Raw genomic sequence first — 144179 nt, 5'->3', positions numbered from 1 at the left:
TGCAGCCATTAATGCTACTGGAAATAGCATCCCACCATTACTTGTATTTCCACGTGCTAAATTCAAAGACTACATGTTAAATAATTGTCCTCCTGGAAGTGTAGGAGCAGCTAATAAGTCAAATGAAGTCATTTTTGTGCAACTGGATGGTCAAATGAAGTCATTTTTGTGCAATTTCTTGAACATTTTATTAGTAATGTGCGACCGTCAATTAAAAAATCTGTTCTTTTATTAATGGATAATCATGAGAGTCATGTAAACATTTCTGTTATTGAGTTAGCAAAAAAATCAGGGATAGTTTTAATGACATTTCATCCTCACACAACCCATAAAATGAAACCTCTTGATCGTGGTGTTTTTGGACCATTTAAAACTTTTTATAACAATGCCATGAATAACTGGATGATATCACCAGGCAATGCTGGTAAACCAGTCACAATTTATGATATATCTTACCTTGTTGGTCAAACTTATCCTCATGCTTTTGTACCAAATAATATTATAAACAGTTTTAAATGTACTGGATTTTATCCATTTAATGAAAATATTTTTACTGATATTGACTTTTTAGCTGCAAATGTTACTGATAGGCCAATAGTGAATACTGAAGCTTGCCTTTCTAATGAGATTATTGATGTTAAAACTGCTCCATCCAGTGTACCATCAACGTCATCTATTGTTTTAGAGGAAATCCCTACTGTGAGTTTACCATCAAGATCAATTGTTTCACCTGAGATAATACGACCTCATCCTAAAGCCAAATTAAGAAAAACAAATACTTCAAAAAGACGTAATAGAAAATCATGTATTTTAACTGATACCCCTGAAATTAAAGTTATTCTAGATTCAAAATCTAATAACCAACAATTTAAAAAGACTTTTTCAAGCAAAAGAAAAAAAATGGCAAAGCAGATTATTTTTAGTCAGTCTGACATATGTTTAAATGATGAAAGCTCTAATGAAATTGATTTTGGAGTAAATATACTTGATAATGAAAGTGAAATTGTTTCTGGAGATTTTTTAATTGTCAAGTTGGCTGGAAAGAAATGCTCTAGATTTTATGCAGCAGAAGTTTTAGAAGTTGTTGGTATAGTTTACAAAATTAAGTATCTTAAGAAATCAGGAGACTTTTGTAACAAGTTTATAAGAGAAGATGACAATCTTTATGATTTGGAACTTAAGGATATTATTATGAAACTTCCACCACCAAGTATTGGTCATGGTTCATCTAAGCGTCAGTATCTTATGTTTGATGTTGATCTGACTATTTGCAATAGTTAATATATTTTACTCTTTTATCATTGTATTTTTTGTTGTCATCATTAAGATATTTTCTATAAAAAGCATTATGATCATATGTAAATGAATATAGACCGCCAGCTAACATAAGTTATAAAAATATATTTTTGCTCTTTTCTTATCTAAAATAATAAAAATAACTGTATATATTAGAAAATATGTTTTGTACAATTAAATCGCGTTTAAAGTTTTGGACCTTAATCCTAATTATTTCATGTAAGTAGCATCTAACTAAAGAAAATATGTGATTTTATCTAAATAGTTATAATAACTGATTTTCTTGAAAAAAATTAGTAATACCGAGTATCGTAACTTTAATACACTAGTCTTTGCAAGATTGTAAGGATTGATTTTTCTAGTTTTTTTTTAGACAATTAGGCTTGATTACAAAATAATTAGATTTTTTTTATTGATATAAGATGGACCAAAAGTTTTGTATATAATATATAACAAGCTAAAATATTAAAAAGGGTTCAAACATTGCATGATTTTTTAATAATAACATTTTGGTCAAAGGAACAACGCGCATCGGTCAAAGGTACAACGTACGAGTTGTACCTTTGACCAATAGACTTCTTTTTTTAAAACGCGGGAAAAAGATACTTTTTGGTCAAATGAAAAAAAAGTTCTAAGTATAATTTTTGGGCAAAATATAAGAGAATATTATAAAGTTTGAATGGTTTGGATTTACTCAATAGGCTACGCAAAAAACACCTTAAAGCAAAAAGTGGTCAAAGGTACAACAGGTTCCCCTATATATATATATATATATATATATATATATATATATATATATATATATAATATATATATATATATATAGCTCTTTTTTAATTTTAATAATTTATACATTTTATCGCATTTTTTAAACAAAATAATTTAAATATAAGCATTTTTAAAACAAAATAATTTAAATATAAGTCATAACACTTTGCTCTCCTGAGACCGCCAGGGTAAATTTTGGTTCATTCTAAATTTTTTTGTTTATTTACGATTACTGGGTTAAATAAAATGTTTTAAAATAATTTTTAAAATCTAAATTAAATTTTAAATATGGAAATTTTAGATTTAATTAATTACCATGTCTAAAATAAAATGCGTCATTTTATGATTACATCATCTATTCTCATTGGTACAAAATGTTGCAATACAGATGAAAATAATTAATTTAAAAGCGATCATATAAAACCAATGATACATTATATAACTAGATGTCTCGCGGGATTTTATTAGACAAAAAATGAAGCCGCTTTTTTTTGTTTATATCAATAGTCCGCCATTTTTAAAAAGGGCAAAATCTTAAGCCGAAGTGTGGAATAAAAGTTAAAAAATGCAAGTCAAAGTTCCCGATGAATTAAAGATAATTCAAAAACAAATTTTAATAATTATAAAATACTTTTAAAAATTTTTTTGTGAGCCAATGTTCATTAAAAAAAATTTTAATTCATAAAAAGCGTCTGTCGTTTTACTTTGCTATTCAAAAGTTTAATCTAAGCATCTGCGTATCGTTATCGAAATATCGAAACTAACCGATGTTTTTTTACGATAATGAGTTTCTATATGAATTGCTATGATCCGATATGTTTCGATATGATTCGATAAAATATCGTTTGGGTTTCAATAAGCACGATATCAGTATCGCTTTTAGCGACAAATATCGCATAATTTATCGCTAAAAAATGTATAACAACTTTCTTTGAGTTTCGATATGATTCGATACGTTCCGATAAAATATCGTTTGGTTTCGATATTTTACAATATGTTGTATTAGATATAAATAAATTTTAAGTTAAGTTATTTTGCAATTTATTTTCTCAATGTATTGATTAAAATATTGATAAAAAGTAACATTTCGCCTAATTTTGAATGCCATTTTTTAGATTAAATTGTTAAAAACGGCTCAGGCGGTTAGGAGAAAAATCCAACTGTCTAGTTTTTTAAATAAAAACATACTGTGGTGTGACCTAACAAAGACCTATGCTTTAAGAAAGTCTTAATTTAAGAAATGACAAATTTCGTATATATAAAAGAAACAATTGCGGAAAATAATTTTGTTGTTTTAACTTGATATATGGGGTCATGATGATTTCCGAGTTATATTGATGCTTTAATCGTTTGTGGGTTAATCAATTTTTAATTACAACAATTGTAGTAATTTTTAATTAAAATCACGTGACAATTGAATCAAGTTACTGTTCTCAAATCATTTTTTTAAGCGATCATCAAATATTCAAATATTTTCACATGCTCTATTTTTTATCAAATCATGTTACGTACAGATCGTTTAAATGCCTTATATCTCATATATCAGTACAAAAACAAATCTATTATATTTTTTTTAAACATTTATTAATTCAAACAAATTTGAATGATAAATAAATGTCATAGTTATGGAGTTTTTGAAGATTATTGTTATTATTATCAAATATATATATATATATATATTATATATATATATATATATATATATATATATATATACATATATTTACATATATATATATATATATATATATATACATATATATATATATATATACATATATATATATATATATATACATATATATATATATATATATATATATATATATATATATATATATATATATATATATATAAAATATTAGGTAAGTGTTTTTACTAATTTATTATTGCTTTGTTCTTTTAAAACATTGAGCTCTCTGTTTGTAGAATACACTAACTTAATTTATATATAAATATATATCTATACATATATCTATATATATATATATATATACATATATATACACTGGCGAGCAAAAAAAGTGAACAGTACAATTTTTCAGTAAATTATGTATTATTAATCAATTAAAAATATAATACATAAAATATAACATATCGCTTATGTTAAATACATACACATACACATATATACGACTCATTTTGAAAAAAAAAATTAATATTTTGTGTGGCCACCACCATTTTTCATTACTTCATTTAATCGACGCGGCATCGACTCAATTAAATTTGCTATCAAACGGTCAGGTATCGTAACCCAAACTTGTTTTATGGCTGCCCAAACATGAAATATTATTTTTATGGACCTCTTTATCCATATAGTCCCACAAACTTTCAATGGGATTAAGGTCTGAACTTTGGGCAGGCCGATTTTCAAAAAGGAAGATATTGTTATCCTTGAGCCATTTTTTAACTTATTTAGACCTATGTCAAGGAGCATTGTCATGCTGAAATTTAATTTCATGCTCTTCTAATTCTTCCAGTGTGGGCAGCAAAGATTTTTGTAGAATACTTATGTGTTCTTTGGAATTTATTCGTAATCCATATTCGACTCTATGCAATCTGCCCACACCTTTGGCAGAAAAACAACCCCAAACCATAATTCCAAGATTACCCTTTACCTTTTGGTGAATAAAATCTGGATTTAATTGTTCGTTCTTTCGTTTAATGCACATCTGTAGACGATCTGAATGCAAACAAAATCGTGATTCATCTGACCATAATATTTTTGTCCAGTCTGTGTTTTTATTATATTTTATCCAAGCTAATCTTACCTTTTTATTGCGTGCTGTAAGAAGAGGTACTTTTTTACATGGGTGTATTTTGAACCCCTGATCTTTAAGACGCCTCGAAATTGTCCATCGGCTATCCTTTTTATCATCAGAACACGTAAAAGTTTCTGCGATATGCGTCATAGTGGTTTTTCGATTTTTTAAAACATTCAATTTTAACTTGTGACAATCTCCTTTCGTCATTTTTCTTGGTCTGCCAGAACCTTTTTTTCTAGCTGTTGTTTTGCTGTTTTTCTGACGTGAAAGTATCTTGTGAACTCCACCAACACTAATGTTTACACCTTGAGCTTTCATAATTTAAATAATTTGGCGTATCGATTTACCGGACGCACTCATTCCAACTATGATTCCTTTTTGTTCCATTGTTAAATGAGGTCCTCTGTGAAAGAAAAATGATAATGTTTTTAGAGTAATATATGAAGAAACTATTTATTTAATGATAAACTATGTATTCTAAATGAATTTTTTTCATAAGAATTCAATAACATCAAAGTATAATAACATAATAATATAGCGATAATACGTCCTATTTCACCCACGCTCTAATATCAACTACAGGTTTTACTGACAACGTTCACTGTATTCATATCTAATGTTTAGAAGTTTTTTCATGTTTTCTTTAAAAGATAAACGTAAATTCTTTGATAGTACGAACAAAAATAAACAAGCTTGTATGAGTTTCTGTCCAGAACTCTTTCATTTTATGCGTAAGCAGTCGCTGTTCACTTTTTTTGCTCGCCAGTGTATATATATATATATATATATATATATATATATATATATATATATATATATATATATATATATGTTAATAATTTTGATAGCTGTTTGCAACAACTATCAAAATTTGTTTACCTTGGCAACTTTTCCGTTACTTTGGCAATTTTAAGTTGATCAGGGAAAACTTCTTGGCTAACGCAAGACGAAAAAATTTTAAATAGAATATTGTATGAATTTATATAAACATTTTCGTTGATACCGGTGAATCCTATTGCTTGATTTGGTTTAATTGTTTTGAAAGCAGCTTCAAATTCCTTATAGGGTATTTTAATAGAATTAAGATTTGTTGTTTTTTTGAGGTAAAAATTCAAAAGATTTACCAGTATATGGAATAGTTTTTGCTAAGTTAGGCCCTGCTAAAATAAAATGCTTATTTAATTCAACTGCAATATCGCTTGAAGCATATAAAATTTTATCATTAACTTTAATATCGTTAGGCAAAGCGCCTGATTTAGTTTTAGCTTTACCAGTGATTTCTATTAAAACTTACCAAGTACGTTTTGAGTTTGTTTTTTTTTTCAAGTAAGTCAAGAAAGTACTTTATTTTGAAACTTTTTCTTTGTCTTTCGAATTCTCTATTATAATTTTTGTAAATAGTTTTATTTTCAACTGATTAATATATAATTTTTGTGTTTTTGTGGAAGATTTTCTTAGTACATCGGTTATCCATTGAATGTTATTTTTTTAAGCTTTGGGTTTATTTCAATTTTAGAAAAATTTTCGTCATAAATATCATAGAATGTTTTAAGAATATTGCTATAAGCTAAGTTGGCGTCCTAAAAATAATCAATATGGTGCCAATGAAGCATTGATAATTGGTCATTAAATGATGCTAAATTTGCTTTGCTATAAATGCGTTTACAAAAGCTATTTTTTTTTTATTTAGTGTTGATTTAGTATCTGTATTTATGGAGAGAAAAATCGGAAAATGATCTATGATATCGCATTTAATGATTCCTTTTTTAAAAGAAACGCTCCGTTTTTAAATAAGTCATTGTAAAACTCTTTAATGTTGTATTTGACGTGATACTGTAAACAATCAAAAGTAATGTCACCAATTAAATAGTTTAATTTTTTTTCGTGGTTACTTTTTTTTTAAAAAACTTTTTTTTCGTTTTTGGTTACGGTTTCATTTACGGTTCTACTGAACTGAAATTAACAAGCTAGTTGTAATAAAAACGTTTTTAAAAATTCTCTAGGAAAAAGCTTTTGAATACTCTTTAAATTACTTAGATATACATTATAAGGCTCTTAAAATAACTTTTTTTTAAAGGAAAGATGTTAAAATTTTAGTTTGAATTAGTATTAAAATTGTAATTGAAAATCATTTTAAAAAATGCCAAGGCCAAGGACCGAAATTTGGAATCACTTTGATGAAGAGGTCAGTACTACACCTGATGAAGAGCGACTTGTTACTGCAAAATGCAAGTATTGTTTTGAAATTTGCAAGTTGGCGGACACATCTGGCATGAGATCACATTTGACAAGGAAGCATCCAGTTCTGTTTGCAACCCAGGAGAAAAAGCGCCATATTCCTTTTGATGAGTTAGAACAGGTGCAATAAAGTATAGAAACGTTTTACTTTTTTAAATTAAATATTAACTTATATTTTCATATGTGTTAGTTATTGTTACTTTGTTATTGATATATAACGAGAAATCCCAATAATAACTAATTTTTATTTTAATTTTAGGTTGCCGTTGTTGTACAAAAATGTGAAAATCTGTGTGGATTGCATTCTAAAGGAGGAATTGCCAAAGACAAAGACTTTTCTGTTGAGAAAAAACAAATTTATCGAGCCGTTTACTAAGAGTAATTTGCTGAGCAATGTTCTGTTTTTTTTGGTGGTAATAAAATGTTTGTTCAAATTTTAATTATATTACGGTATGAAATGAATATAAACTTTATTAAAAAACATATATTTTATTATGTAATTATATTTTCAGTTCTTGAATAAAGAAATTCCTAATGAAATTAGGGTAGTTCTTTAACAATTTGAGGATAATAGAACATCGTAATATAAATATTTTTAAAATTTATCATGAAAAAGTCACAACTTAGCAGCAATTTAGCTTATTAATGCTTATTATAATAACATTACTATTGTCATAGCAAATAAGTAATGTTTATGACTGCAAGAATTTGCCTGATAAATTCTGACTGCAAACTTAAATCATATAGTAAAAAATGCAATTTAAATTGGTTTTTTCTGTAAAAAAATAATAATTCCATTTTGTTCTTTTCTTCTGTGATGTGATAAAATAAAGATAATAATGCCTAAATGTGACAGAAGCCTATACATGACAGTTTTTATGAAAGAAAAACGAGATACTGAAAAAAGAATAAAATATCTTCTTGAAGAGTGCAGTATTGTTGGTAGAGGGAATTGTGTTCATCTAGATTCAGACATTCAAAAGATTTTTGAAGTTTCTAAAGATGTGCATAGCGATATATTGATGTTTTCAATTACTTCACTTGAAAAAAAATTTTGTTTAAGTAAAGTTGAATCTAGTTATGGTGATGTTGGCGACGTTTCTGTTGAAAATAGTTTATATAGTAGTATTGATAACTTCAGCAAAAGATTTTTTATATGAATTGTCCTTAAAATACTGTATAAAAGATGATGCTTTAAATGCACTTAGATAAATTTACTCCATCTATACCTAAATGCACGCAGACATTACAAAAATCTCTTCAAAAAGTTTTATGTGTCAGTGGAGGTGATTATATATATCTTGGAGTTAAAAGTGCAATTGATTATTATATATCAACAGTTGGAAATAAGGAAAAGCTTGATCTAATTGTATTTATCAAGTCTTTTTACTATTGTACATAGGTGCACCATCAAAATATCGATGGTGCACCTATGTACAATATTGAAAAGACTTCCATTTGGCCCATACTTAATTTAAATAACAGAAAAGGACCATACGCTGTTGCAACATGGTATGGTCATGGAAAACCAAACAACTTGGATGAGTACTTTGAGTTTTATTCTTGAAATAAAAAAATTGCAAACTAATGGGTATAAACAGCTGCAGGTGACTTTTAAAGCTTTTGTTTGTGATGCGCCTGCAAGAACATTTGTTAAATGCATTATAAGGCATAGTGGCTACCATAGCTGTGAAAGATGTATGGCAGTTGGCACACAAAAACATGGCGTAAGATTATTGGAAACAACTACTTTACTTTGTACTGAAATGGCTTTAAAAAATAATTTGTATAAAGAAGAAGGTCACCAACTTGAGAGTCTTTCAGTTAAATTTCCGCTTGTTCAGTTAAATTTCCCAATGGTAACTGATTTCCCATTGGACTATATGCCTCCATATGTCTTGGGGTAGTTAAAAAACTTCTAATGAACTAGTGTAAAGGTCTCCGATGTATTAGAATAAGTCAATCTGTTAAAGACAGTATTTCAAATGAACTCATAAATTTACAAAGTTATACACCATCCAATCTTCAACTTAGACCACGCTCTTTAAATGAATTTGAGAAGTAAAAAGCAACAGAGTTTCGATTCTTTCTGCTTTATGCTGGACCCGTTGTTTTAAAAAGGAAAAATAAATAAAACTAACTATGAATTATTTATTTCTCTTTCCATTGCTATGCACATACTGCTTTCTGATAAAATGGTGAAAAATGAATTGTTAGTGGCTTGTGCTAAACAGTTGCTTATATGGTTTGTTAGAGAAGTACAAGTTTTGTATTTGGTAACATACAATGTTCATGGCATGATTCGTTTAGCAGATGATTGTGTTAACTTTGGAGAGAGTCTTGATCATCTATCTGCTTTTCCTTTTGAAAACTTTTCGGGTCGAATTAAAAAAATGGCCCGAATATCAAATCAGACTGTTGCCCAAATAGTGAATCAACTAGATGAGAGAAAAAGTTGGATTTTTTTCTTAGAGAAAGGAATAAAGAAATAAATGGTAAAGAAATTTCTGTCCAATTGGTAAAGAAAAAGATCACATCAAATCTACGAGACAGAGTTTATTTCATTCAAGACAAAGAGTTTATTTTAGTAGAAGAGGTTTTGGTAGATCTTGTACGATGCAAGGCTCTAAATCCTCATTCAGTTCGAAAGTTTTTTCCTGATTGTTCTGAAACATCTTATTTAGAAGTTTGTTATGTAAATTCATTAGCAACCTAAAAACAATTTTTCTGAAAAAAAAAAAAACTTTTGAAAAAAGGCTTGATGATACCTGTTCAAAAAGGTGGTTATGCTTTTTTTCTGCTTAGACATAGTGATATTGCTTATGATCACTGATTTCTTGAATTAAAAACACAAATTTTAATGATACTTGCTCACCATCAATTTTTAAAGAATGTCTGTCATGTGTCATTTTGTAAAATTTGTCATTTGTTAAATGTCAATTTGTAAAATTTGTTATAAATTTGTCAAATATATAGTTCATTGAATAATTTTAAAGTGAGTTTAATGCATTTTAATTTATAAATTTTTTGTGTGAAACAAATACCTGGTATGTTTATAGAAATAATAAAATATTTATGGTGGTGTTTTAAATTAACAAATCTAAAAAGCGTTTTACAAAGTTCATTGTTTTTAATCTCTAATCTATTTTTAGTTTTATTTTGTAACTTATATAAGGTTGTTTAAAATTAAATTGCATCAGAATATTGAAATGTCAATTGCCATTGCTGAATTTTTAAATGGAAAAAATAATGAAATGGAAGTGATTGCTAAAAGTTAGATGAAAAATGATGGGAAATGCTTCTGGCCGCCATTTAAAAGATCCACTGCGATTCGTAAAGCTGTGACAACCTTGCAGGTTCCAACCTCTGATTGGAAGATATACCCAGCAAGTATTTTATACACTACAAGTTTGCATATTACTATTAGAAAAATGTAAATTAATTGAAGTAGATACTGAACTGCATGTTTTGACCAGGGCAGTGGAGAGGATAAACATGTGCTGATGCAAATTTATTTGGGGCCCCCTTTACAGTGACTGTTCTCTCATTTAATAGCACTTATTTTAAATCCAATGTTCCAATGGGCATTTGTTTAAATTATATGTCCTGAATGTCTTTAGAATGTTTAAAAAAGATTTCCAATGATTAAAATAGTTTTTTTAATCGTTGACAAAAACATTTTTATTTTGGAGTCTTTATCAAAAAAAGTTTTTTTTACGATGTTTTTAGTTTTTTTTTAAACTTTTAGTGTTTTTACAAACTAAAAAATTCATTAATTTTCATGGGTTTTTCATTAAAGTTCATTAATTTTTATGCTGTGCACCAACTGCACCCCGTTCTCAGAGGGCCTGCTTTTGCCACAAACATTTCAATTACATTTTTATTAGAAATTGATAAATGATTTTACGTACATAGATTTGTGTTTAGATTTTTGTGAAGAAGATCAGTCACGTTTAGAGAAAGCAGCTGTTTTTTCAAATATTGAAACTGATACCGAAGAAAAAAAAGGGACAAAGCAAAAGTAAATTTTACTAAAATTAGTTTTTAATAAATAAAAAACTTTGCAATAAAGAATTACACAAATCATGTACTTTTTTTGTTCAAAAAGTAAAGTTTATATTAAAGGAGAAACGGCAATGACATTCTGTGAAAGTGATGAAGATATTGTGGTTGGTGATGAAGAACTATACGGAAGGCATTATTTTGATAGTTCAAATAGCCAAAGAACATCTAACGTGATTACTTATATGGAAGGTTAGCTATTTTTGTAAAATTAAAATAATGGTTTGTTAAAATTAACATGCTTATTTTTTTACTGAATTATAGAGGTTTTTAAATCGATATCAACTTTCCATTTACACAGTGAAATAGCAAGCTTTTCAGTTGCTGAAAATAACATTGATTTCTCGAAAGAAACTTATCTATCTCAAGGGAAAATGATGTTGTCTTTAAATATATTGGTAAAAAAAAGTCCTAATGTTGCTTTTGCTCTAATTGAAATCTGTGTGCGTGTGCAGTAAAAAATTAATAGAAGTCAGAACTATATGTTATAGAATATAAATTTGTTGACAAATATTTTATAAATATGTTTGTTAACAAGTTTAAATAAAAATCACTATATAATGTTAAAAAGTTTTGTTTGATTTTTGTATCTATAATTTACCTATACCTAGGTAGAAAATGGCTCTAAAAATTGTGTTTTGGATAAAGAGTTTAGCAGTGAAAGATATTTGATTATTAGATGAGTTCTTTTTTTCTTAGGCTTTTGCTTTTGGAAAGTTGTTGATGAGCGAGGACGCTGAAGGCCGTTTTAATGTCTCTGGTGGTTCATTGAAGATAAATTTTAAAACATGGACCCTGTATCATATGATAGTGGGTAAGAATGGTTTTATGTATTTTTTTAGATTTGTTTTTTTACAGAAAATATATTTTGTTTGTCCCAGTCAGTCATTTATGTAACTATTTGCTATAATTTCTGCTGTTTGATTTTTTTCAAGTTAGATCTGATTTTTTGATTTAGATGCAACTACATGACAGCATCATAATGCAAAAATTTGCGAATGTTATTCAGGCATTTCGAAATTTTTAAGGCAATCAGAAACACGACTCAAAAAAAAAAGAAAAGTTTTAAAAATGAACAATGCTGCAAACACTAAATAAATTGTTTGAAAATGTAAATTTTGTGTTAAATTCAATAAAAAACTTTCTTACTTCACGCAATGCCTACTTTCTTTCATTATTCTTTTGAATTAGCTTTGAATTGCTCTATCAATAATTTTTTTGCTAAACCCTTTCTTTACAGACTGTTTTTTACAAAAGAAATAAAGGTTTGAGCAATACGTATAAATTTTAAATACAAATATTTCACATATATAAATACATAATATATATACATATAAATTATAAATTAGTTGAAAATCACTTAACAAAAACTTTTTAATTTAACACTATAGTTCATCAATAAAAGTTTCTTTATTAAAAAGAGTTTCTTTATTGATGAGAGCATTTCTGATGAGTCTTTTTATTGATAAAACACAGCGTTAAATAAAAAAAACTTCTGTTAAGTGATTTCCTACTATGGCAATATATATATATATGGCAAGGATAAGTTGAAATTTGTAAAAATCATTACTGCCGTGAAAACACGCTAAAATTTAACTTTAATGATGTCGGAAAGCATTGTAAAAATGCGTCTTATCCTCAGCTTCATTAAAGGCATTGCTGGAAAAATTTACACTAAACTAGCTCCAGTCATTCCTTCAGAAGATGAGTTCAATCTTTATGATGAAATTTTGCCTATTCTGAGGAGAGTTGCTGAGATTTCAGAATGTTTCTCTGCTGATAAAGTAGTAAGCATTCACCACGTTATCTCAAACATTTATACACTGAGGCACAAATGCCTGGATTTTATCCAGGCTGGTGGGGCATCACCAACAGCACAAATGTTTCACCAAGAATTGGTGGAAAACTTGTTCGTTTTCCGGACACTGGTTTTTAAAACCATTTTTACTTTGTTGCCAATTTGCTTAACCCCTTGTATAAGGAAAGAGCACTGAAAAAACTGGGTGGATTTGATGAAGCCTATGAGGCACTGATAACTCAATCTAATGCTTATCAGGAATGGATTGCAACAAGATTATTTAATGAACGGTTATATGCTGAAATCTAATGTCATGTTTCAGAATATGAAGCTTTCTATAATGTTGGAATCGAAGAAGCTCTTGCACTTATGACTTTCTTTTCTGATCTGGCTCCACCTGCAAGGTCGGACATTGTCACTGAATTGGAAATATTTTAAAAACTCCCAGGGGTTGTTGGTGTGGACGTGCTAGAATTTTGAGGAGCGAATAAATACAAATTTCCTCTTCTTGCTCAAACGGCTAAAAAATGGCTATGTGAACCTGCTTCCTCAGCATCTTCAGAAAGAGCCTTTAGTGCCTGTGGTGAAATCGTTTCTTATTAAAGCAGCCTGAACAAGTTGTAGCCTGAACAAGTTGAAAAATTGTTGTACATTCAGCAAAATTACCCTAAGATCCAGATCAAAAGATGGTTTCTAACCAGCCAGGAGGAAAAAGAAGAATTGTCTGAAGAGGCTTCTACTAATGACTCTGAGAATTTAGTTGCTTCCAGCCAGGGACCTTCTATTTCAACTTTTTCATCAGCAGTTGAAATGGATGACTTAATTAAATAGGTTCATTACCTAAGTGGCATCATTGGTCTATTTCACTGCTTAGAATTTTATAAAAATTGCCATATAGTGATTTAGTGATTTCAATGAACCTTGTCTTCGAGATTAAATTTTATTATTTTTCTTATATTAAGTCACAAGCACAAACCTTAACATATTAAACATGTCAAGCCAACAATATATCAAGTAAAACATTGTTATTTTTGTTTTTAGTTGATTTTCGCTTCAGCTTAAGTCTTAAATAAATTAAAAAACTACAAATTAAGGTTTGTCTATTTCTTTTTTTACATTAAATAGTGCACTTGTCAGTAGTGATAGACCGAAACCGAAATTTGACCCGAAACCGAAAGTACCAAAATTTTGGTTCAGTGAAGCCTTATCCGAAACCGAAATATCGGCCGAAATATGAAAAAGAATGTTTAAAATCCCTGAACCTTTTATAATCACCGAATTAGAGCAAATTAAACTATTTTACATATATCTAAGCAACCACTATGTAACATAGTTTGATAAAAACTATAATATGTCAAGACTTTTCAATAATTAAAGGTATAATTGAGGTATTTTCTCTGCGGAATACATTTTTTTCATGTTTTCTGGCAAAAGTCTGTTTCTTTCATTTGAAAGAATGTCTCCAGCAGTTAAAAACAATCTTTTAACTTTGGTAGATGTTGGTGGAGGTCTAAGGAATCTCTTTGCTACTTTTGCCAAACCAAACATGGCTTTTAATGTTGTTAATAATGCTTTTAATGTTCTTAATAATCTAAGAAACTTCAGACATTTTTCGGAGTTTGATTCGATTTTTGAGGTATTGTCAACCCAACCAGGCTTTGCAAATTGCAACACTTCAGCCCTCTGCCGTTTTGTTCTGGTTTTAAATAAGGGTATTGTTCTTTTTTTCATTGCAATAGGCTCAAATTTATCTGAAGTTGGTATATTTTCAGGACTGCCGGTAGTTGTGAGTATTGCTTTTTCAGTTAGGAGATTTTTTAGAGTAAACGACTTCTTAAATGTGATGAAAGTCCACTAAGTGATTGAAGCTTTGGATTGTGCGATCCACGAGATATTTTCAAATTGCAGATATTGCAAGTTCCGTATTTTAAATCACTAGCTGTCACGGTAAAAAGTTTCAATTAACCAGTTTTTATCGATTATTTTCTATTGTAAAATTTAGCACTGAGAAACTTTTGATGAAACTATTGGTTTGGGTTTCTTTACTTAAATGTTAATTCATTTTAAAAATGATTTTAGAATAGTAACTTAAAACTATTATGTAACGTGATTTCTATTAAAATTTCTTTAACTGTTATAATTAAAAATTGATTTACTAACAAACGATTACATTTAGGAAACCGTCATGATCCCACTAAATTAAAACTTAAAAAAAATTTTACAAAAGTTTCGGTTCATTTCGGTTGCGCTTTGAACCGAAATTTCGGCCGAAACAGGAAAAATATATAAATTGTTGAAGCAGAAATATCGTATCGTAATAAGAAAAGTTTCGAGACGCAGACCCTTAGTTTTTAGCTCAGGTGGAAATGTCGTCCGATCATCCAGACACAACTTACACCCAGAAAAAGTAGAACAAATCATCTTAATCAGAGAAAACATTGTCTTGTTGGAAAAGTTTGGCAAAAAAATTCTGAATTAATATTTGAAAAAGTTGTTTACATTTGACAAATGTCATTTGTGTCTATTTGTCAAAACCATGTTTAAATTTTCTTTTTTTTATACTTGGATTTTAATAAATTTGTTTTCAAAAATTGTTAAATTTCTTGTCTCGGTCTCGTCTCGGTTTGAAAAAACCTAGTCTCGCTCATGGTTACCTTGCATAGAATGAGTAACTTGTTCAACTTTTAACTTAGTAACTTGTTCAACTTTTTTGTAGTTTATTTCATCACAAATAACTTTAAGATCTTCCTGATGATTTTTAGTTTCATTAAAAAGCATAAAATTCCGTTTTTTAGCATCGTTTTTTAATAAAAATCAAAGTTTCAAATCTATATCAAATAACAATACTCACTGCTCTTTTTGTATTTAAAGGACTGTTAATTCGTAATGATTTCAAAATAAGTTTGTGTTTTTCACATTTTTATGAAAATATATACTGGTTTTTAGACTTTGCTACCGACTTCTTCAATAATTGTAACTGTTCAGTTTGTTTGTAAACATCAGCTCCGTATTTAGCTGTAATATATATCCCCAAGAAAAAAAGTTCTATAGAATTTCTATAAACTTTTGAAACATATGGCCTATATAAATTATATAGAAATGCAATAAAATTTCTATAGAATGTCTATTAATTTCTATAGAAATTGCTATAAAACTTTTTTTCTATAAAATAAAATGTAGAAAAAAAAGTTCTATTGGAATTTCTATAGAAATTAAGAGAGGTTCAATAGAATTTCTATAGACCATATGTTCCAAAAGTTTATAGAAATTCTATAAAACTTTTTTTCCTGGATCTTTAGTGTTGACATCGTGTATAAGAGTATAAAGTTAGAAACAGTTAGAACGTTAGAAATAGAAATAAAGTGGGAAAACTTAAAAACAAATAAAGTTGAAACAATAAAACTTGATAAAAAAAAAGCGCCAAGCTCTTGAAATACAGAGGTTCCAATGTTCACCTTTACATAGCGGAATTAATTTAGATAACGGGCAGTTTGTGAAAACTAAATTTTGGACTTCGTTTTTTACATTTTTACGTAAACAAGAAAGAAGCCATTCAACTGCTGACGTCAGTTAATTTGAAACTATTTTTAACGTTCCAAAAAAAATTTTTGTATAAATTTTATCAATCAATCATATATATTCCGAAAATAAATTTTTACGTCTATTTATAAATAGTATTGAAATACTAATCTCAAGTAAATACCTTAATAAAATTGTTTATTTATATACCATTAATCTTAGTAGTAATAATAATAATATTAATAATAGTAATAACAATAATAATAATAATAAAGTAATTATAGTAATTTAAATAAATCGGTATTACTTTCCACACAGCAATCGCTTTTACATACAAAGTTACAATTACAAACAGTAATAAACTGACAAAACGAAACAACTAACGATGCACAACGGGCACAAAAAAAAATTTCGTAAAAATGAAAAAATGATTGCCACAATCTTTTAGGCACTATCCAGCTAAGAAAATGTGAAAGTTTCAAAAAATTTGGATCGTCCAAAAAAAAGTTATCACGTTTTGAAATTTTACCTTATAAAATGGCTTAGAAAGGCCAAAAAAGTTTTTTTTTTTAATTTTATTCTTATTTCTTTATGAAAATATATTTATTTCACTTGAAGGGTTATAGAAACTTTTTTGTCCGGATAGAAGCTATTCTGATTTACGGATATAGTTTTGAACAATTTCGTCGGTTAGCACCGTATGAATTAAAAAAACAAACAAACAAACAAAATTAAGCTCGTTTTCAACTAAAATCTTGATGGAAACCCATTCTTAAGACACAAAAAATTTTTCTAAAAAAAATTGTCATTGGCTTATGTAGTAGCCTAGGTCCTACATTTAGAAAATTTTGTTCGAAATTTCGAACTTTTGAAATGCTTTAAAATTTGATTTAATCAAAAACATTTTTGGTACCGTTTGAATAAACGCTTTTTACAAATCACAGAAATGTTGGAGCAAATCTTCAATCAGTGAATAATAAAAGAATTATTTAAGTGTTAAATGTTCATAAACAATCTGTATCAGAATCATTTTCTTCAATAATTTTAGGATTCTAAAACACAGAGAAGATTACAAAACTACAAAACGCTCTACAAAACGGTATATCTGAAATTTTTGTACGTTTCAAGACCGTAAAAAAATCAAGCAATCTTTTCAAGAGACCGTATCTCAGCAGGAATCTCTTGATGGTCTAAATCCTTGATAAAGTCTTTTTTGACCTTTCTAAGCCATTTTATAAGGTTAAATTTCAGAACGAGTTATAACATGATAACTTTTTTTTGGATCATCCAAATGTTTTGAAACTTTCACATTTTCTTAGCTGTATAGTGACTAATAGATTGTGGGAATCATTTTTTCATGTTTACGGAATTTTTTTTGTACCAGTGTTTGTTGTTCTTTTATGTTTTCTGTTTTATTCTATTGATTTCTATTGCTTTATGTTTTTTACTTGGATTATTAATTACTTACTAAAACTCCTACATAATTTTTATTTTTTTTAGATGGCACCAAAGTCACGAAAGGCAAAAGCTAATGTGCTAAACCTAAAGAAAGCTGTTGTTGCCAACAACTAATTACGGCGAATTCTCCGTGGAGTAAAAAAAGGTGGTGGAAAAGTAAAGAAACATGAGAAGAAAACCTTCGAAATTCAATTAGATCATCTTAAGGACTTTTCGACAAGACAAATCAGTTAAAGCAAGCTTCGGACATCTATCAGTTGAAGGAAAATGGAAATGAAAGAGCAGAAACAGAGCTTTAAACAATGCGTATATTGTCAAATCTTTTGAGCGAAAAGCCGCAAACAAATTTTCGGAAGTTCATATTGCTGTTTCACCCGAAGAAGGGCTGGGCCTGAAAAGGAGTGCAAAATTATTGAACATGGGAATGGCAAAGGTGAACTCTGTCGCTATAAAAAAGTTTAAAAGACCGAATTTGTCAAAAAAAAATTTGATCGAAAAAACAAGGAAAGATCTTGAGCAAATGATTAGCTTCAAAAAGAATATAGCTAGAGGTTTTGTGCTGGACGAAGTTGACAAAGTTTTTTTGGAGAGAATTTCTCGCTTAGAGCTAAACTACCGAGAGAGTAAGCAAGTTTTGCTTTCTGTTGACAAAGGGAATGGAAGCGTAACAGCAACTGTTGCTTTTATATTTTGCAACAAACTGTCATCGTACTATAATGCTCTGCCCATTCAGTGCTGGACCGGATCGGATACTTACGCTTCTCTGAAAGATCACAAATTCAGCACTCAATACGAAACCTTAATTTTTGCTGGATTTACGGCTTATCTAGGCGTTGATTTATCTTATTTTACGACTAATTATGGACTCAGTTGTAGTATAATTTATCCATGTTTCTTCTGACAGAAACCATTTGAAAAGGAAAGTCAAAGTTGCCCTGATTTAATTGATTTTACAAAGTATCCAGCTCGGTATCAAACTTTTGAAGTTTTTGTTAAGAATCGAAAGCTTGTTGCGAGGAAAAGCCCATTGATTGATGTCCCAAAGGAGTTAATTGTTCCTCCAATTCTACATTGCAAAATAAAAATTGGGAGTGTGTTTTTTGAAAAGTTTCAAGATAACGAGAAAGATTCAAAATTCTTTCAAGAAATAGTGCAAAGATGGAACCTTAACGTGGATAGGAAGGCTGAGGATATTGTCTACTCGAAATTTCATGGGAACGATGTAAAGAGATTGTGTGAATATTTCCCGATTTCGCCACACTTCCACTTTCTGATCACTCTATACAAATACTTCCAGTATTGAGAGATTTTGATAAGTGTTCGAAACTGTTTCTTTAACAAAAGTGAATATTTCTTCTGAGGAAGCTGCTGTAATCGCATGCAAAGAGGTTCATTCTGCGTCTAGAGATTGTTGTTTGACAGCTACCCTAGCCACTGGTCTTGATACGGTTGGCGGTTTTGGGACAAGCCCTTTAATTCACATGATGGTGATGCATCTCGGATTTTTTTGTGCACAAAAATAAGTTTATCGAAGCATGAAGAGGATCTGAAGAAGGAATTGAAAGTTTTCACAGTAAATTATCGAACGAAATGACTCGGCATAAGTTGTCTGGAGATAATCGGTTGAAGAATGCCCTAAAATGAATGTGTATTGATGTTTTGTTATTAGATACCTAATTTTGTAATATTTTAGACAATCGATTACGATGTTTCTTATTTCTTAATGATGTAGTTGATAAACTTGTTGTTTAAATTACAGTGGCATCTTTGTTTTGAAACATACAAAAAATTCAGATATACCGCTTTGTAGAGCGTTCACTCCTCTTTAACTTAATAATACATCGTGTTATATATATCAGCTACTTTTCGAGATAATCCAGAAAAACTGTCTTTTTTGGCCTTTCTTAGCCATTCTATAAGGTACAATTTCAGAACGTGATAACTTTTTTTAGGACGATCCAAATTTTTTGAAACTTTCACATTTTCTTAGCTGGATAGTGCCTAAAAGATTGTGGGAATCATTTTTTCATTTTTACGAAATTTTTTTTTTTACACTACGGCGGACTCGTTGCGCGATGACATAAAAACGACTATTGCTAAAAAATTATAAAGATTTACTAAATATATTAATATAATCATAACTGTAATAATATAATAATTAAAATATATTGCAAATATTATGACCAAATAAATACAATGTCAACAGAAAAACACTTAGAAAATCAAAACAAAACAAAAATTACAACAAACATTACAAAAAATTACCTTTAGCAAAAAAAAAACAAAAAAAACTTATGATTAAAAATAATAATAATAATACACGGTAAAATAAAACATATATAATAAATGGCTAAAAAGAAAATAAAAACAAATAATATATAACTGTATAAAAAATTTATATATCACTAAAAATAAATAACTAAAAAAAAACAAAAAAACAATAAATGACTAACACAAAATAATAAGTAAAACTATATACGCTAAAAAACTGAAGAAAAATCAATAAATATTAAAATAAATAATCCTAATAAATATATGAAAGAAAACTAAAGAAATATATGAAAAAATAATAAAAATCTTGATTTGCTGATCGAGGTTCCGCTGTCTGCATGGTTTTTTTTTCTTTCTTTGCCAATCTTTTTATATATTTCGTTCATTAACGTTTTTTTTTTAACTTCTATTTTCATTACTTGAGCAGCAGTGGCGCATTGCTTAGAGTTCTGGCTCAGAACTCAGAGGTCTGAGGTTCGAAGCCAGCTCTAGCCAAATAAGCGACATTGGTACAGAAGGAGGCGTGAACTTCTTGCTAAATGCTCTCCCGCGGTGCTCTGTGATAAGACCGTAAGGACTTCTGGGAGCACCTAAAATAACTACAAAAAAAAAAAAAAAAAAAAAATTACTTGTTTACTTATTTTTTTAGCTATTTCTTTTTTTTTCCTCTTTTAAAACATACTTCTTTTTTGTTGATCTTATTTTTCGTTTAATTTATAAATGTTTTCTTTTCCCTTTTACTCTTTTCCTTTCAAAAAGTTATTTTCAACCGTTTGAAAAAAGCGTCCACCATTTGCGATGTCATTGCAAAGAGCCAATGAATTGATCGAGCTGATGATGCTGGTAACCATAATCCAGCAAAATCAAATCAAATTAAATGTATTCTGAAATAGATTTTACATTTCATGGAATATTTACATAAAGGACAAGTACTAATTTTAAACACCATAATAGTAAACACCATAATAAGAAACCACACCACACCAGTGAACACCATAATAAGAAACTAAAACACCAAACTAAAAACCTAAAAAAAAATAAACCGTAAGACAGTACAATACATATATACCCTGACGAAAAACATTATGGAATAATAATTAAGTAAAAAGTTTAATAAATTTAGGACACAATAAAAATTTTCTAATAATTTTTAAATAATAAATTATTAATTGTATTAAGAGAGTTAAATTTTTTTATTAAATATATATATATATACGTATATATATATATATATATATATATATATATATATATATATATATATATATATATATATATATATATACATATATATATGTATATATATATATATATATATATATATATATATATATATATATATATATATATATATATATATATATATATATATATATATATGTATATATATATATATATATATATATGTATATATATATATATATATATATATATATATATATATATATATATATATATATATATATATATATTAAAAAATGTAATTTAATATAATTAAAAAGTATTGGAGTTTTATGCCAATCAATCATATCAATCATGTATATATTCTGAAAATAAGTTTTCACGGCTATTTACAAATAGTAATGAAATACTTATCTCAAGTAAATACCTTAAAAAATTACTTTATTTATATACAATTAATCTTAGCAATAATAATAATAATAATAATAGTAAAATAATTAATAGTAATAACAATAATAACAATAATAATAGCAATAATAATAGTAACAATAATAATAATAATAATAATAAAGTAATTTTAATAATTTAAATATATCGGTATTACTTTTCATACAGCAATCGTTTTTACTTACAAAGTTACAGTTACAAACAGTAATAAACTGACAAAACGTAACAACTAACAATGACATAAAAACGACTATTGCTAAAAAAATTATAAAGATTTAGTAAATATATTTATATAATCATAGTTGTTATAATATAATAATCAAAATATATTACAAATATTATGACCAAATAAATAAATACAATATAAACAGAAAAACACTGAGAAAATCAAAACAAAACAAAAGTTACAACAAACATTACAAACAAAACAAAAAGTTACCTTTAGCAAAAAAAGAAAAAAACCTAATATTAAAAAAAATAATAATACACGGTAGAATAAAACATATGTAATAAATGGCTAAAATGAAAATAAAAACAAATAATATATAACTGTATAAAAAAAAATTATATATCATTAAAAATAAATAAATAATTAAAAATAAATAAATGACTAACAAAAATAATAAATAAAACTGTATACGCTAAAAAACTGAAGAAAAATAAATAAATAATAAAATAAATAATCCTAAGAAATATATGAAAGAAAAGTAAAGAAATATATGAAAGAAAACTAAAGAAATATATGAAAAAATAATAAAAGTCTTGATTTGTCGATCGTGGTTCCGATAGTTAAATAGTTTTTTTTTCGTTCTTTGCCATTCTCTTAATATGTTTCATTCATTAACTTTTTTTTTTAACTTCTATTTTCATTACTTTTTTACTTATTTTCTTACAGATGTTTCTTTTTCTTTTTTTTTTTAAAACGTTTATTTATTCTTCTTTTTTGTTGATTTTATTTTTGTTTAATTTATAAATGTCTCTTTTCCCTTTTACTTTTTTCCTTTCCAATAAAACTCCAATACTTTTTAATTACATTCAAGAATTGGAGTTTTATGCCAATAAACGAATATTTAGTTATATAGTTAAATATACAATTAATGGCAAAAAAAAATTTTTTGTTTTTCTTTGTTCACATATAAAAGCAAGTACAGATAATTTTGTTAAAAATTATCTGTACTTGCTTTTTTATGTGAGCATATGAATTTTCTGCTCCAATTGATTCGTTTAAAACCTATTTAAGTTCATCGGGCAATAATTGATTATTTGACAGCGAATTAATGATAAAGAAATTGAGAAGGCTTTGTTGTTTTTTTTAACTTTATTTAGGCGCATCAAGAAATCCTTACGGTCTTATCTCAAAGCCTCCCTAACCAATGTCGCAAAACTTGCCCAGAGGTGGGGTCTGAACCACGGATCCTTTAATTCTGAGGCAAGTGCGCGACCACTGCGCCTCGGCTGCATCACTGCTTTATCATCTTTAAAAATGAATAAATACCTGGGTTTTGATGAAATATCAGCAAATGTAGTAGTTTTAAACAAAAATAACTTCAACAAACTTTTGTTTAAAATTTTCTTAAACTTTTAATAAGTAAAATTTCCTGATATAATAAAAGTAGTAAAAGTTTACCCAAAAGGCAAAAACAGTTCCAATATCTCAAATTATTGACCTAAATTCGAATTATCCGTTTTCTCAAAAATAGTTGAACTTGTTATGTATAATATAATATATGGTTAATTTGCAAAAACAAACTCTTTTACCTCCAGCAACTTGGTTTCCAGAAAAATCATCAACAGAGCATGCAATTACTGCGCTAGTTAACAAAATAATTTATTGGTTTGAAAAAAAATCAGTTCACAATTGGAATATTTAAAGATCTCTAAAAAGCATTTGACATAGATCACTCCATACTTTTAGAAAAGTTAAATTTCTATATTGTAACAAACAAAACATTTAGTTTGATTAAAGGCTTCCTTACTAATCGAAAACAGTATGTACCCAGATCTGGTACATTAATTATTACACAATCCGGATTCTGGCTCATTAAATATTTTGTGTGGAGTTCCACAAGGTTTAATTCTCAACCCTCTACTGTTTCTTATTTGCATAAATTATTTCTGTAATGTATCCGCAAATTAAATCCAATTATTTATGCTTATGATAATTTATTTATGCCCAATAATGATATTAATCAAACTGTAAAAAAGTTTTTAAAACACATAACGCTAGATTTCGCGTTTAATAACGGGTAGATACTGTTATGCTCAATGCATAATTCGAATAAAAAAAACATTTCGGCAAATACGGCATTTGCCGATTATATATATATATATATATATATATATATATATATATATATATATATATATATATATATATATATATATATATATATATATATATGTATATATATTACAACTAATCTTTAAAATTCTATTTTTTCAAAGAAAAAACAAACAAAAAAAGTATTAAAAAAATATTTAAAAATGCTTATTTAAAAAAATCTAGCCAAAGATTCTGATATCACTAAGTCTAATACGTTTATTATTTTTTTGTTATTTTTTTGAAATGTTAGTTAATTTATATTTTGAGTTGATTTTATTTTGAGTATCTAAAGTCACCACACATATTTAAACCCGAATATTGATTTTTTTTAAACAACTTATAGGAGTAATTGATTGAATCTAAAACTTCTATATTATTTTCCTCACGACAACTTTCTACTCTATTGATACTCCCTCAAAAAATATTTCTGAAACTGTACAAACTGAGCACAATATTTATTTAATATTTATGTAAATAACTATAAGTTAAGTTAAAAGAACTTTCAACACTATAATTGGATACTCCATATCCACTATTAATCAGTCTGTTTTGTTTGAAAAAGGAATAACTCGGAATATTTGTTTTCGATGGTTCACTTCTCCATGTTTCACATATCATTACATATGTGGTTACTTAATTTTAAAATCAACTAATAATTCATAAAACTTTTTGTTTAGCAAAGCTGCATTTGTATACTAGCAAGACAGATTAAGGTTTTTTTTTTGTCAATATACTTGATACAGATTAAGCAGACCCTAATTCTTCAAATATTATATTAAAAAGGTTTGTTGATAGTTCCTTCCATAGCAAGTTTTCTGTTGCAATTTTTTTGTCAGTAACTAGTTCATCCTTTTGTTTTATTTTACCTCAGTTTGATCTAGATTAATGTATCCTTTTTAAAAATTCAATGCCTAAAACTTTATAGCAGCTTTCAAAACATTAACTCCGTTTGCGTTGTTGGTTAATTCTACTAAAACAGGGCTGCTTAGTGCATTGCTCCTTGCTTACTTTCAGTTTTTTTTTCTTTATCTAAAACTGTAAGACCATTAATCAGATTATTGTTTAAATATATATATATATATATATATATATATATATATATATATGTATATATATATATATATATATATATATATATATATATATATATATATATATATATATATATATATATATATATATATATATATATATATATATATATATATATATATATATATATATATATATATATATGTAAATTATGTTAGTGTATTTTACAAATAGAGTGCTCAATGTTCTTAAAGAACAGAGCAATAATTAATTAGTAAAAAACACTTATCTAACTTTTATCTTCGACTCGGAGTTTCACCATCGCTGGATCATCAGGAAGAGTTACTAAATCTCAAAAAAAATTCAATTTATAGAAAAAAATATTTTACAGGAAGTTATAAATTATTATAAAAAATTTTTAATTACTATATTTTTTTGTTAACGGGAAGTTACAGAAAGTAATTATGAAATAATTTTCTTTGGAATGGGGATAGTTTAATTTGGTCATTTGTTTTTATAATTTTTTAAGAGGTATTTATTTTCGTGCCTACATTTAACCTACATTGCCTACATTTTATAATAATTTATAACTTCCTGTAAAATATTTTTTTCTATAAATTGAATTATTTTTGAGATTTAGTAACTCTTCCTGATGATCCAGCGATGGTGAAACTCCGAGTCGAAGATAAAAGTTAGATAAGTGTTTTTTACTAATTAATTTATATATATATATATATATATATATATATATATATATATATATATATATATATATATATATATATATATATATATATATATATATATATATATATATATATATATATATATATATATATATATATATATATATATGCATCCTTCCAGTTGATCCAGCAATGGTGAAACTAAAAGTTGAAGAAAAAAGTTAGATATGTGTTTTTTTAATAATTTATATATATATGTATATATATATATATATATATAAACTTTTACAACTTTCTTATATATGACTCTGTTGTCTGTTGCCACAGCCTCTTCCCAGTATGCACGGATACGTATAAAAAACGTATTATTTATGTTTTTACGACATGTGTTTTGAGGGTGGAAAGGAAGTCCATATGAAATTGCTTACTCACGTTTTTTTAGGGCGTGTTTTACACGTCTCAAATAAACCTTTTTTAGATGGCTTTTAAACAGAGGTGTAACGGATATGGTTTTTTGTGTATCCGGCCGGATACGAATATGCCGGAATTTATTTTTATATCCAGCCGGATATGCCGGATATGCCAGTATTATGCTGATATTGAATATCATTATTTGCCAAATCAGAATAGAATTGAGTTAAAGGATTCATTTTTAGTGAGTTATTTTGTATAAAATATCATTTAGAGTGACAATAGGCATACTCAATGACAGATTAAAGGGTGCAGCTTTCCCCGGCCCTCTAAAATTGGGACTCAGCAGGGGCACCCAACTTTTTTAATATATGATATCACAGTGCGGGTCTAATCTAGTCTTTCGTAAATTATGTCCCTTTTATTGTTTCATTGAATTATTATTATCTAAACTTTTTAAGCTAAATTTCTAATATTTTTAGCTGTCATATACATACTTTCATATTATGATATATATATATATATATATATATATATATATATATATATATATATATATATATATATATATATATATATATATATATATATATATACATATATATATGTATATATATATATGTATGTATATATATATATGTGTGTGTATAAATATATATAATATATATATATATATATATATATATATATATATATATATATATATATAATATACATATATATATATATACATACATATATACATAAAATACATATATATATAAAATACATATACATATAAAATACATATATATATACATACATATATATAAATATACATATATATATATATATATATATATATATATATATATATATATATATATATATATATATATATATATATATATATATATATATATATATATATACATATATATATATATATATATATATATATATATATATATATATATATATATATATATAAATATATATATATATATATATATATATATATATATATATATAATATATAAAGGTATATATATTATATATACATTGCAGATAAGAAAAAAAAAACTTGTTAAAAAAAATGTAAATGTAGCAAAGCATGTTTCTCTGAATAAAATACATACTTTGCTACATTTGCAAAAATAATAAAAATATTATACTGAATTTCTTAAATGCATAAAAGAATTTCGAGGAATTTATACTTCTACATAATTGGAATTTTCAAATTAAAACGTTTCTTTGAATGAATATTTTGAAATCATTTTTCAAAACAACAATTTTTTATTACATTTTATTATCTTCAAATTGAGTTTCGCAAGAAGTTTTCATTATTTTTAAACTATCGTTCTATTTGTTCTGTAATAAAAGAATAGTGTATACGATATAACGTTTTTATCTATAGATAATAACGTTATATCGAAATTATCATTTATTATCATAGATTCTATAGCAACAAATATTTTGGTATCAAATGTGTGTATTATAGTTAAATATTTAATATCAATTGTGAATACGTATAGTTTTATATTTCAGGAAAGTTTAATATTGAGGAGCTTTATCTGGTCATTATATAAAATAAATGACGCAAGTGATGCGTATGCAACCTGTAATATCTTTAAAAAAACAATTAAACGTGGAACTAAGGAAGCTGGGCAAAAGTGTTTTAGTACGACACCTCGGCATAACCATATTAAAATAAATCATCCAAAAGAATATTGTAAAGAGAGAAATAAAAGTGAACAGAAAAGAACACTCAGATCACACCGGCAGTTTTCTCAACTGGTACAACAGAAAGTGAGGAAATCGCTTGTGAAACTTCTAAGCAGACTTCAATAGATGAGTATTTAAAGTCAAAAAAAGTATGGAACATTAATGATTCTAGATCCCAAGCTATTCATCGTAAAATTGGGTTAATGATGGCCTTAGACAACCAGCCGTTTACTTTAGTTGAAGATACAGGTTTCAATAATTTAATAAATCATCTAGAACCTAGATATTCCTTACCAAGTAGAATATATTTTTCCCAAACAATAACTCCTCAAATTTTTTTCAAAAATTTTTATTAAGTTAAAAATTAAAAAAAAAATTTTTATTAAGTTAAAAAAAGCAAACCACATAAGCTTTTCTTCAGATATAAGGACTTGCCCGAAATCTCACGAATTATTTATTTCATTGTCAGGCCACTGTATTGATAAAGATTTTAACAGAATTGATGTGGTATTACCTGCTTCTCATTTTTCTGAAAGCCATACAGGAGTAAACATATCTGAAAAGTTAGAAAGTATGTGGGATAGCTGGAAAATTCAAGTTGAAAGACGACACCTTCTTGTAAGAGATGGTGCTAGCAATATGGTTAAAGGGAGTAATCTAACCGAAATTCCATCAATCCATTTTACCATTTATTTACTTCAATTAGTTGTTTCAGATTCAATCATGAGTGAAAATATTGTAATTGATGTCCTTGCAAAATGTCGTCGACTTGTAACTCATTTCAATCATTCGTCCATAGCATGTAGCAATTTTAAGAAAGTTCAGCAACAACAAAATCTTGACAATCTTTGTCTTGTTCAAGATGTCCCAACAAGATGGAACAGCACTTATTTGATGCTTGAAATATTAAACAAATTAAAAATTCCAGTTCAACTATACTTAGCAGAACGTTCTGACTTAATGACTTTTTCTACTTTTGAATGGACACTAATATCAAGCATTATTAAACTGCCAAAACCTTTTTTCCAATTTACTCAGGAAATGTGTTCAGAAATAACAACTTTGTCCTCTGTTATTCCAAATATATGCACATTAAATAAATATATGTCCAAATGTCAAGTTGATTTAAGTATTCAAAAAACTCAGAATCAACTTAAAACTTCTTTAAAAAATCGATTTTTTGCTGAAGCAAACGATGTAAAGTCTTTGCAAATTACGAAGAATAGATGCTATGTTATGGCTACATCAATAGATCCAAGATATAAGTTTTCTTATTTTGATGATGATACCAAAAAACAGGCAAAGTATTGGTTAATAAATGATGTTTTATCCTTTGAAAACACAATAGTTTGTTCAGAAGAAGTAGATTTTCATGTAAATGAATCACCACAATTAAAGTTTTTAGTAAATACTGAAAAAGAAGAAGACTCACTTGAATCGTGTTTTAAAGAGATTATAAATGCAACATCTGAAAATACGATACCTTCCAAAAAAGGAAAAGTAGAAAAAAAAATCGAATGCGATTTTGATTAGAAAAGAAATAAAAAAATTTATTTCTGAACCACTGGTAGACAGAAAAGCTGTCCATTGAAGGCTTGGATGAAAGAAGAACGATTTCCTCTATTAAAAGAAACTGCTTTAAAACACCTATGCACTCCAGCATCATCCGTATTTTCAGAAAGAATGTTCTCAGAATATGGTAACATCTATGAGAAAAAAAGATCTAGATTATAACCTAAAACAGGAGAAATGCTTTTATTTATTCATCGCAATGGTAGGAAAATAGATTAACTCTTTTATTTGCATTTACTCATTTGAAATTAGTTATTTGTTGAAATTTTGTTTGTTATTTTCTATGTATTTTTCTTTCTAATGTAATATAAGACTCGTTGTTTCATAAATTTGTTAATTGGAGTTATGGAATACCAAAATATCCGGCCGGATAAATAATATATCCGGCCGGATACCGAATACCGGATTATCCGGCATTTTGGCCGGATAATCCGGTCGGATATCATATCCGTTACACCTCTACTTTTAAACGTTTATAAAAGGTGTATAATGCGATTCGCTAAAAAATTTGTGACTCGTACTAACAATGAAAAACAGATAGTTTACTCATGATTTAGCAAAGATTGTTTCTATAATTTCCAGAACGAAAAAGCTTCGTGTATACATAAAAAGTTAAATAAGAATTTTTTTATTTATATAATAAATTAAAAATACAGAATTTATACTTTATTTGTAAATAAATATTACAAGAAACCATCTTTCTCTTTTTCAACGGCTCGAGGCGCACGTTTTAATTGTTCACTAAATGAACGAATCGATCACTTTTGCTGAATTTACATCCGATACTAATGCAGCTAAAAAAATGAAATGATAGTAGAACAAAACACTTCATGAAACTAGTAAATGAATCTAATATTCCCTTTAACATTTTGTCATAAACAAAATTTGTTTTAACATCTTTAAAAAATTTTAAGTTAAATAAATACTTACCAAAAATTTCTTTACAGAGTAGGGTCTTTTTAAAAGAACGTTTGCCCTTACTTGCGATCTTATTAAACTAGGATTGTACACTTTTATCAAGAGTCTCGTTAATGCATTTACTGACGAGCTGCGAAGGTGTTGATCCACCTAGTTGTTTTAAACTTTTTACCTAAATCAAAAGAGGTGTAAAAACTTAAACATGTCATAACATGGAATCAATTGATCTATTTGTCTACTTTAATATTCTTATAACTTTCCTGAACAAATTTACCCCAGGATAACGGTTTACAACCCTTAACCTGATATTTGAAAAAAAAAATGTATATACGACTTTTATTTAATAAACTTGTGAAGTATTTTTATACTAATAAAGTAAGTTAATACTTTATATTATAAACGTTTTTCATTTAATAAAGTAACTATACCGTTATCATAGCGACTTGATTTTTACAGTTAGAGCACAAACAAAACAAAACAAAACAGTGAAACCAAGCCTTGTCACCTTTATGATTTCTTTATGTATTAGACCTGGATTACAATTCAACTATATTGAAACAACAAGTTTTATAAGTCACAACTTTAATATAATAACACTTACCAAAATATTAAATTCTGCTTCAGTCGTCAACTTTTTTTCAAAAGCCTCGAACTCTTCAAGGGAATGACACTTACTAATAAAAAACGAAAAATTTTCTGGGTTAATTCTCCGTCCTAGCCTTTCTAGGGTAGCAAGAATTTCTCCTTGGGTTGAGTTAACTTCTGTCACCTCCATAAAAAGTACATTTTGCCAACCTAAAAGTAACAATGAAAATCGTGATGCCAGTCTACTTTATATTAGTCTACAACCCAAATGGCAAATGGACGGTAGTGACAACTGCAGTCCATTTAAAATTACAACTCTTATCCTAAAAACATAGATATGAACTTAGTAAGTGCAAAAAAAAAGGTGTAGTTTTAATGGTGAAACTTTTGATTAAAAGGTGAACAAATAATACTCATGGCATGTCATGGATTTTTGTTGAGAATTGTGACTCTATTATGGCATATATAATATATATGTTATAATAGATAATATTATACTTAAAAGATAGTTAATATATAAAATCATACTTAAAAGATAGTTAAACTTACGTCTTTGATCCATATACTTAAACGAAGGAGGTGGTTCTCTGTAGTTCTCGAGTAGACCGTTTCTGTTTTTAGCCTGTCTAGTTGACTCTTGGGAAGAACGATTTGATAATAAAAAACTAGAGGAGCACGGTGGTGAAACTGACTTATGCCTTCTTTTTTTACCTTCTTTCTGTTACACTGAGAAAAGCAAAAAAACTGCCATAAATATACATTTCCGTAAAAAGCTGCTTCTTCGTTTAATGCATACAATAGGATTTATGGTATTCCTGATAAAGTATAAACCAATATCCTTTGAAGAAACAAAAAAAGTAAAATAGTTATCTAAAAACTGTTTGCTATAACACAAACACTCATAGTGATCTTCATCAACCAATTTTTGAAGAAACACAACACTATGCTCAGTTAAAAAACAAGAATCTTTTTTGGTGGTGGTCATTCTGTTGGTAACTTTTTTAGGTTGGCTATATTCACTAATTTCATCCAATCTTTTACACACTTGAGCCATTGAATTTTGTTTGCTTCTTACCAATCTTTTTAACTTCTGAAGATAGTTTTCAAACTAAAAGGCAGATAACTTATCAAGCGAGACACCATAAAGCTCTACATCATCACAAATGTGTAAAAGACCTTGTACATTGTATAAACAAAACAAATCACAATAAACCTCACCAGAATTAACAAAATACTAAATAAGTCGTCGAGCATTTTCCAGATTTGAATTTTTTCATCACTTTCACATAATAACTTTATAGCAACTTTATAGCATCATCACTTTCACATAATAACTTTATAGCAACAGACAGACTTAAAAAATGCTTGTAAAAAAAGCTATCAACAACACCCTTCAATGCAACCGTACCAGTTTAAGGCAAAAAAGATCTGAGCTCGGTTGCTTTCCATCAATCAAGTTCAGTTAGTGTTCTTGGCTGTCTGACAAACTCGCTTGGTAGTTTACCAATTAAAGCAACAACCTTTTCAGAAATATGATTTAATATATGATAGTTTGATAGTTCCTTTGATAGTTCCTTTGATATTTCCTTTAAGATAACACAGCAGCCTACGCATACATCCAAGACACACTAAATGCATGTAGTCAAGTAGAAACATATTAATAAAATTTACAGATGTAACTTCTCTTAAAACTGTTTTACTGAGTTGATGTTTTTCTTGACATTCTTTTGACAACTTCCAACATAATTTTTCTATTTTCTATTTTACTATTTTCCATACCTTATTTTTTTTTTATCTAAAAGAAAATATACATAAAGATACAGAGAAATATATAATATACTGAAATATACGCAAATTTATGTAAATACACTTACATGTCCACAAATAACAGTCTTAATTTATTAAAAGAAAAGGAAATAGGCTATAAAAATTAGAAAAATACGAATAACCAACAACAAACAAACATTTATTTAAATTTTTATTGTAAAATTAAACAGTGAACAACATCAATTCCACTTGAAACTAAAAATTTATTAGCTCTAATCGGCTTGTAGACCTTGCTTGAAAGACCGCGTGGAGTAAAGAAACGCTTTTAGAAAAGTCTAGAACATGGATGGCCAAATAGCGACTCGCGAGCCGCGTGCGGCTCTTAAAACGTTATTGCGGCTCTTTTCAAAAGTTTTATTGATTTACTGATAATAAAAACTTGAATTATACATTGCGGGAAAATATATTGCTTGAAAAATGGATATAGCGAAAGGTGATAATAAAGCACTTCACAATAAAAGTAAGAAAAGAAAAATTAAAGATAAGAACAGATCATTTCATGGTGATTGGACAGAAAAATACGCATTTATTGAAAAAGGAAAACAAACCTGTGTTTAATTTGCAATACTGAACTAGCTCATAATAAGACATGTTAAACGTTACTATGAAACAAAACATATGTGTTTTTCTGAAGAATACACAAATAATTCATGTCATAGAAAAAAAAAATCGAGTTGCTTAAAACAATATTTAAAAATCAACAAATTATTATTTTATCTTCCAGCAAAGAATAAAATATTACAACAGAAGCAAGTTTTATTATAGCTTGGAACATTGAAAAAAGTAAATATCCTTACACCGATAGAGAGTTTGTAAAACAAAATCTTTTTTCAGTGATCTCAGTTTTAGATCCTAATAATAGCAAAACTCGAAGGTTAATTTCAAATATTTCTGTTTCTCGACATACAACTGAAATGAGTATATCTGAGATTAGTGTCGAAGTTGAACATCATTTGTTAAATGACTTAAAAAGTTGTGAAGCATTCAGTTTAGCATTGGGTGAATCAACAGATATTCAAGATAAACTTCAAATGGCAGTATTTGTTAGATATGTAACATCAGATGTACAGATAAGTTGCTAGATTTAGTAGAGCTAAAAGACACAACTCGTGGAATTGATTTAAAGGAAGCCCTTGGCACTGTTCTGGTGAAAGTCAACGCTCCTAAGAACAAGCTTGTTAGTGTTGCTACAGATGGTGCAATAGAAATGGTTAGAAAACACATCGGGCTTATGGGTTTACTAAATAGCAATCCTACGTATCCAGAATTTATCCCAGTTCATTGTGTGATTCATCGATAACATTTAGCAGCGAAACATTTCAATTTTCCAATTGTTTTTAAATCAGTGGTGGAGATTGTAAATTATATTCAATCTAATCAGGAAGACGAATACAAATAGAAAATCTTGGAGAAATTTTTAATGAAGTCTATTTAAGAGCTGCTAATATGGAAAATGCTTCTTCAAGTTTTAGAGCAACTGGAATTGTCCCATTTAATCGGCATTTGTTAGAAAATGAATATTCAAGGACATCTTTGAGTGATAATAATAATAATAAAATCAGGTTATCCATACCTCATGAAATTCACTTTGAACGCGATAACAAAAAAGAAAGTTAAATTTTACAGCAGAGTTGACTTTAGAATTAATGAGTCATGATAAATTAAAGCCAATTGAAAGCTTTTCAAAGACCACTGCTACTTCATCAAGTTATTTTGAAGACATACTTCAAATTCCAAAACTTTATTCTACAAAAAGAAAATTTCCTGAAAAATCATAAATTATAATTAGTTCTCCATATAGAAAAAAAATTTACTGGAAAAGAACAATGACAATAAATTAAACAAAAAAAGTATAAAAAAGAACAAAAAGAAAAGAAAATTAAAGAAATTTTTGATTGAAAAAGATGTAAACAATGAAGAGGAATGGTTTTTCCAGTATGTCAAGGGAAATGGTGCAATGGTACCCAAATTGACTGGATAGCTTGTTGTGTATGTACTGTTTCTGTGTATGTTATTCCTGATCACAAAAATGTAAAATTTGAAATCATCTGTAACCGTCCTTGGAAGAAAATTTGATTTGAAAATTACATCCTACACAATAGAGAGAAAATGAGAGCATTCTGTTTATTTTGATTTTCTAAAGCATTCAAATTTGAAAGTTTATATTTAAACATAAATATTATATGTGTACATAACTAGATTAAAACATAAGGTAAAGCTAAAAACATAAGGTAAAGCTAAAAAGCTTTGTGACATTTTCATAAAGTGATGTATTCTTTAGTAAATATTAGTTTTTAAGTTCTACATTGCAAAGCATTCTTAACCACACATGAAACCACAATCATGTCCATAATATTGATAGGAATAAAAATAAGTATTCTGTGTGTTCTAAGTAGGAAGAAAGTTTTAAATTACTCATTCCTAAAAAAAAAAAAATCTTAGTTTACTGGCGGAATAATTAAATAGTTTTTACTCCCATTTTAGATATTCTTGCTGTTGTAGTCCACGAGACAAGTTTGCAGCCACTTTCCATATTCTGAATGGTCTACTGGCCTCTTGTTTCTGCTCCAATGAGACTTGAAGCTGTAGTGAAGAGCTTCTGTGGCCTGCTCACTATATTTTCCAAGGGAGTCTTGATTCTTTTCTATGAAGTGTTTGATGTGGTAAAACACTGCATGGACTTTTGGAGTAACACTTACTCTGTCAAGAGCCAGATAGGAGGCTTGGAATGATGATAGTTTTTCATAATAGTCAGGTTCCAGGGTCATTCCAAAGTAGGCACACACCACTGCATCAAATTTTCTCAGTGCATCAACAATGCCAAAAATGTTGAACGCACAGTCTTCTTCTGCAAGCCTTTGAAGGATATCTACATTTTTGAGGAGTTTTCTACACTCATTTCCTGCAAACTAACCACAATGGAAAGGATGAGGCTTGATGTGAAGAGCCTTGGGCCACTCATCAGCTTTCAACCACTCTTCCTTCAATGCTCTGAACAGATGGTTGACTACTCCAAGTAAGAGGTGGAGTTCCATTGGTGGAATGAAGTCCAAGACTAGGACATTATCAGGCAAGCTTAAAAGAAGCTCATGGACAACATTCTTAAAATCTTTGGCTCTTTTGTAGTCCTAACCATTGTCCTGGAATGCTTTGAAGCATTTTCTCAATGAACCAAATGTTCGAGGACTTCCACTTGCAGACAAATCCTTTGAGTCAACTTCACACCAAGTGCATGGGTGAGAGCTTGAATGGGACTGCAAACCACAGATAATATTGGCTAACTTCAAATCACATGAGATGAGGAATGGGCACCCTCAGGATGAATAAGATTCAAAATTTTTCTTAAATTGTTGTAGTTTTCTGGAAGTTCTTCTGCTAAAGCAACAAGTAGTTGACGCTTCACTCCACTTTCTTTAGCTACTTTGATGTCAAGGTTTTCTTGCAAGGTGGAGACCTAGACTCTAACACTTGCTCCATCTCTTAAATGCCCAGACTGACCTTAAAAAAGCCACCACCACCATCTAGACCAAGCTTTACAATGTGCTGTGTATAGACTTGTCTTTGAAGCAGGACATCATTCAGAAGTTCTCCTAGGTTTTTGCAGTGTACAACCAATTGCTTCCTTCTCTGTGATTTGTCATTGCAGACTTCAATGTCAGCTTAAGTGAAATGAGCAGACAGCTTCTTTCCAATCTCAATAAACTTTGTTTTAAAGTTGGGTTCCACAACGTGACTTTTGGTGACTTGGTTTATGGTAGACACCAATTTATTCATTGAGGAATTGGACAAACCAGTGTTGACTTGGACATTCACCAGATCTTCTGCGCTCAGTAGTGGGGTGTCTCCAAAAAGTGTTTTGGCACTTGATGGTCCTAAAATAAAGTTGAAAACATTTATATATAGTTGTACTTGTTTGCTACAAGTAAAATAGACTCTTAAAGTATAATGATATTATGATGGATAAACAAACATAAGTAGTAAAAAGCATTTGACTATCTAATTAACAAAATTTGATCTTTGGCTAGGTGCTAGTCTAAATGTGTAAGAAAATATGCATTTACTGATTTGACACTACACTAAATCTGGATAATTATTTGATATGTTTGATTCAACTAAATTCAGCTGTAAGTTAAGTTTGGTGTACTTTATCATGCAACAAAATAAATTTTGTACTTATTCAAACATTGCCCTATCTCAAATTTAAGGGTACATTAAACACTAACTAATCTTTTATTTTATTATAAGAGATAACTAACAAACATATCTCTTTTTACAATGGGCTTTTTGATAACGTGTCTGTCATTTCTTAAAATAGTAAACTAAGGATAAGAATGCTTAGTCTTAAAGCTTGTACATAACACAATAGTAAATTTAGCATAAATTTATGTACCTTTTGTGAGACACAAAGGGTGGCCACCTCTGCTTTGTGCAAGTTTGACAGTTCCATGTGGAGATGCTTCTTTGACAGTAACAACTGAAGCTGCAATTTTCTCACTGACAAGAGAATCCCTCATTGCTAGTTTTCTCATGTTTTCACGAAATGAGAAGTCAGAGCAGTTATGTGATATTCCTTTTCCAAGAATTGACAAGCACTCTGAACATCTTTTTTGGTTTGAAGAAGACTGTGAATGTTCAGAGGAAGTCTCCAGTAGGTGTTTTTCATAAGACTTCAAATGTCCTATTTGACAAATTAGGCAGTCACAGTCCTGTTCCCGAGTTGAAGGTCTGACTTTTATAGTTTCAAATTGAAACCTAAGAGGAAGTGAAACATTCTCACCATTTTTCTTCTTTCCCAGAGCAATCCTGCATGTGTCACAAATCCCTTTTGGAACTCTAGAGTCTGATATGTCAAGTTTCATTTGGAGCACAGTTTCAATTGTATTGATCAATTGATTGTTCAACTCTCTTGTACATTTTCTCAAGCAAAAGATACAAACTGTTTTTCTACAGTCTTCATGAGTTTTTTTTGAGTTTGGCATTTTTCTGAGACTTAGAATTAGACCTTTATTGAACAAAATTTTGCTCAATAAAGGTCTAATTCTAAAGGTATCAGAGAATTTGCTGTTTCCCGAAAAAAATTTTGTTGACTTTTAAATATTTTAAATTCCAGGAAAGCTAAAATTATTGCAAAAAAAAATTGTTATTTGAGTATTTATTTAAGTATTTGATTGCTATTTTATCCTAAAATGCTGCAAAAATGCAAATTAGATATTAAACCATTGTTTTAAATTATCTTAAAACAGAGAAATTCTTCAAATCAAATTTTCTTCCGCAGACGGTTACAGATGATTTCAAATTTTACATTTTTGTGATCAGGAATAATACCAAAATCATCCCTCCAAAGGTTTTTCTGGAGGGTTTCAAAGTAGTTTCTACCAATTTCGGACAGGTGTGAATATGATATTGCATTCTTATATTTAATCAGATCGAATTTATTAAAAGTCTGCTTTAGTTTTATTGAATATTATATTTTTTACTTAGTTTTTTCTTCAAATGAAATCTGTCTTACTTTGCCCCAGGTTTTGGGGAAAGTGAGACAGGGTAGTTGTTGTCATTTTGGATTTAGTTATGTACCAATGCAACAACCTATCACCACAAATATTTTAAAGATCATTAGACACATAATCCGCTAGTGGCCTGCAATATTTCTAGTTGTGAATCGTGACTCTTCTCAAGTTAAGAACATTCTCCCTGAAACATTCTCCCTGAACATTTGCCCCAGGTTTCCCTAACTTGATACAAAATTAGTATTTTTTTAAAAGCTAATACTATATATAATTTTTTTCCACTAAAAATGTTACAACGTTATTAAATTTTTAAGTTTATAATTTATTTTTAACAAATCGGAACAAAATATTTCATAAAAAAACACATCCTTTTTAGAAATTAATGGTGTGGTGGTAAAAGACAATACTATTGCCATAAATTGCTCATAATATTATAGAAAAGGAATTTTATATAATAAATCTTTTTAATTGAAAACATATTTTTTCAATAATTTTTTACAATGCAAATAGGAACAGTATTTTAGAAAAGAGGGAGTATAATATACATAACTTGAAGTTTACATGTTAGATATTTGCATAGACTTTCGTTCACATATATAAAAATTAGTGAACGGAAACTTTCGGTTTCGGCCGAAACCGAAATTTCTGCTTCAACAATTTTTTTACTTTTCCTGTTTCGGCCGAAATTTCGGTTCAAACCGCAACCAAAATGAACCGAAACTTTTAAAAGATTTTTTTTAAGTTTTAATATAGAGTGGGATCATGACAGTTTCCTAATTGTAATCGTTTGTTAGTAAATCAATTTGTAATTATAACAATTGTAAAAATTTTTATTGAAATCATGTTACATAATAGTTTTAAGTTACTATTCTCAAATCATTCTTAAAATGAATTACCATTTAAGTAAAGCAACCTAAATCAATAGTTTCATCAAAAGTTTCTCAGTGCTAAATTTTACAATGGAAAATAATCGATAAAAAACTGGTTTATGGAATCATTTTACCGTGACAGTTAGTGATTTCAAATACGGAATTTGAAATTTGAAAATATCTCGTGGATCGCACAATCCAAAACTTCATTCACTTAGCGGACTTTCATCACATTTAAGAAGTGGTTTACTCTAAAAAATCTCTTAACTGAAAAAGCAATACAACTACCGGCAGTCCTTTAAATCTCAAAAATTGATTCAAACTTTAAAGAAGGTCTGAAGTTTCTTGTGCGACCGTGGCGCAGTGGTTAGAGCGCTTGCCTTTTAAGCAGAAGATCCAGGCTCAAAACGAGCTTCGGATATACTTTTGCGTCACGGTAATGAAGGAGGCTTGAACTTCCTGGTTAAATGCACTTCCGTGGTGCTCTGTGACAAGACCTATAGGTCTTCTTAGGGCACCTAAATAACAAAAAAAAAAAGTTTCATAGATTTATATTAGAAAACAACATTAAAAGCAAAGTTTGGTTAGGCAAAAGTAGCAAAGAGATTCCTTAGACCTCCACCAACATCTGCCGAAGTTAAAAGGTTGTTTTTAACTGCTGGAGAAATTCTTTCAAATGAAAGAAATACACTTTTGCCAGAAAACATGAAAAAATATGTATTTCGCAGAGAAAATACTTCAATTATTACCTTTAATTATTGAAACGCCTTGACATATTAGAGCTTTTATCAAACTATGTTACATGGTGATTGGCTAGATATATGTAAAATAGTTTGTTTTTTTTTTGCTTTAATTCGGTGATCATAAAAGGTTCAGGGATTTTAAACATTCATTTTCAAATTTCGGTCGAAATTTCGGTTTCGGTTTCGGCCGAAATTTTGGTTTCGGTTTCGGCCGAAATTTCGGTTTCGGTTTCGGCCGAAATTTCGGTTTCGGTTTCGGTATCGGTTTCGGCTCAAATTTCGGGTTTGGTCGATCACTAGATAAAATACATGTCATTACGGATTGCGGTTTCAAAAAAATGCCTTATAGCTTTGTAAAATAAAAGATATTTTTATTTACACATTTATTAACAAATTAACAAAACACAACAATTTTCAAATGTTTTTAATTGTATGACTATATTGAACAAACACGTCATCTGATTAATCTAAAAAAATTAATCAAATTAAAAAGAGGAAAAAATACACCACATGTATTAACTGGAAGTTAATACATGTGGTGTATTATTTATACATAATAACAAACAAAATAATTAAAAAAGTTTTATTTACAAAAGCAATTTGACTACGTCTGTATCATCAATTAACAATTCGTAGATTAACCAGCTTCAAATATACTAATTGTGGTCAACTTTTGCTTCTATTATACTAATATCCTGTGAAGATACAATTTCAATAAACCACCTATATAACAGAACATGTTTTATTAAGTAAAACATAAAACAATTAAACTTTAGTAACTTTAAAAATAGATTAAAAAATTAAAAAATACATACTATTTACAAATAATATTCAATAATTATATCATTTATGAAAATGATAATAGAAGATTCAAAGATATTACAGAAATTTATAAAAGTTAAATAGGAAAAACAAAAAACTTACAGCGCGTCAATCTACAATGCCTTGTGCATTTTTAGTTAAAAGCGTCCGAGCTGATTCTTCCAATATTATACGAAGTATATACTATCTTGATGGTTATCTAATTTCTGTCATTTTTGCGCACTCGGTTAACAATGTTTAACAAGAGCGTGGCAAAAATAGATATAAAAGTTTAAACTTATTACCGTAATATTAGGTGTTTTTAACTTTTTAATATTTTTTAAAATAATAAAATGATTTATTTTAAATATGAAATTAAATAATTTATATATATATATATATATATATATATATATATATATATATATATATATATATATATATATATATATATATACATAACAACGGGTAACATAACTGACAGGTAAATCCTGACAGTTACAAAGCTGTACAATATCTCTCGATGGTAATCGAATAAATTTACACAATAAACTCAAACACTTGGACTCAAACACTTTACATAGGATACAGAGCACTCTACATTTGCTTCAATTGATCGGTAACATTGCTGAAAAAATATCTAACTTTTGGACACCTGTCCAAACTCTTTTTTCAATCTGTAATCCGTTTTGCTCATCCAAAATCTATCCCACAATTATATTAAACCTTGGTAGTACCAATATTAACTTACGTTCTGGAACTTTGTAAAACCAATGACGTAACAATGCAAAACCTAGACAAAATAGGAAGGTGTGCATTCAAAACATTGCAAAAATTATTTACACTCGTAATTTCAAGTTCGGGACATACCAAAGTGCATTCACCAGAATAAACTAAACTTTTTTATTCGTGTTTTGGATAACAAATCGAAGAATGATATTATTGAATCTCGCTTAGCAGTCCCACGGTAAAACAATCATTTGTAGATGATGTCGGTAAAGCATAACGCTCTCAATAGACAAAAAAATACGTAAATAGTTTTGGGAAACATAACGCTTTAGACATATTTTTTACTAACAAAATGGTAAACATAACGCTAAATTTATCACTAACCGTTATATTAGTGTTTTGTTTTTTACAGTGCAGCTATATGGAAATATGAATACTGAACTGATGAAATAAAATATATGGTTTAAAGCTAACAAACTCTCAATAAACACGGATAAAACTTAATATACATTATTTTATAAAAAAAAATATTTTTAATTAAACTACCAGCTCTCTTTATAAATGATAAACAAATTAAAAACCAGGAATTGTTAAAATATCTAGGGGTTTTTGTAGATAAAATCTTATCTTGACTTCCCCATATAAAATATATCGAATCAAAAACAAACAAAACAGTTGGCATAATGTACAGAATTACCCCATTCATAAGTACTCGAAGTCTTAAATTAATATACTTTAACCTAATTCATAGCTTCATTAATTATGGTAACATTGCAAATGCTAGCACTCAACCTGCTGAAAGTAAAAAGATATTTAGTGTGCAAAAACATGCTAGCAGAATTATATACCATAAAATAGACTTGAGCATGCAAAGCCATTAATGAGGGAAATGAAAATGTTGAATGTATATTAGCAGAGGCTATTTTTCGGGTGTGTGTGTGGGAAATGTTACACACCCCTCCCCCGAAGAAGGTGATTTTCAAGTTATAGACGGTTTTTTTACGAATTTAGATTAAGTCTCCGACTGTTTTCGATTTTTTTTTATTTATATTTTGTGAAAACGTTCTTTGTATTTGAAAACGTTTCTTTGTAATTTTGATTTAAACCGCGAAATAAATGTTGAAGAATAAAGAAAAATAAAAAAATTAAAAAAAATAATAAAGACGTGGGAATGCTTATGCAAAAGTTTTTAAGAAGTTCACAAATAAGCCTATGTTTATTTTTAATAAGAAAAGCATATTTCAAATCCTTTTTGTAAGTAATAAAAAAAGTTATTCTTCTAATTTAATGCTGATTTTTATCATAACACTATAGTTTCATTAAGTGATTTTTATGTATAAAATAAGCACCTGTTGAAATTACAGTATTTGTAGAATCGTGCTTAAAAACATGCGTAATTTAAAAACTGATAATCAATGATATATTAAAAATAACTAGATGTCTAACTGCCGTAAATCGGCATAAGAAAAAGTGAAGCAAAAATCGGCCATTATGGGGGGCAAAATCTTTACGCTATTTATCAAAACAAAACAAATACGAAGCTTAAGATTGTTTAATTTAATGTAATCAATTAAAAATCGATACACAGATATCTGAAAAATTTGATGTTATTTTGATTTAAAATTTAATAATTAAGTAAAAAATGCTTTTATTATTTGTTAAACATTTCAAAATCATACTTATTTCATGTTTTTTTGATTTTAAAATTTAACATTTAACTCAAATCTTAGATTTAGTTGGATTTTAATCTATAATCTATTAACATTTTATGCACCTGTTAGTCATTAATTACCCTCTGCAGTAATGCTAGGAGGTATTATAACATAACTGCAAGGTAAACAGAGTCAAAAATTGTAATGAAACATTTTATAAAACTGCTTTGACTATTAACTAAACTCTGTGTGACACAACTTAGAGGTTCCTTCTAGAAATGTTAGAATTTTATTTATGGTTAAAAACTTCTTGTTATCATAAAAATCATTATTACTTTTTTCTATAATTGATTTACCGTCAATAATTAAATAAATTTAGTTCAATGTTATGTTATAATCTAGTAAGGTTTTTAATACAAAAAAAGCTCCATAGGTATTCAGGTATATAAAAAATATCTTTCCTTTGAAATATGAGTCTTTCAATATAAATAACAAATCAAGAAAAGTAACAGTTAATAAAATTTAATTTAATATTTTTATTTATAATATTTTCACACACACACACACACACACACACACACACACACACACACACACACACACACACACACACACACACACAAATATATATATATATATATATATATATATATATATATATATATATATAAACTGAATTTTTAAGTAATTTATTATCCTTTCATATTGTTTATTTTATATTTATGTTATAAACCTTTGAATGTAATTAATTTATTAGATTGTTGACGTAGACCAATCATTGAATTTTTTAAAACTTTTTCTGTATATAATTGGCCATATCTTTGCGGTCTGATTTTAAAAAAGTCATTTGCTAACATTATCAGTTGTGTGGAATGCTTGTCTTCAGTGACAGCTTCATGGTCAGCATCGTGTTCATTTAGGTCTTTAAAAAAATGTTTTTCACTAATAATTTTATTAACTGCATAAATCATTTTCAGTTTAAGGTTTCGTTCCACATTCATTTTTGGTTTTTTAAAATTGTCACCGCAGACATAAATTTTGAAAACACTCTCGCATACTATTATAGTTTGTATAACATCATTTCTTGGAGCAATAATCCCACCCCTATTTTTATGTTAATCAATGAAAGAACTGATGTTTCATAAGAATGTTCCACAAAATTGTTTTGGGAAATAAGTGAGTTTGCACACACAGAACATGTTATCTTTGATAATAATCTTCTTACAATAAATCGAGATATATATCCTAGTATTATTACAATAAATCGAGATATATATCCTAGTATTACAATAAATAGAGATATATATCCTAGTACAAGAGAACAGTAACTCAAGATGATCTTGTGAAAATTTGTATGTTAGGCAAAATTTAAAAGGATGAACATTTAAAGTCAAAACCTCATAGGCTAAGTGTTGAAGACTTTTTGCAGCCACAATTAACCTTAATACAAAGGTTTTTTTCCTATGTTTTAATAATGGAGTACCTTTAGCATCTGTCAACTTTGATAAGTAGTTTATTATTTGATCAAAAGTTGCATTCCAATAAGGATAATCATTCAAAAAAAGAGCTTTCTTATACAATTTTGAAAAAAGATTTTTAAAGTTCAGCATATCAAATAATTTGTCGATGACCCTTATAAAATTTATAGTTCCTTCAGCATGCTTGAAATTTGGATGTTTGGAAAACATTAGAAATTCAATTGCATCTGCAACTGAACTACTAAGTGTTTGTGCAGCAAACTTAACATTCATTTTGTGACGCTGGAAATAAATATGTTTTATTGAGATTTTATTTGCAAATTTTAATCCTTCTTCTTCCTGTATTTCATATAAAGCTTTTATATAACTCCATTTAATGTATTTTCCATCACAATCCTTAAGTACCTCTAAATCACATAATGCATTTCTGGCTAATTTTAGCATATGATTTGGGTCAGGGATTACATACAAGTAGTGATTATAGCCTTCAAAAGTAAATCTTCCATTAATTTTTTCTTGTCTTTTCCCAAATGTACATCTTAGTGATGCAACAGAATTAAAGTTAACATTTACACCATCAAATGTAATGCTACGTACATTAATTTTTTTATCAGAGGAAACTGTTAATGCTTTTTTATAAGACATGAAAGGTTTTCAGCTGTTATTTTACTACACAGTATATAGCCAATAGGTGTTTTCCAATGACCTCGTAATCCTTCCAGCATAAATACCAATGCTTCTGTAGCTGGTGTATCTGGTTCAATTGCAACAATATCTTTTCCATAATCTGTAAATCCAATGAATCGACCTGTCTTTTTATCGTTTAGAATTGATGTTTTGATTGCCAATGCATCTATAATTAATGCACAATCTTTATAATTAATGTCAATCTCTGCTTTTATACTAATATAACTTAAAACATCTTCAAAAAAACCAGGTTCACAATCTACAGAGGAAGTCCAGTTGGCTAGAGAGCTTGAAGCAGGTAAATGGAGTATAGGCCGTAGAAAATTGTATGCTTTAGGTGAGTAAAAATGCAGTGTTATTGCAAATTTTTTAATTTCATCAGTATACCTATGCCCTTTTGGAGGTGAGGTATTGTTTTCAGACTGATTTTTTATAATATCAAAAGTCAATCCACTAAAGTTTTCACAAAGAATATTAGCAGCATCTTCAGAAACAATTTTTTTTTGCTTAGATTCTTTAGCATAACCTTTAATGATCTTATTTTTTTTTCTTTTCGTCGCAACTTTTGTTTAAGAATTTTAATTTTTGCCTTTAATTTTGCTTTAGTTGGACTTACATTTGTCGATAATGTACTTTTAGAAATAATAGTATCATCATTAATAATTTTGTTACTACTTTCGATAATATTAAAGCTACTATCTATATCCACCTGGCAATCAATACTCTCTGTTGTTTTTAAAATAATATTATTAATATAAATTTCGTTACTATTAGCACCAACATTATTGTTACCACTTATATCCGAATGGAAATCGATGTGATTGTGACTGCCTATTTCTGAAACTTTTTTAATGAGTCTCTTTTTATTTTTTTGTGGCGATATAGAACTAAACTTTCTTCTGACTTTTGGTTTTGAATCAATAATAGCAGATGGCACAGAAAAAGGTTTTAATTTAGGCGTGTTATTAAAATCAGGTATACTGTAATCTGAAGGTAAAAAGTGATCACTACATATGCGGCTGTGCTCAGTAGGAATAAATGTTTCACGTTTTATCGCAACAATCCACCTTTTACAGAGTTCCCTATTATTAATTGGAAATTTATGAAATGCTCTGTTGTCGTTTTTCATTGCTCTATTTGTGCAACCTGCTGCAGCACAAGAATTAACCATGATTTATAAATTTTGAATATTAAATATCAAATATTATTTGATCCAAACAACCGTGATTTACTATTTTTTAAATTTGCCCCCCATAATGGCCGATTTTTGCTTCAAAAAATACGCGGAAGTTAGACATCTAGTTATTTTTAATATATCATTGCTGATAATAGCGGCAACAATGCGATAATGTTTTTTTCATAAAATTAATTGTGAGCGCGTCAAAAATAATTATGTTAAAGGAAAAAATTTGATTTAAGTTAAAAAAAAAACAATATAGATGATTGTCATTTAACTATTATATTCTAAATATAGCCAAATCTAAATTATGTACTGATTTAGGTTCAACAAGTTTAAATGATAATCTATGGCGCATAATGCATAAAAGTAAAATATAAGAATTTTAACGCCCAATATCTTAACACCATCTCAATATACCAACATCTATATATCATCTCGTTATCCCAATATTTTTATACGGCAATAAATTTTGAAAATATTTTATCTAACTTATAGGACGGCAATTCTCGTCAAAAGACTTTCTTTTTTTGACACTTGGGAAAACCATTTTTTATTTATCCTGGCTCTTGATTTTGTCTCAACATCCTTTTTTTTAACCGTGTTTCTGATGGTGCACTCACTCAGTTTTGTCATTTTACTCATTGACTTTACTGGATTCCGAGAAATTTGTCCCTTAGTAAATTGAGAAGTTTGAACTGACCTCTTTAAAGCACTGCCAAACTTCCTCTTATAATTACCTAACATTTACAAACATTTAATGACAGTGTAGACAGTACTTGGAGGCTTGTTAAGCATCTTGCAAATGTCTTGACCTGGCCATAAAAGAGGTGCTATTCATGACCAAGTCAATATTTTTACTTTTGGATGCTATTTAAGGTTTACTTTGTTTTTCGCGTTTTATTCGTCAATAATTACAAACTAGTACATGCATACTTTTTCTTTTAATCAATTTTATAGGTCGGGTGAATAAAAAAAAGTAATTGCTTTAACTCAGTAAAAGAAATTACTTTTTTAACAATTTGCTTTTTTTTCCTTCACCCCGCGTTATATCAAATTTGAGTTTATCTTATTTTACTTTGTTAAAGATTAAGGCTTAGCTGAAGATTATTAAGTATCTTTCAAATTAACATTTTGGGCATCGAATTCTTAATACAAGATCAGCACCAATGTTGGCAATGTAGTTGTTTAATTCATTAGAGATCTCTCTCTCTTTTTTTTTAATTTTTTTTAGGTGTCCTAAGAAGTCCTAACGGTCTTGTCAGAGAGCACCGCGGATGAGCATTTAATTGTAAGTTCACGCCTCCTTCCTAATCGACGTCGCTAAACTTGCCCAGAGGTGGGGTTTGAACCACGGATCCTTTGATTCTCATTTCATTCTTTTCATTTAATTCTTTTTCGGTAGTCATAATCCTAGAAGGGGATAAAAAAGATAAGATAAAAGATAATAAAATAAAAATGATAAGACAAAAAAAGTTGTGTTTTCAAGGTTACTTTATAAATAATATATGTTTTATTTTGACATTAGAATTTTTGACATTAGGACTTTGTCCTTAAAGGTCGTGTTTTTATATATTATAGAAAAACACAACCAGAACATGTATTATTTATTCCATTTAAACCCAGAACGTATATTATCTATTATATTAAAAGTTACAAAAATTAGAAAAATTTCAAAAAGTGGACAGCTCAATTAAGAGTCGTTAATAGTTCATTTAAAACATATCGTTTTTATATTATAAATTTGTATAGCAACATGTGACAAAGAAAATTCACTGGAAACTGGTCTGCGATACAACGGGTATAACTATTCCTGATTTTAGAAATATATTTTGTAGTGAGTGTTTATACTGTCAATAGCATATTGGAAATAGAGATTTCCCAGGTCGGTTCGTGAATGATAGAAAATATACTGACCTTAAGTTTTAGACGGCGTTTGTTGTCAAATAAGTTTTGAGTAATCAAATCTTTGTTGTACTTTAAAATATCTATATCTCACTATTGCTATCAGAGTTTGGTAGATTATTTTTAAAAGAAACTCTTGTTAACATCACTGGTGTAGAGTCAATATCACACTGGTGTAGAGTCAATATTACATTGGTGTAGAGTCAAAATCACACTTGTGTAGAGTCAATATCATTATCATCATATCTTATCACTAGTGTAAGATAAGATGTTTTTGAAAGTAAAATAAAATGTTGTTTAGATAAATGAAGTTTAGAGAGGTCAAACACATAAAAGACGCAACATAATATTTCTCATTTCTAATATGCAACAGATAACACTTTAATGCTTTTTAACTGTTCAATGTTTTCTTAATGACATGTTCTTCCCGAGACAATTTTTTTTTAACTTTTTATAACAATTGGCGATTATCAAATGATTTATAATGCAAAAGTAAAGTACTCGACCCAATGTTCAACTTATAAAAGTAAACTTGACCCATTGCTCACATTATAAAAGTAAACTCGACCCAATCTTCAACTTATAAAAGTAAACTCGACCCAATCTTCTACTTATAAAAGTAAACTTGAAAAACTTAAATAAAGCAGAATAAAAAAAGTTTTAGGCTATCAACTTTAATATGACATTGTTAGGAGACAATTTTAATAAATATCTTCGTAACCAGCACAATCAATTATTTACTTCATCAGTTATCATCACGTAAATCTGCGATACAGTAATCTGAAACTTTTAACTGAAAATCTAATAATAAAAAATCTAATAATAAAAAAATCTAATAATGAAAAAAATCTAATAATAAAAAAATCTAATAATGAAAAAAATCTAATAATAAAAAAATCTAATAATAAATAAAATCTAAGAATAGGAGTGGCTTATATAAATTCATACTGAATTTATTTTAAATGCGTTTGAAGTTATAAAAAAAATGAAGTAAATATTAAAAGCTGCATGAAACAATATGGAGATTTTGAAAAGTTACCTACTCGATGTACTTAAGACGGTTTTTTATCTTTCTGGTAGATTTTACTCGCCGTCGCATAAGAACAAAAGAAATTTTTCGAGTAATATGGTTTATATCTGGTAGGCATTTTATTTCTACTTAAATACAAGAATAATTGTTATTTTTTCAGGGTGTTTAGGTGCTACCAGAAGTCTTTACGGTCTTATAACGGAGCACCGCGGAAAAGCATTTAACTAGAAGTTCACACTGAGGATTCAGCTTTAAAAAACTTTAAATTTAATTCATTACTAATTAAAAAATCAACACTTTTGAAAAAATATTTTGATTCTGATAATAGCTTTTATAATAATAATGATCAAATAAATATTAACCCATTATATTATAATGTAAATTCAAAAAATATTATTGAAGGAATGAAGAACGACTCGTTTTCGATCCTTCATGTTAATATTAGAAGTCTTCAAAAAAATTTAATTCTTTAAAGCAATTTTTATAAAAAATTAATATTAATTTTCAAATTATTTGTCTCAGCGAGACATGGTGTGATGACAAAAGTATGGTGAATAATTACAATTACCATTTACCAAACTACAAAGTGATTCACCAAATTAGATCATCAGGCAAGGTAGGCGGCGGATTGTGTAATTTTATTAAAAACTCATTATTGTTTAAAGTAGTCTAAATTAATTAAAGTCAAATTTAAGTTCAACCTCTAATGTTTATGAGTCATTGTGTGCTGAACTAGTTAATATAACCTCAAAAAACATTTTCGTCCTTCCTTTGTACAGACCACCAAATGGATCAATTAAATGTTTGAAGATCACATTAAAAGTGTAATTAAAATTAATTCGGTTTTAAAAAAAATCTGTATATCTGGTTGGTAATCAATGCAATCTATGAAAACAGTTACATTCCTGTCATCAATAAAACTGCGCGCATAATTAGAAAAAGGGAAACTTCAATAGATCAAATTATCACCAATAACTTCCTTAATATAAAAATGAAGATAGGAATATTTAAAACAGATATCTATGATCATTTTCCCATATTCATTATTTCACAAAAATGTAATAAAAATGAGAATCGAAAAAATAACAAATAAAATAACAAGAATAAACGACTCGAATTAAACATTTTCTTAACTTTTTATCATGTGTTAACTAGAATGACCTATTCCTGAATCAAAACTCTGATAAAGCCTACAATATATTCATATCAGAGTATTATAAATATTATAACAAAGCATTTCCAGATGTTTCGAAATTGGTTAAAACAAAAACGCTATTAAACCCTTGGATTACTAAGGGTATCCTTAAATCTTCTAAAAAAAACAACGACTATATGACAAATTTCTTAAAAAAAAATTCATTCGTAATGAAACTTATTATAAAAACTAAAAACGACTTTTTGATTCAATTGTAAAAAAATTAAAAAAAGTGTTATTATTCAGATCAATTAAAAAAGCACTCGAATGATCCTCAAAGTACTTGGCGTATTATAAAGGAAGTCGTTGGTAAAAATAATTCTGACAGAAATACCATCCCAAAATTACTCAAATTTAATAATAACTATGTTTTAAAGAAACAGCTAGTCTCTGAAACACTTAATAAATTTTTTTTTAATGTTGGTCCTTCATTAGCATCAAAAATTGAATCCTCACAAACCAGCGTTGATGCATACTTGGTTTAGAATGACACTAATATTATATCTAATGATAAACTTACTGAAGTAGAATTATTAGTCGCAGTTTGTTTAATCAAGCCCAAAAAAAGTATAGGAGTTGACAATATAAGTGGTAGCATTATTATCAATTTAATAAAACTGATTACAATTCCACTCTTGTATATGCTTAATTTATCTTTAAAAGAGGGAGTTTTTCCGGAAAAGTTAAAAATCGCTAGAGTTGTTCCAGTTTTAAAATCAGGTAATCCTTATGACGTTACTAATTATAGGCCGATCTCTATTCTTACATGTTTCTCAAAAACTCTAGAACGAATTATGTATAACAGACTCTATTCTTTCTTAATCAAAAATAATATTTTGTACAATAAACAATTTGGTTTTAAATCTGATCATTCTACTTGTCACGTATTCTTACATCTTGTACATGATATTTTTAAAGGGTTTAATGAAAAAAAGTATACTTTAGGTGTTTTTAAAGATCTAAGCAAAGCATTTGATACAGTTGATCATATAATTCTTTCATCCAAACTCAAAATCTACGGTATAAGAAAGTCAAACTTGGCTTGGTTTAAAAGTTAATTGTTTAACAGAAAGCAATATATTTCATACGAAGGTGGAAATATATTGCTTTCTGTTAAACATATGCGGTGTTCCCCAGGGTTCAATACTAGGACCCCTCCTATTTCTAGTTTATATTAATAATTTAAATACTTTTTCTAATATCTTAAACTCAATTTTATTTGGCGATGATACTAACTTGTTTTATTTCAATGAAGATGTTAATATGTTATTTTTAACAGTAAACAAAGAACTTCATAAACTAAGCCAATGGTTTAAATACAATAAACTTAATAAATAAAATCCCAAAACATTAATAAAACTAAATACACATTATTCCATCATGCTCCTTAAAAAAAAGTATTCCATTGAAACTACCTAACCTTTTTATTGATAATAATTTAATAAAAAGGGAAAAATCATTAAAGTTCTTGGGATTAATTCTAGATCAAAATAATAATTGGAGAGAACATATAAAGGTAATTGAGAATAAAATTTCCAAAAAAAATGGTTATACTATATTAAGCTAAACAGTTTTAAAACCAATTATGTTTAAAATACATATACTTTTCATTTATACATTGTTACCTAAACTATGCAAATATTGCTTGGTGCAGCACCAACGTTACAAAAATAAATAAACTTTCCTGCAAACAAAAACATGCTTTAGGATTATTACAAATGAAGGTCAACTCTCCTATACAAAAATACTATTTAGTAAACTCAATATATTAAATGTTTTCAAAATAAATCTTTATCAAGTTCTTATATTTATGTTTAAACTTGATAAAAAAACGACACCGTCTTTATTTTACTCAATATTTAAAAAAATAAATCATAAATACAGCACAAGATTCTCAAAAAATAACTTTAGTCGATCTAAAACCTATTACTCAGCGACTAAATTACAAATCGAGGACCTAAATTATGGAATACACTTTTAAATGATGATCTTTAAACACTCTCTTCGCTTAACCAATTTAAAACAAAACTTAGGCAAACTCTTCAACTTAATTTTATATATACACATGTAAAAAATAAAAAATAAAAATTTTTTTTACATGAAAATTCTATTGTAAATTTTTACACGATTTAGTTTTATTATTTGTTTATTACCATGGATGTAAAAAAAGTTTATACTACATGAGGAGCCCATCTGCAAAACGCTCTAAGTAGCCCACACCTGGTTAGCGCTCCAAAAAAAGTTGTATTAGTTAATTTCGTATTATTAAATAGACACTATAAAATCACGAGCTTAAAAAAAATGCAACTCTACAGGATCTCGAAATAAACCTTTTTAAAATATGAAATTAGCTTATTTTGATAATGTCAGTTGGATTTTTTTTGAACATTTTTGGTTAAATTCACATGGCTTGTTAGTTTATTAAAAAGCATTGAAATATTTTTGAATTATTTAACTTGCGCGAATTATAGGTTTTTTATTATTATACAATAAATAAGGTAACGTAAAAGAAGGTATATAACATAATAATATAAGTGTTTTTATTAAGAAACTGATCAATAACAGAACAAAATTTGAAATACAAGAAAAGTTAAATATGTCTGCTTACAGCATCTTCATCAAGACAACCGCATATGGTATCTTCCTCATCTTCTAGACGTTCTTCTATTAAAGAATCAATAAAAGTACTTTTTAAAAAAATTAAAACGATTATTCTGTTTCCAGTTCACTGCTGCATGCACAAGAATTAAACTTTTGATATCTTTCTTTTTAGCATCTGCAACTGGGAGTCCTTTCTGAATCTGAGATTGACAAGAAAAACAGTCACGCCCTCTCTTTTTTACACTCTGAGTATTGTTTAGAAAAAATTTAAAATTTGGTTCTTCTTAGATTTTAATATTTCTAAGTGATCCTCTTGTGATAAAAAAAGCGTTCATTTCCCTAAACTTTGATTAGCAATAGTTTTTTAAAAACTCTTAGAGATACTGATTTAAAATCTAACACACTCCAGTCTCTTTCTGCAATTTTCAATTTTCCCTGTGCACTGTAAACATTATAGTACTCTTCTGGGGAATATATTCGTTCAACCTTTTTTAGCTTTTTTTCTAAATTTCCAAATACACGATAACAAGGCAAAAATGTATGTCCTCGAATTGAACAAAAGTTCAATTGTTTTTACTAATATCGGTGCATGTCTTGACAGCCAGAAGCCTGCCATACAAATTAAAGCAATATTTTTTATTTCGACCACTACATGCATCACCCATCTATGTTTGATTTGCAGAGCCTGTCAAATATTGCACTGGAACAGGAAGAACTATTCTTTTTGAAATCATTCTCATTCCAAGTATAATAGTGACATTATCTTGATTTAATGATCCGTTATTTTTCTTTTCTACAACACAAAAGTTGTATATGTATAGTTGTCTACTGTAATAAGCTTGCTGATTCTGTTTGTATAAAACTTTTAATATTCATAATGTAAAAATACACTACTTGCATTTCAACTTGTTTTCTTTTCCTTGCGTTACCCTTAATAAGACGGTGGCTTGCTTTTTCTCCAACAGCTATAAAACCTTGTGTAATTTCAGTCATTTTGTTCTACGTGAATATTAAATAAAACTTGAAGCGCCAACAAAAAGTGCGCTAATTTTAATATGAACACTCCTTTTATTGGTGCTAAAAATTCATAACGTTATTTGATTCGCTGCGGGATAAGTACGTTTTGAAGCCGTTACCCTGTTTCACTTAGCGTGTTTTGAAAATGTTGTAATATTTTCCCTAAATATTTTAAGGACCTCGAGTCTTTCATTAGATCTAATATTTAAATAGATTATAGATTTCAGTATCTAGTATAGAGAAATGTAATTAACTCAATTTTTTTTATTTTTGTGACTTTGCGCGTTTTGCAGATGGGCTCCTTATATATATTCTTGAAATCTTATGTAAAAAATATAATTGTTTGCCATGTTATGTGAGTGTGAATACATATAATTTTTTTTTTATTATTCAATTTTAAACTTTTTTTTTCTTTCTTAACTATTCTCAATCTAACAAAAGAAATTAAAAAAAAAAGAAATAGAAAACGGAGAATAAAATATAAAAAATAATTTTTTATTTTTTATTATTTTCAATTTGTGTATTTATTTATTTTTTTCTTTCTTTCTTTGTTTAAAATATAATTTTTAAGAAAATTTAACTAATATTTAAAAGATTTTGTATTATCTTACACGGTTTTTAAAAGCTATGCTATGTATGGTATATATTACGGGGCTATAAAATCAACTCTAGTCTTATAACTTAAATCCACAACTATATAAGACAACTATAGTCTTCTTTTTGCTCCTGTCATGTAAATTTTTATTTATTTACTTAGTTATTGTAATTATTGTCAAACGGCGAAATATATACATTAAAAAAAAAAAATCATTTTTATGCTTTTTCGTTAAATTGTCACTTTATTTCAATAATTTGTCATAAACGGTAAAAAATAAATGGTTTAAAAAACTTAGTGTGACATTTCTCTCGGTACTTTTTATCTGCAGGTGAGAAGATTTATTTTAACTAAAAGTAATCAAGATTTAATTCAAAAGCTTTTACTAAAATAATAAAATTCAAAACAAAAACATTTACTTATATAAGTGTATACATTTTTTGGAAAAACAAATATTTTTACACATATACTTATAAATTAATAAAATACAACAATAGTAAATTTTTTTGACTCCTTTGTCTTAAAAATACGTCATTTGATTATTAATCTCTACTGATCATGCAATCATTCAATGCGTACGTGAGATATTAAATTTCTTTAAAAATTCTTAATCCACACATGGTATTTTTATTGAGCTTTCAAAGACATTAGATACAGTTGATCATACCATCTTACTTTATAAACTTAAGTACTATGGAATAAATAACAGAATAATAAAGTGGTTCGAAAGTCATTTATTAAACCGAAAACAATATGTATCCATTACTGATGTTTATCAAAAGGATTTATTACATATAACCTGTGGCGTTTCCGCCACTTCTTTTTTTCTAATAATGATATTTGTAAACTTTTTTTTACAACAAATGACGAGCCCTAAAACATTTCTACCTGGTTTAAATAGAGCAAATTAACAATAAATATTAATAAAACAAAATATATTAATTTCCATTCCACTCCATTCAAAAAAGCGTTATCTACCTTTAAAACTGGCTCTAATTTTTAAATATCGACCAATATGAAATTAAAAGAGACTGTGAAACTTTTTTTGGAGTTTTCCTGAATGAACACATTACGTGGAAATATCACATTGATTACATTTGTATCAAAATCTCTGAAAATATTGGAATTTTGTATAAAACCAGAGATTATTTAAATAAAAAGAGTTTGTCCCAACTTTATTACTCGTTTATCCATAACTATATAATTTATGAAAACATTGCCTGGGGAAGTACTGATAAAAATAGATTGAAACGCCTTTGTAACCGTCAGAAGCACGCAATTCGTATTATTAATTTTGTGGATCGTCTTACTAATTCGAAGCCTTTATTCAACAAAATATATTTACTTTTATATATGAATTAAATGCATTCAATATCTTTAGTTTTGTAGATATGTGGAAAAATAATTTAGTTCCCAACGTTTTTAAAAATACCTTTACTTGTCAAAACCTGTCAATAAATATACCCTAAGAAATAACGATTTGCTAAACCAAATTTTTTGTCGAATCAAATTTAATCAATTTTGTATTGATTATCGTGCACCATGTCTTTGGAATAAAGTTATTTTACAAAATTTTGATTCGCCTTCTTCTTACCCTGTTTTTAAAGCTAAACTTAACAGTTTTATTGTTTCCATGAACAATCGTATTTATGTACTACTAATAGAAACATTCTGCAATTGTTAACTTTCTATTATTACAAAGCAAATTATTTTTGTTTATATCAAGTCATTTTATTTTGTTTATGTATTTTATTGTATTAGTCTATATACTTTTAAAAGTTTATTTTCTTTCATCATTGTTAGAAGATTATTAATTTATTTTATTTCATTATTGTAAGAAGTTTATTTATGCATTAAAAAAACGGCTTATTTAAGATTCTGATGACAAGATCTTCGTAATCTTCTTTCAGTTACCTTGTTTATATAGTTTATCATTGTAAATTCGTGAAAGGTACTTGTAATTAGTACTTTTTTATTATCGTCAATATATAATTGTATAACGATAAACTAATGTAAACAAAAAAACAAAACAAAAAAATCTAAAAAATGCAGTTAAAAAAAATCAATGACCTAAAATACAAGTCATGATAGGTCTGTTCCAAACCAACCTTTAATATACTTATTATTTAAAGTCTATTTAAATAGGTTTTAGTAAATGGTAAAATAGATTAATACTACAGCTTTTAAACTTAAGTTAAACCATTAAAACTATTATGTATAAAGTATAGAAATATCAAATAAAATAATAAAATAAAATAAACAAATAAATAATAAAATAAACAAATTATATACCTTCATAAAAGTTATTAAATAATATAACATAAAATGATCAATTTTGAAAAACCAACTATTATATGCTTCTTGAATGTTCTTGAACATGCAACATAAAGTCAACCAACATAAAGCTTATCTGAAAACACTGTGTTGAGAAGCACAGTTTTTTTTGCTATGCGCATACTTTATCATATATTTGACCTTGACATTTATTTTCAGTGAATATGCCAATAAAACTAACAGGAAACTGACAGCGTTTAAGAGCAAAAATTAAATCAGAGTCTTATAGAACTGAATTCGAGCAACAAATACCCGTTTACCCCCAGAAACACCTACACAATCTTTCATTATAGTGCTATTTCAAAACCCAGGTTTATGATCTAAATTTCTGAGTAACATAGTTACAAAACCAATTTTTAATTTTAAGCAAAGAGGAGACCTGAAGGAGTCAATCTATTCAAAATCTGAACAGGAAAGTTATTTTTTTCAATTAGGTCATCAGTCACAATTTGATCAACACTTAAATACATTTTAACATTTCTTTGTTTTTAATTTCATTGATTGATAATGGAGCCACATTAGTGGGTATAAAAATCAAAACTTAAAAAAACAATGGGGTTCTAGAGAATAAATGTTTTTTGAAGTTGTTTTTCAATTTTTTTCCTTAGATAATATCAACTTTGTTTTGGGATTTTCACAAATAAAATATTTTTTTTGTACTTCAATTTGGCTTTGCTTTTATTTTTAAGTATTGTACATCGAATTGTCAATATATAACAGCAGAAAACAATCATAAAAGTCAAAATGTTTTTATAAATAACTTTTTGACATGCCACTCTTTTCTAATGTTTAAAATAGGTTATAAACACGAATATTGTAAAGTATGGCAAATTGAAACTTTTCCCTCGTTGAGCGAAATAGACAAATGCGAGCGTTTTAACAACTTCTCTTGCAACTTAAATTATTCGAAATTATCAAACTTACTTAAATTTTGATTAGTGCATTATAATTTAAGAGGAGTTAATTTATTCGGATTTGTGGAAAAATTTAAAGTATTTTATATTGAACCTGGCAAAATAAAAGTTTAACTTTTCGTTTTTTTAAAACCTTTAAAAATCGCGTATTTTACAAAGCTGTCCTTAACTCTATCAAGTAGTAACGTTTCTAAATCAAAACAAATATGTGCGAAGAAAATAAGAAACCACAACATTTTGCTGAAAACGATATTTTTAAGAAATCACATCCAGGATTTTCTAATCAGTATTGAACCGTTAGTATAAAATAAAAAAATAAAATATATACTATCAAATATCAAAAGCATTAAAAAAGATAAATAAAATGTTTAAAAAATGAAACTTCAAAATACAAAAATACTTTGAACGAAAGTGTTCTTAAAGAGTTTCAATGTTGAGTATAACATCTGAATAAGTTTTCCTTTTGTAAAAACAGATCTAAAAAAAAAAAGAGAAAATTTCGACATTCTGCAAATTAAAAGTCATTCTGTAAATTAGAATACTTGACGCAAACACAAATAATTATCATTGCAAACAAAACTTTTAATCGATTGATTCGATTGAAAAGAGATTTGTGAACTTTATATTTTATGTGACCATTCTCAAAAAAAGTTTTAACAAAATATATAAAGAAACTTTTTTATAACCATTTAAAACGATATGAAATAATTTGAAAGATCAATTGTATGTTACAAATAACATAAACAATATAATTAACTCATTAACATAAACGTTATAGGTTGTATGTAAATTATGAAAATCTAAAATTATATGAACAACTATGAAATATAAAACCATATGAACAAATCACATTTTATATAAAAGAAATTTAAAAACATAAAAACACAAAAATATGTATAACGCTTATGAAGCATTTATAAAGTTTATAAAGAATGTATAACGCTTATAACGTATTTAAAAATAAAACGACGCTTCTATATCATGCTATGAAGTCGAAGTTTTTAAGAAAGTCAAATCACACTTTATAACAAAATTCGTATTGTTCAAGTAATTCAACCATGTATGGCCTTTGGTGGCAAAGAGATTTAACGATCTGATATATATCTACTTTATCATCATTCCGTTAACTTTCTAACGCAATACTAAGAGTTATGAACACTCCAGTTCTACCAGCGCCAAGACTTAAAAAAAGATTATTTTGAGTTCAATATATCAATAATTAATTTTTATCAAATAAAAAACAAAAACTAAGTATTTTGTTAATTATCTTATAAATTTGTTAACAAATAAATTGAAAACATAAATCGAAAACATAAATCAAATAAATAAATTAAAAAACATAAATTAAAAACGTAACTGATCTTTTGAATGTTATTACAAATCTATGAATAGAAAAAATTAAAAATACTACCTGCTGTGTACCACAATAGGCGACAACGGACTGAATTTATCACTAGCTTTTTGCACGTGGCTGATAAACTCTATTAAACTTTCAGATGAGTCTGGTACTCGACCAATAGGCCAGTTTAAATAGTGATACTGACGTATATTTCGAATGACATCATTCTAACAAAAAAAACATTTAACGAAATTTGAAAGAAACTTGAACTCTATCAATTAAAAAAAACTTTTATAAATAACAAATGAACAAAAACAGAATAAAAACTGTAATGAACAGAGAAAACCAAAGATCTCTAGTAATCAAACCTTCAGCTTAAAAACAAAACCTGTATTTTAAAAAACTTATAAAACCTTTGTTTAGGTTTAAAACATCAAACCTTGATATCAGAGACTTTAAACTCTCTAATAATAAAACTTGCAAATCTATTTTCGTTGATTGGATCAATAACATACAAAAGATGATTCATTGACTTAGAATTAGGCCAATACGGGTAACATTGCTCCTATATATAAAATTGTTTTTTCAAAATAAAATATCCCAACTAAACATAACAAAAAGTTTCAAGTTATACAAAAAAATTAACTTAAAACTTATATAAACTTAAATAACGTTAAAAATGTTTACATGTCCATCTTTGTCATCAAGATTTGTCACCAAAACAATGATCGCACAATTTACATCCATAATCATGCGCCAAAAATCCGCAGCAGTCTTTTCACTAGGTCCTTGTGTAGCTATAAACTGGCTAGGACGATAATATCCATTAATGTAAGATGCATTAATATAATCGCTACCTTCATGACTTCTTAATGGCTAAAGTTGTACACGATTGGAGCGTCATACACAAACATGTATTGCTCATCAGTTTGAACCATAAAGTTTCTTTGTGAACGCATCATGTTTACGTAACCATAAATGTCAATCATGTTATCATACTTTATACGTTCTAGCATTGCATCAATAGCAATATAACAAGCACTACGACAAACACCTGCACTACAATGAACAACAGTTGGACAACAACTAACAGGTTCAAAAGAATGAACTCGTCTAACAAATGCAAGGACTGGACCAGGGCAGGAGGGCACTCCAGGATCTGGCCACTGTAAATATTGATAATGTTTAACAACCCTTAATTCTCCATTGACGGTGGAAAAAATTTCAAAAGTTCGAATACAATCATTGCATAGTTTGAGTTCTGACTTTAATTCTACTCTAATATTCCCAAATATTTCTGAGCCATGATCAGGCCAATACTGTTCACACTTTGACTGAATAAAGAAAAAGTTCATTATTTTAAAAATTAATTTAAAATTAATTTATATTATTAAAAATTTAAATATCTAAAATTAATGAAAAATTAAATGGTCTCATTATTAGTTTTTATTTATTTATATTTTTTTTTAGTTATTTTTACTTTTGTTTATAGTTTTTGTTTGTACTTTTACTTTTTAGTTGTATATATACTTTTACTTTTATATATATATTTACATACATATATATATATATATATATATATATATATATATATATATATATATATATATATATATATATATATATATATATATTTACTTTTTAGTTGTTATTTTAACTTTTATTAATAGTCTTTGTTTAAAGGCTTTGTTTAAAGGTTAAATTATAATCACTAAGTTCTAAAAATGTTTATAGGTTCTTAGGTTTTTATTGTATATATTTTTTATTTATTATATATTTGCGTGCCTACACAATCATATACACTTACAGACACACACATATATATCTATCAATCTATGAATATATATATATATATATATATATATATATATATATATATATATATATATATATATATATATACATATTTATATATGTATATATATATATATATATATACATATATCTCTCTATGTATCTATGTATATATCTATCTATTAATCTATGTATATATATATATATATATATATATATATATATATATATATATATATATATATATATATATATATATATATATATATATATATATATATATATATATATGTATATGTCTGTGTGAATATATATATATATATATATATATATATATATATATATATATATATATATATATATATATATATATATATATATATATATATATATATATATATATATATATATATATACAGCGGTGGCCAAAAATTAAAGACCACTCATTTTTTAGTTGGTTTCTTAATCTTTAAATAAAAATTAAGAAGATTCTAATTGACATATTAAATTTTTTTTTTAATATCTTGTTGATTAAAACATATGAATTAAAGTGGTATATTTTTTTTAATCTAATTCTAATTAAAAAGCGTTTAACTTAATTAAAAACTGATGAGTACTTATTAATCTTCCTTAAATAAATTGGACAAAATTTAACGACCACTTTCAAATCTTTAATTTGCACTTATTAAAAATAATAATCCATTATTTTTTTTAACTGTCTTAATTGCTTATTACGTTGGATATAAAATAAAATGTCGAAACCTGAGTTTCGATATCAAATAAACATTTATTTTTTGATTTGCAATAAGGATATAAAAATATTGCAAAAATGTGTGCAAAGATCGGAGAAAAAGACAGATACACGGCTCTTGTATTAAAAGAAAAAGGCTATAGCATCAGACAAATAGCAGAAAAGCTCGGAAGGTCTCACTCTTGCATTATTAACCTTATTCAACGATACAAAGAGACCCGGTCAATTAATGATCGTCATAGGACTGGACGCAATAAAATTTCAAATGACCGTGATGTTTGCTCGTTAGTGAGATTAATGAAAGAAAACAGACAAGCATCATCTGCAGACTTGTCTACGAAATGGACACTGTCAAATGGTCTGAAAGCAAGCCCTAGAACTATGCGAAGGGTTCTCCGCAATTTAAATTATTTATGGCGTGCTGCTGCAAAAAAAACAACGCTTAAATAAAAAACAAAAATTTGCCAGGAAAGAGTGGTGTAAACTACATAAAAATTGGTCAACAGATCAGTGGAGCCGTGTGGTCTTTAGTGATGAAATAAATGTTAAGGTAGACAACAGAAAAGGTCGCGCAATGTTGCGTAGACTTCCAAGCGAACGGTTCGATGAATCATGCATTTTGAAACAAACAAAACAAGGCAGTGGTTCATTAGGCATTTGGGCCTGTATGATTGCCTGTGGAGTTGGCGTTTTTCATTTATTCGATGGTAGACTCAACAAAGAAAGGCACATCGAAAATTTGGAAAACTCTCTTATTCCTAGCATTGATTTATGGCAGTTGCAAGATGGATTCATTTTCCAGCAAGATAATGCGCCGTGTCATAAAGCGCATGTTGTTAGCGATTGGTTCAATTCTAATAAAATTTTAAGTGCTTCCATGGCCTGCCAATAGTCCAGACTTAAATCCAATAAAGAATTTATGGTCATGGCTTGATCACAAGCTTGGTAAAGAACAACTTTACAATTTGGAAGATTTGAAATCTTCTATCTCTCATCATTTGAAAAATGTGCCTGATGAAGTAATCAAAATTTTATTGAATTCAACGCCAGAACGAGTACAAGAGTGCTTGAAAACAAATGGAGGAGCAACACGTTTCCAAATTATTTTTTTATTGCTTTTTGAAATATTTTTGAAACTGGTCTTAAAATTTTGTTCAATTTTTTTCCCCATTTATATGTTTTACTAGTCAGTTTTTTAATTTTTTAACATTTTGTAAAAAAATTGTAAGTTCTTTTATAATAAATATAAAATACAATAAAAATTCTTTCTAAAAAAGTTTTTCTTTTTTTGATACCTTTTTCCAAAATAAAATTATACTAAGGTTAAAAATAAATTTTGAAAAAAAAAAGAGTGGTCTTTTATATTTGGCCACCGCTGTATATATATATATATATATATATATATATATATATATATATATATATATATATATATATACATATATATATTTATATATATATATATATATATATATATATATATATATATATACATATGCATATATGTATATATATATATATATATATATATATATATATATATATATGTATATATATATGCATAGATAGATAGATACATATGTATATATATATGTATATATATATTTTTATTTATATAAAAATATATATATATATATATATATATATATATATATATATATATATATATATATATATATCTATATATATATAAATATATATATATATATATATATATATAAATATATATATACATATATATATATAAATATATATATACATATATATATGTATATATATATACTCATACATATATATGTACATATATATAGACACATATGTGTATATATATACATATATATATATATATATATATAATATATATATATATATATATATATATATATACATATATATATATATATGTATATACATACATATATATATATATATATATATATTAGTAGAAAATCACTTAACCAAAAAAATTTTTTTTTTTTTTTTTTTTATAATAATAATAATATATAATATATAAATTAATATATATATATATATAAATAAATAATAATAATATATAAAATATTAATATAATATATAAATATAATAATATATAATATATAAATATAATATATAAATAAATAATAATAATATATAATATATAAATTAATATATAATAATATAAATTAGTAAAAACACTTATCTAACTTTTAACTTCTACAGCATGTTTCACCATCAGTAGGCTCATCAGGAAGTATGTATATATATATATATATATATATATATATATATATATATATATATATATATATATATATTTATATATATATATATATATATTTATATGTATATACATATAAATATATATATATATATATATATATATATATATATATATATATATATATGTATATATATATATTTATATATATATATATATTTATATGTATATACATATAAATATATATATATATATATATATATATATATATACAAATATATATATATATATTTTTATGTATATATATATATATATATATATATATATATATATATATATATATATATATATATATATATATATATATATATATAAATAATACGTAGTATCATTGTCTAACCAAGTCAGTGCGTATCACAATCACGGACGCGTTTCGCTCTTTGGGGCTCATCAGCGTGTTGATGTGATACCGAAGGTGTGTAAGCACACCAGCTCACGTTCTTGGCAGATCAATGATACTTGTGGTACAAACAATCCATACACAGAATTGTATAAACCTAAATATTTGAAAAAAATGTACCAACCACGGTACGGCACTTACATAAAGCGACTAGCAACTATTAGTACAGAAAATTGGTATATATAAATAATACGTAGTATCATTGTCTAACCAAGTCAGTGCCCATTATAAAGTAAAAAAAATTTGGTTTTATTCAATAAAAAGAACTTAACCTCATTTGCATTTACATGCATCTTGTAAACTTATGGAAATACCTTGGTTTTGTTGCTTGGAAATATGTCTTTTAGTCAAAACAAGAAGCTCTATAGGCTGTAAAGTTAATTTCCATACTGAATGGACACAAATATAGATAGGAAATAAAATAAATTCAGGAATTACTTTCAGGTAAATTTTAAATTTAATTAAGCTTTAGATTAAATGGCCATAAAATCATTCCTGTAAACTCAATCAAATATCTTGGAATTATAATTGATTCCAGCCCATCGTTTGTATCCCATCATAAGGCTATAAAATTACGCAGATCAAATGGTAAGCTGGCTATAGTTCGCTATTATGTCAGTCTGGAAACACTATTAAATATATATCATGCCTTTTTGGCTCAAATATGGGGACAATATCAACAGCGAGCAGTTTTAGGGATATCCCATCTTCTAAACTAAGCTTTAAAAATAATACATTTTCAGAATTGCAAATTCAATCCTAATGTGCTTCATCTTACTTCTAAGATCTTTAAACTATGTGACCTTGTTCAATTCTTAAATTGCCAGTTTGTCTGGAATCACCATCACAAAAACCTACCTCTTACCTTCAACAAGATCTTCCCAAAAAATGCAAATACCTGATACTATTTTCGATCAATTGATATTCTGAATCTTGCAGTCTTAAAGCATCGTTCTGTTTTAAAACTGCAAGATTATATAGTCCATAAAAAACCAAAGTATAAAATCTTGAAAAATTCTTCCTTATGACGTAAAAGCTCTCCATTCAATCAATTTCCTTCAATCAATTTCCTTATTACTTTAATAATAAGTAATTTAAACTTTTTTTTTTTTTAAAATTCTGAATTGCAGGGTTATTCCATAGTTAGAACCAGTTTATACCACAACCAAAACCACTTTATTCCATAATTAAAACCATTATATTCCATATTTAAAATCACTTTATTCCGTAATGAAAACCATTTTATTACAAGATTATAAATACTTTATTTATTAAAACAAATAAATTATGAAAAATTATAAAACACGTTTTCCACAAATTTTTTCAAGTTCAATATTTATTTTTAAATGATATCATAATAAACTTGAAATGAAAAACTTATGTTACCAATTTTCTGTACTAGTAGTTACTAGTCGCTTTATGTGAGTGCCGTACCGTGGTTGGTACATATTTTTCAAATATATATATATTTATATATATATATATATATATATATATATATATATATATATATATATATATATATATATATATATATATATATATATAATTATATTTAGATGAATAAAAATAACTGATTAGCGGGACTTAAAGTTTCATGCCCGAAGGCAATCATCAGCCGTTAATACAAACAAAAAACGTAAACTAACCGTTACAAAAACGTAAAAATTACTGTAGAATGACATCTGACGTTATAAACAAATCTACGTAAAAAACAAATCCAAAAACAAAAAGCCGTTATAGTTTACTAGTCCCCTGTGTCAAACAAAGATAATAGGAATTTTTTTGAATGTCGACACTAAGATACAATTTCATTTTTTTTATTCAGTAGGTTTTTTCCATTATGTGATAAAATTACATATTTTTCGTAGAGACAAAGGTGGCATATTTTTGTTGCTAGATTGTAAGGTTTACAACGTTTGAAAATTTTCCATTCTATAATGGGCTTTATGTTTTGGTCTTTTAAGCTCCATATTTCCTTAGATAGTTCTGTGTCATTTCTATATTTAACTGATGCAAATGATTTGAGATGGTTTGCGTATCTTAGTTTAAATGGTGTATTACTAATGCCAAAATATACTTTTTTTATTACGATCATGATGACTGGAACTTACAGTTGCTTGATAGACAATATTGTTAGATAAGCATTGATTGTTCAAAGGACAAAATGCTTTATCTACGCAGTTACATTGGTTGGTTTTTAATTGATTTTTGTTGTGTAAAATTTTGAAATTATGCGAATTTATGATAGATTTTAGGTTAGGCATGCAACTGTAGCTAATCTTAATAGAATTTCGGTTGAATATTTTATGTAGCTTGTGGCCGGCTGGAAAATGTAAGTCAATAAGGGCTAGAAAACGGTTTCCTATTTTTGTTTTGACGTTTAAGCTGAACGGAGGGTTATACCAAATAATATTACGTTTACGTTGCCTTTTTGTTGATTTTGACTTGAGATTATTTGTGGTTGGTAGGTAAGGTTTGATAGGTAAGTAAGGTAAGTAATTCGATAGGTAAGTAAGGTAAGTAAGGTAAGTAATTCGATAGGTTCGATAGGTAAGTAAGTAAGGTAGGTAGGTAAGGTTCGAAAAAACCTACTGAATAAAAAAAACGAAATCGTATCTCAGTGTCGACATTCAAAAAAATTCCTATTATCTATATTTGACACAGGGGACTAGTAAACTATAACGGCTTTATGTTTTTTGTTTTTTGATTTGTTTTTTACGTAGATTTGTTTATAACGTCAGATGTCATTCTACAGTAATTTTTACGTTTTTGTAACGGTTTGTTTACGTTTTTTGTTTGTATTAACGGCTGATGATTGCCTTCAGGCATGAAACTTTAGGTCCCGCTAATCAGTTGTTTTTATTCATCTAAATATAATTATATATAGCTCTATTATTCAGTAATATTGAGCACTGTAACACGTACAAGAGACTTCGTATTATTACATCAAAATACTTAACCTCGAATATATTCTATATATCGATATCTATACAAACATATATATATATATATATATATATATATATATATATATATATATATATATATATATATATATATATATATATATATATATATATATATATATATATATATATATATATATATATATATAAGAAGATGTATATACAGTGGTGGCTAAAAGTATGGAAACTTTTCCAAAATGCTTTTTATTTATTTATAAAAAATGCAACACTACATATAATGCATATGTTTATTGAAGTCGTAATACAACTTTTTAATAAAATAAAACATTTTTTTTTTATTAACATATACAAAAAAAAATTAAATTTTTAAATTAGGCCTGGTCATAAGTATGGAAACTCATGACCATTTTTAATGTTCCCTTGCAAACAATAATCTACCCATCTTATTTTTCTTAGAAATTAACGGTTTTTTGACAGCCACTCTTCCAAATAAGCTCGCATCATTTAACCTTCTACGAACTGTCCTGTCAGATAACAAAACTCCATGCTGTTCCAAGATTTCTTCTTATATATCCTTTGATGACTTTCTAGGATCCAATCTTTTTGTTGTTTTTCTTGGTCTTCCAGGTCTCATTTCCACTTCCACAGTTCCCCTTTCTTTGAATTTTTTAATAATTTTTGAAACTGTACCTTTTGGAACTTGAAAATTTCGAGAAAGATCAATTGGTTTATTACCATTTTTAAAACACTCAACTATTTTATTTTTAATATCACTAGAATAATATTTTCGCGGTGCCATACTGATTAATATAAAAGTAAACTATGATAAACTAACAAAGATGTCAATTCTAACACGTTTTAATTCCAAATGATAAAATTTGTTTATGTTTAGTGACAAGTTTGAACAAGCTTCCATACTTTTGTCCAATCGAAATTAAGAAATACTAGAATGTAATAAAATGTCTTAGAAAAGACAAGTTTAAACTTGTAATATATATAAAGTAGACTATTGCAAGTACACTCAGGTTAAATAATTTTGGTTTTATTTAATAAAAAAAAATGTAATTTAAAAAAAGTTTCCATACTTTTGGCCACCACTGTATATATATATATATATATATATATATATATATATATATATATATATATATATATATATATTTATATATATATATAATTATATATTTATATACATATATATTTATATATATACAGATATATATATATATACATATGTATATATCTTTATTTTATTCAGAATTTTAAGTCTTTCAAACATACAAACCTTTTTTGATGCAATCTACAAACCATAATTTGTTCAAGTTCATTTAATTCCAAAGAGTTTTAGTATATTATGTCATTATAGAATTTTGATTAAAAAAATTCAGGAATTCTTTATAGTTTTTTTTTTCATACTAAATTTTTAAACAATTTGTTCAGTTATTTATTTTTTAAATATTTCAAAAGCATTAAAATATGAACAAAATATTTGATACCTTTTTTAAACTAAAACTCTTAAGAATTAAATGTGTTTGAATAAATGATATAGTCAATAGATTGTGCCAAAAAAAATGTGTATAATTAAAGACTTATAAATTCTGACTAAAATAAAGAACAACACAAACAAGCGAACTTTTTCCATAACCTAAAAGTTAGTTATTTTAGTTATACATTTATTATTTTGTTTTGTTCAAAAAAATTTAGCATGAACATTTCTTTTAAACATCCTCTTTAACATGAACACAACATGTCATGACTTAAATATGAACACAACTCCCCTTGATTTTTACATGAACACAGCGTTGTCATGACACTTAGGGATCCCTGTAACATTTTATTAATTTTATGAATTTTAAAGTTTATAAAAACTATTATTACTACATCATGATAAAAGATCTTAGATGTAGATACTAGTTATTTTTCTGAGGACATACTTCCAATATCATTTTATTATACTTTCATTAAACGGGTTATGAAGATGACTTGTGCCAGTGCAGTTGACTTACAATTAGGAGGTTCAAGGTTTAAATCCAGACTACACCTCTGGATAATACACACAGTGACATTCCTTTCAATTATAGCTATTACTTTCAACTTTATCATCAGAATTTTATAACAATCATATCTAATGTCAACTTTAAAAGCATTATCAGTAATATTCAATATTTTATTGTCATCTCTTGTGTTTCATTCATGTTATATCTTTTGTTAACTCTTTAAAAAAAAAGTTTGCAAAAAAAAATTATTTTAAACAAAAATTGTGAAATGGAAAAAAAAAAAAAATGAAATGAAATCTATTTAAAAAAAAAAAATCTGCTATATGAACAATCTTTTTAAAATAAAGTTTTTTAAATAATGTAACTTTATTTTTTTTTTAATTTTATTATCAAAGTTATTCTTTTAATACTTTTTGAAAATATTTTTAAAATTTTTTTCCTCTTATTATTAATTTCTTTTATATAAATACCCCCAGGACGTTGATTTGAATAAAAAACTTTACTGTGATAAATAATAAAAGTTAAAAAATGCTGTAAAAAAAAAAAAATACTCAGTAACAGATTATTGAAAGTACTTTGTAATCATTAACTTAAGTTTGTAATTTGGACATTGTATTAAAGTTTACTAAAATACTACTGTCATAAATGTAAACAATTTTCAAAAAATTTAAAACATTATTATTTTATAGTATTTCAGTGTCTTATTGTCATTTTTAAACATCTTTTCTCATTTAGAAAACTCTTTTTGACATCTGAATAATTAATTAAATAATTAGATAGTAAATTTAATTAGTTACACATTTAAATAATAAATTTAATTACTAACATATTTAAATAATAAATTAAAATATTTAGATATTTAGGTAGATAATAACTTTAACTATTTAGATATTCAGAGAGATAATAACTTTAACTATTTAGATATTTAGAGAGATAACAACTTTAACTATAATCTTAAATACAAAGGATTTTCAAATATAATCATAAATACAAAGGATTTTAGAATATAATCATAAATTCAAAGAACTTTTAAATATAATAAAAAATCTTTGCTTACTCCTCACCTTTCTTCAAGTTTTCGTAACCATAACAATAAACTTATACATAAACTTGAACATTATAAACTTGAACATTTTGTTCCCAACAAAGAAGCCAAAAATCATTGATTGTGTTTTTCATTGGACCTTGTGTAGCAATGTATGCTCTTTGTTTGCAATATCCATTAATGTAATTTGCATTTATATAATCTGAAGAATTATGGGATGGACATTCTAATTTAACACAAGTTTCATCATCTAAAAAATTTCAATTTCTGAAAATTATACCATAAGAAGTTGAATGCTTATATCCTACAACTTTTATAAATACATGCAATAATAGAATTGTATGCACATTTTTTTAAAACCAACCACACCTAATTATTTCTCATTCTAATGTTAAATCTACGCTAAGCACCTAAAGACAAGCATTTACGATTACAAACATAGAGAAATAATTTTACTGAGTCAATCATATGTCAGTATTTTTAAGTGTAAAAATCAATTGAAAGCAGCATAATGAAATTAAGTCATGCTAGTTTTGTTTACATTTTAAAGGAAAATGGAAATCGAAAAATGGAACATCAAAACATAATTAAAAAATGTTTTTAAACTTAATTTTGTTACTGCCTGTAATTTTCAATGTTGTGCAGCAATCATTCTTTTTATTTTGGATCATTGTTTATAGCAGATCTCTGCAGATTATTTATTACCTTTACTGTGTGAACAAATTTCTTAGCTTCTTGGTATCCTGGTTGAGCCATCCACTGTTGAACTAGTTTAGCAAGCCAACTTGTATTGACGTCAAGAATGTCAAACAATATGTGAGATTCAGTTAATCCTATTAGATTTAACAAATCAGTTGAAAAACGATTTTGCTTACAAACTGGCTTACAAAAAGAAAAACACTTAGGTACTGTAACTTCTTAAAAACTGGCAACTTAATCGTGTTTTACAGCAGAACTGACTTAATAGCTAAACAAAGTAAATTGAATTAAATACTTTTTTTAAATGTTAAAAACAACTTACTGCTTCTCTCTATAGCCAAATGCTCTTTCAATTGGTAATTGCTTATCCAATGCTGGTTAGGCAGTTTTGAAATTTGCAAAGAACATAAGTTATTTTTAAGTAAGAAACAAGATATAACATGGATTTCTCTATTGATTTTGTTTTGTCTTTATGCGTGCAATGTTCCAAGTTTAAGTTTCAATAACAACACACCCAATTTCTAGATTCGTGACGTGATTTCTGACAAAAAAAAATCATTAAAAAAAAATCTAAATTTTTGTAACAAGTAATTGAAAATAATGGCTTTTCAATTAACCAAAATTGAATGGAAGCACGGGTAACAGGTTTTTGTGTTGAGGATGATAGTGAAGGCTGGATCTGCAATGACTGGTTGGGGGAAACTTGACTTCAGCTTTTAAAACTTTACCGCTTCTTGTCAACATTTATTATTTCATTTATTTTATTATTTCATTTATTTTACTAAAACATAGAGTAAACAGCAATCAGTATCAGCATCAGCATCAGTAAACAGCAATAGCAATTATATTTGAAACTTCATTTCAATATATTTCGGTTTAAATTATCATTATTGCTGATTTGGTTGTTTATAAAATTAGTAATAAATGCATTGAATTTTTGAGTATTTTAAACAGGAAAAGAGTGGGCATAGAATACTTATTAGTATTCTGAAAAATTTATTTTTTCATTGTACTCTAACAAAAGATAGAGAAAAAAATTAGTTATTGTTGGTTTTAAAAAATATTTTTAACTGAAACTAATTCAACAACATTTGGAGATCATGAGAGATTTTTATAAACAACATTAATACATACATGCAACAACATTTGGATATCGATTCTTAAAAAGATTTATGTTTAATCTTGCAACTTCTGAAGAATATTTTTCTGAAGATTTGATGGACTAATAAAAATTATTACTTTTGTTAAATTCAAGTCATCTTAAAAAAATAAAATAAAATCATAAAAATCTTACTTGATATTCTTGAATAAATTTTATTGCGTTATCAAGTTTTAAATTTTTTACATGCTTTGATAAAGTTTCTATATTTATCGGTGGATGGCTAATCATACCAGGAGTATTGCAATGTAAACGATGAACCTAAAAATTTTAAAAATTGTTTACGCTGCAATTATGTAAAATTGTATGGCGCAGAATAGAACAAAAAAAAAATATTTTTACTCAAAATATTAATTTATACAAACATTTAAATTATGTATTAAAAATAAACAATTAATAATAAATTAATTCAGAATTAATTTATTTATTTTTAAATCTTCATATAAAATATTATTACAATTTAAAAAAAAAAAAAGGTTAAATAAGTAATATGGAATAAATATTTAATGCACTATTACACCACTACCGTTCACAATTAAACCACTACCACTACACAATTACAACACTACCACTACACAATTACACTACCACCACTACACAATTACACCACTACCACTACATAATTACACCACTACCACTACACATTTACACCATTACCAGATTTTACCATGACATGATAAACATATACTTATTTACATCTAATGATTTCACTTTCACTTTCAAATTTTATTCTAGCAAATACTATAAAATAGTAGCAGCTGATGATTTTGATCTTGTAAAATATTATCAATATTGCTCAATTTTTTATATATTAACCAAAAAAGTTTGTGAAAATAAATATTTAAATGTTAGGATTGAACATTTAGTACTTCATAGTTGCTTCATAGTTTTTCATTATTTTAATAAATTTGTATTAGCTTTTGCTGATGAGGTTTTGCAGCCCGAAGATTAATACTGTTGACAAAGATTGTAGTGCAAGATATATTGCAACAATCCTGTTCAGAAAAGTAAAACATCAATCTACATTAGGCTTGAAAAGAATATAACATTAGGTATATTACTCAATTTAATAACTTTATAGATATATATATATAAAATTATTAAACTGAGTAATATAGTTAATGTTGATTGTTGTTCTACTTTTCTAAACAGGATTGTTGCAATGCATTTTGTGCAACAATCTTTGTCAACAATTTTTCAAAATTGTCGACAAAAAAATCAACAATAAAGCGACTATAAAGTAACAATGAAGTAACAATTAAACAATGACTAAAATAAGTCTTATTATCACCATTGCTTTAATTTTTAAAAAATTAAAAACTTTTTCAATAATTTTCCTAATAATTTCGAGAAAAAAAAAAATCCAAAAAATAAATTAGATGATAAAAATTAAATATTTATTATCTAACTAGAGAATTTAGAATTATTACCTCAGTTGGATCAGCAAGATTTTTTGGGTTTCTGAAAGAACGCTTTGATTTCTTTTTTAAAAGTTTAGAATCTTCTCCAGAATATATATGCCTGTGATTTCTTATAGAGCATTAAGTAAAAAAATTTTGTTATCAAAGTAACATCCAAAATAAATTCAAATTCAAAATAGATCATCAAGTCAAAAAGATAATCTAGTCAAAAAGATCAAGTCAAAAAAATTACCTTTTCCATAAAAGAATCACAAAGACAACTGCCAGTAAAAGAAACAAGCCACCAGCTGATGCTGCTCCAAATATGATAAAACTAGAGTTATTTTTATCTTCAGGTAACTTACTTCTACTGACATCTGTTGTTGGACCTTTTTTTTAATAAAGTGAAATGAAAGATAAACAAATTCAAAGAAAAAATTAAAAAGAAAAAAAAAATTATGGTTAAAATTATTGCAACAATTATAACTAAACAAATGTATTAAAGCATTATTAAAGATCAACTGTTAAATTAGTTTATTTAGTTAAAATACTAAAATACTCAACCAAGCTTAACTTACCAAATCTTATAGGTTTGCTTAATTCTGAATCTGTGTGCAAAATATCTGTTAAGATCTAAATTTATATGAACTTAATTAATTGCACATGTTGAATATAAAATATCACTGAAACAATATTACTAACGTAATTACTTAATACGTAATACAATTAATATGATTACTCTATGACAAACATATACATATACATATATATATATATATATATATATATATATATATATATATATATATATATATATATATATATATATATATATATATATATATATATATATATATATATAAATATTTATATATACATACATGTATATACATATACATATATTTATATATATATATACATATATATATATATATACATATATATATATATATATATATATACATATATATATATATATATATATATATACATATATATATATATACATACATATATATATATATATATATATATATATATATATATATACGTATATATATATATATATTTATATATATATATATATATATATATATATATATATATATATATATATATATATATATATATATATATATATATATATATATATATATATATATATATATATATATATATATATATATATATTAAATGTTGAAAGGGTTTAGTTATATAAATATTTTAAAATTATGGATTTATTTGTTTAAAATACTTATTTTTATCATATTGGGGTATGAAGAATTTTTATTGTAGCAAATTAAAATTTTCCTCATAATTTTTATTTTTTATTTTTAAGAAAAAACTGTGACAATTTTAAAAATTTAGGTGAGAACTTTTATTTTTAAAATGTTACAATTAAAAAAATGCTATTCTAACAAAAAAGTTAATGAGCTGCTCATAAAAAAAAATTTTTGGAAGCAAGTTTTAAAATGCTGTTTTATTATATAAAATAAGTACAACGGGTTATTTATCCAAAATTTTGTTTTAAGAGAATCATTAATGTATAAAAAATAATATTATCTAAATAATTGTACATAAAGTATTGCTGAAAATGATACCTTGACATAAACACGCAAAAATGTTGAATAATAATGACCACCTATAAGTTTTCTATTGTCTTTTGAACCATCACCAAGTTTAAAAAGTTTCAGAAGCTCGTCGTCAGTAAACAATGCAGCAACATGAAAGTCTGGTTTAATAGAATTTTCTGTTTATTATTTATGTAACATCGATAACGATGATCTTTAGCACTAGCAAAGTTTGCTGAATTTATTGATGATGAAAGTACAGAAGTTTTAATATCAATAACAAAAAGCTCATAGTGACTAAAATAAATAATTTTGCGTTATTAATATTTTCTAATACAGGGTGGATGCTTGAAATCCGGAGATTTTTGACACAAAATAAAAATTACAATAAAAGTATTAGTTTCAAAGCTATATTTCTGAAATTTTAAACAGTAATGTACACATATAAGAGCTTTCATTTCACTCAATCCAGCTGCCTTTAGCTTCAATGACTTGCTCGATACGCTTCCTGAACTTGGAGCAGGCGTGCTCCACCTCATCGGACAACATGTTGGCAGCTGCAGTAGTAATTGCTCGCTTTAGAGATTCAACAGTGTTGTAACTTGATTTATTGGTCTCATGTTCTAAAGTGCCCCAGACATAATAGTCCAATGGATTGAGATTTTGGAGGACATAATAGTCCAATGGATTGAGAGTTTGGAGGCCAAAAGTGCTTCAACCAGAACATAGGGAGATTCTCTTCAAACCAACCCTGTACCAAATTGGAAGTATGAGCAAGAGCTGAGTCTTGCTGAAACACATATGCCCTACCATTGGAACACTTGTCCATCCAAGGTTTCACCACCTTAATTAGAAGGTCCAAGTAGACTTCTTTGTTGACATTTTGGCCCTTCAGGAAGAAGTGTGGTGGCATGACATGGCCTTTGCTGGAAACAGACATAAGGACATAGACAGAGGCTGGAAATAATGTCTGACCAATCACTGGGACATCTTCTGGGTCTTGATCCAACCATCTCTTATTTCTTCTGTTCACTTTGGCATCCACAGTGAAAATTTTCTAATCGCTGAAAAAATGAAGTTTACCGGCAGCTTCATGTTTTATTGATGCTAAAAGAACGGAACACTTAGCCACTCTTTTCTCCTTCATTGAAGCAGACAGCATCTGCCTGACTTTCAGGACATAGGACTTGTACCTATAGTCATCACAGATCACTCTTCTCATGGTGTAATGAGACACATTCATATCTTTGCTCAGTTTCCTGATGGAGGTGCTGGGGTTTTAGTTGATCGACTTCTGTACTCTGCTGATGAAGGCCTTATTCCTGATTGGTTTGTTAGCAGTCTTTTCTTTTTGTTCTACAGACTCTGCACCATCATTAAACCTCTTTGCAATATCATAAACTGTGCTTTTTGGGAAGCCAAACCATTTTATAGTCTCTGGGACAGAGTGCCCGGTATGGAGGGACTCAACCACTGCAACTCTACGGTCATATTCCTTTGACATGATGTGCTAAATTTGCAATTTTTATTTTTTTTCCCGAGAGTACAATGTTTGTTTTGATTAATGTTTGAATTTCGCAACATAGAATTTAAAAACAAAAAAAATGCCGGCAAATTTAAAATTGTCCGGATTTCGAGCATCCACCCTGTATTCATGTTATTTTTATAATATTAATAAATACATAAATATTTATAATATTAATAAACTTTAATTCTAATATTTATTTATTTTTTTAATTGTAAAAAAAATAAAAAATGTATTTTTTTTATTTGATTGAGAAAGAATAAAAAATAAAAACAAAAAAACTTACTCAATTAAACCATATATATTAGATGCCGGATAAATTTGCAATAGAATAATATTAGAATCTTGCACACTTGTATTTAAATAAGGGACAGGAACATCAGTTGGAGCTAAACAAAGATAAGCTAAATAAAATCAATAAAGATAAAAGAAAATTAAAAGTTTTTGAAATTTTTTCACTTCTTATAGTATTGTTGTTTAATTGAATTTTTGTATTTTATTTTGAAATTTGATGCTTGAAAATTAACTTTATTTTTTCATCACTAAAAAAAAAAAAAAATTTGTAATTTTCTTCATAACGCTAACTTTGTAAACAACTTTGAAAACTATAAGTTGAGCTTTTTCTTTCAAGTTTTATCTTGAAGTTTAAAAACTTTAATTAAATTTAAAACAAAAAATGAAATATTAACTTTTATCTATTTACCTATATCTAATAACCAAGTGTTTTGCACATTGTCAATGTTTTCATTTTTTCAATTTGAAAATTTCATTTCAGTTTGCAAATTCTTAAGTATAATCTTCTTTGTTTGGTGTGACTTGCCTATCGGTATGCATTGTAGCAATGCTAAAATAGAGCTCTTTGTTACAATTTCGGATTTATTAACTAAATAGAATCAATTTCACAGTTTGTCACTTTGAGTGCCAAGTAGTACTAATGTTTGAGTAAAGTAATACCAATAAAAGCATTGTTACCTAAACACCTAAAAGCCCATATCATTGCCCCATTCAAGTTCAAACACTTTTTCAATATACATGGTCTGAGAAATAGTTTTTGGGAGCAGATTTATCAAAATTTACTTTTTACAAAAATCACCAGAACAACATACTCTCTGTGATGCTAGTTTAAATTTGACTGTTTCTTATTGTTTAATTTAAATGGCAATCACCACACTTCCTTAAGTTAGATTAGACTAGAAATTTATGTATATATTTGGACCCTTCTAGAAAGACAGCATAACATCAGTTACTAACCAAATACAGTTGTTTCAGGGTTATTAGTTAAAATGAAAAAATAGCAAAACAATAGCTGAAGGGTTTTTAAATTGATATCATTGAAACCTACCTAAAATTTATTGACACATAAAATTCAGAAGCAGTGGTTAAAAGGTGTCAAGAATGGCTGTCCATGTTTCAAGAATGGCTGCTGAATGGATTGCTGTCTATGACAAGTCAATATAAAACTATTATTGAATTTTGGCAATAAAAAATGTGATTTAAAAATATGTAAGTTATGATAGATACTAAATATATTTCTTTTTTATGTTCATATTATCCTTATTGCTTAAAAGCTACAAATATACCTTAACATAGTTTACATAAATTTGTAAAGTTACATAAGTTTACATAAATTTATAAAGTTTACAACCCTCTTATATCAGGTAGGCTAGAAATTATTTAGGATCAGATTAAATTTAAATAGATTATTAAATGAAAGCTAAAGTCTGTTGATAAATCTAAATTTAACAATGGCAAAAAAAAAAAAAAACATTCTTATTTAACTTGAGTATAAGCATACTCAAGTTTGGAATTTGCACAATACCTAAAAGTAAAAAGGGACACATATGGGCGAATTGCACCTTTGGCTTTCCTTTCTGCGTCAATGAGTTGGTTTAAACACAAAAACGAAAATAATATTTCAAATTACTATTTCACATTTGAGGTTTAATACAATAAGCAACAACATAAGCTATGCATAAATACTTTCAATTTTTTTTTTTCCTATTTCAATTTTGCCACTGTGTAATGGTTGAATTTAAATAAGGATATAAACTAAACTCAAACCAAAATTTAAAACAAATAAAAAATGTACTTAATTCTTTGAGACTATATAGATCATTTTTTATTAAAATATAAAATGCGTAATATTAAATGATTCATGTTACAGTGTAGATAGTATGATATAATAATAATTAAACTTGATTATTAACAATACTAATAACAATTAAACTTGATTATTATTCATTATTAGTTGACACCTTGATTTATAACTGTTTACTTTTATTTTAAATGGATTTTATTTTTACAGTGTAATAGACTGGACTGAAATACAATATAACAACTTACATTACAGTAATATATAATGAATAAACACTTGTTATATTAAAGTGTAATACATTTTAATATAACAAATGTTTATTTATATAACTTAAATACAAGTACAAAGTACAGTTAACTTTGTTCTTTATATATATTCTGTTGATTATTTGTTGAAAAGTAAATGTACTCAGTATGCATGCAGCCATTGTATATATGTCAAAGTACTCATCATTGTATGTATGTATGTATGTAAAAGTACTCAACCATTGTATGTAAGTAAAAGTCTTATCATTTTAAATGAAAAAATAGAAAAACATATTAAATTCACGTATGAATTAGTATTTTAGTTACACAATTCGTCGATATCAAGAATCTGGAAGATTGGAAATCGTCCAGGTTCTTCTCGATATTTACCGATGTATGATTGGAAACAAATACTCTGGACCAATGAATTAAAATTTGAAGTTTTCAGAAATAAGTGAAGAGTTTACGTTAGAAGATCTGCCGAAAATGCTAACTTAATGCTGGTTCTAACAGTAAAACATGGTGGAGGCTCTGTGATTGTTTGGGGTTGTTTCTCTCAGGATGGAGTGGGAGATTGGCTTAAAATCGATGTTATAATGAGAAAAGAACATTACAGAGATATCCTGGACACAAGTGCGATCCATTCGGGACCTCGATTAGTCGGAGATAATTTTATTTCTGATGCATGATAATGACCCTAAACATACTGCATTATTATGTAGAAACTATTTCGAATCAAAAAAAGCTGAAAATGTATTATGTGTAGTGACCTGGCCTCCCTAAAGCCCAGACCTCAACCTCATTGAGTTACTGTGGGATGAACTGGATAGGAAAATTACTTTATGTCTATCATCAAAATTTCATTTATGGAACATTATAGGACAGGAATGGAATTATATTCAGTTAAAAACAATTAGAAAATTAATTGAAAGAAAGTCGACAATAGTTAAAGCAGTTATTGAATCAAAAAAAATTTAAATATTATAATAGTTTTTATAATTTTTTCTTACATAAAATTGACTAATAATATATTTTATATTGAAAATGTATAAAAAAAAATAAATTTTATTAATAAAATAAAAATTCTGTACGTAATTACATATTAATTTTGTTTTTTTGAAAAAATCTCCCTTGTCCTGACTTCCGTGAGCGGCAGTGTATGTATGTATGTATGTATGTATGTATGTATGTATGTATGTATGTATGTATGTATGTATGTATGTATGTATGTATGTATGTATGTATGTATGCAAACAATAGTAGGAATAAACTAGTGCACTAGCTTAGAAAAGCTCATGTAAAATAGACATGGCGAGACAAGTAAGCTACTCGCCAAGGTAGCACTTTGTGAATACTTTGTGTTTTTCCATTTTAAAATCATAAATGGTGAATCCTATTTGTGTGTACATGAGCCCCTTGATATACACACAAATCTATTTTATTTCTTCTAACCTTGTTTTCATTTATATAATTTGCAGCTTGTAAAGTCAAAACAACTTTCTTTCACTACTGTATCATTTTTATTTCCTGCCTTACTATTATTAACCCTAGTCCTTGTTGAAATAAACAACAATTAAAACAAAAAATCACCATTACTCCCTAAAAATCAGGGAGATAAATACAGTAAAAAAAAAAAACACAATACCTTTACATACTGTCGTAAAATTTGTGGTCACAGGATCACCAGTGCCTGCTTCCTCAGTTTCTACTTTGACAAAAACTTCATAGGTTGTACAAGGAAGCAACTCACTAAGTTGTGGCTGTTTTGCAAATATTGTTAGTGTTTTATTGTACCTAAAACTGTCCGCAATTCCATTTGAGGTCCGATATAACTTTTGTGCTGTATAAATGATCTGAAAATTGATTAAAATATTGTTGAAGATATTCTATAGCATAAAAGTTTAAAACCTCAATCCTGTTTTAAGAAATATAACTAAGTTAAAATAGTGCATTAGGTAGAAAATAAAATAATATATTGGGTAGATAGATGAAATAACATTAGGGAGATAATAATTATATATATATTTTTGAAAATGTTTGCAAAACTTACAATGAATTTAAGATTAGATTTGAATTTGATTGTGTTTACAGGATTACTCCAGTGAATGTAAGCAGATGTTGTTTCCACTTCTAACACGCGCAGCTTACTTACAATTGGAAGAACTTTAAAAAATAAATATAAATTTATATTTCAACAAGAAATAAAGTAAAATAGAGATTCATTTGATGTCAAAATAACGAGTTAAGGTCAAGTTAATGAAAAATAATAACAACTTTATTATATTTTTTTCCTGCAAACTAATTTCACTAAGGGTGAAAAGCCAATATCTTACATTTTATATAAGAGTTTTATCAAAATTTAAGCCGTATCATTCAAGGTGTGTTCAAGGTCTTAAATACATAAGGCCAGGTGAATAAAAAAGCTGAACAATTACTCCAAAAACGTTAAGTAAAAGCAATTGGTTTTTCTTATTCTCCTGGCCTATAAGCATTATAAGCATAACAATTGTTATGCTTTTTAAGTATATGACTTTAATAAAAGGTAAACAATGCGCTAATACTGCACCTAATGATAAAACATAATAAAAGTGAGCTACTACATATTATGTATCATGCAATAAAATATCTAATGAACCTTAAATTATACCAGTTAAACTTACTAAAGTAAATAAAAATATCAAAATAGTTTACTTTACTTTAGCTACTGCAGTAGCTTATGACATAGATGTAGATGCTGCTGTAAAGTAGACTTTAGTATCAACATCTATTCCTACAGTAACATATGATGAGCTCAAACAATAAAATCTGAGAAAGCTATTGCTAATTGAGCATATATCACACTTAAGTATTCAAAAACTTTATTTTTAGAAGTAAAAATAGAAATGTTATTCCAAATCCTGTAATTATTAAAATATAAACTTCAGGATGAAAAAATCAAAATAAATGTTGATATAAAACAGGATCTCCTCCAGCTGGGTCAAAAATAGAAGTATTAAAATTTCTATCAGTTAATAACAATGTTATTACTCCTGCTAATACAATGCTAAAACAATGTTATTAATCCTGCTAATAATAATGTTAAAGATATAAGTAATAAAAATGCTGTTATTAATACAGATTACACAAATAAAGGAACTTTATCAAGTTTTAAATGCCATAGTGGTGTAGTGGTAGCAAGAAGTTCCGAGTTCGATCCCCCGCCAGGTCTCTGGTAGTACCACGCTCAATTTGTTTCTCTGCACAGCTGCCTTGTAACTCAAGGTTTGTGCTTTGGAGTTTTCACAGGCCTTGTATTTTTAATAACAATTATAAACAATTTCATGTTGAAATAAAATAATTTAAGATAAAATATTTGTAATCATAATTTATGCTCACAAATAAAACTTATGCCATAAGAATTTTTTGTGAATTAAATTTGAATAATAAACATTAAACTTGAACTATTTTTTTTTTTTTACAAACGAAACAATTATATGAATTTTTTTTTTTTTTTGCATCAAACTATTGAATTAATTAAAATTAATTGAATAAACTTTGAAACTAAAAAAACATTTATCTTAAATTTGTTAAATATTTGAAGAAAGTTTAACAACTAAATTTGAAAATTTTATATTATTAAGGCCTTCACGGATACCCTAAAGATAAACTAAGACATAATATCCCATGAAAATTTTTTTGGATTTCAAAAGTAGTCTAACTGCACATTCCAAAACTTAAATATTTTGTTGGTGGCTTTTAGAGAAAAATCATGTGTAAGACTGAATTTAAGGCCCCCTCTGACCCACCAGTAGACCCTAGATAGGTGATCAAATAGCAATATATAATTTGTTTGTTTGTTTGACTTTCCATGTTTTTTTTTTTAATTTCAACTGAAAAGGCTAACAGAAAATTATTATTTCAAGGCCAAAATTATGTTATTTATAAAACTTCTAAGCAAGTTTTCTCAAAGGCTACCAACAATGATTTGAATTTTTACAGTTAAAGAATGCGCAAGTAAACTAATTTCATATTCAAAAAAAAATTTCATGGGATACAACATAAGGTCTAAGGTGACCTTCAGGGTACCCGTGCCTTGCTCATCGTTTTTATCCAGCAATGCTTTTATAAACAGTTTATAAAACCACTTTGAAACCACAATGAAAAAAATTAATTCATTTGAAACTATACATAAACAAACAAAAATTGATGAAAGTAAAATAAACACAAAAAGTAACTTAAATTTATTTGAACTTAAAAAGTAACTTGAATTCATCTGAACGTAAAAATTTAATATAAAGAAATTACAACATCACACTTTTTAACAAGACCTGCACATTAACATGATTCATTAACAAGGCCTACACATTAAAATAATACATTAACAAGACCCACATACTAAAACAATACTCAAAAAAGACTATACATTAAAACAATACATTAACATGATTCATTAATATTATAATAAAAATCTCAGCATAATTAACCGTAATAATAAAGAAAAAGTCCATTAAAAAAAAACTTAAAATTAGTAATAGTATATTATCATTCATAAAACCTATTCTTAAGTTATGGCATCAAAAATAGTAAATTCTTAAATTTGTTTATATAATTCCAACTTTGAAATAAAGTATCTAATTCTTCAAATTAATAAATCACTAATTAAAAACTAGATATAATCTATTCCTCTTTCATTTATAATACCCAGAAAACCACTCTCCTATTCTACTTTTCCACCTTAGGTGATTTAACCAAGTGAAAATTAGTTTTTCGTGATGACAATGAGTGGTGATGATGGTGATGAATGTGATGATAATGGTTAGTAAGGATGGTGATGAAGGTGATGACAATGATTGGTGATGATGGTGATGAAGGTGATAACAATGATTGGTGATGATGGTGAAGAAAACACTTTTTACTTTTTTAGTTGTTAACATTTTAGTAAAAACTAAAAAAATTAACCTTCTTCGCTGGTCATCACTTGAATTTCTTCTGAAAATGGTCCATTACATACTTGGGTAAAAGCTTGCACTCTGATTTTATAACTAAAAATAATTAAATAATCTAAGTGCATCAAGAGAAACTTATGAATTTTTTTGTATTCAAAAAATTTCTTTGTTCATTAAGTAGAATTAATTAATTTTTTTACATTTTAACCGAGGAACTGTATAAATTTAGCAGCCCCCTTCCTCCTCTAGACTCTAAAAAGATACATTCAAATAGCCTCCTTAGTAGTTCCTATGTGTTTACTGAACTTTAAAATTTAGATCAGCATTAACTTTTCAAATGAGCAGTTTAAAATAACTGTTTTGATCAATAGTAACTAATTTTAAAATTATCAAATTTTCAAGTATCTTTTTTTTAAAAAACTTTTTTTATTAAAAAGTTATACTTTACTTTTACTTGTTAATCTTTTGAACCTTTTCCCATGAAGTTATTCATTTAAGTTCAAGATTTAGACGTGTTTAGAATACTATTTTTATCTAGTTTTTTATCTCTATTAAGATATTCACATACTAAACTTTTATAATAACAAAAACTTACTCGGTACTTGCTATGAGATCTGTCAACAAAAAAGTCTCAAAATCATTTTCAGAGGTTTGGTACCTAATATTTCTCCAATGACGTTCATCTAAACTTTTATAGTCAAAATAGTAACCAATAATAATGCCATTGCGTTTCCATGGGTCTGGTTTTGCAATTTTATTCATGAAGATGATTCAGTTGTTCCTTCAAAAAATAAAGGAGGGCTTGATGGGACACCATCAGAAGTTCATTCCCAGACAATTGATGTTGCAGTCCAACTATCATGCTTGCCCAAATCACCAGATACCATAAAACAATACCAAACACCAGAATCCAAGTCATCAAACAAATACTTTCTTATATCAGAAGCAACCAATTTACCCTTCTTGTGTGACAGCATATTATACTTGCGTAAACTTTTTCCATATTCTATCTTATAGTATTTAACAAAATTTGTAGCTGGTCTACAAATTTTGTATACGATAGACTTGTATACGATAGTCTTGGTCAGCAGATATAGATTCATGTATAACAGCATCCTGCCAAAAAAATCATTCTATATGAATATATTTGAAATTACTTAAACATAAAATAAATTATTAAAAGACTAACATGTTTTAAGTTAAGAAATGCTGTTGTGAAAGAAAAAATTGCAGAAAAAAAAGACACAAATAAAAACTTTGAATAAGACTCCATCAAGAAAAGGTAAAGTTTTTTTTCATAATTGTTTTTGTTATTATTTTGTTATGAGTTTTTGTTATTATTTTGTTATAAAAGAACTTTTTCTTTACTGTACAGAAATTACATGATCAAGTAATGAAAGCATAGATACAATAACAGTTGATATAACAGAGTTAGAAGAACTGTCTTCGTCTTCTGCTTGATCAGTTTCTCATTCATAAAATCAAAAAGTCAATGAAATATTTATTGGATTAGAAAAAAATCAAGTATGTTTTCTTTAATTAGCTACACGCTTTTGATGAAAATATTGTTTTCTTATAATAAGCTACAAAAGGATGCAACAAGTGAGTTTGTTACATTCTAATTTTTTGGTCACTAAACACCAAAAATATATTGCGGTGTAAAACTTATTTAATTATAATAATAAAAAAATATCATTATTATTTTTTAATTTTATTTGATACATTGTTTTCACTTTAGGCTTGATTTTTTGAAGTATTTTCAAGTTGCATAAAATAAACTATATATTTAATTGTTTTAAATGTATTTAATTTTTTAATATTAATTTTAACTTTTTTCTCATAGGATGCTTTCAAATATGACTTTTCTTGAGTTATCTTTGCATCAGAGTACCCTCTTAACATGGTTGAATTTCCCATTTCGAAGGAGTTTTTTCTAAGTACCTGATAGCGATGAATATGCCCAATTGAAAATGTCTTTCAGAAAATTTACTTGATAATAAATATTATAGAATAAAAGTACTAGTAGAAAAAAATTTCTGATTTGCTTTCTCTTGCAATTCAATGGGATGGCTTTTCCAATATTAGGTAATTTGTTTACTTTTTTGAAAAAAATCTAATGGTTTTAATAAACTTGACAAACTAAAAGAAAATTTAATAATAAATAAAATCATTAAAAAATACTAAAGTTCACCCAACGAATAAGAATATTTATTATTGTCTAAATAAAAATAGTTTACTATTCAAAAGACTTATATTTTTAGAAGAGAGCCAATCATTCATGTGGTTATAACTAAACCTGATTCTGTTCTATACAGGAGTATTTGCCCTGGTACCCAGCCACAAACAGCTGCCTACATGGCAGAGCTTATTATCAATTGTTTAGAGGAAATAGGACCATAGTAATTTTAAAGAGGAGTTACAGACAACTGCTCTGCGATGTTACTTTCCAGACGCTTTTGATTGTGAAAAAGTATCCTCACTTAATTTTCTGCTGTGTGGCACATATATTAAATCTTTTAATTCTTGATCTATGTAAATTATCTTTTTTGGAAAATATTATGAAAATATCCATTAATGTAGTCAAAGAAATAATCAACTCATTGTTTAAATCTTGGTTTGATTTAATTCAAAAACAAAAAGGAATTAATGTTTCATTAAAGCTGCCATCAAAAAATCGCTTTACTGGTAATGCTATAACACTTGGAACTGTATTATCTAACAAACAAGTGTTTAAACAAATGGCTATAGATGATGTAGATCCTGGAAACCCAAATTTCTCTTTGAAACATGAGTCAAAAGAATTAATATTAAAAGATTCATTTTGAAAAGGCCTTGAGCAGACTAGTACGTTTTTAATAAAGATTTTGTATTGGATTACAGTTTTAGAAGCAGAAGAAGCAGTATTGAAAACAGTATTGATCAGAGTTTTTGGAAGCAATGGAGTATACAGAAATGTTAGCAAAAATTTGCATATAAATAATAATATTGATTTGTCAGCTATTGCAAAAGATATAACCCAGTTTGTAAAGTCTATTGGACTGTGTTCAAATAGCTGTTGAGCAACTCGCTAGAAATCAGGATTCTATAACATATTAAAATTTTATTATTGCCATCTTCAGCTGCTACTGATAGAACTTTTAGTATTTGAGGCTTTGTGCACAGAAAATTGCAAAATTCTCTAACTAATGAAAGAGCTAGTAGGTTGACTTAAACAAAAAACGCTGATGAATTTAACCTAAAAGGCCAATTGCAAGATTTTAAAAGTTCATTTAGCAAACCAAAGTATAAAAAAATAAGTTTGTCTTTGCCAATCCAATCATGCAATAAAAATGCAAATAAAGTACTTGATTCTACAATATCTCATGCAGAGTTTTAAAATTATGATGATTTCTCTTAAAGTATTGATGACAGTGATTACAAGGATATAACACAATCAGAAGAAACTAATGAAAGTGAATCTGAGGAAGATATAAATTTCATTGAGTTTGTGTCAGATTCTTCCTTAAGGTAAAACTAAAAAATCTTGACATTCTGAGGCCTTCCGTTCAAGACCCTTGCATGATTTAAACTTTACAAAATTAGTTACATAACTAGAAAAATGGAATGGTGATATTAACATGTACCACTGCAATCGGAAAAGTACATTAAACTCAATCAATATTTTAGGTATATATAATGCTTACTATGCAAAGTTGAACTAAAAGTCGGAAATGAAAGAATTTTTTTAGACATGTATATAAGCAGTACTCAAAAAAGCATCTCGCATCGCGTATCTGTTCATTAGGCAAACTATATTAATTTTCTATATAAATCTACATTAGTTTTCTCAAACTATTATCAACTAAAAATTAAAATAAAAGTAGACTAAGAAAGCCTTCAGACAAACTCTTTCATATAAATGCAATTTCTTAAATTTTCATTGCGGTCTGAGGCTTATCAAAAAACTTTCAAAGTCTTCTTTTTTAGCTATACGGTCATGCGGATCTTAATGTGAACTTTGATCAATTTCAGAGACCCTTATGCATATGGATATCACTCCTCCTTTCTTAGTAATACCATGTTATAATAGTATTATTACTATGTAATATTACTATTATTAGTAATGCATTAAAATTGTAAATGTTATGTTGATTTTAATTAGGGGGTAAAAAAAATGAAATATAGAGATTTACATAAACATTAGTCATAATGGTTTAATCATAGAAAACTTTTAAACAATATTGTCTGCAATATTTGAAATATTTATAAAAATAAGTTGTTAAGTAACTTTTTATGTTGACCATTTACATCATTGATAAAATGTAACAGTAATTTTATAAATTGCAGTTTACTATAGTTTCCTAACTTTTGTAGCTGAAACAGATTAACACTCTGTTATTTTAAATTACTTAGTGTTACTCAGTTTTAGCTTATTTTTTTTAAATGATAAGATAACCAGAACAATATTAATAGTATAAATGAAAGAGTTAGTTATAAAACTAAGTTAATATATGATTGGTTTGTATTATTTTAGAACCTGTTATATTAGTTATGTGCTATGTGGTATCACACCATAAGTTCAAGTCTCTTGTGAAATCAAAAAATTTATATTGGTACTTGCACTTGTTTTGAAGTGTGTATTTATTCTTGTTTTGATTAATCATTGTTTCACCTTAAACCATCATGAAAATGTTTAATAAATTAATTACAAAAAAGCTTAGAGGACTTTTTGTAATTTTGGATTACATATGTTATTTAAGTTTTAAATCTTTAAGAAGTTGACAACAGGAGTGTTATAACTCATTAACTCCTTTTGTTATTGAAGTACTAAAAATAAAAAAATTGAAATACTAAAAATATTTTAATATTTGATGCACAGGTGTATTAACCCAATTCATTGTACATCCAGTCCATTGTACATCCAGTTCATTGTACATCCAGTCCATTGTACATCTAGTCCATTGTACATCTAGTCGAGTCCATTTAATAAGACTTTTTTCAGAGTGTATATAGATACAGAGCTATCTTTAAAAAATTGAAGTATAATATCAACTTATTCAAAAATTATTAACAATGAAAACCATGAAAAAACTGTTTGCTTAAGGTGAAAAATTTTCTTGATTTTCTTAACCATAAAAAACCATTGGTCCTCTTGACCATAGAGACTATTGCTTTTCTTGTCATAAAATGACCTATACATTTATTTTTATTAAACATATTTTAAATATTATTTAATGACTATATTTACCCTCAGTGAATCTCCATATAACTTTATATAATACTCCTCCCCAAATTCTGTTGTGTCTTTATGTTTCCTATAATATATCTTATACTCAAAAATTTGACCATTTTGCAAACTTAAAAGTGGAGGAAGCCTTGTTACTGCAATAAAAGTATCATTTAATGCTTGAGCTTGCACTGACTGAGGTGCGCCTTCAGGAACAAAGTAAAAAAATTTTTTTCTAAAACTAAACTAGTAAAAGCATTGACGCTTTTAAAGATTAAATCTTGGACTTTGAAAGACAAAAATATTTTAAATACTTCTTCAAGTTTTTATACATAATTATTTGAATTTTATTAATATTCAAATATAAAATTTTGAGATAATAAGAATTGTAAAACACCTTTTAAAAAACTAAAAATTATAAAACCTTTTTCTTTGGTGTAAAGCTCATATTTTGGACTCGGTGGACTATCCCCTTTCTCATTAAAAGCAACAACCCACACAAAATATTGCGTAAACTTGCTAAGTCCTTGTATGTAAATGCTGCGTGCATTTCCCCCAGCAGTCAAAAACAAAGGTTTCCTACCGATCTTGTGAGTAAAGTATACTTTATAGTATACTTTGGCCATGATAAAATATAAAGTATACTTTATAGTATACTTTATATTTTATCATGGCAAGAATAAATGGTAGTATCATCAGCAAACAATGCCAGCTTATATGTGAGAATATCTGGAAGATCGTTAATGTAAATTAAAAAGAGTATAAGGCCTTTAAAATCTCATCAGAGATCAATAGTGAGTTTATATGATAAAGCCTGTCAGGGAAAATTAATACAATTTGAACATAATTGAATAATTGGGTATCAGCATGCAGAGATTAGTAGAGTTCCCATAACTAAGTATCAGCATGCATAGAGTAAGCAGTCTCAGAAAATAAAAGCAGAAAAACTTGAAATGATTGCATTACAAATAAAAAAGCTTCAGTTAAAAAAAGAAGATGCTCAAGATTGTATATATTAGATAAATAACATTAAGAGAAATGTGCAGTCTATGCAAACGCAGAAACACTAGATCAATGATAATCATTAGTGTTGAACTAGAGAAATGCAGAATTTTGAATTAAGACATCCAGAGTTCTAATGTCCTAATATTGAATATTGAATAATATCACAAAACAATAAAAATGCAAAAAACTTAAAAAAGTATTTTAAATAAAAAATATTATTTTAAAATATTACAATCTAATAAAATTAGCTCATTTTTATAAATTTATATTAATTAGAAACTTTCAAGTTTAACTTGATCACGTTATTTAGAAGGTTCGGCATGGTCAAGTATATACTTATCAATTTTAATTATATATAATTAATAAATTCTTAATGTACAACTTTTTGATTTTTTTAAAGAAACCTTACAATCTGTCAAAGTTTTTGCTAAAGCAATATTTGATGGAACACCTAGAGAAGTGGTACTCTCAGGAATAACTCTAAACTCATATTCTTGATTTGGTTTGAGATCTTTTACATCCACCCAGTTATCAGTTACCACTTGTGACTTTAGAATCTGCCATTCATTCAAACTGTTTTTTTTTCTCCACTCTATATTGTAAGCAGTAATACCACTTCCAACATCATCTGTTGAATTCCAATACAATCGAACATGTCTTGAACCAAAAGCTACCACTGATTAATTAGTGACAAAACCTGGGGCTAAAGTAAAAATTCAAAGTAAAGATTATTTACGCAATAAAATTAAAACTTAGCATGGACTTTTTACACTATAAAATTTAAACTTAGGTGAGAAAGATAAAAATGCATTATAATAACGCATAAATTAATTACCTCTAATAGCTACTCTAAATACTTTTTCCTGAGAAATTGGGCCTAAACCAAGAAACTTCATAGTGTGATATTTTGCCATTCAATCTTTCAGGGTCTTCCCAACTTCAAGTAAAAGATTTCTTAGAAAGAGCTACATTCTTTAAATTCTGCACTGGTAGATCAAGAGCTAAATAAAACATTTTGTTAAAAATAGTTTCGTTAAAAAATAAATAAAAAGAATAGATCACATAAAATACTAGCAATGAAATGAGAAAACAAGGTTTAAAATTAAAACCAAAAGTAATTTTGACTTTTTTAACTCATGTGCCATCTTTGTATAAAATTCGCTCCATTTTGATGGATTCCCTAAACCATACCTATTACCAAGTCTGACACACATATATAATTGTGTCCAAGGTAATAACTCTTTTATTGTATGTTTCCAAGGTGCTTTGCCATCAATACTAACTTTTATTAAATATAAGCCAGACACATACATGTCACAAAGCCACTTTCCATAACATAAAGTTGCAATTTTCCATCATCAACTTTTTGCTTTATATATCCCTTCGGACCTTTACAGCTAAGTGTCGGAGCAGGTTGACCTGAAAGAAAAAAACTTGAGTTAAAAACTAGGATTTAATTGAAATAAAAAAGAAAGTTAACCAAAAAAGATAATTTCAAATTTTCTTTAAAAAATCTAACCTGTGGCTTGACAATCAAAGTCTATAGTTTGCTCAGGGCCGTCTACAGAAATATTTGCTGGTTTAACCGTAATGATTGGGGCACTTCCTGGAGGAGGTGCATTTGCTAGTACATTCAATTAAACAAATAAATTTAATAAGGAAATTGTACTTGAGAAAAATTAGATATTACTTAAAACTTACTCGGAGGTAATGTAGGTTGTATTGTAGAAAAAGCATTTCATCTATTTGTTGAATACCCACGCCATTAGCGACATCATAAGCTATAGCTGCATTTTTTAGAAGACCCAAATCATACAAGACTAATGTTGTGTTACCATTACTTAACTGATACTTAAATGCATTTGATTGCTTAGATGTAAGAATAAGGTTTAGAAACCAACTGATTTCATTAGTTCCCTTTCCACTATTATTACAGTATAAAGTTATGTTTCCACCTACATATATATTTCCGTATGGTAGTTTTGGAAATTTTGGGCCTTTAGGAAACCCATCTGTCAATAATTGAGCTAAAAAAAAAAATCAAAACTAATTTAAAGCAAGTAAATACAAAAACTAAAAAATTTAAAGTAAACGTTTTTAATGTTTGTATTAGTACAAAGGTGCAATTAGAGCTAAGCTTTTACAGGCTTTTAAATTTACTGATAAATTTTGTAAAAATTAAAGAATTTAGCAGTTAATGATAAAAAAAAAAGATTAATTAAAAAAATTATTACATTCAAGTCAAACAGTCAAGACTTTAATGAGTCTTTAAACAGTCTTTAAAAGACTTTAAACAGTCAAGACTTTAATGCCTTTTATGAGGAAAGAGTTAGTCCATGAAATTTCTGATTTTATAAAGCCCTTTTGTTAATTTGTAATTTATGTCAAGTTGTATTTAAAGTATACTGATCTATAATTTTCATTTTTATGAACTCAAAGACGATGCTCTTTTCAAATATCAAGCTTTCGATAATGGTTAAACTCTTGATAAAGTTGATGTTTATCTCCAAAACCCTTGCTGGCTTGGACAGGAATGACAGGAATTTTATTTTTCGACAACTTAATCATGACTGTTTAGATGTTTAAATGCCTTTTAAAAATTTCAGAAATGCTAGCTAAACATGAACTAGAAAGAAAAAATAATAATAATGAAAATGATTCCTTACAAAAAAGAAAATATATAAGCACTAAAATAAAACTTAAAAAACTCAAATTACAAGAAAAAACTACATGTTTGTTTCATTTTTAATTACGTTTAAAATTAATTTAAAACTTATCTTTTGAAACGTTTTCTTAAAGTTACGCAAATTGCTTTTACAAATTATTTCTAATGATTGTTTAATAAACAAATTTAATTTAAATTTTTAAAAATTGTTATATATATTATTTTTAAATTGTATAAACAATTATTTTTTCTAAAAAGTTCCACAAAAAAAATTGTTTAAAAAAATAACGCAGTCTTTTTAAAATAGTAATTTTTAATCATTTCATACTCTGATTAGTTAGTCAAGTTTGAAAAAAAAAAAGTTTTAAGTAATTCTTTGTAAAAATAGTAACAAAAAAACCAAAGCAATTAGCCAAATTCATTAGACGCTGTCCGCACTCTTATGTTTACGATGCACTGGATGTTACTGGACAGTGACTGGACAAAAGTATAAAAAGCAAAATCAGAATTTTGATGCCTAAATGGTGTCGAACCTATATAAAGACATTATAAAACAATTTAAAACCGTTTATATACACTTAAAGTTTTAATGAATATACTAATGCTGCGGTTAAAGTAGACGCAAATGTAAATTAGATAAAAAAATTATAAAGAGAAAAATGTTGTTTAAAAAATCGATGGAAATAAATAACATTTACATAAAATATTGCGCTTTTTAAAATATTATATTATAACTCTATATATTATCTAGATTTTAAAAGTTGTTAGACTAAAATTGGAATGTAATTAACATATTTATAGCAAATTTAAAGATGCTTAATTTGTTATACTTTAATGTCTAACTTTTGCTTTTAATTGACAATATTTTTTTTTTTATTGCTACATCTTGCTTTTATACTCAGATATTTTAAAGCTTATATATGTTTGCTTTAATAATTTCATAAATCTGGCTGCCACTAGGCGCCACTTAGGTTTTCTTTTACGTTTGAACTCTTATACCTAACAAAAAATCTGTAATTGCGCTCAAAAATTTTTATTTGCACAAAATTTGTAAAAAAACGTGGAAAACATATAATACGGTCTTAGTCATACAAAATGTATTACTGACCAATAATATATATATATATATATATATATATATATATATATATATATATATATATATATATATATATATATATATATATATATATATATATATATATATATATATATATATGTATATATATATATCCTAATTTAATTTTTGTTCTTATTTATTTAGCCCTTGTCAAACCAAATTTATTTAATAATCTATTTTGGTTGCTTTGGTTGTGGCTATTCATTTTAGATGTTGAAATGCTGCTTTTATTAAGGCTTCATGAGTGTCATAAGAAGCAAAATTCACTAATATATTTGACTCAACAGTCTTTCATTTATTTATTTTGATTATATTAAGAGATGGATTCAAAGTAAACTAACCGGTGCAAGGTTTATTATAATGAATTCTGCTTGGCTTGAAAATGATTTTAATACCACAATAATGAAGGATAGTAAAAATAAACAACTCAGTAGACCTACATTATCATTTCATGAATCATCATTAAAAACAAAGAAAAGTTGCAACTTTGTCAACTTCAAATTCTTGTGAATTATTGTTTGCTAAGCTTGTATTACTTATAGATTACATTGACGAAGATTTTTGATGATTGTGAATGCATTGGAACAATATAAACATACAAATTTTAAAAACTCTGTTGACGCTCGTAAAATCTGCTAAATAGAAAAACTAATTAATTAAGCTAGAATACAATTTTTTTCTACAGGAAAACAAGTTTATCTAGCAACGTGCAATAGCACGTGTAATAACACTAGTTAATCATATTAAAGTTAAATAAGTTTTGCTTTTCACCAGCAAGGATCTCATAATAAAATATTAAGTGCTAAATAGTGTACATAGCGCAAATAAAACATATGCAACTAATAAAAGTTAGTTGCTGCTAAGCAAAATTAGGTATCCATAGCAACTAAATAAAAAATATATTCACGTTTTTAAAAAGCGCGACCTCATATTGGTACTTATATAAAATTTGGTAAACATAGCACTCGTAAAAATATCTGCAAATACCAAAACTAGATTTTTGCTATCCGAAATTTAGTATCGAAATTTAGCAACGAATTAAAAAAATAACACCTTCATAAGAAGCGCAGACATCATATTATTATTCATCCTAATTATAGTCAATATAGCCCTAGTATTAAATTAGTTTGTTCTAATACTAATTAGTATTAAATTAGTTAGAATTTTGTCCAGTAAAAGTGAATTCTGGCCCACTGGGCGATGTAGGGAAAAAAATTAAAATGGTAGCTTTTCAGTTTGATAAAGTATAAACAAGTGTTCCACATCTTAATATTTATATTTTTTCTGGCTAAATTTTTAAAACACTTTAATTGTATTGTGCTTCTACTTTATGCTTTATAAAAATTTTAAATCAAAAGATTCGAATGGTCTGCTCAAATACTATCGTTTACCAAGATCAGAAAGTGTACAAAAAACCTATATGAAGTTGTTTAAAACAAGTTTATAAAAAGAGAGATTTATTACAAACAATTTGCCAGAAATACAAACAGTTTGCCAGACATTATTATTTCAGTTAAATAATAAGAAGATGCAAAAAAAACTGACTAGCTAAAATAAAACTTGAATCAATCATAAAAACAAAGTGATATGAAAAAACAAAAATAAAATTCAGCAGAGAGAAAATTATTATTGTAAAAATTATAAAAGGAACCCTTTATATTTACAAATTCAAAAATAATATTTTCAAAATGTTAAAATTGCTTTAATCTCGAAAAAATTACAATGGCAAAAAACTTTAAGTTTATTATAAATTTTCTTAATGATTTTAACATAACAAAACCAGATTGACAAATTTGACTTTTAACATAACAAAATTAGATTGCAACCCTTGATTTCAAGATAATTTCAGTTTTTCATTTTTTTTTAATCATATATTGAATTTACTGTTTCTTCAACAATTACTAATAAAGTATTAATTTGTTTAATTTAAAAATGTTTGATGTATTGCATCTGTATACTCAATCTGTAGCTGGCATTGAACATAAAATTGAAGAAAATTTTCTGCTTGTTTTTCATGGCCCAACACAATTAACACAATCTTGAGTTTTCTAGTCTAACAAACTTCTTGATAGACCTAATTTATCAGGGCTACAACCATATTTATTGTTGATTAGGCTAATAAAGTATAGGTATTTTTCAACATTTGCTTCAGAAAGTTTTCAAATAGTTTACCTTTTTGAATATTTTCTAAATGGCTTAGGCCTGGTGTAAAAAACATTCCAATATAACATAACTTTAAAAGTTTTTAATAGATAGTCAAGCAGCTGTAACTTTATGTTTTCTGTAATCATGCTACTTTTTTGTATTTTGTTCTATGCTTATGTAATTAATACCATATTATTTTGGAGCCATGCGGTTACTAAGGTCAATATTTACAATACCAGTATTAAAAAATTATCTATTAATGAGAAATATGCTATGCCTTTTAAACCATCATGTTCTTTGTACATCAGTATTTTCAGTCTTATTTCGAATGATATTAGCAACAATTTTGGTATTATTTTTAAAAGTGTTAGAAGAAGTTTCTTCAATTATTATTATAATTTGAATCTTCCGTGAGTTTATTTATATAGAAGTCAATATTTTCAATTTTAGTATTATCTATGTGAAGTATAATTAAATCAAATAATGAGGTATTAAAACAAATATAAACTAATAAAACAAAGCCAGTTCTTTATGAGCATTTATAACAAATGTTGACAGACAAATGATTCGCTTTAAAATTTCAATTTCATTTGTACAAAATAAACACGTTACAACTAAACAGCCATTTCTTTAAAGTGTTATTTCAATTTTTAAACAATGATACATCTGTTTAGTTCTAGATATGCTGATATAGCAACTGTTAGCTTTTTTATTTAGGACTCAGTTAATTTTAAAAAATGATTACACTTTGTAACTGTTTTGTACAAGAAAGAGCCTAAATCTGTTCTTTTATAGTTTTTTTTGTATTTAGTATTTTATCATTATTGTGTTTTAAAAAACACAAGTTAAAGTAAGTAAACGCAAAATTGAAAGTAAACCCAGTACACAACCTACTAGAACTAACAGGACAACTTCAATGTTCTATTTAAGGAATAAATCAATCAAAAAGTAAAACAACTGATCTCAAATAGTCAATATATAATTTTATACTCATAGATTTAATGCATGTAACATTTAACCAGGTAACTATTTTATTTTGCAACTTTGTAGCATTTTTTATTTTTTCAGGAAGACGCAGTTCCCTTCCTTTCTATGGTCACAATATCTGTAAACGATATCTTCACTAATTTTGTTATCGTAAAATATCTTGTTTGATGACCATTTAGCTGTAATTTTCGGTACTTTAAGAGATACTTCATTAAAAATACATGTTTGCTATTTAATAACTATATTTAATAGCCTATTAGGCTTCCTTTGTTTCTTTTAGCTTTAAAAAACGTAAATACATTTGCATTTTCTTTTGCAATTCCTCGAAAGTATCTTTTTAATCATTTAGGTTTTTAATCATGATGAATTAAGAACTAATAGTAGCAGCGACAGTGTTGCTTAGTTGATTTTTTTTTAATAACAAAGTAACCATCTTTACTTTTTTCCCTACATCGAATTAATTTCGAGATCAGGCCTCTGATATGAATTTGTCTAATTTAATCATTTCATTTCAACGAAAGATTTAATTTAACTTATTCATAATTTAAAAATCACTATAATTTATTTAATTTTATTAAATAGCTAATTTTTTATTTTATTTAAAGACTTTGCGTTAAATAAAATTTTAGAAAAGATCAACAATTAAAAGTTATTTATAACGTAAGAATTTTTCATTATAGCAATTACACATCGCACGCCATTCCTGTCTAAGCCTGCCCTTGGTGTTTATATCCAAAACCTTTGTATCTCACACGGTCAACTCTATGATGCATGTTTAAGAACAAAAGCGCTTAATACCTTATTTCAGAGAAATTACAGAAAATCTGTTTGTTTTTTTAATATAAAAAACCAGATCGATTGATCGTTTATTTTTAAAGTTGATAAACATTCATGACGAGGTATGTCATTGAACAAATATTACAAAAATAAGGTTGTATTTTTAAATGTTCCTAACTTACATATTTTTCTTAATTTATATATTTAATTATTTTTATATGTTATTGGTTATGTGTTTATATGTTTTAGGTTTATATGGGATAATACTTTGTAAGTGTGTAAATATCTTTTTTATATAAAGTGTTTCTAAGTGTGATGTGTTATAATTTTATAGTTTATATTAGTGGTTATTATGTTGTTTCCATGGTTTTAAAGTGTAGTGACTTGGCTAGTGTAATGTGTATTACTATGTTTTTAAATGTGTTTTAAAGCTATATGAGTTTTTATTTTGTTAGTGTATTTGTGTCATAAATGTACCTCTATCTGTTATATATAAAGTGTGCCTGTTATGTATTATAATATTATTTGCTTAAAGTTTGTAGGTGGTTATTATGTTGATTCTGTGGTTTCAAAGTATTTTAAATTGGATTAGTTACAGCAAGAGCCCTTGCTAGCTTAGTGGTGTACTTTTCTACAATGTGAATTGGCTTTGATGAGAGTAAAAATGTTATCCTCGCTAGCCAATTGGTGTACTGTCATGATGAAACACATTATAAAATCTGTCTGTAGTTAGTGTATTCATATAATGTGTAATTTTTAGTTAGATAAATATTTCTCATTGCCAGTACAGTTGTTGCAACAACATCAACAAGTGCTGCTCTATCATGTAGCAGGAGCGACATTTGCTAAAGTAAATAAGTGTAGTTTTTATAGGTTGTTATAAAAAAAAACTTTTGAATTTTATGTTACTTTTTATTTTTAGATTTACCATATGAAGACTTTATGACATTTAAAAAACTGAATAAGGGCCCACAGGGTCCACAGGTCCCAACATAGATTTATAAAAATAGACTGTTTAAATATTTTTGTAAATTTTAATTAAGATTTAAAACTTTTTTTTTTATTATTAATGTTTAACCTAAATGATTTTTTTTTAATAAAAGTTAGTATACAAAGTAATAACATTTGATTAATTTGGTGTTAGTCTCAAAATCAGGGTTCGTAGCCAAATATTAATATAAAAATTCCCTGACTTTTCCCCGCTTTTTTTAAAAATCAGATGATTTTCCCAGACCATTTTCAACAATGGTTTTTAAAAATGTTTAAAATTACCATCTAATGTAAATAAAATTGTACATGCTTCAAATGACAAAACTTATTAAACTTAGCTATTAGTTAAGTTATATATAGCTATTAATTAAGTTGGATATTAGTATGGATCAAATTATAAATGTTAGTATGGATCTTATTATTAAGGATGACTAAGAATGAACGCTAAGAAAAACATAAGTTTTAGAAAAAATAAATGGGTAACACCAACAAAAAAATTATAGCCTAATGGTAAAACAAGTAACTTCTCAATCAGAATTCCCTGACTTTTCCATTACTATCTAAAGAAAAAAAAAATTTCCTGACTTTTCCAGGTTTTCCATCACTTTAGCCAAAATAAACTAATTTTGCAGGTTTTCCAGGTACAGTACGAACCCTAAAAAAGCCTTGGTTTTTCACACAACCAAATTTTATGTAGCATGTTCCAGAACCAAATTATTTGGTAATTTACTTTAAATTTATCATTCGATAAATTTGATAAGCATGAATTTCAAGGTATATCATTGAACAAATATATAACACAAATAATGTAGTATTTTGAATGTTATATTTGTAATAGTTTTAATAAGAATTTTTATATGTGATATGTGGTAATGTGTGTTATTTACTGTGTGTTAATATGTGTTATACAAAGTTATATGGATTTATATCTTGTAAATTTTTATGTAAGTGTTTTTATTTGTGTACTATTAGTAGTTAAAATATGTAAAACAAACTCTGGATAACTTGTTAACCATTCATAACTTTAACTAATTTTAAAAATCTAGTTAAACCTTTATTTATAAATGATACTTTCAATATCTCTAACATTCTCTAACAAGCTAAATTCTTTATCTCTCAAAGGTGTGAGTTTTTTAAGACTTTACTGTGATATATTATGCTATTTTTAATTTTGTGATGTTATTGTTGTGTTGTTTTGTATTGATAGACAACTTGGTTTACCTTCACGTCTATAGTAAGAAGCGATTATTGGGAAGTTTCATTACTGAAACTGACTACATAAAATCAATAAAAGCTAAAAGTCTTATATTTTATATTTAACTTTTAAGTAAGATTTATCTTATTGAAATTATTTATTTTTAGCCGTGCTTTTTTAAAAAGAGTTGGTAATCTAAACTTGAAACAATAAATCTTGAAACTTTCACAAAAAAAAACAACCTCACAAAATAAGTTTTTATATGTTATCTGTTAAGTCACAAATTAGAAATATTTTGAAATAAATAAATAGAGTACATTACACATTAATGCGTAATAAGTGTTTTTCTTTTATCAGTTAACGTATGTCTGTTATTAGTGTAAATAACTGTATTTATATATAAACTATTGTTGTGTTGCGACAGAAGGAACGTTGTAGGTGCGTCATTTATTACATTGTATATAACGTTTATAATGTTTATTATACCCTCGGGGGTATTTGCAAATGTATATATTGAGCAAATATATTCACAAATAGTGTGAGAAAAACAAACATAGAATTAATATTACAAGCTATTTCGGCATTGAGTATCGTGATAAAATTCGCAGATTTGGTGTCGCAATACGATGGTTCGGGTGAATTTTCAGAATGGATACAGAAATTGGAACTGGTTGCAAAACTTCAAAAAGTTGATGAGTTGCATGTGGTGCTCCCTTTATTTCTCTCTGGCGGAGCGTTTGCCGTTTATCAAGGTCTTATTGATGAAATAAAAGAAAACTACAATGAAGTGAAAAAAGCACTGACTACTGCCTTCTCTGCTTCTCCGCTAACAGCATACAAAGAATTCGAAATTCGCCGTCTTAAAGAGAACGAGTCTGTTGACGCATATCTCGCAGAATTAACAAGGCTGAGCAAGCTAATATCATCTCACGTAAGAGAATAGTGGTTAAGGTGCGCATTCATTCTCGGGTTACCTGACGAAGCAAGAAAACAGCTGCAAACCGCATGCTCAATATCAACAATGTCGCTGTACCAGATCGCTGAAAAATCAAGAAGTTTGGTAATCTTACGTTGTAAAGAATCGTGTTTTGTTAGTATCCATCAGTCCAAGGCAGGTTCCTCAAGGACGCGGAAAAAAGACTATAACTTGCTACCGTTGCGGAGAGGATGGACATATCAGTCGAAATTGTAGCGAAGAAATTGACAAGAAAAGGTGCTTTGTGTGTGGAATGGACAATCACCTGGCCCTGCACTGCTATAAAAAGTGTACGAACTCAAAAAACATGGAATGGAAGCCACCCGTTTTTGTGCAAGCGGCTTCCCACAAAATTTAAAACCGCCAACTCTCTGCGTATATGTCAATGGAAGAAAAATAAAAGCATTGTTGGATACTGGATGCTCCAAATCCATTTTAAGTCGGGAAATTGTAAACGCAAAAAATGTCAAACACGCAAGAGAAAAAGGTTGTTATGATGAATGGAAACTCAATTGAAATAAAACACCAGATTGTTGTTAATCTTTCTATAAATGATACCACCATCAATTTGGAATGCCTGGTGGCAGACATTGTTCCCGAATATCAAATGCTAATTGGTGTGGACGCAATACGACTGCTTGGAGGTGTCCAAGTCGGGAGAGACAGCGAAACCATAAACTTTAATGCTACTGCTGTTTCTCAAGAAAAAACGAGTGAAGTATTCTCGTCTACTATTCCAAAGTTGATTGATAAAGACTTCCTAGCAGAATTCAAAAATGGCAGTTGGAGCGTGTCTTGGAAATGGCTGATGGAACCAGCAACCTTAACTAACAAAATTCCAAACTATCATATTTCTGAGGACGTTAAAAGTGAGTACGCAATGGAAATAAGTGAATGGATAGCACAGGGATGGCTGAGTGGCAAGTTGCAGAGTTCAAGAACTCTTGAAAAAATATGGCTTGGATTCTAAGTTGCCAGAAAAACTTGTCGGTGGTCGTGTGCTTGGATTGCGAGAGTACAAACGATGCAAATAGTCCGTTGGAAACGTGACAACATACCGAAAGTTCCTGAAGGAAAAATGACACGTCGGCAAATCTTTTCTTGGTGCGGACAGCTGACCGGACATTTTCCAATAGCAAATTGGCTGCGCCCTTCGTGCAGCTATCTAAAAAGGGTTTCGAGTAGTTGCGGATGGGACTCCTTGGTGAACGAACGTGCTATTAAATTAGTAAGCAGTTTAAATGAAATACTTACAAAGGAAGATCCCGTTCATGGGTCATGGAACGTCAAAAACATTTCTGAAGCAACAGTGTGGTGCAATGCAAGCAGTTTAGCTGTTGGCACAGTTTTGGAAGTGGCTGGGGAAATTGTAGAAGACTGTTCGTGGCTGAGGAAACAAGATGATACGGCTCACATAAATCTTGCAGAGTTAGAAGCCGTGATAAAAGGAATTAATCTAGCAACAAAATGGGGATTCGAATGTATTACCATAAAGTGTGATTCGGCTACTGTTGTCGGTTGGTTGAGCTCCTTAATTATCGGTGACAAGCCCGTTCGAGTACACGGTCTTGGAGAACCACTTGTCCGTCGCCGGTTGTCGTTGATTGAAGACCTTGTGAAGGAGTGCAATATAAAATTAAAACTTTTCCTGGTAAAGTCAGCAGAAAACAAAGCCGATGCTCTTACGAGGGTACCACAGAACTGGCTGCATTCAAACCATTCTGCAATGACAGCAAACATTGTACCGCCTGATGTAATGTCGTTTCATAATCTTCATCACTTTGGAGTCAATCGAACACTTTATTTGATGAAACAGACATATATTCCGAAGGAGAAAGTTTGCAGAAAAGACGTTGAAACAATCGTGAAAAGTTGCGAAAGATGTTTGTAGGTGGATCCTGCGCCAATTAGATGGGAAGGAAACCTTGAAGTTGAAAAGATCTGGCATCGATTGGCTATTGACGTAACCCACTACAAATCAGAGATTTATTTGTCTATTATTGACTGTGGAAAAAGGAGCAAGTTTGAAATTTGGAGAAGGCTACAGAACGAGAAAGAAACAACAGTGTGCTTCCATTTAGAAAAAATATTCCGAGAAAGAGGACCTCCATGGCAAGTTCTACTTGACAACAGCAAGACTTTTCGCTCAAACTCGTAAGTGAATTATGCGCAGAATGGGGAGTGTCCATCCTGTATTGTTGCGCTTACAGGCCATCTGGAAATGGAATTGTTGAACGTCATCATTGCACAATCAAGCGTATGGCAGCCAGAAGTGGCAAAGACCCGTTAAAAATGGTATATTGGTATAACATTGCTCCCAGAAAAAATGGCGAGGAAACATTGCTTCCCTACGAAACTATATTTTCCTATAATTGGAAACCACACACAATTTCTGCCAAAACTAACGTGGAAGTTCTCCACAACTATACACAAGGACAAGAAGTATTTGTAAAACCACCTGACTCAAAATGTACGAGCGAATGGAACAGAGGAAGAGTCTCAGATGAAGGACGAGAAGTTTCGGTAGAAATCAATGGATTGCCGAGACACATGTCGGACGTCCGTCCTATTCCCATTGTAGCTGACTTGTCTATCAGAGAATCGGAAGAACCCATCGCGGATAACCTGAATCTCCGAAGATCGACGCGAGTGTGGAAGTTTCCGAATAAGTATGCGGATTTTGTGATCTAGAGATCAAGGGGTGTTGTAATTAGTGTAAATAACTGTATTTATATATAAACTATTGTTGTGTTGCGACAGAAGGAACGTTGTGGGTGCGTCATTTATTAAAATGTATATAACGTTTAAAATGTTTATTATACCCTCGGGGGTATTTGCAAATGTATATATTTAGCAAATATATTCACAAATAGTGTGAGAAAAACAAACATGAATTATTATTACAATGACTATATTATAACTTTGTTCTTTGGAATTCTCTCTCTTTTTTCTTGTTTTCCTGATTCATATAACTTGCAATCTTTTAAGTTGTTAATCATTATATTTCTTTATAAACTTTGTCTTTTCTCTTCCAGTAACTTCCAATTCTAATAGTGGTTGTTTGTAGCCTTTTTGATGTGAAGATGTTAAAAAAAATTAAAATGTGGCTAATTGAGTCTTTCAAATCAAAGGATAATACTTATCAATACTGAGATCAGATGAAAGTACAATTGAGTTAAAATTAGGTTGAAAATGATCAAGCAAATCTGGTGAATTTAGCTTGTGGTAAGATTCAATTGATTGAAGGTTGCTACAAAGACCACAAAGATTTTTGAAAGATTGAACTTAGATTAGTTACCTGGTAGGAATGGTTTTTATGCTTAATATTTTAGGTTACTTTAGGTATAATTTAAGTTTAAAGAAAACCTCATTCATAGATTCTGCCATCAAAAGGTATGCAATTGTCTTGGTCCTGTTAGTTAACCTGAAGTTGAAACTCTTTTTAACAATTTTAACTTTATAACTTAGGGCTGCTTGTGTGGCCTCAACAATGCACACCAAAAGCATTAACAGGGACATATTAGTTATTCTCCATGCGCAACAATAAACTGTTAATAATCTGATATTTTACAGCTGTTGGTAGAATCAGCCTCTCTATATGTATCATTATAAATAAATTAAAAATTCATAATTAAAAAAAAACGATTACTTGAAAAAAATATGATAATGTTTACATAGCAGATTGAAAATTGTCAGAAGTAAAATTAGAAAATGGAAAATCTCCTAACCCTAACCCTATTGCTGCTCAATCAAAACCCTCTGTTGATGTAACATTACTTTTTATTATCGTGTTCCTAAATCAATTGATTTATGTATTGAATCCTTTGGGCTTCTTTCTTTATTTCTTCACATTATTTCCACACTTTTCCATTTAAAATTTCGAGATCGCGGCATTTCACTAAATGCCTTAAGTATTTTATTAAAATTATTTATTTAAAGTGAATTCCATAAATTCACGTAAATTTTCTTTAAAGTTTCCAAAAAAGTTTAAGTGTTTTTTGCTAATGATTTGTGAAAAAAAGAATAATTAAAAAAAAAATAACAATTTTTTCTCAAATCAAGAGCAAAATACACTCAAAGATTTTGGAAAAGTTAAAAGAATTTAAAGTGACTTTCCGGATTTCAGGAAATCCCCGAAAAAAACTTATCTATGTTCATTTAAAATATTTAAAAAGAGTTTTCACGTTACATTAAATAATTTTCCCGGTATAAAGTTTAATTAAGTTTTATTAATTTTAGAAATAGAAAATTTTATTAAATTAATTTTAAATAACTTGTCACTCTCTTAGAGATTTTGTCAAATCTCTAAAAAAGATTCTGTTTGCCCACCCTATAACTGCAGAGAGTTATAGAAGCAGTTACTGCACCACAGCAGCTTTTGTGTGTGTGTGTGTACGTCTTTAAGCTGAGTGTGCTTTTCAAATTAATTCACGTGTTAGTTTTATTTGTGTTAGTAGAATGTTTCACTTATCCATGTTTTTGTTTCTCAGATAGTATTCTTTCAAGTTGCATGATCTTTCCAATTTAGCCCGTTTTCTTTTTGAAAAAATTGGATTATGTCTCAACAATCCCCTTTTTTTTTGGCCAGCGTTTGTAAATTTAATATTATTTTCTTGTAACATAGTTTTCTGAGTGTGGGTAGAAATTTTTTTTTATATTAAATCATCACCCTAAGGTCAAGAGTGTCATTAGAGTCAAGGAGGCCATTCTTTTAAGTAACTAAACTCATTATGTCTGCTAAGCAGTTTGCCATTTATGGATTACTTGAACGCAATTAGAAGATCATTAAAAATTAAAAGCATTTTATCAGTATTTTATCAATAGCTAGTAAAATAATTAATAAACCGTTATGAACAATACTCTGTTAAATTAAGTAAACTGTTAGAAACAACACTTAACGCTGTAAACATCTTAAAAATGATATTGTTTTTCCTACATAGACAACACCAATGTTAATTCTAGTGAGAATTAAACATAGGTGTTTTCCTTTTTAGTTAAGGATTTTTCAAGAGACTTGAAAAATATTAACTTGGTTATTTACTAATTGCAGGTAATCACCTCAGATAATCCACATTTTATGTTACCAGAGTAGGTGGGCAAACTAAATTTTTTAGGGTTCGGGTTGGGTCATGTATACTTGTTGTTAGGGTTTAAGTTAATAAACCTTAATATTGACCTTAGGATGAGTAAATGACATGTCGTGAAAACCTCTTTTAAAACATACTTGGCCAGGGTTGCTGTAGTCAGGTTTTAACGGAGAAAAAAGAACTATGATTTTTATAGTATTCTTCTTTGTAAAAGCCAGACATTTAGTCTTGACAAGCTGCCTAACCTGAAAAACTTTTGATAAACAAGGTCATGGATAAAATTGAATGATTTTGATAAACTACTTTGGTTTTTCATAATTTAATAACACTTTTTTCTTTTTTTCTCTGTTTGTTGGGTGCAGTTTCATTTGTTTTTGTTTTGCTCCGGTGGTGTTCTGCTTTGTTTTACTTTCACTTAGTTTCAGTTTCATATTTGATTTGTTACAAGACCTGAAACATATACTAAATCTTGAAAACATTTTCATAAGGACAAAAGTTATAAGAAAAGACATTTGTAATTAAACCTTTCGGGAATGAGTTGAACTTTTTTAGATTTTTTAATAACTTCCTAATGAATAACAAAAATTTCTTGTGTTTCTAAATGTAATTAGTTGTTTTACTCTTAGTTAAAACTATAAATAAGACCCTATGTCAATGGTAGTATCATTAACTTGTTTGAAAAACAAAGCAAGAAGAGAGCTTGTTGTCATGGTGCAGTGTTCTTGTTGCTTAAGTTTAGTGTCATGATGCTATTGTTTTGAGGTTTATTTAAAAAAATGTGTGTTTATTTTTACTGTATTTTTTAAAGGTTTTTTCGTATTGGCCACCTTGACTTTTAAAGTGTTAACACAATAAAATAAAATAAAAAGATGTGAATTGAGATCACTAAGTATTTTTATTTCCTAGATGTACTAAGTATGTTATAGTTCCTAGATGTTGCAGTATCACATTTGTGTACCAGTCATAACTGTTTAACTTCAAATAATAATTATAAACAACTCTTTATTTTGATAGCTAACCACAACAAATCCCATCTGTTATGAATGCTGATTTATTGTTTCACATTTATGGTCTTAATATGGAAAGTCTAGATGGACTATCAATTTTGTAGGTGGATTTAGGGAAATCAATTACTAAAGAGGCATTTTTTAAATTTTCGGCCAGTAATAAATTTATACATAACAGTTATTTTTACAGTGGTAAGCAAATTCCAAATCTTCAAGGAAAGAATTAGAGGAATAAGAGTTACTGTTTCAGGAACAGTCACAAAAAAAAAGGTGAGACTAAATTGAATGACGAGTAACACAAGAATGATTTTTAGTAGATGCCACATTTGACGCTAGCTCTTTAGAGCAGTGCCCATTATAGTATTTGTTGAAAAGAGAAAGAGAAGCAACATTACAACGATGTGATAATGGTTGAAGGTTGACTGCAAGGGCAAGTCCAACTATGTTTACAATGCGTTTTTGCACCTTGTCTAAAAAGAGAAAGGACATCATTAGAAGATCCACCTCAGATATGTATGTCAGTATGCCACACAAGGCCGGATTTGAAATTTATAGAGATAGATGATAGAACCAGGAGTAAGTAAGTGCCAAGCTCGATAAAGAGATGCAATCTTACCCGATAATAATTTTGCAACGGATTAGATAAATGGTTTCCAAGAAAGATCTGAAGTATGAGTTACTCCTAAGAGATGAATGTTAGATGAATCATTGAGTACATAACCGTTCATAAATATGGGAAAATCTAAATTATTGCGATAAGGATTGACTGAAAATAATTGAGTTTAATCCGAATTAAAGTTCACCAGCCACTAGCGAACTTTAATTCAGATAAAACTCAATCTTTAATTCAACATTTGTAACACTTTTTTGGTGCATATACAATAAATGTATTTGAAATGCTGAAATAAAAAATTCTTAAAAATTATTAAAATAACATGTTTATATAACTCAGTTTCAGAGCCCAATATTTTAAAACACCCTTTTCCTTTTTTGCTTAAAATATTTTTAGTTACTTTAAAGCTTAAATGTCGCTAAAGATCTAACTGGAAAATAACAGTAATTTCAAAGATAAATCACTTTTTTATGTTATATATATTATGTCATTAATAAAAAAAAAGGTTTGCAAATACAATAAAAATAAACTTACAATAACTTAAAAAGATGATGAAAAAAGATTGTATAGAAGCTTTAAATTTTTTTGACTGCTTCTTTATTAAATCACTAAATTTATGCTACTTTACTTCAAAAACAGGAATTATGAAAAACAAAAAGAAAAAAAAGGTGGTACTCCTAAGTGCACAAAGTTGGTGTTTAATAGTTTTCGGAAAATTTTCCCACCCACCCTGAGCTAATTATTACCCCTCCTCCCATTTATTAAATTTTACTTGTAATGAACAAAGAAACTCAAATACAAAATCTTAAAATATTTCAGCTGTCTTTTTCTGATTTTTGAGACCGCTTTAGGTCTAAAAAATTAGAAACTATAAACTCACTTACAGGGAAAAAAAATTCCCACTCACCTGTATGTTAAGACTACCTTCCCTCCCCCTTTCTTCCTTTCCTATCTCTCCTCGTTTAATACATATGGATAAAAGTTCCCATCCAACCACATTGTATTAGGCACCTAAGAGTAACTTAACTGAAATAAAACTGAAAAATCTTTGACCATATCAAATCGTTATTTTAGTTGTTGCTGACTTTCTTTATCTGTTTCCTTGATAGTTTTAAAAAATCCGACCTTAAAAATTTATAAAAATTTTACCCGGGATCAATTGAATTATAAAAGTGCAGTCTTAAAGGCTCATTTTTTTTTAGTTATCTAATTTATTTAGAGTTATCACAATGAATGGAATTGTGGTCTTTTTTAAAGCAGAAATAAAAAACATTGTACATTATTAGTAGATAAATTTAAATGAGGAAGTTTAGAATCATAATCTGACTTTTTCATTTAACATTTCTAAATATTTTATAAATTTTAATTACCTAAACAAGTTTCAACTTAAAAAATTAATTTTAGTGAATAATAAAAAGTTGTTTTTTGATATTGACAATTAGCCAACAATTGGTTGAGACATTTATTGGTAAAACACATCAATATTTAATAAAGTTGTTCGCTATCACTTTCTGCATATTATTAGTTTATCACTTTCTACATTATACGCTCCACAACATGTTTTATATGATGGGACATTTATAATTTTAATTATTTTACCATTTAAAATATAAATTTATAAAATTTACAAATTATTTTTATTATAAATATATATTAATTAAATTATTATAAACAAATTATACAAAATTTATACATTTTTTAAAATATAAATTTGAAAAAATAACACTAAAAGGCTTATATTTTTTTATATTTTTACATTGTTTTTTATATGCAAAGTCATGGACAAAATGTCATAATCATTAGAATATCATAATATATATGAACAATCTACCTCTATTTGTTTTTTTACCTAAAATATTATTAAGAAAATAGTTAGACAGCATTCTGCAATAGTGGTAAGTGTTATTAGTAATTCAGGAGGTAATGTTTATAATATTGCATTACTTTTTCCATTGTATTTAGAGCTGTTGAGGAAGCTGTAAATAAAAGAAAGAGAAATGATTACAAACATACTGGTCACTTTCCCTCAAAATTTAGCCTTTTTTAAACTCTTTTAATCAATATAAAAATAAGGCTTTTGTTCAGGTGAAATAAATGAGGGAAGATAAGAAAAGGAAGGAAAAGGGGAAGAATTTGGTAATATTAAACAGGAGGGTGGGAGCTTTTTATTTTTATTTCTATAAGTAAGTTTATATTTTCTAATTTTTGAAACCTGTACCCGTCTTCAAAATTAGAAAACAATAACTAAAAATAATTTTTTTGTTTTTTGGTTTTGAGATACAGTATATAACAAGTAAAACTCTTTGTTCATAACAAGTAAAATTAGGAATGCAGAGTGCCTAAAGGACTCCGGCTTTATATCCCTATTTTGCCCTGCTCTCGTGTCCAGAAGCACTAAACATGTTGTTTGACTTGCAAAAAGAAAAAATTCATATGATTTAATGACTTAAAACTTAATGTTTTTAAGTCCAAAGTCCTGGAGTCCTTGCCACCATTATACCTAAGGACTCTGGGTTCAAAAACTAAAATTTTAAACTTTTTTCTATTAGTGGTCCATAAGCTTTTTATATTTTTAGAGCTCCTGAATACTAAAAACAAGTAAAAAGTAATCTTTTTGTGACTTTCAAACCGGAGTACTTTTATCTCTGAGGAAAATTTAATAAACAGGGGGAGGAGATCTTAATAAGCTCAGGGTGGGTAGGAAAATTTTACGAAAATTATTAAATATCAACTTCTGCGTATTAAAGACTTAGGAGTTTCAATTTTTTTGCCTTTTTCATTTTTCATAACTGTTCATTTTTCATAACTGTTCATGTTTTATAAATGTTTTATACCTAACATGTTCAAGTAAATTTGAATTTTTTTTTCTGTTTAAGAAAAGATGATAAAAAGATGATAAAATATTCATAACTTATTAAAATCTTTGCGTGGTGTAAAAATCAGCATAATCTGACGTTTCCTGGATGTTTTTACATGGAATCACTTATATGTTATGAGGGCAATTCAATGCATGTTATGCCCACTTATTATGACGGCAATTTCATGCCTTCATGTTATGATGGCAATTTAATGCTTATTTAAACCTTTTAGCTGGTGTTATTTTCAAAATTTTTTAATAATTGTTAATTTTATCTTGTATCACTTTGTCTGATTCTGTGTGTGTAAGGCTTCCCCAGTTCTTGCTTGAAATTGTTCTTTGTATTAGTTTTTATTACTATAGTTTCAGTTTTTTTCTGAGGGTAATTTTATTGAATTATTCCTCTCTAGCTTCATTAGCAAATCATTCTGGAATAAATCTAGGTGTGTCAGTCCATCTGCTTTGCTTTTTGTAGGCGATTTTGCTTCTCTTTTTTATAAGCTGATTAAAAGAATTTTGATATTCTTTTGGTTAGCCTTTGCTTCTATTATCTGCTAAAGGAAACAATCCAGGTCTTGGCCGAAAAAAAAATTTTTAAATTAGTTCTTTTCTTTGTTAATCTATTTGCAGATCTGAAAAATGATCTGCCACAAAGTAGACCAGATTTAAGCTCACATTGTGAGCTTAAATCTGGTTTTAATCTACATTGTCTGTGGTGCAATAATGTATATGGAATTTATAACAATAATCAATAAACAAAAATCTAAGTGAATAAAAACTTCAAATAAAAAGCAAATTTGCTTTCGGCAAAATTTGATTTGAGATTTAATTTAAAATTGATAAGATTGATAGCAGTTTAAAAGCTCCCCATTCCGTTTTATTTACCTATGAGAGAACGTTTTAAATTATAATAGTTATAAATATAAAAATAAAAAGATCTAACAAGTATATTTTTTATTTATAAACTTTGGCATATATATAATTCTGACATATATAAAATTCGCCGAATGGTCACACACGAGCAGTGAACGCCTGAGGGAAGAAATGAAATACATTAGAATAAAGGAGAATTATTTTTCAAACAAAGCATTTTTTGACAGTTGTCAAGACAAAAATAAAGATTAATAGAGGAATATTTAAAATAAGACAGACAATGCACCTAAACAGTACTAACAATAATAATAAAAAATAAATTGTTATATAAATACTAATATGAACTAAGATAAACAAAAAATATATCACCAAACAAAAAATAAATAAAACAAAAAATACATTAAAAAATAAAAAGTATGTATATATTTTTTTAATGATATGAAAAGTGTTAATCTACTGCACAATATAAGTAAAAATAATTCAATAAATCACTTACCATACCAACGGTAGAAAAAACTACGCACAATAAATTAAAATTCAAATAAAAACGCCAGAAACAAAACTAAAAACAACTAAAGTGTTTAACAGAAAATGCTAATAAATTTTCCCTTAGACCATTCAAACCACTTAGGTACTTCCAGCACAAATAAACCAAAAACAATCAAATGGCAATATACCCTAAAAAAACCATTTTAAAATAAAATAAAACATAATAGAGTATTCAAAAAACTCTAACGTTGTCATAGATACTTCATTCGAATTTTGTTAACCAATCTAAAGTGTAAGAAAATGAAACAACCCGCGCAACTTAAAATCATTATTAAGCATATATGCTTTTGGCAAAATTGGATTTGAGATTTAATTTAAAATTAATAAGATTGATCGCAGTTTAAAAGCTCCCCATTCCGTTTTATTTACCTATGAGAGAAGGTTTTAAATTACAATAGTTATAAATATAAAAATAAAAAGATCTAACAAGTATAATATTATTAGTATTTTATAATCAAGTATAAAAAAGAATTAATTTCACTTTATATTTATTCTGATATTTTCGTTATAATAATGATTGTATAAATAGTTTTGGTTCTGTTATTGTGTTTCATAAGTTTACTTGTGTTTCTCAATTTCCAAGTTGTTTACTAGTTATACTGATTTTAAAATAAAAAGACAGATATTTTTAGGTGTTTTTAAGTCAAGTAATTTTTATATTAAGGTTTCTTTAAAACACTTTTTTGTTTATCTACAAATTATATGGTTTTATTTTTTATGCACTAAAGTATAATTTGATAAAATTTATTTATAAATTTTGATCCTCATTTAAAGTAAAGCAATTTTTTTTTTATAATTTCCTTCAAGCAGAGATAGATATTTCTTTAAATTAACTTGTGTTTGCCAGATCTCAATTTTTGTGTCTTGAATCAAAGATTTGAACCTGATCACAAACCATCATTTGAGATAGATAGCACAATTACATCATAGTTCAGACAAATTATTTCTAATAAGTTTGTATAATAGCTAGTGTAAATTCGTCAAAATATTGATGAATAAAATTAAAATAATCTTCTGTCAGTAGAGATGGAAAATTTGTTGCATTCCCAATAGATTTTTGACAAGAAGATACTTGCAACTATTATTGTGCTAATATTCATTAAAATGATAATTTTTTTGTTAAAAATCACGACAGTAAGATCACAGGGGCAGGAATATCCTTGAAAAATGACCCCTGCATCCCCTGGTTGAGGGAAATTGTTTTTTTTAAAAAAGTTCTGTATCTTGAATTCAAAGATAAATTGTAATTAGGTTTTAAATTTTATCAAAATATATTTTGACGCTCAAAAGATACAGCAACATAAAGTTTAGGACCCCCTCATTTTTTGAAGGCTTCAAATATTTAGAAAAATGGTCAAAAAAAGAAAAAAAGATGCGGTTTTTAGTTCTATTTCAACGGTCACTATTTCATGTCAACCTGCTCGAAAGAAGGGTTAAAAAAAAATCTGAAGTAAAAATAACTTCAACTTAAAATCTCTAAAAATGACCAGTGTTTTGGAAATACGATAATTGAGTATGAAAGAGTGAAGTTTTTTCTATAGAAAGGTAAATCGAAAACAGATGTAGAAAAATAAATCAACCTACCTTCAAAACATTAGTGGTGCAAAAAAAAAACAAATGCATATATAAATATCTTTTTTTGCAGCGTAGAGTTTTTGTGCCGTAGGTATTGGTTAACTTATACTTCATAAAAAAAGAATGTTTTTTAATGTTTATAAAAACCTTAAAAGATATTCTTTTTTTATGAAGTATAAATTAAAATATCACACAGGCCCCAAAAACTCTACGCTGTAAAAAAATGTTTTCGTCGCGTTGATAATTTATACATAAATTAATTAACATAAATTAACATAATTAAACATAATTTATACAAATTTTTTACTTTAAAAATTGTTTGGCATGCTTTAGTATACAAAAAAACTATTACAGTATGATAAAAGTATGTATGTACCTAAGTCATACTAATTTTATAAAATACTGAGGTATTATTCAATCGCATTTTCAAGCCACTATTTTTAATCGATTCTTTTTTGTTTTATATGTTTACAATATTTGAACAATATAGTACTATTTTTATTGTAAATTAACAGTTTCTCTCAGTTTAAAGTTCTGACAAGAACCTGTTTCTTTTACAAAAAGTTCCAGAGAACTATTGTTGATATGAAACCGATGTAATTGAGGAATTATTTTCTTGTTTACGTCGGAATGATTATTTACAAGGATTTAATTTTTTCTTTTTAAAACAAAATGTCATTTGATGTGATTTTATGGTATATTTTAGATTTAATCGATTATCGGTTTATCTTAGGTATGTTTGTTGCTTGTTTTTTATATTATATATATAATATTTTGTAGCTATGCTTTAGTGATAAAATTACGTTGACTATGGTGTGTCCCCTTATTATGAGTCTTTTTTTCTAATTTCTTTGTATTTCACCATGACAGCTTTTTTTCATAAGTCTTGCGTATTTCTGTTTAGACTTTAATTGCTCTGTCTAATTTAAGAAAGGCAGATTGCATCACGTGTTTTATCTTAGAAAATTTATAAAAGTATATCAATTGGAAGACAGAAAAAATGCGGATATTTTCAACGGGTAATTTGCGGGAAGAAAGTGCAAAATATTTTCCCAACTTTTTTTTTCTGCCCTCTATTACTGCACTTTTGAACTGTTTCAGTATTTTACCAATTCAGTATAAATCGCCCTTAAAGAAATAAATTCGTCAAAGTTTTTAACAAATGTTAAAATCAAATCAACAAATATTTATTTTATACAATTTCTTTAGAAACTTGATTTATAAAAAACATTCACTTGTTTAAGTAAAATATTTTATGTTTTATTAAAACAACCGAGCTACGAAACTTTTTTGGAATATATGAATAATAGAAAGTATTTTTTAATTATATATTTGAATAATTTTTGTTGTTTTCTTTTTAATATGTTAATTTTATCACTGCGCTCTCCTGAGACCGCTAAGGTAAATTTTGGTTTACTCGAATTTTTTTTTGTTTAATTATTAATATTGGGCTTAGGTAAGTGTTTGAGAATTATTTTTAAAATCTAAAAACTAACTTTTTTTTGAACTAAACATATTTTTTTGTAAAAATAGTTTTTACCTAAAATAAATTATGGAGGGGGAGGGTAATATGGGGAGGGCGGGGATTTTTTTCAAAAGTTATAGGGTATTACACCTCTTAAAAAAATTTTTGTTAAAAGAATACAACTTTGAAATGAAAAAATGAGATCTTTTATGATAAAATTGGGAAAAATTCCAGAGTTAAAAATATAACGTCAATGCAATAAATGCAGCAGTTTAACATGAAATATTGAAACTCCTTACAAAATAATTCAATCATTTCAAAGTTCACAATAATTAAAAATTTAAAAAAAGGAGAGAAAAGGACTACTTGAAACTGTTTATACCGAACTTAATCACTGACTATGCTGAAGAAAAGGAACAAGATGACATACTAAAATATTTTTAATTTTTTTTTTTAATTTTTTATTTTTAGGTGCCCCAAGAAGTCCTAACGGTCTTGTTACAGAGCACCGCGGAAGCGCATTTAACCGGGAAGTTCACGCCTTCTTCCTTACCGTGACGCGAAAACTTGTCCAGAGCTCGTTTCGAACCTCAATCTCCTGCTTATAAAGCAAGCGCTCTGACCACTGCGCCACGGCCGCACAAATATGAACTTTCCGGCTAATATTTAGTTGGTAGTTTAGCTTTTCCAGATGTTTTTGTCTGTTAATTTGAGATATTTTCTCAATCCAATCATTTAGTTTTGATGTTTCACCCCTATTCAATGCATATACATTTGTTTTGCAAGAATTACAAATGTTTTTTGGACAACACTCTTTTTCTACATTATATTCTCTCCAGAATAAGTTTTGAATATGAAGCTGTACTCCTGGAGTTACTTTAATAAGTTTATGTGATCCTTTTACAAAGGAAATAAAGCAACATGCACAAATTAGACATTTTCGTCGGCAAAAAGTTTTTATTTTTTGACAAAAAGAAAATGTTTTATACAATGATATATTATATAACTAAATGTGTAACTTTGATCCGAAAAGTGAAGCCACTTTTGCCCTTTTTACAAATGGCGGATAAAATTTGTAAACAAATATTTTTAACTTTTCTTTTCTTAAATGAAGTAAATATATTTTAAACTTAAATACTATTTATGTAAAAGTGTTAAGCGGAAATTATAATACTTGTAAAATAATAATTTATGATTCCTTAATTTATTTTTGATTAAAAAGGGATTAAACTAAGGGTCTGCGTCTCGAAACTTTTCTTAATACGATACGATACGATAAGATATGGGAATGTGCGTTTCGTAATTTTTTTTATATTACGATAATATCGTAACCAAAAAATTTGCATGATAAAGTTTCGAAATTTATTGATTCATTTCGATATTTATCGTTCAATTACCATAAATATTGTAACTGATATCGTAACTCAAACGAAAACGATACTTATCGGTTCATTACGATATTACTTTTTCCGACAAAAAAATAACTTTTTTGAGAACCTAAATAACTTTAATAAAATAACTGACAAGTGCACTATTTAATGTAAAAAAAGAAATAAACAAAACTTTATTTGTAATTTTGATTTTTTAATTTATTTAAGACTTAAGCTGAAACAAAAAACAACTAAAAACAAAAAATAACAATGTTTTACTTGATAAATTGTTGGCTTTACATATTTAACATGTTAAGGTTTGCGCTTGTGACTTAATATAAAAAAATATTAAAATTTAATCTCAAAGACAAGGTTTATTGAAATCACTAAATCAATATATGGCAAATTTTATAAACTCTAAGCAGTGAAATAGACCAATGATGCCACTTAAGCAATGAACCAGTTTAAGTTAGTCATCAATTTCAACTGCTGATGAAAAAGTTGAAATAGAAGGTCCCTGACTGGAAGCAACTGAATTCTCAGAGTCATTGGTAGAAGCCTCTTCAGGCAATTCTTCTTTTTCCTCCTGACTGGTTAGAAACCATCTTTTGATCTGGATCTTAGGGTAGTTTTGCTGAATGTACAACAATTTTTTAACTTGTTCAGGCTACAACTTGTTCAGGCTGCTTTAATAAGAAACGATTCCACCACCGGCACTAAAGGCTCTTTCTGAAGATGCTAAGGAAGCAGATTCACATAGCCATTTTTTAGCAGTTTGAGCAAGAAGAGGAAATTTGTATATATTTGCTCTCCAAAATTCTAGCACGTCCACATGAACAACCCCTGGGAGTTTTTGAAATATTTCCCATTCAGTGACAATATCCGACTTTGCAGGTGGAGCCGGACCAGAATAGGAAGTCATAAGTGCAGGAGCTTCTTTGATTCCAACATTATAGAAATGATTATCTTCTGAAACATGACCTTGGATTTTAGCATGTAACCGTTTATTAAATAATCTTGTTGCAGAAATCCATTCCTGATAAACATTGGATTGAGTAATCAGTGCCTCATAGGCTTCATCAAATCCACCCAGTTTTTTCAGAGCTCTTCCCTTGTGCAAGGGGTTAAACAAGTAGGCAACAGAGGAAAAAAGGTTTTGACAACCAGTGTCCGGAAAACGAACATCCAAGTTTTCCACCAATTTTTGGTGAAACATTTGTGCTGTTGGTGATGCCCCACCAGCCTTGATGAAATCCAGGCATTTGTACCTCAGTGTGTAAATTTTTGAGATAACTAGGTGAATGCTTACTTCTTTGTCAGCAGAGAAACATTCTGAAATCTCAGCAACTCTCCTCAGAATAGGCAAATTTTATCATAAAGATTGAACTCATCTTCTGAAGGAATGACTAGAGCTAGATTGGTGTCATCTTTTCCAGGAATGCCTCAAATGGAGCTGAGGAAAAGACGCATTTTTACAATGCTCTCCATCATAAAAGTTGAATTCCAGCGTGTTTTCACGGGAGTGATGATTTTCACAAATTTTAACTTATCCTTGCCAACAACATCACTTTCACCAAGCAACAGCTTTAGCTAAAAATTAAAATAGAATTATAAGAAACATAACATAAAAGTAACCATGAGCGAGATCTCGTCTCGATCTCGTTTCTCGTGAGAAATGGGACTTCTCGTGAGAAACGAGAAATAGAAAATTCTCGCGAGAAGTAGAACGAGACTTAAATATTATATTATTTTCCAAATTAAAAATTATTATAATTTACAAAATGCTTAACAATTTGTTTTATTAACTAATTAATATTTTGACTCCGTGATTTTAATAAATCTAATTAAAAATTTAATTTGTTTTTGACAAAAACAAATTAAATTCTTAATTAGATTTTTAACTAGATTTTTCAATTAGATTTTTAAAAAAAATCGAGTTAAAAAATTTTAATTAGATTTTAAATATATTTAATTAGATTTTAAATACAAAAACTTTTTGTATAAAATGGTGCACTTTCGACTTAATATCATTAGTTTACCAGTGGAATTCAACTTGACACATATTGTTCATATTGAAAAGAAATATTCTTGCCTCATTTCAACGATATAAAATTTCACCAAAAAAAAACAAAATCTGGAGATATTTTCTAAAAACAAGTGACGGTCCTGAATGCAAGGCGTGCAAAAACTCTGTGACAAACAAAAGATGGAAACACAAGCGGACTTCATCGTCACCTCGAAAAAAAACACAGCCAAAATTACGTTGAGTATTCTGAAAAAACTGACGACTCTCTTCTTCCTCCTCCTAAGGAGAAACAACGAACCATGGTCGAAATGCTTGAAACAAAGTCCAAATATGACAAAGACAATTCCATTCAAAAACAGTTTGACTCTGCAATGCTGGATTACTTTTGCCCTGATCTGGCATCCTTTTCAGCAGTCGAAGGAAGAGGTTTCAAGAAATTGTTTGACATTGCAAACCCTAAACTGAGCCTTCATCACAGAACAACATATTCAAGAAAGCTTTCAATTCGGTTGAGAGAAGTTCAAGCTGGAATGAAGAGCATAATAACGGAGATTACGCTAAATCTAAAAAGTGCTGCATTTACATTTGACCTTTGGACTTGAGCTTTGGACAGCTACATCTCTTGGACTTTTCATGTTATTGACGAAAATTGGAGATTACATCACTGGACACCCCACGTGCAACAGTTCCCAGGCAGACACATAGGTATCTTAATTAAAGGAAAGCTGGATTCTTTCTTAGAAGAACTAAATTTGCCTGCTAATTTGCCAATGTACTGCGTGAACGACCAGGCAAGAAACATGAAACTTGCAGTCAAATTGTCAAAGCGCCTTGACCAATAGTTGTGCAACAATCATATTTTGCAATGTGCAGTTCGAAACTCATTTGGAATGACTGCTAGAATGGATAATGCGTTGCAAACATGCAAAGATTTGGCTTCTTTAACTCACCAGTCAACAGTTGCAGCTGAGTTGCTTGAATCAGAATCAGACGCTCAAGGAATCGATTTTAGACAGTTACGCCAATCTGTTGACAAAAGATGGAATAGTGAACTGGATTGCATGGCTTCTGTCCTACATCTAAAGAGTGCAATTATCAGCTTATGTGCAAATGAAGATATTTTTTCTTCAAAGACCATCAGTGCATCACAGTGGAAATCAATCGAGGGAGCAATAGAAATTTTGGCACCATTTAAAGAAGCTACAGAAACGTGGTTGGCTGAGTCTTTTCCAACAGTTAACACTGTCGCCGATTCTCTTTACTTAATCCATGACAAAATTGATCAATTTATTGAGACCGATGGGAAAAGTGGCTACGGTGTCTTGTACGCAAAGAACTTGAAAAGCTGCATTGAGAAAAGATTTTCTCTTTGTCACACTGGAAACTTATTGAGTGCTGCAGCAAACTACTTAAATCCTGCTTCAAAGGGACTTCACTTGAAGCTCTTCAAAAAATTTCAAAAAAAAAAAAGAATGGTTAGCCTCACAGGTTAAGGATAATGTTGAGTGTCAACCTGTTGCCAGAGTCCTTTCAGCAGATTTGTCCCCTAATTCAAAACTAAAGCGCAAGTTAAACGTCAGACTTGAAACACAAGAGCCACCATCTGAACTGAATCTTATTTGAAGCAAAATGTGTCAGTATGAATATCTCCCTGATGCCAAAAAAGACTTTCCGAGTCTTGATTGGTGGAAATTGCATTTAAATACATTGCCAGAATTCTCTTCATTAGCTAGACAAATTTTAGCTATTCCAGCAAGTTCAACTAAATCAGAGAGAGTTTTTAGCTCATGTGGAAATGTCGTCCGATCATCCAGACACAACTTTCACCCAGAAAAAGTAGAACAAATCGTCTTAATCAGAGAAAACATTGTCTTGTTGGAAAAGTTTGGCAAAAAAATTCTGAATTAATATTTGAAAAAGTTGTTTACATTTGACAAATATCATTTGTGTCTATTTGTCAAAACCATGTTTACATTTTTTTTTTTCTTGGATTTTAATAAATTTGTTTTCAAAAATTGTTAAATTTCTCGTCTCGTCTTGTTCTCGGTCTCACGAGAAGTACTAACTTCTCGTCTCGGTCTCGTCTCGGTTTGAAAAAACCTAGTCTCGCTCATGGTTACATAAAAGGTGATTAGTACTATTTACTATTATTAAAAACTGATATTAACTATGTTAAATGTTTTTACTTTTTAAGTGTTAACATTTTATCAGTTATTAATGATAGCTATCATTAGAAAAATTTTGTCACACAAAGTGTACTGAAAAGTGTAAATTGTGCTTGTATTGTATTAAACTATAAATTAAATTGCTTTAAAAGCTAAAAAGGATGTTAAACTAAAAACTAGTTACCTCTTTTTTAACTCATTGCTCAGACAATGATGACTTGTGTCATCTTAAACTTAATTCAGTTGCTTTTTGGATTGCTTTAACTGCCATATTCAAAAGATGTTCAGCACACAAAAGAAGTGCATCTACAAAAATGCACTTGGCTGAATCATGGACACACACAATGGACAAAACTCCATTATTTCCGGCCAACTCTGAAACATTCCTGAAAAGCAAAGTAAAATTAGTTGTTTGCTTTTTGATATTTTAAAATGCAAACTAATGCTTTTGTTGTAATTTTAGATATAAGTAAAAGTATTAATTTGTGCAATTAATTTTAAACTAAATGGTGGGTTTTGCTTTTTTGTAACAAAAAGTTATCTAAATAACTCAAACGGTTGACTTAATTTACAGAAATTTTAACCTAATAAAAATAAAGTACTAAAACATACTTATCCAGACGAAGAGCAATGGCTTTAGCTGTATGTTGTCCGGAAAACGGAATAACTCCAATCACAAACATCTTTAACCGGAAGTCTTCACTCACATAGTGCAATGTACTGGCTTGGAATGCATCATTGTTTCAACTTTGCCAAAGGTCAGTTGAGATTGCAAATCCAGCGGTCTTTGGCAATTCCTCCTTTAGAATGTCTTCCACACAGATTTTCATATTATTGTTATTTCTAGTTACATATCAATTTGGTTACCTACTAAGAAAACCAAAAAAAAATTAGTGTGGATTGGTCTTAAAAAAGTAGTTTTTTTAAAAATTTTGTTCTCTTGGAACTCCCATTGAATTGACTCCCCACCCCAAAATAAAATTTATTTAAAACAATTAAAATTTTGTATACTTGAAACGGGAGTATTTTGTTGCAGTCTTCACATTCGTTTTTGGGTTCCAGTAGTGATCAAAATCTTTACAAGCTTTATGTTCAACCAAAGAGAATGCCAAATTTAAACGGGCCAAAAACTTGACAATTTCAATGTCTCCTCTAAGCTGTTCACGGTCTTGTGGCTTGTATTTGACCCAATGCTTTAGATTTTGGAACTTTTCTGCTGATGGTCCGGAAAGTCTTCTTTATTTAACTTTACTCCCCAACACTAATGGCGTCTTTTCATCTCGGACCTGCTCATAAGCCTCGCCTTCATTGTAGGTCTAAAAATTAATATGAAACCTGTTAAAATACCTAATATTGAAACATTCATCAGCATTTATTGAAAGTTATTGATATTTATTGTTAAATGGTACTTTAATAGTAACAATAACTAATACATATGAAAATAAAAGTTAATATTTAAATTAAAAAAGTAAAAACGTTTCTACACTTTATTGCACCTGTTCTAACTCATCAAAAAGAATATGGCGCTTTTTCTCCAGGGTTGCAAACTGAACAGGAGGCTTCCGTGTCAAATGTGATCTCATGCTAGATGTGCTTCTGTCCGTCAACTTGCAAATTGAAAAACAATACTTGCATTTTGCAGTAACAAGTCGCTCTTCATCAGGTGTAGTACTGACCTCTTCATAAAAGTGATTCCGAATTTCGGTCCTTGGCCTTGGCATTCTTCAAAATGTTGTTCAATTACAATTTTAATACTAATTCAAACTAAAATTTTAACATCTTTCCTTATAAAAAGAGATTTTTTTTAAGAGCCTTATGATGTATATCTAAGTAATTTGAAGAGTATTCAAAAACTTTTTCCCAGAGAGTTTTTAAAAACGTTTTTATGACTACTAGCCAGTTAATTTTGGTTAGGTAGAACCGTTATTGAAACCGTAACCAAAACCAAAAAAAAGTTATTTTAAAAAAAAGTAACCACGAAAAAAAATTAAACTATTTAATTGGTGATTTTAATTTCTATTGTTTACAGTATCACGTCAAATACGACATTAAAAAGTTTTACAATGGCGTATTTAAAAACGGAGCGTTTCTCTTAAAAAAGGAATCATTAAATGGGATATCATAAATCATTTTCCGATTCTTATCTCCATAAATACAGATACTAAATTAACATTAGATAAAAAAAACAACTTTTGTAAACGCATTTATAGCAAAGCAAATTTAGCATCATTTAATGACCAATTATCAATGCTTCATTGGCACCATATTGATCATTTTCAGGACGCCAACTTAGCATATAGCAATTTTCTTAAAACATTCTATGATATTTATGACGCAAATTTTCCTAAAATTCAAATAAACCAAAAGCTTTAAAATAAATAACATCCCCATGGATAACCGATGTACTAAGAAAATCTTCCACAATTAAACAAAAATTATATATTAAGTACATGAAATCCAAATCAGTTGAAAATAAAACCATTTACAAAAATTATGCTAGAGAGTTCGAAAGACAAAGAAAAAATTTCAAAAAAAAAAAACTATCTTGACTAACTTAAAAAAAAAAAAAAACTCAAAACGCACTTGGTAAGTTTGGTAAAGAGAAATCACTGGTAAAGCTAAAACTAAATCAGGCGCTTTGCCTAACGGTATTAAAGTTAATGATAAAATTTTTTATGCTTTAAGCGATATTGCAGTTAAATTAAATAAGCATTTTGTTTTAGCAAGGCCTAACTTAGCAAAAACTATTTCATATACTGGTGATTCTTTTAAATTTTTACCTCAAAAAAACAACATATCTTAATTGCATTGAAATATTCTATAAGGAATTTGAAGCTGCTTTCAAAACGATTAAACCAAATAAAGCAATAGGATTCGAAGGTATCAACGAAAATGTTTATATAAATTCATACAATATTATATTCACAATCTTTTCGTCTTGCGTTAGCCAACGAGATTTCCCTGATCAACTTAAAATTGCCAAACTGACGGTAAAATTGCCAAAGTAATCAAATTTTGATAGTTGTTGCAAACAGCTATCAAAATTATTAACATATATATATATATATATATATATATATATATATATATATATATATATATATATATATATATATATATATATATATATATATATATATATATAAACTATGTTAGTGTATTCTACAAACAGAGTGCTCAATGTTCTAAAAGAACAGAGCAATAATAAATTAGTAAAAACACTTATCTAATTTTTGATTACTTCAACACTGTGTTTCACCATCAGTAGGTTCATCAGGAAGAATCTTTCTTTGAGTTTTGAAGCATTGATTAAATTTTTATAGATTCTTCCTGATGAACCTGCTGCTGTTGAAACACAGTGTTGAAGTAATCAAAAATTAGATAAGTGTTTTTACTAATTTATAAATATATATATATATATATATATTATATATATATATATATATATATATATATATATATATATCATATATATATATATATATATATATATATATATATATATATATATATATATATATATATATATATATATATATATATATATATATATATATATATATATATATATAGATTTAAGAATAGTAACTTGATTCAATTTTCACGTGATTTCAATTAAAAATTACTACAATTGTTGTAATTAAAAATTGAATTACCCACAAATGATTAAAACATCAGTATAATTAGGAAACCATTATGACCCCATATATCAAGTTAAAACAACAAAATTATTTTCCGCAATTTATATATACGAATTTTGTCATTTCTTAAATTAGGACTTTCTTAAAGCATAGGACTTTGTTAGGTCACACCACGGTATGTTTTTATTAAAAAAACTAAACAGTTGGATTGTTCTCCTAACCGCCTGAGCCGTTTTTAACAATTTAATCTAAAAAGTTGCATCCAAAATTAGGCGATTATTAATTTTTATCAATATTTTAATCAATAAATTGAGAAAATATATTGCAAAATAAGTTAACTTAACATTTAGTTATATCTAATACAAAATATTGTATAATATCGAAACCAAACGATATTTTATCGGAACGTATCGAATCATATAGAAACTCAAAAAATATCGTTATACATTTTTTAGAGATGAATTATGCGATATTTGTCGCTAAAAGCGATACTGATATCGTGCATATCGAAACCCAAACAATATTTTATCCGAATCATATTGAAACATATCGGATCATAGCAATTCATATCGAAACCCATTATCGTAAAAAATATTGGTTAGTTTCGATATTTCGATAACGATACCTAGATGCTTAGATTAAACTTTTGAATAGCAAAGTAAAACGACAGACGCTTTTTATGAATTAAAATATTTTTTAATGAACATTGGCTCATAAAAAAATTTTTATAAGTATTTTATAATTATTAAAATTTTTTTTTTGATTTATCTTTTATTCATTGGGAACTTTTGAGTTGCATTTTTTAACTTTTATTCCACACTTCGGATTAAGCTTTTGCCCTTTTTACAAATGGCGAACTATTGTTATAAACAAAAAAAAGCGGCTTCATTTTTTGTCTAATAAAATCCCGCAAGACATCTAGTTATATAATATATCATTGGTTATATATGATCGCTTTTAAAATAATTATTTTCATCTGTATTGCAACATTTTGTACCAATTTGAATAGATGATGTAATCATAAAATGACGCATTTTATTTTAGACATGTTAATTAAATCTAAAATTTCTATATTTAAAAATTAGTTTAAATTTTAAAAATTATTTTAAAATACTTTATTTAACCCAATAATAGTAAATTAAAAAAAATTTATAGTAAACCAAAATTTACCCTGGCGGTCTCAGGAGAGCACAGTGTAATGACTTATATTTAAATTATTTTGTTTTAAAAATGTGATAAAATGTTTAAATTATTAAAATTAAAAAATAATATATATATATATATATATATATATATATATATATATATATATATATATATATATATATATATATATATATATTTTAAAGAATTATTGTATTTAAAAGTTTCACAATTTTAATACTTTTACATATCATTTTAATTTAATATTAGTTTATGTATATAATGTTATTATGTAAAATGTTCTATTTAATAAAATTAACTGCGAACTAGCATAAGTGCGAACTGGCATAAGTGCGAACCAATTGCAAAAACTGGCATAAGTGCGAATTGGCACAAGCGCGAATTAGCATAAGTGCGCCGAAAGAGTTTGCAAACATTGGCATTAGTGCGAATTGGCATAAGTGCGAACTGGCATAAGTGCGAATCAACTGCAAAAACTGGCATAAGTGCGGCATAAGTGCGAACTGTTATAAGTGCGCCAAAAAAATTCGAAAATTTTGGAATAAGAGGGCGGTAGCATTAGTGCATCGAATACATTTTTCAACTTTTTCTTAGTGGGGACTCTTGAATTTTTTTATTTTTAAAAAAAAATCAGTAAATATTTTTATTTTCTTTGTCTAAAACTCAATTTAAAAGTTGGTGTTGTCGTTCAAAAACTGTGCGGGAACGGGACACCTTAGTGAGGCTTCTATAAGGCTTAGTGGCCTCAATGCCACGAAGCCGTTTAGATCTTTTTTTATCAAAGGCTTCTAATAAATTAGGCTTTAATAAACGTTTTTTCCAAAGTTGGTTAAGCCCGGTAGTGAGCTCGTGTTACAGTCTTTGTTAATAAAAGTATTAAAAGAGATTGTTGAACTTTCCAATGAATTCCAATGAGGTTACTCCACACAATGTTTAAAATATTCTTTAAATAAAATATTTACAAGTTGTTTGCCATTTTGATAAATAAGCTTTTTTTTATCAAAATACTATTTAATAGTTTGACTTATTCTCTTCTTTATTGCTGTAACTTGTCCAGTGAGCATGCATAGTGAACATAGAGTAAAGTATGCTGTGACAACCAATTTAATCAAGTTGTAGTTCCTACAAATAATCCGAGCATCACACAAAACATTTTAAATTTTTTCTTTCAAAGCAAAGTTCATGAACTTCCATGTCTTATTTATTTATTTCAAACTATATTTATAGTTAACAATTTACAATTGTTGTTCATATACGGGCAATATATGTTCATATTTCAGGCCTGTACACGGGCCTGAACATTAAGTTTATGAACTTTTAATTTGTAAAGAAATCAAGTTCGTCAACTTTTTTAAATGTAACATTTTTAATCAACTCGTATTTCCAAAAAAATAAAATTTTAATTGTAAATTTATTACTGAGTGTTAATTTAGTAATTGCATAGTTGGGTATGAGATAAGCAAAACCATGCAAAACCAATATTGTGTTAGTCATTCAAAAACTGATTTAATATTAACCATACTTAATTTTTAGGTTCAGCATATCATTTTTACTAGGGAAATGGTAATATTTTATTTTTCAAATATTAGTCAAAATGAAAAATAAAATGAAGCCAGAGAAACAATTTTTTTCTATTCTAATGTCTTAACTCTACATATTAGGTCAAAGACACCATATATTGAAATAAGAAAAAAAGATATGAAAATTTATTTTTTATACTAGCATTTTTTCAAAGTACTTTTCTTAGTATGCCCTAACGTTTTTGTAACACTTTACTTAACCCAAGCATAAATAAACTTATGGATAAATATGGATTATAGCTTAGCTCAAGTCTTTTGTTATAAATGATATCGATTCATTAGGGGGCGTTGACCTCATTTTTGAGTGTTTAATTATTCCAAACATGTATATGTTTATATTAATGTCAAATAAGTAATCTTTGCCAAGTACTGTAATGATTGCAGCCTGGGAACCAAAAAAAACTAAAAAAAAAGTAGTTATTTTACCATAATTAAATTATTTTCAATTTATCTACAAATTTAAAATTTCCAGAAATAATCTGCTGTGTTCGGTTTTTATGACTCATCAAAGTTTAATATCTCTTCAAATCGAAGGGGGGGGGGGGGGAGTTAATGAATCAAACTTTTTATGGTCATAATTTTAGAACACGAATATTAGAAAATTATTTCTAATAATCTATCATTTTATTAATCGATCACTGTTTTTATGTATACATATATGCCAAAAAAATGACCATGTAAAGTTCGAACCCCCCCCCCCCCCCTCTTGGCTTGAAGAGACATGATGGTTAAATGAGTGTAGCGTTGAGCAACCGACCTAGCTTCATCAATTAGTTGTTTGTGCTAGGAGGATCGATCTTCATCGCACAAACGGCTAATTGATGTAACTAGTTCGGTGGCTCTATGCTGCACTCATTTATATTAGATTTCTTCTCCGTTAGACATACTAAATTGGTCTCATATAAAAGTCTTGAGAACTTCGTATCCGGACAAACTAAAGACGTCTTTCTAGACGTCACACAGTAGTGTGAGTGTGTGTTTGTGGGGGTGGGGGTACTTTATATTTTAATATAAAGTTTTAAAAGAAGAAAAAACAATAATATAGATTTGGAAGTTACATCATATTATTACTTTATTCTACGCCATCAGCCAGGTTCGTATGAAATATTTCAAATTAAAGCTGTTTTCTTTATAAATATTGCATGTATCTAAGAATACTTTCTTAAAATGTTTAACTATATCTATATTACACTTCTAATCTACGCTACAATAACTGTTAAAGTGACGTCATTACAAAATTCAAATTTGATATGTTATTCTGAAACATCTCTTGAAACTATAGAATTTGAGTTGAAATTCATACAAATATTTTTATGGCAATACCAACCAGAAAATAAAATTATACTAAAAGAACATGCTTTCCTAAGAGTTATGTTATAATTATCAGGTGACATAGAACTATGACCTGATATAATTATCAGGTGACTATGAACTATGACTATGACCTGGACCAATGTATTTGAACCATATTATTTCAGTGATAAACTTGGAGAAACTTGAAAATATTCTGTATATGAAATGCTTACAATGTTTTCATTTAAATATCCGTGGCCTATGGAACATTTAGCATCATTTATTTGTTTAACTGCAACAAAAACATTGACATTTTCGCCCATATAAACCCATATAAACAAGGACGACCCTTGTTTATATTGGTTTATATGGGCTATATCATATCGAGGGTTATGCATTTCTAAGCAGCATACGTAAAAACAGACGTGGTGGATGTGTTGCCGTTTACATATCTAATAAGTTAAACTAGGTAAGACGTAACAATCTCAAATCCAACGAAATAGAGAGCGTTTGTTTCGAAAAAATACTTCCAAAGACGAAGAGTATGTTGTTTTGTGTCCTATATTGCCCACCGGATGGCTCAAAATACCTTAGCCACAAATTCTCTAACCTATTTTCAGTAATGATATCTAAACCTAATTAACCTAATTTATTAGAAACAATTTTAATTAGAGATCCTAATGTTAATTACATGAGGTCAAGTGATCACACTGAAATAAAATCAATGTTAAGATTCTATGGTTTCAAGCAACTAGTAAAAAGCGCAACCAGAACAACGTTAACATCTTCTACTTTAATTGTCGTAATTTATACAAATAATCTCCGGAATGTGAAGAGAACCTTTTTTTAGTCACTTTTACGCTGTGGCACATATACAATCGATCTCAATGTACACTACTGCCACGTTTTTATTTTTTGCGGTCTTTATCAGTATGTACTAAATTTCACGCGTTTTATTACATTTAGTGTTTCATAACAGTTTTTCCGTTTCAGTTTTTCAGTTTTCATTTTTTGTCTTTGAAATTAAATTTTAAAATTATGTTCAAATATATACATATCCTTCATACCTGGAGCATTATTAACTTAACAATAGGCAATGTAAATTTCATATTTTAAAAGACTTCTTACTTCAATTATTTTTCATTTATGGAAACCCGCAGCGTTATAATTTTTCCAGAAATTTATTGATGTGTAGGTGTGAGTAGAAGTCAGACAAGCGAGCGGGAGAAGTGAGAACTATATAAAATCATTTGTCTAAAATAAGTTGAAAATTAGTTTAAGCAAACTATTTTAAACTGGTTTTAAATTTCAGTTTATTTTAAATGAAACACAAATAATCAATATTCAAAAGTTTTTGATTACATTTGACTATTGACTATTGCGGAGTTTCATTCTTTCTTTGAAACATTAATTGATATATCACAATATATGATTTTTTAAGATTTTTTATTATGCTTTTCGTTAAAAAGAAAATTATTAGTTTTAAATACTAGGGGGTTCTAGACCACCTTAATCCCCTGGTTACAGCTCTATTCGGGCAAAGCGATTATGCGGAACTTGAACTTTACTTTATAGAATGAACTTTATAGAATAAAGACCTTTATGATAATGTTTTAATTGGTTTTAGATTTAATTAAATATTAGTTTGTTTTTAAGTTAGGGGCTGTTCAAATAATACGTAACACCTTTTTGGCTGTTTTTAGACACCCCACCCTTCCCCCATGTGACATTTTATGACATTTTCTGTCAACCTCCTCCCTTTTTCCAATATGAGACGTGGCGTTATTTTTACCCAATTTTTCAACTTTTTGCTAACATTTTCATTGATTCCGCTGTGATTAGAATTTAAATTTTAAAAATTTGTCACGTTACACTAAAGCTAACCCCCCTCCCCCATGTGACATTTGGTAACAATTTCTGATACCCCCTCCCACCTTAAAACTGTCACGTATTAACAGCCCCATATAGGTCTGTAAAAATGATACTTTCATATTGATGATAGTATTAAGTGGCTACAATTTTTTTAAATAATAAACATAATTTTTAATTATTCGACAAACAAAATTGCATTTCGAAATCTCAAATTTAATGTTTTATTATTTATTTATTTTATTTGTAAATATTATGATTCATGTTGCTCCATTAGTTTCATCCACTACTCTTGAAGTCTCCGTGATTCCAACAATTTCTGTAGAACTATGTAAGTTTTATCCGAGTTGAAAGGTATTTTGCACTATAGCTACATCATCTGTATTTTGCGCTATAGCTACATCACGTGGTATTGATACATTAAGTTGCTGGGCTTCATCTTGTGGTGGAATTAAACTAGGCTGTGAGGGCTCTATTTGAACTTGCGTAAATGATGAAACTGTTTCCAATTCCGGTGGTTGATTTATACGACTAACGCCAAGTTGATTGTTAAATAACGCATCTGCGCAATGTGAAACACTTTGTAGAAATTCCAATGAAGTTAGACGTTCGTTGGCCAAATTTTCAGTAGCAACTCTGATTTTACGATCATTTAAAACATATTTCTGCTTTCGTCTCCGACGAATCTGAAGTCCACATTCTAAACGTATTTTATCAAGTTGCTGGACTTCTGCAAACTTTCTTAGTTCTGCTAAAATATTAAAAGAATTAAATGCAAATAAAAGATAAGTTCAAAAAATTATATTTTTATTTTAGATTATATATATATATATATAGGTATATATATATATATATATATATATATATATATATATATATATATATATATATATATATATATATATATATATATATATATATATATATATATATATATATATATATATATATATTTACTTATAAAAACCCAAATGTTTGGATGAGCAATCTTTATTCGTTTTAAAAGCGAGGCATGGAAGCTTTCTTGATCAGAGTTCGTTCTTCTGGGACAACCAAAAACAGAAATTTTGTTACTGCCAATACGCCCAATCCAAAATGTTTCCATATAGGTCATTAAACTTTGACATTTTGGTAAGTCATTTATACTTAATGACACCGCAAACAAATTTGGATTCAAATTGCCTAATGTTGGCTGAATATGGTGAGGCGGTAGCAAAGAAAGACACAATAATAGCCTTATCCATTTCTTCAAATCACTGTGAACTTGCAATTTCAAAAGTCAAAACAATCCAAGATGTTTACACTTGTTAATCACAGCCTAAATATAAATAACTGCAAACATAAACTTTCAGTACAAATAAATATATATATTTTTTAAATTGTATTTTAATTTAGTTTTAAAATTGCCATTTTATAACAAAGGTTATTGTATGTTTAGTTAAATATTTTTTTGCTTACATTTACGTAATGAAACCAACAACCTGAAATTTCAGCTAAAGGATATTGAATTTTCAAGGTATTCATCTATGCTTGTTCATAGTCCGTCATTATCCGTAACGGTGACAAATGTGGAACGAGTTCAGCAACTTTGGAAAATGCAAGAGAATACAGCTCTTGCGTTTTTCTAGTCATAAGTATGAAAATAGTTTGGATAAACTTAAACAAAAAAATCTTTACTTCTTGATTCTTTACTTGCAGAACAACATTAATAAAAACAACTATAATTTATAAAAAACAGTAGTAATAACAATAATAACAATAATAACAAAAATAATAATATATGGAGGGTGAACAAGAAAAAACAGGGAATATATTTTGTTTTTTTTCAATTCATTAAGGTGCTCTAAAAAAATGTAACGGTATTAAAAAACACCGCGGAAAAAATAGAATTCCTTTTTTACACCCTTCTTATATTATCTTTTATTGATTATCTTACATGATCAAGCAAAATGTATCCAAATGTTATCATTTGATAAAACATTCTCGGAACTACCTTAAATGTTCCGTCAACGTGCAAATCAGTCGCTGAAGCAACGACTGTTTTCCCGATAAATATGTGAGCATAATCGTTATTTATACCAACGTACCCTTTGTAAAAATTGGTCCCGTCTAAAAACTTACTTATGTTGTTTACTCTCAAAGAGTTGTCTATTTCCCCGCAATTGGCTGGTAATTGCGGCTGCACTGATCTACGTCTGCGATACATAGTGCTTTCCATCATTCCAAAAGAAACGTGATGTGCTGATTGGTTACTAGCAGTTTCTTGGTCAAAATTATCTCGCAAACTTCCACTTGTAGTTTCAGCAGCTCGTTTTATTGATTGTTTTAATTTTAAAATTTCTTTTTTTTCAAAATCTGGCAAATGGTTATACAGTGTTATTTGTACTAACCCTAGCCTTGGTTCACTTGTTGCACGACTTCTACAAAATTCATCCTTACATTTGAAACCGCCGCCATACGATTCTGTTGCTTTTTTGTCTTTACTATAATAGTAAACATTTTGGTAAAAATTTTTAAGTTTTTTCTTTCGCCTTCGAGTATTTCCATTTTAATGTTTAACTAAAAAAAGAAAAGTTTTCTTTTACTATGACTTTTTTGTACTTTGATATAATAAATTGAAGCGTTAACATTAAATTAAATAAGAACGTACTAATCGTTCTAACATTTATAAACTAAACTTAAAAAAATTCGATTTTGTGTGTCACCAACCAGTTCTTTTTCTTTGTACTGGGATGTTTTATCTGAAAACGAATTAACAAAATTCCATTTTTAACCCAAAGCACTTATTTAAATTACTTTCTCCATTCGAATTTAACTGTTTTCTTTAGTTCTGTAAATATTATGAAAAAATATGTTTTTTCAAAGTTGAGTAGGAAACTAAAAACTAAACTTATTTACTACGGAATAATAATTCTTAGTATAGAAGTAATAAAATGTTTTAAATATTTGTTGAATATTGTAGCGAACATAGAGAACAATATACAGGGCCGGCGCACAGTGGGCCAGAACTTTTACTGGACAAAATTCATAACTAATTTAATATTAGAGCTATATTCACTAAAATTAGTATGAGTACTAATATGATGTCTGCGCTTTTTATGAAGGAAATATTTTTTTATTTCGTTGCTATGGATACCTTTATTTTGCTTAGCAACAACCTACTTTTGTTATCTGCAGATATTTTATAAGTGCTATATTCAATAAATTTGGCATGAGTACCAATATGAGATCACACTTCTTACAAAAATGATAATTTTTTAAATGTAGTTGTTATGGATACTTATATTGCTTAGTTACCGGATACTTTCCTTAGTTACAAAGTGGTAAATTGATATTTGAATATCTTATCGGATTTTTGACCCACCTATATTGAATAAAAATTGAGTATTTAGGTAAATAATGTTTTAGGAATAATAAAAGCAAAAAATAGTGCAAGAAAACGTTATCAATTTTAAATTACATCAAAAAATTATAAAACAATAATATCGTTTGAAGATTGTTTAAGTATTTGTAAAACATCTGAAGGAAATGCTTTATGATTTGTTTGGTGTGATGTTGATTTACGCAATGATGAAATAACAGGATCACTGGAAACTAGGAGTCTATTGATAAGATCAGTATTTGTTGCTTTTCTGGATGTTTTTCGGCTGAAATTTTCGCGATAAGATTTAAAGTCTTTATTTCTAGCCTATTGAGCTTCCTCTGACATAAGTCCGATGGGTAATGTAAGGCTTTTAATTATGTCATGTCCATGTATCAATACTTTGTGAACTGATAGAGCCATGTAATACCATAAATAAAGGGACACATATAGTCTAAAAGTGTCAAAACAATAATCCTTGAACTTTAAGCAGTCTATTTCATATCCTGAAGAGAGCGTTACCAAGATAATGTAAAATCTGAATATAAGGTGTTAGTCAATACCCAGAATTTCAGCTGTTTTTTCATATGCTGCAAACGCACGCCTTGAGGTATTGCCATCATTATTTGTTCCAGAACCACCACTTTTAGGGAAATCAACAACAAGTCCCATTTTGTTCATAAAATCAGTCTGAATCTTTTGTTTAGCTACAGATGCGTTTTCTTTGTGTTCTTTAGATCTTGCTTGCCATTTTCTTGTTTCTTTTTTATATGCAATGTGCAATAACATCTCAAAAAATCGAATCCATGCATGAAGACTGGAAAGACCATATTTGAACTCTCTGTTAGTATAATCTATATTAAGGATATCAAGACTATTCATATTTTTTGGAGAGACACCACACACTGAACAGCATTGGTATGAGTTATTTTTTTCAGATAATATTGTTTGAACCTTCCCATCAATGATTGTAAGTTCAATAATACAATTCACTTCAATAGAAGATCCGCAAACCTCTAATAAAATCATACCCAAGCTTTCTATCTCACTTTTAATGTACTGATCTTCTTCAATCACAGATTCCTTGGATTCCATTTTGTATGCAAATCTTATGGGTCTACAATAGGCTGTGGAGGACGACTTTTGATTTCTCCAAATAGGCACCTTTTCGTTGCTGTTGTTAAATCCAGTCAAATCCAATGGGACAAGACAAGTAATAAATAATGGATCTTCACGCTTTAAATCTCTATTAATGTCGGGTTCTGATAAAACTTGTTTATAAATGCTTTGGCCAGTAGCACCATCAAAACCAGCCTAACACGTTAGTGTCATTGTTTTTATTGCTTTGTCGATCAATATCAAGTGCCTTAGCACAGGTTCCTGAACTGCACAGATTCTTTGCAAAGTATGAGTCATTAAATCTTTTAAAGGAACTGAAGCTGAATAGTCCTCCACTGTTATGTTTGCAGGATAACATTTTAATTTTGCATCTCTGACATCATTGTAAGTGGGGTAGATGTTATATTCTTTCTCCAAGGCTCCGCTTCTAATCAATTGATAGGAAGCTTTTGTCAGACTTGCATCAATTATTAAAGCCAATGCTTCGTCTACTTAATATTTAGTTGCTTTATCTGTATTTGATATATTTAAAACATTCTTGGCAGCAATAACAACAGATTCATCTCTAATTTTTTTATTAGCAGCAAAAAATAATTCATTGGATGAATGAGATTCAATTGAACAAGATACACGCCGTTTTTTAGTTTTATTAGAACTATTATCAAATGCAACTGGTTTTCGACCACGTCTACTTGCAGTTGGTTCATTGTCTTTTTTTCTGACAATTAAATATTCATTAAGCCAGTTCACAAACTTCTTTTCAAAATTTTTCACAGTATAGTTTGCAGATTTCCACTTTTTTTTATACAAGTAAACAAATCGTTGAACAGCATGTCTAAAATCAACGTCTTTAAAATCAGCAAATTTTAGCTGAATAAATTTTAATATATCTTCAGTAATATTTTGTTTTGAAATACTAAGATTGTTTTTTTGGAGAAAATTATGAATGTCTCACAGTTTAACAAAACCATATCTAAATAATTATTGTAACAAGTATTTTGTATTTAAAAGTAAAATGTTATAATATATATGCCGCCTGGACTACTAATACTTGTTAGTAATTAAGTTACTACAAGTGTTAGTAATTAAAATTAAAAGTAATTAAATTACTGTCAGTGTTAGTAATTAAATTACTAACAACTACCGAAAATATGTTGTTGCTATGTTATGCAAAGTAAGGTATCCATAGTAACCAAAAAAAATTAGCCTCATAAGAATTTTGAATCTCATTTTAATACATACCCCCAATATTGTGTATTTAGCGCAAGTAAAATACTGTTAAAACAACGTTAATGTAAAAATGAGTTGTTGCTATGCAAAATTTAGTACCATAGCAACCAAGTTAAAACATGCATAAAATCTGAGTGGGGATTTAAGGGGACGAGCAATCAATTAAAACTCGATTGAAGCATCATATAGCTCAAATAAATATAAGACAACATATGGCAAATTGTGGTAATTATTAGTTATTGTGTGGCAAAAAAAAAGTTTCTTAAGAAATTTTTTTTTTTAATCTGTGATTTTCAAAGTATAATTGAGATAACAAGCTATGACAAATTTATTTCACGCATTGGTTTTTCTTATCTCTAAATACTCTAGAATAACATGTACTAATTTTTTGTTTCAAAAACGTAGATGTAATTGAAATATAACACAACGTTGATGTCACCGTTAATTACTTATTTATAATTTTTTTTTATTTTTTTTTTATCTCAATATTCAAATGCTTAGAGTCCTGGTAACTAAGGGATTTAATATAAATAAATTATCAATAGATTTCTCCTAATATATGTAGATACTAGAATTAAATAGGTTTTCAAGATTAGACAACTAAAATTTTTCCCATTTTGTCCACCTACTGGCCCACTGTGCGGCGCTAGAGGGGTGCAATTAAGATTAAGCTGGTATATCTCTCAGAAAAATCAAATTTTTCAATTTTTTTTGTTTAATTTTATTTAAAATTTATTAGAGAATCATATTCTAAAAATCTTTTTTTTTTTAAATTTAGCTTTAAAATTAACTTTAGGAAAGCAAACTTTACTAAACCTTACTTGTTTACGCGTCCCTGACAACCTCCCTGTACTTATATTACGCCTAATCATGATAAAAAAAATTTAAGGAATAAATTAGACGGATGCTCAAGTAAAAATTAACCAAATGTTCTCGTATTATATATTATAGATTCATTATTCTTTAAAAATGCAATGTTTATTTAAAAATAAATTTGATGTGCTAAGATTCAAAACTACTACTCTCTGGTATCTACTAGTTTCAATGGAAAGTTACATCTTTAATGATTGTCTATATGAACCCGTTGAAAAATAAAATCAGAAAATGAATACAAAAGAAATTGCCAGAAATCTTATTTACATTAGTTTTCATTTTAAAAGTATTTATTGCTGTAAAAGAATTAGATTTTTAACAATGCAATAAATACTGACTTATAGGCCCAGATTACCCCACCCAACTATGTTATCAATTTAAAAAAAAATAAGCATATTTTGGTCTTAAAAGAAATTGAACCTAATTAAATAGTTTATTTTCTTTGTGATGAACCATTTTCCATATTTTAGAACCTGTTTCTAGTTCATTTTCATTGAAGTTTAAGATTTTTAATTAAAATCTCCTAGTTTAAATGTTTACGCCATTTTGAATTAAAAATGTGCTTTAAAAACTCCCTAGTAAGCTGATAATTTTAAGGTAATTTTAAGTTTACACGTTTTTTTAAATCTTTAAAAGTGGCCTAAAACCCTCATTACAACGAAAAAAGTTATTTTTTAACCGTTTTCTTACCTGCATAAGGAGCCTTGCCTATTTTTTTTATGAAAAAACTCATGAAAATTTGGCGACCCTGCGCAACCTATTTTTTTTAACGTTTGTTAATGTTTGAATCACATTTTAATCAAACATTAGTTTTTCATAAATATTTTGTGGCTTATCATTTGGTTTTAAAACCTTTTTTATACATGACACTACAGACGATGCAGTGCGAATGTATGAATGGTCAGTTTTACTGTTTCCGTGTTTCAAATCTTTTACACCACATTTTTCATTGCCTAAATAATAGATAATAGCAATAAAACCTTTGGTAGTTTTTTTATTAACACTTGTTTACTAAAACTCGCGGATGTAGGGGAGATGGGGGCGCATTGATCGCCGTAGCAGTGTTTTGAAAATTGCGCAGAACCTGAAAGAGATGTAAAAACTTATTAAATACGAAACACATGTAGAACTATCTGGCTTTTGGAATATATAAATATTTTGATTTAAAAAAATGATAAACATGAATAATTTTAACTTTTAAACAACCCTCTCAAAAGATCAATGTACCATAAACTATGGGGTACTATGATCACCGACTTGGGGCACATTGATCTTATATGCGTAATATTATCTAAACGTTTAACACTTCTATAACTAAATCTTGTAAATAATTTAGTCAAAGGGTAGTATTGTATAACATATAATACATCTAAATTTTTTAATTATTTTTTAAATATAGCAGTTAAACCCACTAGTCTAATTTTTAATTAAAAAATGTATAAATCACAGCAGCTATAAGCTACCCGCTTTATATACGTTTAAAACTTTACAACAACTTGAAATTTATAAGAACTGAAATATAAAGACTGAAATAAGAATACAACTTTTAAGTTTACAAAACTTGTTAAAAGTACAATATTTTGATTAAGAATATTTCATCATTTGTGAAAGTCAAGTTGTGAAGCAGCTTTTGGTTTACATTGTTTTTTATTCCTAAGCGAGTAATTCTTAGTTTCTTTCTTATCTTTTGTGGAGACTTTTGTTGATTTTTGGTTTGCTTCAAAATTTTCTTTTCTTTTGACAAACGAATTTCATTTCTGACAGGAGTATCAGTCAAGATCCTTGTTTTTAACTGCCTACTTTTAACATTTTTTTTTCTGGCAGATGCTTTTGGGTAAGGTTTTAAAACCTCAGGTGAGATTATAGAAGCAACACTTGTTGACACTTTGTTTAAAATACTTGTTTCAATATTTACTATAGTTATTTCAAACTCTATGTGATTAACATGTGCTGGTATCATTTCAGATTCCATGTTGTTGACAGGAGTGATAGTAACTGTATCTGGAGCAGCTCTATCTGTAACTGATGATGGTAAATATTCGTCATCTTTGAAAATTTCAGAATTGAATGGCTCAATGCCAGCTACTCTAAATCCTGTCTGTATATTAGATGGTGAGAAAGCTTTTGTATACGGTTCTCGAACTAATGAAACAATATCATAAATGGTCATTGGTCTTGGGTTTGAAACCATCCAATTATCACATGCAGAATTGTAAAACCTTTTCAATGGTCCAAAAACAGTTCTATCTAATGGCTGCAATTTATGGCTGCCATGGGGAGGAAAACTTATCATTGTAATTCCGTGTTGAATTGCAAGCTCCAAGCCTTTAACAGAAATATGACTTTCATGACTGTCGAGAAGTAACAAAACTGGAGATTCCTGAGAACAGTTTGAATATTTAACAAAATCTTTAATCCATTCTATGAAAATTTCTGAGTTCATCTAACCAGAAGGATTTGCAAATCCCACACATCCAGGAGGTCCTTCCTTAATCATGTAATCATGAAACTTTACCCTAAGAAAAATAAATAATGGAGGAATGGAATTTCCAATAGCATTAGAGGCACAACATGCAGTTACCAATGTTCCTCGTTCTGCAGATGTGATTCTTCCAACTTGTTTGCTTCCTCTACCAGCTAAAACCTTTACCGGCTTTTGAACGGTTGTTAAACCAGTTTCATCAACATTATATATACAGTTAGGATTATATTTATATCGATTTCTTACCGTTTTAAGATTTTGAAAAAACTCTCTTACAGTGTGTTTGTTAAAAGCTGTTGATCGAGCGAAGCTCGTTGCTTCAGGTGTTCGTAGAGACAACTCTGGTTGTCTTTTCATAAAACCTTGCAACCAATCAATGCCTGCGATTTTATTTTTGTTCCATGATGATGGGCATATCTTATTGTTTTTTAAAGCAAATTCATATGCCAATAATCGCGTTGACCTAGTTGAAAGGCCATAGTTCATTTTTTATGCAATTAGTAAATAACTTGATAAACTTTTTTCATCTTCTGCTGTAAAAACTTGTCTATTGTTGTAGTTAGGCTTGAAAGCTTCATTTGGATTAAGCCTCTTTTTACGACAATATCTTTTTAAAGTCATTCTATCTATGTTAAACTGACGTGCTACAACATTCAGTTGTGTTCCTTCTAAAACTTTATTAACAGCTACTTTCATTGTTTCACTTGGTATAGCAACTTTATTGGTTTTTTTAATTCTATTTCTAACCATTTTAAGATCTGTAAAAAAATATATCAATAAAAACATATGTTTTTAATAAATGCTAATATTTAACATAATAATATTATGTTAAATATTTTTTAATCATTATGTTAAATATTATTCTTTTGATATTATAAAATAATAGTATTATTATTACTAGCTTATAACATAAGTAGATTTAAAAAATAAAATGCTAAAAGCTATTGTTTGTTTATTTATAGTTTTTTTTTAAATTATAAATACAAATCCATTCGTTTAACTGTATTGCTTATAAACAAAAACATGGGGCACTTCGTCTTCTATGGGGCACTTTGATCCTCCGATCAATGGGCCCCGCATAGTCAAAGATCAATGTACCCCAATAGGTATAGGTAACATATTGATAGCAATATCTACTGTATAAATTGCAGCCAAATAAAAATTATACATTATATTATACACCTAACACTTACAAATTTAAAATAAAATTGTTGTTAACCCATACAGACATCTAAATAAAAATATATTTGAATTATAGTACGATTTAAAAAAATCACTTTTTATGACGAAAAACAATATTTTCTTTATTTTTTTTGACGCTGATAACCTTATGAAAAAATATTACGAATGATCAATTAGGGAAGCATAATGGTTAATTAAATTGCAACCTCACTTCTAGTAAGGCAAAAATGAACGAGTAAAAGCCAAAAGATCATACTGCCCCGGCGATCAATGCGCCCCCATCTCCCCTACAATGTTTTTGGCCTATAGTAGTTTGGGTAAGATAATAAGTTTTTTTAAAACCTTTTTTGCTATTCTTAGAACTTATTATTCTTATTATTTTTCCATCTATAATGATTGCATTTATAATCGTCTTTATTTTCAGACTTCATTTTAAAAACAAATATTCTACCAGCAATAGATAGAATGGATGCAAACGGAATAAGTTTTACATCGTTGTTTTTGATGTAAACATTTCGAAAGCATCATCTGCCGACAGCATCATCTGCCGACATAAAGTCATTTTTATTTTTAATAACATATTCCTCAGTTTTTTGCCTTAACTAATCAATTCTTTTGATGTCGTTGCCTTCATTCTTAAATAAAAAAATACTGATACTACAGATTTTGAAAACCGACTGGCTACCACCAATAACGTGTTATTAAGGACAATTATAAAATAGTTGTTCGATTATTATAGGTTAAAATAACCTATAGGTTATTATTAACCTATAAAACTATAAATATTGACGAACAACTTCTTGCCTATTTTTGTAATAAACTTGAGTTTATTCGAATGACTCTAATGAATATCAATATTTAATGACTATAGTGTTATTTACATCAGTTGTGGTTGTGCTCTCTTTTGCTTTATTAAATTTTTGAATGAACTTTCAAAAACCAGAAATGTTTATAAAAAATAACTTCAAACGTACTTTATGGAAACCCATAACTTCGTACGTACTTTATGGCAACCCAAAAGGAAAAGTTTTTAAAAGTTTTTTCAAATATTAAAATAGTGCTTTTTTTGAATATGTTTATTATAGCATAAATAAATTATTCTAATATTTTTATGAGCATAATTTATTTTTAAAAGCTTTTATAAAACCTTTTATAAAATGAAACTTAAAAATTAAAAAAACCTTCAATAAGGGTATAATACTTACTGTTCTGCTCGACATATCTTCCTGCTGTTTTTAACTAAGTGTACCGAAATAAAATAAAAAGTATAAAAGAGAATGATCATTACAAATAATGGTAATCGTCGGGTCATCAATAATGTAATTAAAAATAATATTTGTGGTCAGTGTAAAAATTATTAATCGTTATTTGATTTTTTGCACGAGTTGAATATCATCTTCAAACTAATTTTTGAATTTTTAGCATTTGGTTGGTTGTAATTGGATACCGTTTGCTTTAACAATAGCAAAATCAAAATGTGAAGTGTAATGTTGATGTAGTTGACATAAAAGTTGTAAAAATTTAATTAAGTATCCACTCAGTGGTTATTTCAGCGGTTATCGGCATGGCCGTATAGAGTGAGGATTAGGCGGGTGTGTTGTCCTGGGGCCCGGCTTTCTTTAAGAGTCCGGAGCAGGACTCTTAAAGAAACTTTTTTTTTTCTCCCATAAAATGGGAGAAAAAAAAAAGTAGCTGATTTGGCATTACATGGTGCTCATTTTCAGCCAAGATAGGGCCCATAAATAAATTTGCCCCGGGACCCATCTTGGCTCTCTATCAGTTATCAGTGACTTTTATTTTCACAATAATAATTCTGACTTTTTTGCACTTATGCCAATTCGCACTTATGCCAATGTTTGCAATTGATTTGCACTTATGCTAGTTCACACTTATGCCGATTCGTACTTATGCCAATGTTTATAAAATATTTCGGCGCACCTATGCCAGTTCGCGCTTGTGCCACTTCGCACTTATGCCAGTTCGCACTTATGCCAATTCGCACCTATGCCAGTTCGCACTTATGCCAATTCGCACCTATGCCAGTTCGCACTTATGCCAATTCGCACTTATGCCAATGTTTGCAAATTCTTTTGGCGCACTTAAGCCAGTTCGCGCTTGTGCCAGTTCGCACTTATGCCAGTCTTTGCAACTGCTTCGCACTTATGAAGTTCGCAGTTATGAAATTCGCACTTATTCAGCCTCCTCTTTTGATTGACGATAGAAAAACTTCTTACAAAGCTTTTTGCAAAAATTATTTGTAAATTATTACATAAAATCTGGAAGAAAGGTAATGTGGTTACGTGTTGATAAAAATATTTTAAGTGATAAAGAAAAAAAACTTTTAATACAATGTTCAACTAATGTTCACGGTTTAACTGATTTTAGCGGTGTCTTCCTTTATCGTCTAATTAATTTTGACCGATGGAAACGAAAGATAAGATTGAAAATTTGAAGATATGGATCTCAAATCATTCGATAACAAAAAAAGATTTTGAATAAAGCTTCCTTCCTTGCTTTAATCTTAGTGAAGAAATAAATCTTGATCTTGACGATGACATTGATTTTATTAAAATAATTTATGAATGGATTCGTTGTTCGAATATCAAGAAGTTTGAGATCAGGTACCGTCCAAATAACTTTTATAATCTCGATGAATTAAAAAAACTTTACAACACGATAAATAATTTAATGCCTTAAATATATATTAAATAAAAACAATAACTATAAATAACTAATAAAATATTTAATGTACTAGTTTATAATAAATACGTTTTTAAATACACACATTAGTTTTACTTGTTAATTAGATTTATAATTTAAAGTTTAAATTTTTAATAAAATATCCCATAAATAATTCGTTTTCAAATATATTATTAGGTAAAATTATAATATAAATTATTAAAAATAACTGTTAGTATGATATACAAATTTTTATAATTTTTTTTTAGTATTAATATTAATAACATTATACTTGTGTAATGATAAATTACGGTACATAATTTATTATTGTTTTTTTTTTTAAATATTTTTATATTTACAGCTTTTACTAATTATGTTATTAATATATAATTTTTTAAATTATATTGTTAATAAATATTTGTTAAATATTTTATGTATACTTTTTATAATGTTTAAGAATTTTTAACAAATATGCAAATTAAATAAAATATTTAATTTTTTTATTTTATTATCAATTTCTTTTCAAATAGTATCGTATTATATTTAAAATAAAGTCATAAGTTTTTGATTTGATTGATTTTTGAAAAAACTTAATTTTATAATAAAAAAAAATAAAATTATTTTTATGTCAGATTTTCACTTTTTAAACACTTTTTACACAAATTAATGTTAATAAAAAATAATTTTTTAAGGTTCTCGCCATTGTTTCTTTAAAAAATATTCGTAGTCAACAAAATAAATAAACTCGATGGTTAAGAAGAATTTTTCTCAGAAGCTTTTTATTTCGAAATTTCACATTTCATCTGACGTTTTTGCTTAATTTTA

At 27.7% G+C, this 144179-nt stretch overlaps 7 protein-coding genes across 8 annotated transcripts; 3 read left to right on the top strand and 4 right to left on the bottom strand.

Annotated features, from left to right (window-relative positions):
• The first annotated feature begins 28166 nt into the window (after positions 1–28166).
• Positions 28167–29493, top strand: LOC136082782 (zinc finger BED domain-containing protein 4-like). Its single transcript, XM_065802206.1, has 2 exons — positions 28167–28209; positions 28382–29493. The coding sequence occupies exons 1-2, from the start codon at positions 28167–28169 to the stop codon at positions 29491–29493; spliced, it is 1155 nt and encodes a 384-aa protein (XP_065658278.1).
• A 28838-nt stretch (positions 29494–58331) lies between these two features.
• Positions 58332–75977, bottom strand: LOC136082779 (receptor-type tyrosine-protein phosphatase delta-like). The gene is made up of 12 exons (XM_065802203.1): positions 75825–75977; positions 75469–75621; positions 74446–74500; positions 74121–74256; positions 73898–73997; positions 72603–72728; positions 72443–72530; positions 70629–70859; positions 60123–60769; positions 59875–60000; positions 59508–59662; positions 58332–59277 (listed from the first exon to the last, which is right to left on the bottom strand). The coding sequence occupies exons 1-8, from the start codon at positions 75975–75977 to the stop codon at positions 70663–70665; spliced, it is 1008 nt and encodes a 335-aa protein (XP_065658275.1). The 3' UTR covers positions 58332–59277; positions 59508–59662; positions 59875–60000; positions 60123–60769; positions 70629–70662.
• LOC136082781 (receptor-type tyrosine-protein phosphatase S-like) lies at positions 58887–60790 on the bottom strand. Its single transcript, XM_065802205.1, has 5 exons — positions 60404–60790; positions 60123–60311; positions 59875–60000; positions 59508–59662; positions 58887–58896 (listed from the first exon to the last, which is right to left on the bottom strand). Exons 1-5 carry the CDS (start codon positions 60788–60790, stop codon positions 58887–58889), a joined length of 867 nt encoding a protein of 288 aa, XP_065658277.1.
• LOC136082780 (uncharacterized) lies at positions 62059–62430 on the top strand. The gene has a single exon (XM_065802204.1). It carries the CDS (start codon positions 62059–62061, stop codon positions 62428–62430), a length of 372 nt encoding a protein of 123 aa, XP_065658276.1.
• Positions 75596–112452, bottom strand: LOC136082473 (uncharacterized). 2 transcript variants are annotated; one of them, XM_065801853.1, is made up of 13 exons: positions 112228–112452; positions 92141–92466; positions 91959–92063; positions 91565–91858; positions 91275–91440; positions 90849–91142; positions 84824–85344; positions 84242–84324; positions 81354–81466; positions 80949–81156; positions 77667–77807; positions 77250–77352; positions 75596–75735 (listed from the first exon to the last, which is right to left on the bottom strand). In XM_065801853.1, the coding sequence occupies exons 7-11, from the start codon at positions 84988–84990 to the stop codon at positions 77716–77718; spliced, it is 663 nt and encodes a 220-aa protein (XP_065657925.1). In that variant the 5' UTR covers positions 84991–85344; positions 90849–91142; positions 91275–91440; positions 91565–91858; positions 91959–92063; positions 92141–92466; positions 112228–112452; the 3' UTR covers positions 75596–75735; positions 77250–77352; positions 77667–77715. The 2 variants fall into 2 exon arrangements, with proteins under 2 accessions (XP_065657925.1, XP_065657926.1); XM_065801854.1 differs by having other exon boundaries at positions 91631–91858.
• On the top strand, positions 102319–103185 carry LOC136082778 (uncharacterized). The gene has a single exon (XM_065802202.1). The coding sequence runs from the start codon at positions 102319–102321 to the stop codon at positions 103183–103185; it is 867 nt and encodes a 288-aa protein (XP_065658274.1).
• Positions 112453–130766: 18314 nt separating the features above from the next.
• LOC136082777 (uncharacterized) lies at positions 130767–131714 on the bottom strand. Its single transcript, XM_065802201.1, has 2 exons — positions 131386–131714; positions 130767–131179 (listed from the first exon to the last, which is right to left on the bottom strand). Exons 1-2 carry the CDS (start codon positions 131540–131542, stop codon positions 130767–130769), a joined length of 570 nt encoding a protein of 189 aa, XP_065658273.1. The 5' UTR covers positions 131543–131714.
• Between the last annotated feature and the right edge of the window lie 12465 nt (positions 131715–144179).

The sequence above is a fragment of the Hydra vulgaris genome, chromosome 07 (genome assembly GCF_038396675.1).
Source record: "Hydra vulgaris chromosome 07, alternate assembly HydraT2T_AEP".
Lineage (NCBI taxonomy): Eukaryota > Metazoa > Cnidaria > Hydrozoa > Anthoathecata > Hydridae > Hydra > Hydra vulgaris.
This window is presented reverse-complemented; position numbering and strand designations above follow the sequence as displayed.

Excerpts from the sequence above, each read along its gene's own strand:
- LOC136082782 (XM_065802206.1), top strand. The coding sequence starts at position 28,167 with ATGGCCTTAGACAACCAGCCGTTTACTTTAGTTGAAGATACAG. Across the intron at positions 28,210-28,381 it reads TACTTTAGTTGAAGATACAG|ATATAAGGACTTGCCCGAAA; the intron begins GTTTCAATAATT and ends GCTTTTCTTCAG.
- LOC136082473 (XM_065801853.1), bottom strand. The coding sequence starts at position 84,990 with ATGAATAAAATTGCAAAACCAGACCCATGGAAACGCAATGGCATTATT. Across the intron at positions 84,325-84,823 it reads GATCTCATAGCAAGTACCGA|TTATAAAATCAGAGTGCAAG; the intron begins GTAAGTTTTTGT and ends AATTATTTTTAG. Across the intron at positions 77,808-80,948 it reads TTTTACGACAGTATGTAAAG|CATTGCTACAATGCATACCG; the intron begins GTATTGTGTTTT and ends GCTCTATTTTAG.
- LOC136082777 (XM_065802201.1), bottom strand. The coding sequence starts at position 131,542 with ATGACCTATATGGAAACATTTTGGATTGGGCGTATTGGCAGTAACAAA. Across the intron at positions 131,180-131,385 it reads AAACATTTGGGTTTTTATAA|CAGAACTAAGAAAGTTTGCA; the intron begins GTAAATATATAT and ends TTAATATTTTAG.
- LOC136082780 (XM_065802204.1), top strand. The coding sequence starts at position 62,059 with ATGTGTGCAAAGATCGGAGAAAAAGACAGATACACGGCTCTTGTATTA.
- LOC136082781 (XM_065802205.1), bottom strand. The coding sequence starts at position 60,790 with ATGAACTTTTTCTTTATTCAGTCAAAGTGTGAACAGTATTGGCCTGAT. Across the intron at positions 60,312-60,403 it reads TGATTGACATTTATGGTTAC|CCATTAAGAAGTCATGAAGG; the intron begins GTAAACATGATG and ends GTACAACTTTAG. Across the intron at positions 60,001-60,122 it reads TTGATGACAAAGATGGACAT|GAGCAATGTTACCCGTATTG; the intron begins GTAAACATTTTT and ends TTTTATATATAG.
- LOC136082778 (XM_065802202.1), top strand. The coding sequence starts at position 102,319 with ATGCAAATAGTCCGTTGGAAACGTGACAACATACCGAAAGTTCCTGAA.
- LOC136082779 (XM_065802203.1), bottom strand. The coding sequence starts at position 75,977 with ATGAGGTGGAGCACGCCTGCTCCAAGTTCAGGAAGCGTATCGAGCAAG. Across the intron at positions 75,622-75,824 it reads TTGAAACTAATACTTTTATT|ACAGAAAATTCTATTAAACC; the intron begins GTAATTTTTATT and ends CATAAATAATAA. Across the intron at positions 72,531-72,602 it reads AATTTATTCAAGAATATCAA|TCCATCAAATCTTCAGAAAA; the intron begins GTAAGATTTTTA and ends AATTTTTATTAG.